This window comes from Lithobates pipiens, unplaced genomic scaffold (genome assembly GCF_037356315.1).
Source record: "Lithobates pipiens isolate NorthernLeopardFrog02 unplaced genomic scaffold, aLitPip1_a1.2 Scaffold_18, whole genome shotgun sequence".
Lineage (NCBI taxonomy): Eukaryota > Metazoa > Chordata > Amphibia > Anura > Ranidae > Lithobates > Lithobates pipiens.
In genome coordinates, this window is record NW_027507758.1 from 30330964 (window position 1) to 30475142 (window position 144179).

Genomic DNA, 144179 nt, shown 5'->3' on the forward strand with positions numbered 1-144179 from the left:
TTTTCCTCTGCCTCCTCGGCTCCCGAGCCGTACGCTCATTACTGTCGCCTCTGGATACTCAGCATTTGGTAGTCTGATCCAGCCTTTGGTGAGTATAGGGCCATACATTTTGGACCCTCTTGACTAATTGTCACGATACCATCTATGTGTTGATACTTATTTGGTTCATTATACTCCCTACAGATGTACTACACACGCATCTACCCCTGATGAAGCGATCATGGTCTTGCAAAACGTGTTGGGAAACTTTTCATGCCTCTGTATTTTGCAATTTACATTTTTTACCATGGTACATGTAATGACTTTTTTTTACTGTATGTATCATTTTGGTGGCTTGGCTATGATGTTGTTTATGTTTGCATGACAATTTTATTATATTTTGAGACAGCATTTACTCTGTCAATTGTTGGCTAATCGCATTCACCTCATTTAAAGTCCTGGGGCGATTTCCTGTATTGTGTTGCATGTATTGGGATGGAGGTGGTTTGCAGGTGACATCAGACCTTTTCCATTTTGTCCTTCAAAACCACTGGGTGTTCACCATCTGGAGTGCCCTGTCTGGGAATCTTTAATGGAAATCTGAGTATACTATGTATACATATACCTTAGGAATATAGCCTTTCTTACTTTTTAAACATTCTGTACTCTGTGATGTGAGTAAAAGTTTTTTGTTCAATTTTAGATTTTATCTCAAGACATAAGTTATTTTCCTTCTCCTCATTGCCGTTGAAATTTCCATATATGAGGGCTATCTTTTCCTAGCTATTTCAGGGATGTTGGCAATTACCAGCTGCATTCTTCATATGTTATAGCTGAATTTCAGTTTTTCTATCTCTATGGGCCAAGCAGTCCCAAATGATCTATTTCCATTACTAAGTTACTCGGCTGCTTTGAGCCATCTAGTATTGACTGCTGTGAGCAGTAGTAGCATCAGCTACATACAATATTTAGTGCTGTGTTGCACAGCAGGACGAGAGACTTTCCGTCCTGCTGCTGGAACAAAAAGGAGTCAAGTTGAGTGCTTCTTGGGCCATGCAGAGGAATACATGGCTTCCTCCAAGGCGAAGAGCTGGGTGGATGACATCACAATCTCCACCTTAGCCAATTAGGAGACATCTTGTAGTCTGTGATAAAAATGTAAGGCTTCCTCTGAATATCCGAGAAGTACTCAACCTGGTTAAATTTTTGTTGAAAAAGTATGTCATTGGTGGCTGGCTTCTTCTGCAATATTCCGTACCAATGATGTCTTCATTTATTCTTGTTCATGTTGCTCAGTACAAAATCTGCAGCAGTTTATCATTAAACAATGTAAACATTTCTAGTTCCAGTGCTGCTGCACAGGTACAATCACGCTTATGAGAGCCAGAGAGGTTTGATAGAGAATAAAGAGCCCTGCCAAATCCCATATGTTGCATGTGTGACATCTGGCAAGATCTCCCTGGAAGGCACTGGTGTTGTGGCCTTCCCAAGGTGCACATATGAGGCCCTGGCTACATCATCAGTGCCTACCGAAAATCACCAGTGCCTACCGAAAAGCCAAGAAGGGCCAAGAAAAAAAGGTAATTTTTTTAAAAAAATTGGAAATTTACAAATGACTTCCATGATATTTATGCATCCGCATGTCCCATGCATTTTTATGTCTTAGAGCAGGGGTATCAAACCCAATTTCATTGCGGGTCGCATTAGCATTACAGTTTCCCTCAAAGTTAAACCTCTTTTCTTCTAATTTTAATGAGAGGCCACGAGTCTTGTTAAACTCCCTTCCGCGAAAAAGTTTTATCCCTATTGTGGGGTTACCCTTCCCAGTACGGTATGTGTAAATTTAAATCATATCCCCTCTCAAGTGTCTGTTCACTAGAGAGAATAAGTTCAGTGCTCGCAACCTTTTAAACTCGCTCCATTTTCAGTACATCCTTCCTGAGGACTGGTGCCCAGAACTGGACAGCATATTCCAGGTGCAGCCAGATCAGAGTCTTGTAAAGCGGGAGAATTATCGTTTTATCTCTGGAGTTGATCCCCTTTTTAATGCCAATATTCTGTTTGCTTTGTTAGCAGCAGCTTGGCATTGCATGCCATTGCTGAGCCTTTCATCTACTAGGACCCCCAGGTCCTTTTCCATCCTAGATTCCCCCAGAGGTTCTCCCCCCAGTGTATAGATTGCATTCATATTTTTGCCACCCAAATGCATTATTTTACATTTTTTCTCATTTGACATGTAGTTGCCCATCCCATTAATTTGTTCAGATCTTTTTGCAAGGTTTCCACATCCTGCAGAGAAATTATTGCCCTGCTTAACTTGGTATCATCTGCAAATACAGAGATTGAACTGTTTACCCCATCCTCCAGGTCATTTATGAACAAAATAAATAGGATTGGTCCCAGCACAGAACTCGCCCTTGGAGCCAGTTTTCACATGTATAAAAACACGATAATAATCTATACAAAACATCTCTACAAAGATGCATAATACATTTTTTTTTACAAACGTAAAGATGAATATATAGTTTTTATACAATTATACAATTTTCCTCCATTAGCCTGACATGTTTCAGGGAAAACTTCCTTTCTTCAGAGGCGTAGTCTAGCAGAGAATGTATATATATATATATATATATATATATTTATATATATAGTCAATGTTGATTTGTATAAAGAAATTGTGTATAGATATATACAACAACCATTCGCCTTAAGCGTCTTAGCCCTTGTACACACGGTCGGAGATTCCGTCGGAATGTGTCCGAACGGAGCGTTTTGTCGGATATTCGGACTGTGTGTGGTATGCATCGGACTGTTTCCATCGGAATATCCGTCGGACCAAATTTTCCAACTTGCCGGAAATATTTTCCGACAAACTGCTCCAATCGGACATACTCCGATCATGTGTAGCCTACTCCGACGGACAAGGTGCCATGCATGCTCAGTTCAAATTCCTACATCAAAGCTATTTGCTACTAGCCTGAACGTAGTCCCATCGTAACGAAATTACGTCATCACATTCTGAAAGATCGGATTTTCTGACAACTTTGTCCGACCGTGTGTATGCAACAGTTTCGGACAAGATCCGTCTGACAAAATCCGACGGACAAAATCCGACGGATTTGGTTGTCGGAATCTCCGACTGTGTGTACAAGGGCTAAGTGTTTTTTGCTGCTGTTTGTCCACCAATAGGTAGTAGGAGACGGATCTCCTACTGGCAGCGGGGAAGCAGCATAGAGCACAGAGCTAAGTGTAATCTGAGACCTGAGTTGATGGAATGGAACCCCCCCCCACACACACACATACTCAGTCTCAAAGTGAAATATGCACAGCTGAGGCTGTCAATCACCTGCTGTGTGATGGAAAGGGGGCTGGGCAGTCCTCCAGAATCCTGGGGGTGTCGGGATAAACTGCCAGAAGTGACTCTGGCAGATAGCAGAGGAAGGAGCCAGCAGGCAGAAATCACACTAGGTGCTTTGGATAGTACACACTATAGAAGGACATGCTTTGTTCATTTTTAATTTCAGAGTTTTACAACCACTTTAGTAAGCACTGTGGTAACATGCAGTACATTGTGTGTTTTACCTCTTGTTTCTCAAATGCAATGTTGGAAGACAGCCTAAAGCTTATGGTACACAATTAAATGAAATTGCGTGATATTATCTAGCTTTTGTCTGAAAAACACTGGCAGATATTTGGATGAAGTGTGCTTGTGTTTGGTCTCTCCCTATGCTGAGCAGAGAGGTGGTTACCCTATGTACAGAGAATAAAAAATGAAAAGAACCAGGTGCCCACATAAAAGACCAAAAGAATCTCATTCTGGAACAATTCCATCTAATTTCTCTCAATTATCTCTTCTTTTTGTGTCATCTTGCTGCACCTAATGAAATTTTAACTTCATCTTCATTCCTAATTCTCTTATGATGTAATTTGGTTCTTTTGTTCACCAAATCTACGCATTATTTAAAAATAATATGATTTAATCTCCAGGTCTGTAGTGAAGATGTTGTCATCGTTACATCTTATGGTTTTGTGTCTTGAGATTTTCAAGGGTATTTCGAGCAAACCTTTTGTTAGCATTACAAAACATACTTTTTTTTCCTGTTCCTTATCGAAATTAGAATATTGTGATACATAGAAATAACCTTATATGAAATAACTATTAGTACCAATTGAAGAAAAAAAAATGTGTGGTCAATATCTATAAAAAGCCAACTTTGCCTAGACACATGTCTAGTAAGCTTAACCACTTGCCTACCGGGCATTTTCACCCCATTCCCGCCCAGGTAAATTTTCAACTTTCAGCGCTGTCGCATTTTGAATGCCAATTGTGTGGTCATGCAACACTGTACCCATATCATATTTCTTTGTGGTATTTAATCACAACTGGGGTTTGTTATTTTTTGCTGAACAAAGACCGAAAATTTTTAAAAAAATATTTTTTTCTTAGTTTTTGTTATAACATTTTATAAACAAGTCATTTTTCTCCTTCACTGATGTGCACTGATAAGGCTCCGCTGCTGGGCACTGATAGGCTGCACTGATAGGCAATGATGAGGCAGCACTGGTGGGCATACCTCCCAACTTTTGAACTTCAGAATGAGGGACATTTGAGAAAGGAAATAACCTTGCCTAGCACGCCGTGGCAAATGTGGACGTGGTCAAACTTCTAACAGTGGGAGGAGCTTAAGGGGCGTCATTAAACAAAACTCGGGCTTCCTTGTACCTATAAAATATGCTTTTATTATTGTTCCGCAAGTCATGGATACATACAAACCTCAGCACATTCATTTAAAAAAAGGATAAAATCATGCAGGGTTTGGAGTGCATTACCTACAGAGTGCAGGGTTCTTGGATGAGCTATGAACAGAGTGCAGAGTTCTGGGATGAGCTATGTACAGAGTGCAGGGTTCTGGAATGAGCTGTGTACAGAATGCAGGGTTCTGGGATGAGCTATGTACAGAGTGCAGGGTTCTGGGATGAACTATGTACAGAGTGCAGGGTTCTGGGATGAACTATGTACAGAGTGCAGGGTTTTGGGATGAGCTATGTACAGAGTGCAGGGTTCTGGGATGAGCTGTGTACAGACTGCAGAGTTCTGGGATGAGCTATGTACAGAATGCAGGGTTCTGGGATGAGCTATGTACAGAGTGCAGGGTTCTGGGATGAACTATGCAGAGTGCAGGGTTTTGGGATGAGCTATGTACAGAGTGCAGGGTTCTGGGATGAGCTGTGTACAGACTGCAGAGTTCTGGGATGAGCTGTGTACAGACTGCAGGGTTCTGATGAGTATGATGGGAGGGGGTAGTGGAGGGCAGTATGATGGGGTAGTGGAGGGCAGTATGATTGGAGGGGGGTAGTGGAGGGCAGTATGATGGGAGGCGGGTAGTGGAGGGCAGTATGATGGAAGGGGGATAGTGGAGGGCAGTATGATGGGAGAGGGGGTAGTGGAGGGCAGTATGATGAGAGGGGGTGGTAGTGGGGGGCATGACCTATGCATTCGGTAATTACCCCTTCCATAAGTATTCCCTTTACTACCCATACCTGTACCATTACCATTTTACCTTTCCCATTCCCAATAAATAGACCACACCGGAGTTTGGAGTATAAATTGGCCATAGCAGCCTTTTATTTAACCAGAACTTTAACCAAAATAAAATAAATAACTTTAATGTTATAATAGAAACATACTTATATATATATATTGCAACAGCAATTACAACTCCCAGTCGTTTGGTCTTTGACGGTACCTCGGTTCCATTTAACGTTACCATTTTCCAAAACCAAAAAACCACTGCGGGACCCAAATTTGTACCATACAAGGCCTCCGGCCGTTTAACATCCCGGAGACAACCCCACCTTCCCGCAGTGTAACCAAACCCGTATCCCAGCCTACCCTTCCGCTGGGATACACCAAAAGGGGCACATACCACCTATGAGCCCCCCACACCGTTCCATCACCTAATTTCCTTTACCCCGTCAAAGACCAAAGACACCGCCTTCCACTGCTATGACGACCTCCTCCACTGAACCTGCAAGAAAAATGAGAAACCCGACAGCAACAGGAAAACAAAACAGCACAACAACTTAACCTAAAGGGGCGGGTGGGCGGGCAACTTCCAACTTGTGACCCCACGCTTCCTGTTGTAGCTCCTCCCCCTCCTTATATGGCGCTCCGCCCTCTCCTCTCTCTCTCCTGCCGCTCCACCCCTCCCTCTTCCTTCTCTCTAAGTTTAACCCTATAGGGGCTACCTAGCATTTGTCATGCCAGCTCTGCACCTACGTCCAGCCTGCGTTTCCGGGCTTCCCTGTATGATGGGAGTTGGGGCAGGGGCGGAACTTAGGCAAGAGGAGGAAGTTACATTCTTCTCCAGCTTGCTGAATGCTGGGACCTGCTCTCCTCCTTGTCATGACGTCACTGGTTGCTATACGCCATGCAGGCAGTGTCTAGCAACCAGTTGTTTGAGCATTGAGACAGGCAGTGCCAGGGAGTTATTAATAAAGCGCTATGGGTCTCGCAGTACACCAGGCAGTGAGGGACAGCGGTGGCATTTTTTACGGACCATCAGATTGGCCCAGGATGCAATTCCGGGACATTGTTTTGTCTCAGAATGAAGGTGCCAGGGATGCGGGACAGACCTCTTTCACGGGCAATCTGGTGTAGTTGGGAGATTTGCTGGTAGGCACTGATGAGGAGGCACTGATGAGGCTGCTGCGATATGCAACACTAATAGGCTGCATTAATAGGCAATGATGAGGTGGCACTAATGGCAAGGCACTAATGAGGCTACAATGATATGCGACACTGATAGGCGTCACTAATAGTCGGCACTGATAGGTGGCACTAATAGGCAGCACTGATAGGCATCACTGATAGGCACTGACAGACATCACTGATGGGCACTGATTGGCAGTACTGGTGGGCACTGATGACAAGGCACTGATGAGGCTACTTATCGCCTCTATACACACGCTGTTAGAGTGAGGAAAGAATTGCCAATAACTGCAAATCCTGCTTACACTGTGATCAGCTGTGATTGGCGCTATATCCCAAAAGGACACAGCAATCACCCCCGATACGCACCACAGGGAGGGAGCTGGAATGTTCTCATGGGAGAACGTCATATGATGCCCTCCAGGCAATGTGTGACCGACTGTAGCAATCATTCGATTATAGAGTGGTCATGAAGAGGTTAAAGTAGAATTCCAGTCTAGCACACCCCCATAGGTGCAGATGGCTCTAATTGTCCCTTCCACACAAATTTGGTGCACACACAGCCAGGCACACAGCATCCTTCTCCTTGGCTCGAATAAATGGTCTAGGGGTGTCGCTTGTTTGTTTTTATTGATGGATAAACTTGGATTGGTGCATGGGATACCTCAAAATCACAGAAAAAAAAAATTCTCACTATACTGGTATAAAGTTCTGCAAAGTTTACTATCTGCTGAGAAGAAGCCCAGTGCTTGCTTTTTGTAAAACTTAGAACTGTACCCAGTCAGCTGGGTACAGAACATATGTCTAGCTAGGGGAACATCCCAGGATCCCACGGATGTCATCCCCGCGGGCCAGGAGGGATCTGTCGAGCCAGATGATGGTGGCAAACGGCCCCCTCAGATGTGGCAAAATAGCACGAAGCCTGTCTGCCTCAGAAGCCCCGGAAACATGTATTGCGGACCAGGATCAGAGCCAGCTGCCCTATCCAGGTACCGACACTCCTCTACAGACAGTTAATTCTCCCTCATCCACGGTGTCAATACTGGGCAGATTGAGCACAGGATATCCCACTACCCCCATGAGGGATCCCCAATAGGCCTGCTTCTCTCAGTGAGCGATGCACATGAACAAATTCCAACCCCCACTGACTTTCCATCCATGATGACTGGGTTTTCACAAAAGTTGTCTAAAAGCCTGGCATTAAACGCAGCACAGATCACTACTTCTCTACAGGCAGACCTTCAGCAAATAGGGCTGAGGATGGATACCATAGAACTGAAAGCCGATCAGGCGGTGGCACAGATAAACCAGGACTCCACCAGACTGCAAGAGGTGCAGGATCAATTAGAAACTGTTTTTACAAAAATCGATGACCTCGAAAATAGGTCAAGAAGATATAACTTCAGGATACGGGGGCTCCCGGAAACTGAAAAAGAAGTTCAAAAGGCGGTGAAATCCCTGGTAAAAAGCCTTATCCCTGACATTCCTGAACATCGCTTAGAGCTGGATAGAGCTCACAGAGCACTTCAAGCCCCTCACTCAGATGGATTACCCAGAGACATCATTGTCAAGCCTCACTACTACTCGGTTAAAGAGGAGATCATGAGAAAATCCAGGTACTTGGATAATCTCACATTCCAGGGACACAAAATTCTGATATTTGCCGACCTCTCTCCATACATGGTGCAGAAAAGGCGCTCCCTCAAACCGTTACTTCAGGTTCTCTTGGACAAGGAAATATCGCATATCAATGGTCCTTCCGCTTATGCCTGAATTTTTCATACAAAAACAAAAGTTATGGTTTCTCCTCTTTTCCAGAAGGCGAACGTCTCCTAAATCACCTTGGACTGATCCACCTGGACCCTCCAACTGTACAGGCCAACAGAGGAACCCCTACTTCAACCAAGAGACCTGCACCGGCGAGCCTGCTGCAACAAGTCTGGCTGAAGCAAGGCTCCAAGCTTTCCAAAGAAACCCTGCTGCCATGAGACTCCAACCCCCCGTCTTTTTTTGATTAATTTTTTCCCCTGCTTCTGGCTCATTCTCTGGGGTTTGGGAAGGTTTTGGTCTCTCACTTCCTCTTCTTCTATACAGAGGTAAGAATGGGGGGGCCCCCCTCACCCTGGATGCAATGACTGTCACCTCCCATCTCAACTACTGACTATTCAGGTTAGCCCTTACGGCTATAGGCAATTTTCTTGTTTTAGGCCTGGGGGTCTGTTCAGGAGGGTTTATACTGATGAATAATGGTTCTTGGTTACCATTTACCCGGTTCAGAATATATTGAAAGTATAGTTTGTTTGTTTTTTACTACAATTTTTCCAGGCCAAACCAATAATAGTGAGCCGTCATCCTCCTGAAGCTTTGGAGGCTTTTCAGTTTTTATTTGTACTCTGCTGTCATGCATTTGGATTAAGAATAGATTCAGATGGGGTTGTTCGGGGGGACCTGCTCTGGCCTTAATACAGTTCTTGGAATGGGCCAAAGGTCAGGTGCCACTCACTCACCGGTTCTCCTACCTGAGGGGAGGGCTGGGGGGCAAATGAGTCCTAGGTGGGTCGATCAGAGCAATTCTATTAGAAGGAGTTGATGCACAGTTCCCCTTCGGCTCTTGCTAATGGTGGGCGCTCTGTTTACAGGAGATCATGGGTCCTTTCAGGACTTTCAAACACAACTGACTAGGGGTGGTGGGGCTGTGGTGGACCCAGTGCCCCTCAATTGGTTCAGAGGCCCTCCTGGCGCTTCTGGATCACTATCCCGTTACCCTTCTATAAGAATAATCCGGTCCCTTAGGATTTAGGGCTGGTTTGGCGAGTCCACACTGCACTAGGGGTGGGTAGGGGTCAGGGGACCCCCTGTTCTCTTACGGGTTGTTACTAACGTAAGAACGTTTCATCGGATTGTTTCTGATGTTGTCTTTTTCCATTTTTTCTATTTTCTCCTTTTCATTTTCATCTCTTTTCTCTCTCCCTTTCTTGGTGCCCTTCGCAGAGTTCACAGGTACCACAGCTACATCCGGTCAGTATACCCAGGCTCCAGAAACAAATCTCCATGGCCCTTGGGTCTTCGTCGGCTCTGCCTACCTCGTTGGCAGGGTGAGTTTCAGATATATTGTGTAGATCACCCCCTTCTGATTCATGACTGACACACCCAATAATTTGCACACAAAAATGATCTCACATAACACGCAAGACCTCAATTCCCCTATCACGCTGATATTCTCTTGCTGCAAGAGACGCACTTCCCTTCTACATTTAAACCCACACTCTTCCATCAGCACTACCCTCAATTTTTCTTAGCTTCGGCAGATAACAAAACAAAAGGGGCTGCGGTCTGTTTTGCCAAGCACATCAACCTATCCCAACCCGAGATTATCACGGATCCTCAGAGTCGTTACATTCTGGTATCGGGCCTTGTAGACAGGGAATGTTATACTTTTGTCTCCTACTATACACCTAACAAGGGACAAAGTTCCTTTTTTTAATCCCTGTTAGGTAAGCTACAGAATCATCTTAAAGGTACAGTCTTCTTTGGTGGAGACTCTAATCTTGCCTTCGATTTCTCCCTTGACAAGTCGGCAAACAGCACCTTCAGACCCAAACGTCCATCTAAGCAGAGTGTTAAAATAGCCAAGATGCTTCACACTGCAGGCTTGATTGCTATATGGAGGGATATGAACCCGCATATGAAAGATTACACTCATTTCTCAACGCCACACCACACCTACGCCAGGATAGACCACATCTTGGCACAAGCTTCAACGATTCCTTTAATCAGTAGTTCCAGGATTATAGACTCATCGCTTTTGGACCACTCCATGGTGGCTTTGATAACACAGAGACCTATGGGGACTGAGAATCGCCACCGATGTCGCTTACGGGAATCCCTGTTAAGTGACCCAATACAATGCGCTTTACTGGAAGAGACCATCAAAGAATACTTTCTTCTGAATATCACAGAGGAAGTATCTCCTTCTACAGTATGGGCAGCACATAAATCAGTTGTTAGGGGGAAATTAATACAGTTGACTTCTAAACTCAGAGCAGAACACAAAGCTGACACATTGATACTTACAGAGGATTTCACATACTGGCGAAAGCTCACAAACGCCACCCCACATCTGACTCTCTCGCAAAATTAGATGCAGCCCGAGCCCTTCTGAACATGTCCCTGACCACAGCAGTGGCACAGCATCTTAGATGGACTGGGGCCAAGTTTTACGCACAAAAGGACAGGATTGGCTCACAACTAGCGGCGAAGCTGAGCCCCAAGCAACGCTTGCAGACCTTTCCTAAACTTAAGGTGACACCCGGAGAACTGTCTCAGAACCCAACTAAAATAATGGACACCTTTTTGCAGTTTTACTCAGATCTCTACAAACAGAACCCCAATCCCTCTAAAACTCTACGGGAAACATTTCTAAATGCCCTCCCATTGCCCACACTAGATAAGGAACACTGCACTCTTCTGGAGAGTCCATTCACCCAAACAAAAGTCCTTGATACCATTAAAAATCTTAAATTGGGATCCACGCCAGGACCGGACGGCTTTTCCAATGGGTATTATAAGAAATTTGGACAATGCCTAGCCCCTCACTTGACACGACTATTCAATTCTCTCAGAGATGGAACCATTTTAAGTCCAGATTTGAACTCGGCATATATTTCGGTCATCCCAAAACCAGATAAAGATACTAGTAAGGTTGGCAATTACCGACCCATCTCACTTATTAACAACGATATCAAAATAATGACTAAGATACTGGAAAACAGGCTGTCGAGCTTAATTCCGTTGTACATTCACAAAGACCAGGTGGGCTTCATCCCTGGGATGCAAGGTCCGGACCAGATTAGACAGACTAGTGACATTATATCGCTGCTCAAACCTCAATGGGATGGGGGTCCCCCTCAAAAGGGGTTTCTACTATCGATAGACTTACATAAGGCTTTTGATTCAATAGATTGGGCATACCTGTCTGATATCCTGAGAAGATGGGGTTGTGGCACAAACTTTCTAAACCTTATGAACTCCCTTTATTCCAGCCCGTATGCACAGGTACGGCTGATGGGTAGATACTCTGACTCCTTCCCCATAGGCAGTGGGACCAGACAGGGGTGCCCTCTATCGCCTCTCCTTTTTGCTGTAGCCATCGAAACATTGGCCATCGCTGCGATCAAACACAGACATTAAGGGGGTTACTTGTGGCTCTCAAGAACACAAATGCGTACTTTATGCGGATGATCTCCTTCTCTTTGTCACCTCCCCCTTGACATCTATGCCCATGATTATTCGGACTCTACGGGATTTTAGTGGGATTTCTGGCCTACGGGTTAATATGAACAAATCACTAGCTCTGAATATAACAGTCCCTTCGGATCTACTTACACAACTCACAAATAATTTTACTTTCTCTTGCGCCCCTTCTCAGAGTCCATATTTGGGTGTCAAACTGACATTGGACATAAATACACTATTCCAATCCAACTACCCCACCATGGTGCTTAAATGTAAAAATGACATGGAGCATTGGTCTAGATGTGGTCTGTCCTGGCTGGGCAGAATTCATGCTGTTAAAATGACACTTCTCCCGAGAAATCTGTATTTATTCCGCTCTTTACCGATTCCGGTCCCCAAACGATACCTTAACAAGACACAATCGGACATTTTACATTTCATTTGGGGTAAAAAAGGATACAGATGTCCTTCGGATACACTCTACCGTTTGAGAACACAAGGAGGATTAGGTCGCCCCAACCTGCGGGGATATTATCAGGCAGCACAATTATCACAAATATCTATGGCTTTCTCCAGGAACACGAAACCTGACTGGCTAGCTATGGAAAGGCAAGCTATTCTTTGGAACACAATAGATTACCTTCTGGGATGCGATCCTAAAAGCAGACCAGCTATAATGGCACCCACCCTTTCACACTCAATAGCTCTTTGCTCCAAACTTTTCACTCTTAGCACCCTAATTTCGCCACTGAGACCTCTAACACATATTTTTCACAATAATGACTTTCCCCCCGGGAATAAATATCGAGGCCTTCCAATGGTGGACAGATAAAGGTCTCTATCATGTTGGGCACTTCCTTTCCCCCGCAGGTCCTCTCTCACTGTCACATTGTCAGGAAAAACTAGACATGCCCAAATCAGAACTTTATAGAGTCTCACAAATTTCCTATTTTTTACATTCCATCTGGACCACTAAACCATTTCCCCCTACTATCACTCAATATGAACATTGGTGTGCAAATGCAGCAGATCAGAAGGGAGGCATTTCATTGATCTACACGGCTCTTATGACTAAAAAAACAAAACCTTTGTATGCCCGAGCCTGGGAAGCTGACATGAACAGCACTTGGGACACTGCACTTTGGTATCGAGCCTCCACTAGAGCATTTAAAGGTATTCTCAACATCTCCCTTATAGAGGCCAGCCTAAAAGTACTTATCAGGTGGTACTATGTTCCTTCCAGGTTGGCTAAGATATACCCTGGTACTTCGCCAATCGCCAGTTTGCTTCAGAGGCTGTGAGATGGAAGGCTCCATGATCCACATTTGGTGGACCTGCCCTAGCATCCGATCATTCTGGCATAAAGTTTTTCCTACCCTTAGTTCCCTGATGGGGATTACAATAACGCCACACCCCAGGAAGGCGTTGTTCAATCATAACATATCAGACTTACCTAAAGTCTCCCAGACTTTATCATTCTTCCTTCTATTAGGTCCCAAAATAACGACAGCCAAGGCCTGGAAGAAACACTCCATTTCCTTTCAGATGTTTAGAAAGAAGGTTACCTGTATTATGGTGCAAGAGCAAATTGTAGCTAAATTTAACAACAAAATTGAGAAGTTTAGGAATGTTTGGGAAGCCTAGGCCACCTTCTGTAATATTTCCCTTATACCTGGAATGCAACCTGGTAGCATGAACTCCCGAAGCTCTTGTTAATGGACTAGTATATGTTCCATCCTCACCTCCCCCCTCACACGTTTTTCTCATTTTCCTTTTTCTGTCACCTCTCTTGGTGAAGATTTATTAATCTCGTATTTATAAGTCTGATAAGAGACCTGGCTCATTTATGTTATGATATAGACTCAAAGAGATTACTAAATTACCTACCTTACAATTACTTTTGAGCCATGGCACATACCATATGGGAGGACCTTGCGACACCGACCCCTGGATTGCAGCAGGATCCCTTTTGGGGCACCCAGGGGCCTGAGAGTCGCAGGTCTATTCCAGTTCTGATCACAATTTAGAGCTTTGTAGTGTGCCATGGGCAAATGATTCTTAGAGCGGATTGCTGGGTCAAATATTGATAAATGTGACTGTCACATTAGACGTTATAATCAGGCTTGACTATACTTGATTACATAGTCATAAAGTTTGGAAGTCATGTTGATGTACTTGTTATGACGTTCTTGTTCTCCTTTTGTTGTGAAGAAAAACTTTCAATAAAAATTGTTTAAATAAAAAGAAAACGATACACTTTTTTTTACACATGTTGGTTAGTTTAGTTAGTTAGTCATAGGAGAGGGAAGGGGACATTTTTAAGACTAGTTAGGTTGAAGCTGGAATTCTGCTTTAATGTTAAGTCTGGCCATGGGGAGGTGCAAGTTAGTGGAATCACCCATTGGATACTCCTAGAACTACATCTTCCAGGAGCTCTTTCCCTGTACACAGTGGGGTTGATTTGCTAAGCCCAAATAGGCTACTCACTTTTCAAGGGAATTTACCCCAGAGTGAATGAGGTGAAGCTTTACAGACTTCCATTACCCAATCACGTGCAAGCAAAAATTTAGTTTTTTAATTTTCCTTTTATGTGATTGAGTATTCTTTGCAAAGTGATCTAGGATGTATTTGTCAAACTATTCCCCTTCTCTTCACTCTCCTTCTTTCCCTCCACCTTAATTTCCAACTCTTTCTCCAGTTGCATCAGTTTGGTGTTTTGGTGGCTCTCTCCTTTACCTATTTTAATAATTTCTCGGTACCCTGGTTTCATCAAAACATTTTGAAGTTGAGTATTCTGCTATGCATTATGTTACACACGACTGAACTTATTCCGGATACTATTTCTGTTTCTGTTCCTGGTAAATATTTAATTCCAAATTTCTTGTTTAATATTTAATGCAATTTATTGATGCCACTTATTTGCTTGGCTCTGTACAATCATTATGCTCTAAGTTTCATGCCATGCTTGGATGTTATTTATACATGATACCAGCCCATTCTAATGCATTTCTGGAAGAATGGTCAAACATTCCCATAGACACACTCCTAAACCTTGTGGACATCCTTCCCAGAAGAGTTGAATCTTCGCTATGTTAATTTTTACTCTGATTGTCTTGTTTTTTATTGTTTTACCATATATATATATATATATATATATATATATATATATATATATATATATATATATATACACACAGTATCTCACAAAAGTGATTACACCCCTCACATTTTTGTAAATATTTTATTATGGCTTTTCATGTGATAACACTGAAAAAATAACACTTTGCCAGATGTTTTGAAACTACATTTCCCATGATGTTCATGCACTCTGCAGTGTATTTGAGCATCATGGGAAATGTAGTTCCAAAACATCTGGGGTGCCAATCTTCGCCATCACTGCTCTAGAGACTCCTGTGTGGAATAATCCCTCCCTAGAGCACTCGAATAGGTTTTTAGAATTTTGGAGGAAGAAAAGAATAGTTACATTAAAATAGATATATGATTATAAAAAATTGCAAACATTTACATTTTTGAGCCAACAATATGATATCCCCCATAAGTTTTTTTTTTATAAAAGTATTTACAGTTAAGACATATGATACAGGCACAGTTTGGATACCAAGAACCTAAACTATCCAAATATCCCTTAACCGGTTCCCGACCAGCGCACACCGATGTACGTCGGCAGAATGGCACGGGCAGGCATATTGGCGTACAGGTACGTCCAATCTTTAATGCCGCCCTGCCACCGCGAGCGCCCCGCTGGTGGTGCGCTCGCGTGCTGGTCGGGACCCTCGTGAGTCCGGTCGCGATTGCCACGGGCATACCCGCGATCGTCTCACGGGGTGGCTGAACGAGGAAATGCCGTTGTAAACAGCATTTCCCCGTTCTGCCTAGCAACTAGTGACACTGATCTCTGCTCCATGTGATTGGAGCAGAGATCAGTGTTCACTAAATTAAAGCCCAGCCCCCAACAGTTAGTAACACACCCCTAGGAACACTTAACCCCTACACTGCCACCCACTGGTTAACCCCTTCACTGCCAGTGTCATTTACACAGGAATCACTGCATTTATATAGCAGTGATTGCTGTATAAATGACAATGGTCCCAAAAATGTGTAAAAAATGTCCGATGTGTCCCCCATAATGTCGCAGTCACAATAAAAATCGCTGATCGCCGTCATTACTAGTAAAAAAAAAAATATTAATAAAAATGCCATAAAACTATCCCCAATTTTGTAAACGCTATAACTTTTGCGCAAACCAATCAATAATCGCTTATTGCAATTTTTTTTACCAAAAATATGTAGAAGAATACGTATCGGCCTAAACTGAGGGAAGAAAATGTTTTTTTATATATTTTTGGGGAATATTTATTATAACAAAAAGTAAAAAATAATGCTTTTTTTCAAAATTGTCGCTCTATTTTTGTTTATAGCGCAAAAAATAAAAACCGCAGGGATGATCAAATACCACCAAAAGAAAGGTCTATTTGTATGAAAAAAGGACGTCAATTTTGTTTGAGAGCCACGTCGCACGACTGCGCAATTGTCAGTTAAAGCGACGCAGTGCCGAATCGCAAAAAGTGGTCTGGTCTTTGACCAGCAAAATGGTCCGGGGCTGAAGTGGTTAATATGCATATTATGATCACAAGGACCAAAAGGATTAAAGGGGTTATAAACCCTCATGTTTTTTCCACCTTAATGCATCCTATGCATCAAGGTGAAAACATTTCTGGCAGTGACCGGCCCCCCAGCCCCCTTGTTTTACTTACCTGAGCCCCTTCATTCACTCGATGGAGATGCGCTGTCCCTCTCTGCATGGGGCTCTTGATTGGATCTGTGTCTATAGAAGCAAATGCTGGACTCAGGAGTGGGCACGAAAGGTAACCTTTTCTCTTAGGGGGTTATCTGAGAGCCACCGAGGGACCCCAGAAGTCGATGATTGGGGGCCACTCTGTGCAAAACGAGCTGCACAGTGGAGGTAAGTATGACATGTTTGTTATTTAAAAAAAAAAAAAATGAAGCATTACAATCACTTTAACCGCTTAAGGACTGCCTCGCGCCAATGTACGTCGGCAGAATGGCATGGCTGGGTACAAGCACGTACAGGTACGTAGCCCTTTAAGTGCCCAGCCATGGTTCGCGAGTGCGCCACCGGCCCGGTCCTGAGCTCCGTGACCATGGCCGCCGGACCTGCCGACCCGATCGCTGATGGTGTCTCGCGATCGGGTCACAGAGCTGAAGAACGGGGAGAGGTCTGTGTAAACAAACCTCTCCTCGTGCTTCCTACTGAGGCTGTCACTGATCGTCTGTTCCCTGTTATAGGGAAAGACGATCAGTGACATCAGACGCCAAGCCACGCCCCCTAAAGTTAAAAAAACACACACACTTAACCCTTACACTGCCCCCTAGTGGTTAACCCCTTCACTGCCAGTGAAGTTTTTACAGTAATCAGTGCATTTTTAATTGCACTGATTGCTGTATTAATGCCAGTGGTCCTAAAAATGTGTCAAAATTGTCTGACGTGTCTGCCATAATGTCGCAGTCACAATAAAAATCGCTGATCACCGCCATTACTAGAAAAAAAAAAATTATTAATAAAAATGCCATAAAACTATCCCCTATTTTGTAGACGCTATAACTTTTGCGCAAACCAATCAATAAACGCTTATTGCGATTTTTTTACCAAAAATATGTAGAACAATACGTATCGGCCTAAACTGAGGAAAAAATATTTTTATATATATTTTTGGTGATATTAATCATAGCAAAATTTAAAAAAATAATGCATTTTTTTCACAATTGTCGCTCTTTTTTTGTTTATAGCGCAAAAAAAAACGCAGGGGTGAACAAATACCACCAAAAGAAAGCTCTATTTATGGGAAAAAAGGACGTCAATTTTGTTTCAGAAGCACGTCGCACGACCGCGCAATTGTCAGTTAAAGCGACGCAGTGCCAAATCGCAAAAAGGGGCTTGGTCCTTTAGCTGGAAAATGGTCCGGGGCTTAAGTGGTTAATATACGTTTTATACTCTGCGTTGTTGAGGGCCAAATTAAGTGGTATGCCACTTAAAATAAGATAGATAGATGGCAGGAGGTACTCCTGGATATGACAGAGGAAAAATGGGGCAGGATATGTTCCTTGCATGTTGGAGTGTCTCCTGCCATTATAATTGCATGGCAAATGAGGTTTAATGTAGAAAAATGTAAAATAATGCATTTGGGTGGCAAAAATATGAATGCAATCTATACACTGGGGGGAGAACCTCTGGGGGAATCTAGGATGTAAAAGCACCCGGGGGTCCTAGTAGATGACAGGCTAAGCAAGCTGCTGCAAGCAAAGACAACAGAATATTGGCATTAAAAAGGGGAACAACTCCAGAGATAAAACAATATTTCTCCTGCTCTACAATACTCTGGTCCGGCCTCACCTGGAGTATGTTGTCCAGTTCTGGGCACCAGTCCTCAGGATGATTGTATTGGAACTGGAGAGAGTCCAGAGAAGGGCAACAAAACGGATAAAGGATCTGGAGGACCTTAGTTATAAAGAAAGATTACGAACACTGAACTTATTCTCTCTGGAGAAGAGATGCTTGAGAGGGGATATGATTTCAATGCACAAATACAGTACTGGTGACCCCACAATAGGGATAAAACTTTTCTGCAAAAGGGAATTTAATAAGACACGCGGCCATTCACTAAAATTAGAAGAGAAGTGGTTTAACCCTAAACTGCGTAGAGGGTTCTTTACTCTAAGAGCAGTAAGAATGTGAAATTTTCTTCCCTTAGTAGGGAGCATAAATAATTTCAAAAAACTATTAGATAAGCACCTTAACAAACACAACTTATGGGGATATACAATGTAATGCTGACATAAAATCACATACACAGGTTGGACTTGATGGACTTTTCAACCTCACCAACTATGTTACCTTCTCGTCCACATTTGTGCCTGACCTCACAAATGTGCTTCTGGAAGAATGGTCAAACATTTCCATAGACACACTCCTAAAGCTTGTGGACGGCCTTCCCAGAAGAGTTGAAGCTGTTATAGCTGTAAAGGGTGGGCCAACTCAATATTGAACCCTACGGACGAAGCCTGGGGTGCCATTAAAGTTCATGTGCGTGTAAAAGCAAGCGCCCCAACACTTTTGGTAATATAGTGTACAGTATATTGGCCTTGATGAAACCATTATTGGTTTTTAGTTTAGTTGCATGCACGCGTTACTTTTCCTTACAGTCAGTAGATGTTCTCTATGGCATTTGTCAGCTCCTGCTTAAATACTTTCATTTGCTAGACATTTATTTTAATCGTTGTATGAAGCTGACTGCACAACCATTCTATCTTTTATCCTCGGAAAATGGCTTCTACTTTAGAGGTCCTTCAAAACAAATTATTACTGAAAGGGAAAAAATATAAAAACAGAAACAGCTATGTTTCTTGTAACCAAATGGCAGCTTATGCCCGTTACGTGATTAAGTAGACACGAAAGCTTTTATGTTCCTAAGCTCAAGGACACCAAGAGAAAGGAAAAACCAAGTTGAAGGAACGGTTGTAACCTATAGAGACCCAACTAGTTTATTTATATGACACAGACACAGTTGCCTGAACCCTGAGAAACCAATTGGATGAAACTCAATGACATTTTACTGGGAAAGAGAACCACGACAGATGACAAAGTCACGATTCTCACGAAGAACACTTTTTATAGCTTTTCTCTTTTTATGGTCTCAGAACTCAGATAAACCAAGCGCAATTGAATATGTACTGTTTTATTATCAGATGTTCAGAATAGTCACTGTGCTCCATAACAGTAGAAAAATCCCATAAGGCAACTATCTCGCTAATTTAATTTGGGAAGCACAAAGGCAAATATGAATGAAGTTCTCTCTTGGCTGTAAATTAAATATGCAGCAGGCTTGTCGGAAACATTACTTTTCTAGCTTATGACTATGTAGCCAGTTGCTGAAAAGATTTGTTCTATTTCACCGAATGTAACCATTTGAGTCCCTGGACCTTTTTTCCCCAAAATCCCACTTGAGTCCCAGGACTTCTTTTTCGTTTTTTTCTTTTGGTGAGTTCTTGGTTCTGCATATTATACCTATACCCTAATGCAGCCTTTCTGAACCTTTTCAACGCAGAGAAACCCTTGAAATAATGTTTTTCCGGTCTCAAGAAACCACTGCTCCTTCTATTTCGCAGAATATAACCACTTGAGTCCCTGGACCTTTTCTCCCAAAATCCCTCTCGAGTCCCAGGGCATTTTTTTTCTTTTGGTGAGGTCTTGGTTCTGTAGTGCACATTATACCTTGTATACCCTAATGCAGCCTTTCTCAACCATTTCAACACAGAGGAACCCTTGAAATAACATTCGGGTCTCAGAGAACCTCTACTAAAAATTACTATATGTACAACCCATGATACATAAGTGTGACCCACACAAAAATTGGTTCTTTTTTGGATCCTCCTCAAACTATTGTAGCTGCATTACCTTATACCATGCTTCTGTAATACTATGACCTGAAAGAATGTTTGTACATTCATCTTTGTGTAAAAAGTATGTGTATTTGTCAGAAACCATGAATCAGACTGAGACAGAAGTACAATTAAATCACACTTGTTTATTAAAAAAAAATAAAAAGGTAAATAGAAAAAGCGTAGTAAAAGCATAGCCAGAGTCCAGTAACTGGATCGAGTAGTCAGCCAGGCCAGAGTTCAATAACCAGATCGGGTAATCAGCCAAGCCAGAAGTTAGGGATGCAAGTAGAGCAACAGCAAGCAGGATAAGGAGCCAGAAGGGATGTCAGCAAGCCAGTCTTTAAACAGAACCGCAGGAGATGGTTTCTTGTGATGTAACCAAGGCGAAGGCAGAGATGAAGTGAGCTGGACATCTTTAAGTAGGCAGGTCAGACGAGCAGGATCAGGAACAGCTGGTAACTGTGGAGAGAGATGAGAGCTGGCAATTATCCGTCAGCTGAGCAGCCAGCCCAGAGAAGGAAGGGCTAAGCCAGCCCTGACAGTATTGCACTGTTAAATTATACATCATGTTTATCCTAAGGGAAACAAATAATAACGTACCTGTTAAAAAAAAAAAAAGATTAAAGAGAATGTATGCTTTCTGCTTTGGAAGAGCTTAATTCTCCTTTGTAAAAGATTCTTAGGGTAGCATTAAAATAAGACTAAGTTGGCTTGATGAGGGCATAGATTAGCAAAACACTGACCTTTTTCCACAGCTTTGAAAAATTTGAATGGCATTGTGCTGATTTTGGTTGAGTATTCGATGCTTGCGCAGTAAACGCAAATGTCAACATGATCACCCAATGCCACTGCAGTGTGCTGCAATTTCAACTTTACTAGAGCTAGTTGGCTGTGCTTGCCTCTCAGGCCAAAGCCCCTAGGTCCTTCTCTGGAAGAATAGCAGCCTTTTTTAATGCACTGAACTCTTTTGAGGTCTATTACATGCAAATGGGGTTGACCAGTAAACACCACTCAGATTCCAGCATTCTCCTAGCTCGCAGGTAGTATACACTGGCCCCTAAATCCCACAGGCTGCACAAATGGTATGTCCGCCCCTGGCTGTAAGACAACACTGGGCCTGCTGATATTCTTGGTAAAGTTAAAGAAGTATCGATGGTACTGGTGCTAACCTCTAAAATAAAAATGTAAAACTGAGACCCTGGAGACTGATTATTTCAAAATAAGAAACAAGCCTTTAGTTGAACCCAATGGCTTGGGTTTGGCAGCTCTTTACAAAAGAGGACCTCCGAAAAGATGGGGACCACCCAATCTGAGATGTCCTCACGTAGTCATACAAAAAAATGTCTTGAGAGCCTGAATGATTTTGATATATCCACAAAATGCAAAGAGATACCTATGTGTTTTGGGGGTCAGGGAATACCCCATGATCGGGGCTTTAAAAATAATCCCTGGTGAAGGGGGATTCTCTGGCCCTCGAAATACATTGGCTATATCACCATTTGTGGAAATAGTCAAATCAATTGGATGCTCAAGATGGTTGTTTTGGTGCTTTTTTGGGGTGACTACAAGTGGTAAGGATACATCTGTAGCGTAAATGGATGGATAATAGAGAAATACAGCAGGGGAAAGAAAGAAAACTGGTAAATGCATTTGTAGATACAGTATACTTGAAGCGTATAGTGAGCTCCTGAAGGAAACAATCTGTGCATACAAGGAGCAACTACAATGACTGGTAAAGGAGTTCTAAGTTATTTCTATTCATAGGGGCCCTCTGCAACTTTTGTTGTGGATCTTGTACAGCTTCCAGACATTCAGGAGAGGTGGCATGTGCTCAGCTGAAGATGTATTGCTTCCATACAGTAGATGATGAGTCATTACCAAAAAATGACTTAAACAAATTACGAGCTCCCACTTCTAATGGGATTCATAATTTCAATTTACATGAAGCAGCAGCTGCACATATATATAGAGTCTCATTAACCGGTGGAATTTTAAAACACAGCATAAAGCTATCTTAATTGTAGCACAAGTGGGATCCTGCCTGAAACGACACCTATAATGATTATTTTTTTTCCAATTTCCTGTTTAATTTTATGTCCTAATGAGCAATCAGAGGCACCAACACCATTTAAGTGTTTGCCTGCATAGTCCAAGTGCAAATAATAATTTAAAGTTGTGATGACAGCACTGTGAATGTGCTAATAACATATGTACTGTGGCATGCTATCCTAATGCTATCTTACTGCAAACCACCTTCATATGGTATACACTAAGGTACTTACTGGGGCATGATCCGACCGATCTTTGAAATTCATCTGCTTCAATTTAGCTACTGTAATTCCCTGTAGAGAGGCTTTTCTCAAGTTGTTCAACACAGAGGAACCCTCGAAATAACTTTGTCTCAGGGAACCCCTGCTAAAAATGATTATATCTACAAGCCATGATACATTAGTGTGATGGTCAGTGGGAAGAATTCTCCTTACACTTGTGGTCATTGGGAAGAATGCTCCTTGCACTTATGGTCATTGGAAAGAATTACCCCATTACAGATAGCTAAAAAGATCAATGGTGTCAATGGGAACTTATCTGAGAGGCAGACATTGCACATAGCTCAATGAACCACTAGCAACCTCTGATGGAAGCCTAGGGTTCCATAGAACCCTGGTTGAGAAACCTTGCTGTAGAGACTTGAGTGTTGCAGGCAAAATGTTCCCCACCTGCTCTCTCTTTTAGCCCACTGCAGGGTCATCCCAACATACTGGAAAATGAAAAGGGAGCTATGTAGCATAGTATCATATGAAAAGAAGCTACAGTCCCACCCAACCAGGAGCATTGTCAGAAACTTGTATATTATACAGTGGTGTGAAAAAGTGTTTGCCCCCTTCCTCATTTCCTGTTCCTTTGCATGTTTGTCACACTTAAGTGTTTCGGAACATCAAACCAATTTAAACAATAGTCAAGGACAACACAAGTAAACACAAAATGCAATTGGTAAATGAAGGTGTTTATTATTAAAGGTGAAAAAAAATCCAAACCATCATGACCCTGTGTGAAAAAGTGATTGCCCCCTAAACCTAATAACTGGTTGGGCCACCCTTAGCAGCAACAACTGCAACCAAGCGTTTGGGATAACGTGCAATGAGGCTTTTACAGCGTCCTGGAGGAATTTTGGCCCACTCATCTTTGCAGAATTGTCCTAATTCAGTTACATTAGAGGGTTTTCGAGCATGAACGGCCTTTTTAAGGTCATACCACAACATCTCAATAGGATTCAGGTCAGGACTTTGGCTAGGCCACTCCAAAGTCTTCATTTTGTTTTTCTTCAGCCATTCGGTGGTGGACTTGCTGGTGTGTTTAGGATCATTGTCCTGCTGCAGAACCCAAGTTCGTTTCAGCTTGAGTACACAAACAGATGGTCGGACATTCTCCTTCAGGATCTCTTGGTAGACAGCAGAATTCATAGTTCCTTTTATCACGGCAAGTCTTCCAGGTCCTGAAGCAGCAAAACAGCCCCAGACCATCACACTACCACCACCATATTTTACTGTTAGTATAATGTTCTTTTTCTGAAATGCAGTGTTCCTTCTACGCCAGATATACTTGGACACACACCTTCCAAAGAGTTCCACTTTTGTCTCATCGGTCCACAGAATGTTGTCCCAAAAGTCTTGGGGATCATCAAGATGTGTTGTGGAGAAATTGAGACGAGCTTTGATGTTCTTTTTGCTCAGCAGTGGTTTTCTCCTTGGAACTCTGCCATGCAGGCCATTTTTGCCCAGTCTTTTCCTGATGGTGGAGGCATGAACGCTGACCTTAACTGAGGCAAGTGAGGCCTGCAGTTCCTTGGACGTTGTTGTGGGGTCTTTTGTGACCTCTTGGATGAGTCGTCACTGCGCTCTTGGGGTAATTTTGGGCGGCCGGCCACTCCTGGGAAGGTTCACCACTGTTCCATGTCTTCGCCATTTGTGGATAATGGCTCTCACTGTGGTTCGCTGGATTCCCAAAGCTTTGGAAATCACTTTATAACCCTTTCCAGACTGATAGATCTCAATTACTTTCTTTCTCAATTGTTCCTGAATTTCTTTGGGTCTCGGCATGATGTGTAGCTTTTAAGGATCTTCTGGTGGACCTTACTGTGTCAAGCAGCTCCTATTTAAGTGATGCCTTGATTGTGAACAGGTGTGGCAATAATCAGGCCTGGGTGTGGCTAGAGAAATTGAACTCAGGTGTGGACAACCACAGTTATAGTATGTTTTAACAAGGGGGGCAATCACTTTTTCACACAGGGCCATGATGGTTTGGATTTTTTTTCACCTTTAATAATAAACACCTTCATTTACAAATTGCATTTTGTGTTTACTTGTGTTGTCCTTGACTATTGTTTAAATTGGTTTGATGTTCCGAAACACTTAAGTGTGACAAACATGCAAAGGAACAGGAAATGAGGAAGGGGGCAAACACTTTTTCACACCACTGTATAAAAATGATATACTGTATATAGTGAAGGTAAGATGATGTACTGTATATATATTAGCACATTGGGTTTTTTGGATACCATTAGAAATCCACTGACTAATTTCATTTGCTACCTGCTGTTGCACTTTAAAGCAGACCTTGCACAACAATCTACTTATTAGGTAACACCCCACCACCAGAACCCCCACCCCCCCACCCGCATTTGAAAAATAAAAGGTTAAAGAGAAAAAAAATGTTTTCAAGCACAAGGAAAAAATAATAAAAAATATTCCACAGGGTTCATCAAGGCAAGGATGACATCACTGGATCTTCTCATAGGATCCTCGAAAAGCTTAGGAACCCAAATTCCACAAGAATGCACTCCTCAACAGTACAGAAGCATATACTTATTGGATTTGGAGCACCCAGCTTTCCCAGGACCCCAAAAGAAGGCCTAGAGACAGCACCCTCCCCTACAGGGTGTCCGTTTGAAACTCAACCATGGCACTACCTGCCTGAAGTCTGCATGTTCTCCATGGGTTTCTTCTGAGTACTCCAGTTTCCTCACACACTCCAAAGACATGTTGTTCGTTTAATTGGCTTATGTCAAATTGACCCTAGTATATGTATGTATGAATGTTCGTTGAGGACCTTAGCTTGTAAGCTCCTTGAGGGCAGGGACTGATCGGTATTCTGGATGTATAATAAATATGTAACGTGCTGCATAAATTGACATCGCAATATAAACACCTGTAATAAATAGTAGTTTTTAATCTGGAAGTGAGGACCTACCCAATGAGCCACCCATTGCAATTTCATCCAGGGTTTGTGTTATTAACAAAAGGTGGGCAGACAGTTTAAAGCAATGATTAACTTCTATATCATTTTTTGCAGTTCTACTGGGAATACTCTCACTCTTTTGTTGCATAAGTACTTTACCAGCAATGAAGATGTTTACTATGTTCTACGGACATTGAATAGTGGAATGTGGCAGAACTTTAAAAATAAGTGTTGATGATAAGCAGTAAATCAAAAACATCTGTGAAGTGCCTGTGGATTGCATTACTGGGCAGTTTTTGGACAATTTTCCAGTACTGATCCCACAGCCCAGTGGATAATTTTAGATGTATCTAAAATACAGTAGTTTGCATACAAGGTAACTCATATCTACATACTAGAATGAGTCCCTGCGGACCATAGATGACTTCTCTGTTTTACCATAGATCACATCTGCACTTGTAGTTTCCTTCCTCAACTTCAGGTTCTACGTCTGATTATCTCCTGTGAGTATATGAGATAGAAATCTCTTCAGCCTCATACACACGATCGGACTTTATCCACCTTCAGACCGGACCATTTTGCTGGTAAATGACCAGAGGTCTTTTTACAATTTGGCACTGCGCTGCTTTAACTGGTAATTGCGCGGTCATGCAATGTTGTACCCAAACAAAATTTGCGTCCTTTTCTTCCCACAAATAGAGCTTTCTTTTGATGGTATTTGATTGCCTCTGCGATTTTTATTTTTTGCGATATAAACGTAAAAAGACCGCAAATTTTGAAAAAAAATGATATTTTCTACTTTTTGTTATTAGAAAAATCCAATAAACTCAATTTTAGTCATACATTTAGGCCAAAATGTATTCAGCCACATGTCTTTGGTAAAAAAAAAAGTCAATAATTGTATATTTATTGGTTTGCGCAAAAGTTGTCACATCTACAAACTAAGGTACGTTTTCTGGAATTTACGCAGCTTTTAGTTTACGACTGCCTATCTCATTTCTTGAGGTGCTAAAATGGCAGGGCAGTACAAAACCCCCCCAAATGACCCCATTTTGGAAAGTAGACACCCTAAGGAAATTGATAAGTGGCATGTTGAGCCCATTGAATATTTTATTTTTTTGCCTCAAGCGATTGAATAATGACAAAAAATAATTTTTTTTTTTTTTTTTACACAAAGTTGTCACTAAATGATATATTGCTCACACATGCTATGGGCATATGTGAAATGACACCCCAAAATAAATTCTGCTGCTTCTCCTGAGTACGGGGATACCACATATGTGGGACTTTTTGGGAGCCTAGCCGCGTACGGGGCCCCGAAAACCAAGCACCGCCTTCAGGCTTTCTAAGGGCGTAAATTTTTGATTTCACTTCTCACTACCTATTACAGTTTTGAAGGCCATAAAATGCCAAGATGGCACAAAACCCCCACAAATGACCCAATTTTAGAAAGTAGACACCCCAAGCTATTTGCTGAGAGGCATTTTGAGTCCATGGAATATTTTATATTTTGCCACAAGTTGCGGGAAAATTACAAACTTTAATTTTTTTTTTTTTTTTTTTCACAAAGTTGTCACTAAATGATATATTGCTCACACATGCTATGGGCATATGTGAAATGACACCCCAAAATAAATTCTGCTGCTTCTCCTGAGTACGGGGATACCACATATGTGGGACTTTTTGGGAGCCTAGCCGCGTACGGGGCCCCGAAAACCAAGAACCGCCTTCAGGTTTTCTAAGGGCGTAAATATTTGACTTCACTCCTCACTACCTAATACAGTTTTGCAAGGCCATAAAATGCCAAGATGGCACAAAACCCCCACAAATGACCCCATTTTAGAAAGTAGACACCCCAAGCTATTTGCTGAGAGGCATGTTGAGTCCATGGAATATTTTATATTTTGCCACAAGTTGCGGGAAAATTACAAACTTTTTTTTTTTTTTTCACAAAGTTGTCACTAAATGATATATTGCTCACGCATGCCATGGGCATATGTGAAATGACACCCCAAAATAAATTCTGCTGCTTCTCCTGAGTACGGGGATACCACATATGTGGGACTTTTTGGGAGCCTAGCCGCGTACGGGGCCCCGAAAACCAAGCACCGCCTTCAGGCTTTCTAAGGGCGTTACAGTTTTGAAGGCCATAAAATGCCAAGATGGCACAAACCCCCCCCAAATGACCCCATTTTGGAAAGTAGACACCCCTAAATTTAGGGGTACACTAGTGAGACTAGGTAATAAATGGCGGGTGCCCTGAAACTATAAAAAAAATAACTAACCAACCAGCATCACCTGTAACAGTTATATGGTGATCACTGGTGAAAGGGTTAACTAGGGGGCAATCAGGGGGCTTTATGCGGTAGTATATGGGGGTCCCTGGCGCTATAAAAAGCTGCGGCGAACCTAAATACCTACCTGCCTAACTAGCGTCACCTGTGACACTAATACAGTGATCAGAAAAACGATCGCTTATTAGGCTGGGTTCACACTGGAGCGATGTGGGAACGCCACGAATGCGCGGCGGGTTCCCGCATCACATGCCTCCCGGCGGCAGTTCACACTGCCCTATGCGAACTGCTGGGAGTGTCAGTGAAATGTTAATGACACCCCCAGATCAGTTCGCATATCGCAGTGCGATCTGCAAACTCGGATCGCATGGTGTGAACACCCATGCGATCCGATTCTGCTGCGGACCAAAAAAAGGGTCCCGTGCGAGTTTGCGGCGGGTGCGACACGAATTCAGCCATACTATCTGTATGGCTGAACTCGAATCGCACAGAGATCGGATGTGATTTGCACTGCAGTGCGGTGCGAATCACATCCGTTCTCATAAACCGCTGCAATGTGAACCCAGCCTTAGTGACACTGGCGACGGGGGGTGATCACGGGGTTAAACCTTTATTGGGGGGGTTAGGGGGGTACCTTAGAACTAAAGGGGGCTAACCCTAACTGCCCTAACAGTTATTACAGTCACAAATGACACCCGCCGGGTGATCAGGGGGTTAAACCTTTATTAGGTAATAAATGGCGGGTGCCCTGAAACTATAAAAAAATAACTAACCAACCAGCGTCACCTGTAACCGTTATATGGTGATCACTGGTGAAAGGGTTAACTAGGGGGAAATCAGGGGGCTTTATGCGGTAGTATATGGGGGTCCCTGGCGCTATAAAAAGCTGCGGCGAACCTAAATACCTACCTGCCTAACTAGCGTCACCTGTGACACTAATACAGCGATCAGAAAAATGATCGCTTATTAGGCTGGGTTCACACTGGAGCGATGCGGGAACGCCATGAATCCGCGGCGGGTTCCCGCATCGCATGCCTCCCGGCGGCAGTTCACACTGCCCTATGCGAACTGCTGGGAGTGTCAGTGAAATGTTAATGACACCCCCAGATCAGTTCGCATATCGCAGTGCGATCTGCAAACTCGGATCGCATGGTGTGAACACCCATGCGATCCGATTCTGCTGCGGGCCAAAAAATGGGTCCCGTGCGAATTTGCGGCGGGTGCGGCGGGTGCGACACGAATTCAGCCATACTATCTGTATGGCTGAACTCGAATCGCACAGAGATCGGATGTGATTTGCACTGCAGTGCGGTGCGAATCACATTCGTTCTCATAAACCGCTGCAATGTGAACCCAGCCTTAGTGACACTGGCGAGGGGGGGTGATCACGGGGTTAAACCTTTATTGGGGGGGTTAGGGGGGCACATTAGAACTAAAGGGGGCTAACCCTAACTGCCCTAACAGTTATTACAGTCACAAATGACACCAATGCAAAAAAAAAAAGCAATTGGTGTCACTGTGACTGGGGGGGCAGGGGTAATTTGGGGGTGATCGGGGGGTAAAGGGGGGGTGTGAGTGTGCCTGGCATGTTCTACTGTGTAGTGTAGTGCTTGTGCAACTCACCGATCCTCTCTCCTCGGTGCCGGAACGAAAAATACCGACACGGAGGAGAGAATACATCACTTCCTCTCCTGTGTTTACATTACAGGAGAGGAAGTGATGTCACGGGACATTTTCATTCGTCGGGAGCGATCGCGAGGGGGTGGCCATGATTGAATGGCCGTCCCCTCGTCCGGGATCGCTCCCGAACGAATACCGACCGCCGCAGGCACCGGGCGGGGGCCCGATTGGGCCCCCGACCCGTGGGCAGGCAAGGACGTACATGTAAGCCCTTATGCCTGCCCGTGCCATTCTGTTGACGTACATCGTCGTGCGGCGGTCGGCAAGTGGTTATACAAACTTTCCCGTGGACTTTTGTACAAAGGGCGTTGGCCCTGAAATTGTTGTCTGATCTTTTGCATTGGTTCTGAGCATGCGTGTTTGTAAAGTCTGATGGTTTTGTGTACACACAAATGGACTTTGATCCATCGGACTTATGTTGCTGAAAAGTTTGTCCGTTCGCACAGCCAACAAAAGTCAGATGAAAACCGAAAATGTTTGTCCGATGGAGCGTACACACGGTCGCATGTTGCCTTAAAACAACTAATTTGCATGTTTGTTGTCAAAAAGTCCGATCGTGTGTACAGGCCTTTAGATTGCTTAAAGAACTTTGTTGGAGGTAAGCCCAGAAGATACATTTTGAGGCTAAAGGCGATCTATGTATCAAAGATAAGATTGACAAGAGAGTGGACGTGTTCCCAAAAGGGTTTAATGTAGTAGTACCAATAGATATGTTGCAGGGAGCCTATGTCTTTTTTACAACGTCAATACCTATCACTAATGAACAACATGATATGGAAAGTTTCTGGAGTATGATACCAGTAAAAAAAAACTTTTATAAATATTTTCTTTTTAAAGGGTCCAGACTGAATTTTCCTGCTGACCATATTGCTTGCCAGGTTTCCAGAGGCATCTCCTGCCCCAAAATCCTTTCCCATTTAAACATGTAGGAGTGTTTATAAGAATCCTGCAAGGGTATCTTGTTCAGAATTTTATAGATATCAAATATGAAATCCTTAAGTCGGGAGGCATCCGATAAACATAGCCTCTCAAACTCAGACTTAGCTGAAAGAATTGCAATGAGTTAGTTATCACCCGGAAAATCTGTAAATAGTCATAGAATGCTTGTTTTGGTAGGCCAAACTTATCTAAGCCCTTGTACACACGGTCGGAGATTCCGACAACCAAATCCGTCGGATTTTGTCCGAAACTGTTGTATACACACGGTCGGACAAAGTTGTCGGAAAATCCGACGTGATGACATTATTTCGTTACGACGGGACTACGTAGCCAATAGCTTTGGTGTAGGAATTTGATCTGAGCATGCGTGGCACCTTGTCCGATCGGAATTCTCTACACATGATCGGAGTATGTCCGATCGGAGCATTTTGTTGGAAAATATTTCCGGCAAGTTGGAAAATTTGGTCAGACGGATATTCCGACGGAAACAGTCCGATGCAGACCACACACAGTCGGGATATCCGACAAAACGCTCCGATCGGACACATTCCGACGGAATCTCCGACCATGTGTACAAGGGCTTAAAGTGCTGCAAAAGAATGCTATATTCTAGTCCTAGTGTCAACTCGTAAATGGCCAAATTGAAACAAGGTTTTTTGAAATCCAAGGTGAGGACATTCATGGGATCAGGCTGGCTGAAATTTGTGGATTGAAAAGAAATGTTAGTAAGGAAAAGCTAGACATAAGAGGAAATTAGCATTTTGCTTTTTGCCAAAGACTTCACAAGATGTGAAGCCTAGGGGAGGGGTGCATGACAATATTGCTGTTCCACAACTGGGAGTTGGGTTGGAATGGACTGGAGTGATCCATACTGTAACTTGCCCACCTTGGTCCATCAGTTATATGTATGTAAAGTGAAATAAGAGGCCAAAGCTTGTAAGTGGGTAGCTTGATAGTATTTAAGCAAGTTTGCAAATGCAAGGCCTCCCTAGCTACCTGAAGCTTGAACAACCTTATTGGAACACCATGGGATATCTAAGTGTATGGGAAATATCTGGTCAAAGAGTGGAGAGTCTGAGGGGATGCTTTGAGTGGCAGACAATAGTCCATTTTAGAATGGTTGATCCTTAAGCCTGACAACTACACAAAAAAAAGTCCAAAGCTTTGTAAAGTTAAGGGAGTGAGGTATGAGTTTAAGTCAAAGTGAGAAGCATATAATCCGCAAAAAAAGGAAATGTTAAATTCTCTAGTCCTTACAGGTGTATACTCTGGTATGTCTGGACTTCTTCTAATATGAGCTGCCAGAGGTTCCACACATAAAGCAATGAGGAGGAGGGAAGTGGGCAGATGTGTCACGTGCCATTGGACATGGGCAAAGGGTGTATGTCGTTTTAACATGTGTGGTAGGGGACGAATCGCATTCAGAAAAAGGGCCCTTGATTCCGATATAGTGGTCAAGAGAAATGGTTAGCTTGGCCTATCAAAAGGCTTTTTCCGCATCCAAACTAAGTGATGCTCTAAGGCTTTTATCTACTAGATGCCCATTGTGCTACTCCTACTTTTCTAGGATGTCCACAGACCTCCAAGGGAGATTGGATATACCAGCAGAATCTAACTGCCTCGTGGCACATGGACTGATAAGCTGTCATAAATAGCAGAAGAACATTTGTGTTACTGTAAAGAGGAAGAGGGGTGAGCTGCTTTTCATTGAGAAAATGTTTTACTTTCATGTACGCAGCACAATAAGTCACTGTGGCTACGCAAGCAAGGTTGGCCATAGACAAGCAGATGCCTCAGCTTTAGAGATGGCTGGTGAGACATCTTTCTTTGATCTCTCACATTGCCAGAGCACACGACCTTCACAGACTGCTCTTCAATGCAACCAACAAACTACTAGAATATCCCCTTTTCTCCAGAAAAAAAAAAAAAAGCATACAAAATACATGCCCCAACATGTTGGAAGCATGTGAAAATAAGCAACTCTGACACTTGGACGTATAGTGACAGCATCCTGTTAATGATAAATAACAAAAATATGAAAACACAATATACTTTGTGTTGCCCAATCTATGCACAACTTTAAACCAGATTTACCATATATGAGAACCATTACATTGTAAAACAGCCCATTTTTGTTTAAAATAGAAATAAAAGGCAAAATGTTGTGTATACATATAATAAGTGATCACATACCCTCTGCATAAGGAGGTCAAAGAGCTAGGGGATAGAAACAGCAGTACACTGATCTTCCCAGTGAACAGCTGTTCTTTAAAGGTCAGCACAAGTCTAATCATTGGAGGAGAGCAAACTGAGTTCCCAGCACAGACAACTGACCATGCTGTGTTCTCATGCCTAGTTTGGTCAGTTTTAAATATGAGAGCAGAGGGACTGGCAGGAACACCAAGGATTTCATACAGAGGAAGTAATACAAACAGAACAGAGACTTTTTCATGCAAGCACATGGTACAGCAGGCATATATCCAGAATAAGTGAAGACAAGAAATTAATGTAACCCCGTGCTTGGACTAACTATAGGGAATATGTGAAAAGCTGCACCCCTCAAAGTGCAATATGCTGACTTTGTGAAATGTGGGTTGTAAGTGGTAAGGGGGCGCTATAAAAACAATATGCACAAATAATGAAATTCGTGACAAATAAAGTGCACTAGTGTCTAATAGGGAAACAGTGATGTCTCAATACATAGTACACATATTAAAGTACAAACAACAAATATATTTGAAAAAATACAATGATGTGTTAAATGAATAACATCAAATCATCAGATACATAAAATAACCAAAATGTCCATATGCTGAAGAAGATAAAAACTGAAGAGAGTCAGTTCTATACACCATCACCACTTGGAAGTATCAATAGAAAGTAAACACGACACCCGGTGGATATATGGTAAGTAGCCTACTTACCAACTCACCATGACCCCTTTATTACAAAGACAGATCAGGTGAAGCTTTGACAGATTGAGGAACTGCCGCCTTTGATGGGAAAATCCTGCTAGGGTATGCTATGAGTTATACTTCAATCCACAGTTGCTCAGAAAAAATAGAGAGAGTGGGACCATAGCATGATATCGTTTTATTTAAAAGTATAAATGTAAAACAAAACAGCCAAATGGCCTCTTACTTTAAAAAGTGCCTTGCCTCGGCACTGGAGGGAAATGGGCATGTCAGACCGGGTAGATTGTGAACTGGCCGTGCCACTTCCGCTGTCTGTGATCAGCGTGCGTTCCACCCCCTGGGACTGGGAAACCGGAAGTTCAGATAAAACACGTGACCGGGATGTGCCCCAACGTACGTTTCGTCGTGATGACGTCGTCAGGAAGAATAGGAAATATTGGGGTAACATATTCTTAAAATGGCAAAGCAATGCAAACTGGATGCATAGGTCAAACCAAGCAAGTTTCCAGATGTAATTTTTCTAGGACAGGCTAGAAAACAGGAATGAATTCTGGCAAAATTCTTATTTTTTTTTCGATGATAAACAGTTGGTTGTCCTTCCATCTGTTGGGTACCTTGTTGTCCTGGCTTCACTTGCACTAAAGCTATGGTCTGTCCCATATGGTGAGAAATCATGTTAACGCATTTTCTCCTTAAGACAAAACTAAAAAAAGAAAAAAATATATATTTCATTAAATATATAAGCACGTTTTTTGTTAAATATTTGCCTGTAGTTTTATCTCCAACAAAAAACACCTGTAGCAATAAAAAATGATTTTTCTAGCTAGTAGAGTGAGGAAGGTTTATGATAACTTTCATTGCTAACTGGGTCCCCATGAGAGATATTTAGCTTTATTTCCTGTACAGATAAACAGAAATAATACAAATCTCAGAGAGCATTTAAAATCTGAAAACATCTCCTTTATATGAGCTAAAGTTTAAAACTTAACAGAAATACTAACCCTCCCCGACTGATACAAAACTACAAAGGAGCTCAGTTTGACTTTGGGTTCTAAAATACATTTTATCATCTGAGAACTTCTATAAAAATATGTGTTTGCGCTCCCTTTATACACCCATTAATCACGGAGTAATTTCTGGGTTTCCAAATCCATTGCAAATTTAAGATCCAAATACTTTTTTTTAATGGAGCCTCGTTGGTGTATGTTTCTAAGACAATAAATATCTTTAAAAGCTTTGGAGAAAAACACTGATTAGATTAAGTCAGCAGTCTTTAAGCAGACAGCCCATGTCTGATGGCATGCAGATGTTAACTGCAAAATGCACAATTCTTTGTACTGTAACTCTATTACTAATTATGAATGCATCCACTGACATACACTATATTACCAAAAAGTATTAGGACACCTGCCTTTACACGCACATGAACTTTAATGGCATCCCAGTCTTAGTCTGTAGGGTTCAATTTAGAGTTGGCCCACCCTTTACAGCTATAACAGCTTCAACTCTTCTGGGAAGGCCGTCCACAAGGTTTAGGAGTGTGTCTATGGGAATGTTTGACCATTCTTCCAGAAGCGCATTTGTGAGGTCAGGCACTGATGTGGACGAGAATGCCTGGCTTGCAGTCTCCGCTCTAAATTATCCCTAAGGTGTTCTATCGGGTTGAGGTCAGGACTCTGTGTAGGTCAGTCAAGTTCCTCCACCTAAAACTCGCTCATCCATGTCTTTATGGACCTTGCTTTGTGCACTGGTCCAAATCATTTGTTGGTGGAGGGGGGTTTATGGTGTGAGGTTGTTTCTCAGAGGTTGGGCTTGGCCCCTTAGTTCAGGTGAAGGGAACTCTTAGCCCTTGTACACACGGTCGGACATTTCGACTGAAAATGTCTAATCAGACCGTGTTATCGGATAATCCGACCGTGTGTGGGCTCCATCGGACTGTTTCCGTCGGAATATCCAACCGACAAAGTTTTAGAGCTGGGCTATAAACTTTTCCGACAACATGGTCCGATGGGACTTTGTCCTATCGTTTGTAGAGAATTCCGATCGGACAAAGTGCCACGCATGCTCAGATCAAATTCCTAGACCAAAGCTATTGGCTACTAGCCTGAACGCAGTCCCGTCGTAACGAAATAACGTCACCACGTTCTGGACGATCAGATTTTCCGACAACTTTGTCCGACCGTGTGTATGCAACACCAGTTCCGGACAAAATCCGTCGGACAAAATCCGACGGATTTTGTTGTCGGAATGTCCGACCGTGTGTACAAGGGCTTAAGGCTTCAGCATACCAAGACATTTTGGACAATTTCATGCTCCCAACTTTTTGGGGTTGGCCCCTTCTTGTTCCAACATGACTGCTTACCAGTGTACAAAGCAAAGAAGACATGGATGAGTGAGTCCATGTCTTTATGGACCTTGCTTTGTGCACTGGTGCGCAGTCATGTTGGAACAGGAAGGGACCATCCCCAAAGTGTTCCCACAAAGTTAGGAGCATGAAACTGTCCAAAATGTCTTTGTATGCTTACAGTGGCTGCATTTGATGGGGCACAGTGGCTGCATAAGATGGGCACAGTAGCTGTATTTGATGGGGCACAGTGGCAGCATTTGATGGCACAGTGGGAGAATTTGATATAGTACAGTGACTGCATTTGATAGCACAGTGGCGACATTTGATGGGCACAGTGGCTGCGTTTGATGGGCACAGTGGCTGCGTTTCATGGCACAGTGGCGGCAATTGATAGGCACAGTGGCTGCGTTTGATGGGCACAGTGAGGCTGCAATTGATGGGGTTTTTTTTCAGAATTTTTCAGTTTGTGCCCCCCCAAAAATTTTGAGCACCAGCCACCACTGATGGAGACAGAGCAACAAACAAAAATACAAACATTTCTCACGCCATCAGAAACATCCACCAAAACCTTTTTCCGATGACAACATTTCTGATTATGTTCTTAGACTCAAAATATTGTAAGTCTGAAAATTGCTACTTTCATTTAAAACATATTTTAATATACAGATTTTGAAGATATAAAATTTCTGTTGAAATTGCATTTTTTCTTCTCCTACCGCTTACCAATACACATTTTCGGAATTATTCTACTCCTTTGAAAAGTTAGTTTAATCATGACCAAAAAAAATAAAAAATAGCCGAGCCGATGCAGAGGACTGAACGGGTCACATGACAACGCCAGAAAACTCCAAGGCTTTGTACCCGCATTCCGACCACTAGAATAATATTTAACGTCTGCTGAATGTGTTAATTTCCACTTGTGTGTGCAAAGTACATGGACATTGACTTTCCCATAAGAACAATTGTTCTGTCTCTTATCTTTACCTTGCCAGCCAATGCTTTTTCCTTGTGAAAAAAAATGTAAACATTGTTCTCTTTGTTAACTGAAAAAAAAAAAAATGATGCAATCATTAAAATGGCCAGCAGCGGACTTCAGATTATTTAATGATATAATATACACACACTTTGGACGCGCACAGGAAATTTTCTGCAGCGCACAATCACATTTAATGGTTTGAAGATAATTAGGCTTCCGGTACACATGAGACTGTTTAAAAAAAAAAAAAAATGATTCAAGTACCATTAAAATTAGTGCCTTTGTCTTCCGTGGGCACGGCGTTTCAGCATATTATATTGTGCTGATTGGAATTTTGTTAGGTCACACAAATGTCATGTTTTTTTTTTTTTTTTGTTCTTCAGATATTTAAAAGTTTGCAAAAGTCAAAGACTTCAGTTACATCCCAATGCATGATGGAAACAAGAGAATTGTGATTGTCCTACTAGTTAAAATGTTTTGCCTTAGACCCCTTTCGCACTGAATGCGCTTTTCAGGCGTTTTATCGCTAAAAATAGCGCCTGTAAAGCGCCTCTTAAGCCTCCCCAGCTCCAAAGTCTGATTACTTTCACAATGGGGCAGTGCGCTTACAGGACGGGAGAAAAAAAAGTCCTGCAAGCAGCGTATTTGGGCAGTGCGGGAACGGTGTATGCGCCGCTCCTAAACCGCCCCTGCCATTGAAATCAAGAACTTTTTGGGCACCGTTAACCCCTTGCTAACCCCCTCTTTGGGGTTAAAAGAGCCCCGCTCCCGCCCGCACAGCTCCGGTAATGCGCCGCTAAAACGAAACAGTTTTTAAAAAAAAACGCATTTGAAAAGTTGCAGCGCAAATACCGTGTGACATAAAAAGTTGCAACGACCATCATTTTATTGCCTAGGGTGTCTGCTAATTAATATATTTATATATATATATATCTAACAAAAAGATTATGATTTTTACATGTACAGTATCTGAAAATAGTTCATAGTGAGTACACCCCTCACATTTTTGTGAATATTTTATTCTATCTTTTCATGTGACAACACTGAAGAAATGACACTTTGCTACAATGTAAAGTAGTGAGTAGTGATGGACGAACTTCCGACGGGACGTTTCGCGAACGCGAAACGCGAACGGACACAAACGTTCGCGAAAACGACCGTTCGCCGCGGGCTCCATTGACTTCAATGGGAGGCGAATTTCGCAAACCTTTAGGTCGAATTTGCGGCCACGGGGTAATTATTAGGGGGTAGCACGTAGTCCCACCACCTGGACAATAGCATAATACATGTATGAGGTGAATTTGGGATCGATAACTACAAGCATTTTTTTTTTATTTGGGAAATTGTTCTGACAATTCAGGACTATGGAGCTAATGAAGGCAATGGAGGAGAGGGAAGGTCAGGGACCAGGGTAGGCAAACAAGAGGGTGCAGGAGATACAGAGCACTGACAGCAGCACCGTAATACAGAGCACTGACATCAGCACCGTGACATACAGCGCTGACAGCAGCTCCGTGACATACAGCGCTGACAGCAGCTCCGTGACATACAGCGCTGACAGCAGCTCCGTGACATACAGCGCTGACAGCAGCTCCGTGACATACAGCGCTGACAGCAGCTCCGTGACATACAGCGCTGACAGCAGCACCGTGACATACAGCGCTGACAGCAGCTCCGTGACATACAGCGCTGACAGCAGCTCCGTGACATACAGCGCTGACAGCAGCTCCGTGACATACAGCACTGACAGCAGCTCCGTGACATACAGCGCTGACAGCAGCTCCGTGACATACAGCGCTGACAGCAGCACCGTGACATACAGCGCTGACAGCAGCTCCGTGACATACAGCGCTGACAGCAGCTCCGTGACATACAGCGCTGACAGCAGCTCCGTGACATACAGCGCTGACAGCAGCTCCGTGACATACAGCGCTGACAGCAGCTCCGTGACATACAGCGCTGACAGCAGCTCCGTGACATACAGCGCTGACAGCAGCTCCGTGACATACAGCGCTGACAGCAGCTCCGTGACATACAGCGCTGACAGCAGCTCCGTGACATACAGCGCTGACAGCAGCACCGTAAGCAGCCCCAGGAGGAAGTCAGCACAGCACAGGGATGGTGTGATCCCCTCATAATAAGAACCCCCAGGAGGAAGTCAGCACAGCACAGGGATGGTGGGAGCCCCTCATAATAAGAACACCCAGGAGGAAGTCAGCACAGCACAGGGATGGTGGGAACCCCTCATAATAAGCAGCCCCAGTAGAAATATGACACCGCTCAACCTCTTCAAAGAGGAGGGTAGGGGCATATAGTACGGTGTGCTTTTTTGGGTCAGGGAAGTGAGCCAAATGAATTAAGAAGGTCTGTGTGCTTGATTCCAAAAATTGTTTATAGACATATACATGGTCTACTGATCACATGTGTTGAATTCCTCCGAGATCCATGCCTCATTCATTTTTAGAAATGTGAGGTAGTTAACACTGTGGTGAGCTAGGCGAGTACGCTTATCGGTCACAATCCCCCCTGCTGCGCTGAACGTCCTTTCGGACAGGACACTGGATGAGGGGCAAGCCAACAGTTCGATTGCAAATTGGGCAAGCTCTGGCCAGAGGTCAAGCCTGCCCACCCAGTAGTCTAGGGGTTCATCACTCCTCAGAGCGTCCACATCGGCCGTTAACCCAATGTAGTCGGACACCTGACGGTCTAGGCGTTCCCTGATGCTGGATCCGGATGACACCTGTCGATGGGTCGGCTGAAAGAATGACCTCATATCCGAAGTCACCAACACATCTTCAAACCGGCCTCTTCTTGCAGGCGCTGTTGGATTGGTACCCGCAAATCCTTCTCTGGGAGTGGGAATTGCTCCTCTGCCAGCGCACGCAAAAGCAGAATGCAGCATTTCTCGAAGCAAGGCCTGGAAGTGCTGCATTCTGACAGCCCTCTGCGACGGCGGTAACATTTCCGCCATTTTGTGTTTGTACCGGGGGTCTAAGTACGTTGCCACCCAGTACTGGTCCTTGACCCTCATGCTTTTTATACGGGGGTCCCTATTAAAACACTGGAGCATGAAGGCCCCCATTTGCACTAAAGTGGAAGCGGTGTGGTGGCCTGGCTCCTGCTCATCATCCAGGATAATGTCGTCCTCTTCATTCTCCTCTCCCCATCCTCGCACAACAGGGATCCCAGAAAGGTTTAAAGCATGCTCTTCTTGCTCCTGCTCATCCGCCCCGGCACCATCCTCCTCTGACTCCTCATCAGACTCCTGTTGTTGACTTGTCTCAGATAGAGTAGCCCCCCCTGGGAATTCATCCAGCATTGCGACTTCCTCATCTTCCCGCTCCTGCTCCTCCACAGCCTGATCAATGACACGACGCAATGCACGCTCCAGAAAGAAGGCATAAGGTACCATGTCACTGATGGCGCCATGGCTGCGACTGACCAGTTTGGTGATCTCCTCAAATGGCCGCAGAAGTCTGCATGTGTCGCGCATGAGCAGCCACTGGCGCGGTGAAAAAAAACCCAGCTCCCCAGAACCGTTTCTTTCGCAGAGTTCATACAGGTAGACGTTAACTGCACGTTTCTGCTGGAGCAGCCTATCAAGCATATAGAAGGTTGAGTTCCATCGCGTCGGGCAATCGCAAATAAGACGTCTGACCGGCAGATGGTGTCGCCGCTGAATGTCAGCAAGGCGAGCCATGGCCGTGTAAGATCTTCTGAAATGGGCCGAGATTTTCCTTGCCTGCCGCAAGATGTCCTGGACCCCAGGGTATTTGACAAGGAATCGCTGCACGACCAAGTTTAAGACGTGTGCCATGCACGGCACGTGCGTGATTTTGCCCTGTTTCAATGCGCTAAGCAGATTGGCACCGTTGTCACACACCACTTTACCAACTGTCAAATTGAGCGGTGTTAGCCACTCATCTGCCTGTGAACGCAAAGCTGAAAGGAGTGCCGGGCCAGTGTGGCTCTTTGCTTCCAGGCACAACAGACGCAGCACGGCATGGCAACGTCTCACCTGGCATGTGGAATAGGTTCTGGGGAGCTTGGGCGGTGCAGTGGAAGAGACGCTAGCAGCGGAAAAGGAGGAGGCAGCTGAGGAGGAGAGGGAGGAGGATGGAGTAGGAGGAGGAGAAGAAGAGTCAGGCCTGCATGCAATCCGTGGCGGTAAAACCAAATCTACACGGGTGCCACGGGTTACATGCTTGACGGCCGTCAGAAGGTTCACCCAGTGGGCAGTAAAACTGATATACCTTCCCTGCCCGTGTTTGCTAGACCACGTGTCTGTGGTCAGATGTATCTTGGCACCGACACTGTGTGCCAGAGATACATTCACTTGCCGCTGAACATGGCCATATAGCTCTGGGATGCCCTTCTCTGAGAAATACTTCCTTCCTGGGACCTTCCATTGTGGTGTTCCAATGGCCACAAATTTGCGAAAGGCCTCCGAGTCCACCAGTTTATATGGCAGTAGTTGGCGGGCTATGAGTTCTGACAAGCCAGCCGCCAACCGTTGGGCAAGAGGGTTATCCGGCGTCATCATTTTTTTACGCTCAAACATTAGGCCCACGGAAGCCTGCCTTTTTGCAGAAAAATGTGAGCTTGGCGTGATGGAAGGTGGAGTGGAGGACAATTGTGAGGAGAGAGGAGAAGGAGAAGTAGAAGACGAGGCTGGACGGTGAGAGCCTGCAGTGTGGCTTTGTGTGTTCCGTTGCTCCCACTGGGCTCGGTGATGGCTGCTCATGTGCCTTCTTAAGGCGGTCGTCCCTAGGTGAGTATTGGGCTTACCGCGACTAACGCGTTGACTGCAAAGATTGCAGATGGCAACGCTATTGTCAGCAGCGGACACGTTAAAAAAAGCCCACACTGCGGAGCCATGTGCCGGTGTCCTGGGAGCGCCAGATGTGACCGTACATGGTCGATGACTCGCTCCTGATACATTTGCAGTCTGCTTTGTCCCTGCTGTGCAATGTAAGTCATTGCTGCTTCTCCTCCCTATCTGCTGGTCCATATCTCCCTCTGAACTCCCCTCCTCTTCCTCTCTTGTGGGCACCCACGTGACATCACTAGACACGTCATCATCAACGTCACCTTCCCCACCGCTATAAGTAGAGTAGGCAGCAACACCGGGGACCAACCTCCTCCTTGGGCTGATCTGGGTACTGGCGTCAGACTGCTGAGTAGCGCTTGTTGCTACCTCCTCTTCCTGATCCAATACCAAGAGTGGCTGCGCATCAGAAATGTCCTCTTGATATGGATCGGAAAATAATTCCAGTGACTCAAGCGGAAGGTATGTGGTGGTGGTGGTGGTGGTCGTGTTGTTGGTGGTAGTGTCTTTGGGGGTGCACATAGCAGAGAGTGAAGAAGAGGGTGCAGATCGAGAGGATGAGGAGGGTGCAGAAGAGTAAGGCTGAGCGAGCCACTCAACCAAGTCTGGTGCATCCTTTAAAGTAATTGAACGCACCTTCTGCAACTTCCCACTTTGGCTCAAGCCTGTTGCTCCTGCCCTACCCCTACCACCCCTGCGGAAGGGCCTGCCTCTTCCTCTGCATGTCATTTTTTAAATGACCCTGTGACAAAACTCTTAGTCCCTATACCGCTGAAGGACTGCTGCAGTATAGGTGAGCGGTCAGCAGTGGTGCACGTCAACCCTATCTATTGTGGACCTATAGCGGTCCTTACAGAACAGCAGACTGTACCGCACTCAAGCCTATGTACCGTAGCACCCTATACCAAGTTACCAGTCCTTATAAGAACTTTTGTGGACCAAGCAGGTTGTGTATTAGTGTTTAGCAGACTGTACGTCAGTCCCTATACCGCTGAAGGACTGCTGCAGTATAGGGCAGCGGTCAGCAGTGGTGCACGTCAACCCTATCTATTGTGGACCGATAGCGGTCCTTACAGAACAGCAGACTGTACCGCACTCAAGCCTATGTACCGTAGCACCCTATACCAAGTTACCAGTCCTTATAAGAACTTTTGTGGACCAAGCAGGTTGTGTATTAGTGTTTAGCAGACTGTACGTCAGTCCCTATACCGCTGAAGGACTGCTGCAGTATAGGGCAGCGGTCAGCAGTGGTGCACGTCAACCCTATCTATTGTGGACCGATAGCGGTCCTTACAGAACAGCAGACTGTACCGCACTCAAGCCTATGTACCGTAGCACCCTATACCAAGTTACCAGTCCTTATAAGAACTTTTGTGGAACAAGCAGGTTGTGTGTTAGTGATTAGCAGACTGTACGTCAGTCCCTATACCAATGAAGGACTGCTGCAGTATAGGGCAGCGGTCAGCAGTAGTGCACGGCAACCCTATGTATTGTGGACCGATAGCGGTCCTTACAGAACAGCAGACTGTACTGCACTCAGGCCTATGTACCGTAGCACCCTATACCAAGTTACCAGTCCTTATAAGAACTTTTGTGGACCAAGCAGGTTGTGTGTTAGTGTTTAGCAGACTGTGCGTCAGTCCCTATACCGCTGAAGGACTGCTGCAGTATAGGGCAGCGGTCAGCAGTAGTGCACGGCAACCCTATGTATTGTGGACCGATAGCGGTCCTTACAGAACAGCAGACTGTAACGCACTCAGGCCTATGTACCGTAGCACCCTATACCAAGTTACCAGTCCTTATAAGAACTTTTGTGGACCAAGCAGGTTGTGTGTTAGTGATTAGCAGACTGTACGTCAGTCCCTATACCAATGAAGGACTGCTGCAGTATAGGGCAGCGGTCAGCAGTAGTGCACGGCAACCCTATGTATTGTGGACCGATAGCGGTCCTTACAGAACAGCAGACTGTAACGCACTCAGGCCTATGTACCGTAGCACCCTATACCAAGTTACCAGTCCTTATAAAAACTTTTGTGGACCAAGCAGGTTGTGTGTTAGTGTTTAGCAGACTGTGCGTCAGTCCCTATACCGCTGAAGGACTGCTGCAGTATAGGGCAGCGGTCAGCAGTAGTGCACGGCAACCCTATGTATTGTGGACCGATAGCGGTCCTTACAGAACAGCAGACTGTAACGCACTCAGGCCTATGTACCGTAGCACCCTATACCAAGTTACCAGTCCTTATAAGAACTTTTGTGGACCAAGCAGGTTGTGTGTTAGTGATTAGCAGACTGTACGTCAGTCCCTATACCAATGAAGGACTGCTGCAGTATAGGGCAGCGGTCAGCAGTAGTGCACGGCAACCCTATGTATTGTGGACCGATAGCGGTCCTTACAGAACAGCAGACTGTAACGCACTCAGGCCTATGTACCGTAGCACCCTATACCAAGTTACCAGTCCTTATAAGAACTTTTGTGGAACAAGCAGGTTGTGTGTTAGTGATTAGCAGACTGTACGTCAGTCCCTATACCAATGAAGGACTGCTGCAGTATAGGGCAGCGGTCAGCAGTAGTGCACGGCAACCCTATGTATTGTGGACCGATAGCGGTCCTTACAGAACAGCAGACTGTAACGCACTCAGGCCTATGTACCGTAGCACCCTATACCAAGTTACCAGTCCTTATAAGAACTTTTGTGGACCAAGCAGGTTGTGTGTTAGTGATTAGCAGACTGTACGTCAGTCCCTATACCAATGAAGGACTGCTGCAGTATAGGGCAGCGGTCAGCAGTAGTGCACGGCAACCCTATGTATTGTGGACCGATAGCGGTCCTTACAGAACAGCAGACTGTACTGCACTCAGGCCTATGTACCGTAGCACCCTATACCAAGTTACCAGTCCTTATAAAAACTTTTGTGGACCAAGCAGGTTGTGTGTTAGTGTTTAGCAGACTGTGCGTCAGTCCCTATACCGCTGAAGGACTGCTGCAGTATAGGGCAGCGGTCAGCAGTAGTGCACGGCAACCCTATGTATTGTGGACCGATAGCGGTCCTTACAGAACAGCAGACTGTAACGCACTCAGGCCTATGTACCGTAGCACCCTATACCAAGTTACCAGTCCTTATAAGAACTTTTGTGGACCAAGCAGGTTGTGTGTTAGTGATTAGCAGACTGTACGTCAGTCCCTATACCAATGAAGGACTGCTGCAGTATAGGGCAGCGGTCAGCAGTAGTGCACGGCAACCCTATGTATTGTGGACCGATAGCGGTCCTTACAGAACAGCAGACTGTACCGCACCCAAGCCTATGTACCGTAGCACCCTAGACAGACCAAGTTACCAGTCCTGATAAAGAGCTTTGTGGAACAAGTGAGTTGTGAATGATTAGCAGACTGCAGCAGAAGGGCAGCAGTCAAGTATAATATTCTTTCTATATTTGGAAGAAAGAATATTATACGTGTACAAGCCTATTACCGTACCACTGATACCAGTCCTGAAAAGAACCTTTGTGGAACTAATAGTAACAGCAAGTCTTTAAAATTATCCTCACTGCCTGACACACTGCTTCCTGCCTGTCCCTATACAAATTGGCAAAAAAGAGTAGGCTGGAACGATTAGCTGGAACAGCTCTTTTGTGGACCTGATAGTAACAGCTAATGATGATGATGATGATGATGATGAAGAAAGACTAATCTGGCTGAGCTGTCCCTAAAATAGCAGCATACAGCGCTCTGTCCCTTTATCTAAACTGACAAAAGAAACTCAGGCTGCTGACCTAACACCTATACCAGTCCTGAAAAGAACTTTTGTGTACCAAATAGCTAGCGTTTTCTCTGTCCCTACTCCACACAGGATCCTTTCCCTACAGTGACAGAAGAAAGAATGTAAAATGGCCACCGGATCGGGTGTATTTATAGGTTAGGGGGAATGTCCAAGTGTCCATGAGCTGTCATGTCTCAATTGGTTGTCCTGTAACACATGATAAACGTGTCACGAAAGGTTAAAGTTCTTGTATACATTAAACACGTAAGTCCGCCGGGGCGAACGACGGAAAAAGGCGTTCGAACCCGCGGACGGCGAAAGTCGGAAATTCGCCGCGAAACGACCGCCGGGCGAACCGTTCGGCCATCACTAGTAGTGAGTGTACAGCTTGTATAACAGTGTAAATTTGCTGTTCCCTCAAAATAACTCAACACACAGCCATTAATGTCTAAACCTCTGGCAACAAAAGTGAGTACACCCATAAGGCCGCGTACACACGGGCGGACTGTTCGCCCAACTTTGTCCGCTGAACAGTGTTTGGGCGGACAGTCCGCTCGTGTGTGGGCTTTCAGCGGACAGTTTCAGCGGACAGTTTGACGGACAAGGTTTTTCGGAATTTCCGAAAAACTGTCCGCTGAAACCTTGTTTCAGCGAACAGTCCGCTCGTGTGTAGGCTTGTTCGTCAAACAAAGTTGCGCGCATGCTCAGAAAGGATTTACACGCCGAAAGTTATAATGCAGTGTATAGGACGTCGTATTTTTCATCCCGTCGTATTTTTCGTCCCGTCGTACGTGCCGTTCACGTCATCGCGCACGGTTTCAGCAAACTGTTCGTTCGTCGTGTGTGGGCCGTCCATGCTAATTTTGAGCGGACTGTTTGCCGAAACTGTTGGACGGACAAAGTTGGGCGAACAGTCCGCGCGTGTGTACGCGGCCTAAGTGAAAATGTCCAAATTGGGCCCAATTAGCCAGTTTCCCTCCTGGATGTCATGTGACTCGTTGGTGTTACAAGGTCTTAGGTGTGAATGGGGAACAGGTGTGGTAAATTTGGTGTTATCGCTCTCACTCTCTCATACTGGTCCCTGGAAGTTCAACATGGTACCTCATGGCAAAGAACTCTCTGAGGATCTAAAAAAAGAATTGTTTCTCTACATAAAGATGGCCTAGGTTATAAGAAGATTGCCAAGACCCTGAAACTGAGCTGCAGCACGGTGGCCAAGATCTTACAGCGGTTTAACAGGACAGGATCCACTCAGAACAGGCCTCGCCATGGTCAACCAAAGAAGCTGAGTGCACATGCTCAGCGTCATATCCAGAGGTTGTCTTTGAGAAATAGACGTATGAGTGCTGTCAGCATTGCTGCAGAGGGTGAAGGAGTGGAGGGTCAGCCTGTCAGTGCTCAGACCATATGTCACACACTGCATCAAATTGGTCTGCATGGCTGTCGTCCCAGAAGGAAGCCTCTTCTAAGTATAATGCACAAGAAAACCTGCAAACAGTTTGCTGAAGACAAGCAGACTAAGGACATGAATTACTGGAACCATGTTCTGTGGTCTGATGAGACCAAGATAAACTTATTTGGTTCAGATGTTGTCAAGCGTGTGTGGGGGCAACCAGGTGAGGAGTACAAAGACAAGAGTGTCTTGCCTACAGTCAAGCATGGTGGTGGGAGTGTCATGGTCGGGCTGCATGAGTGCTGCCAGTACTGGGGAACTACAGTTCATTGAGGGAACCATGAATGCCAACATGTACTGTGACATACTGAAGCAGAGCATGATCCCCTCCTTTCAGAGACTGGGCCGCAGGGCAGTATTCCAACATGATAACGACCCCAAACAAACCCCCAAGACAGCCACTGCCTTGCTAAAGAAGCTGAGGGTAAAGGTGATGGACTGGCCAAGCATGTCTCCAGACCTAAACCCTATTGAGCATCTGCGGAGCATCCTCAAACGGAAGGTGGAGGAGCGCAAGGTCTCAAACATCCACCAGATCCATGATGTCGTCATGGAGGAGGGGGAAGAGGACTCCAGTGGCAACCTGTGAAGCTCTGGTGAACTCCATGCCCAAGAGGGTTAAGGCAGTGCTGGAAAATAATGGTGGCCACACAAAATATTTACACTTTGGGCCCAATTTGGACATTTTCACTTAGGGGTGTACTCACTTTTATTGACAGCAGTTAGGAATAGGATAGGATTTTCCTCCGTCTGCAGAATCGGACCATAGCGGAGGCAGACAATAGTGGGTGTCTGCGGATGTTCATCCGCAGACACCCGCTATCCCATAGGGATGCATGTATGTCTGTATTTCATCCGCAAACGGATGGATGAAATACGGACATACCGTCCGCATGTGTGAAAGGGGCACTGCAGTGAGAGGAGAGCCTTCACGGCAGAATTTTTATTGGACAGCTTGTTCCAATGGTGCTTTCCCATTGGGCCAAGGCTCCAGGCTGTCCATTGAGCTCAGTACTTCTGACAAGAAGTCATCCTCTCAGTCTGCTGCAAACAGCATGTGCCAGCTTGTATTTAAACTGGCCATGCTGTATGTAGCTTCTGACAGGCTGCGCGAGGAGCCCCGTATCTCTGGAACCATGGGTCAGAGGAGCCCCAAATCTTGACCAGTGGTGGGGTAGGACTTCGACTTTGGGTCTCTGTGACCCCAGGTCACCGAGCTACGACCCTCGAAGCTCAACGTTTTTGTTTTTTTAAGTTCATGGCCTCACCTTCTTCCCCTGACTGCACGTCCATGACATATATACAATATACTGTATATGTACACAATTTTGGCAAAGTGAGGGTCCTAAAACCAGTTGCAAACAATTTGTTTTTTGGGTGAAGGTCTGCTTTAAGGTACAGTGGTGTGAAAAAGTGTTTGCCCCCTTCCTCATTTCCTGTTCCTTTGCATGTTTGTCACACTTAAGTGTTTCGGAACATCAAACCAATTTAAACAATAGTCAAGGACAACACAAGTAAACACAAAATGCAATTTGTAAATGAAGGTGTTTATTATTAAAGGTGAAAAAAATCCAAACCATCATGGCCCTGTGTGAAAAAGTGATTGCCCCCTAAACCTAATAACTGGTTGGGCCACCCTTAGCAGCAACAACTGCAACCAAGCGTTTGCGATGACGTGCAATGAGGCTTTTACAGCGTCCTGGAGGAATTTTGGCCCACTCATCTTTGCAGAATTGTCCTAATTCAGTTACATTAGAGGGTTTTCGAGCATGAACAGCCTTTTTAAGGTCATACCACAACATTTCAATAGGATTCAGGTCAGGACTTTGGCTAGGCCACTCCAAAGTCTTCATTTTGTTTTTCTTCAGCCATTCGGTGGTGGACTTGCTGGTGTGTTTAGGATCATTGTCCTGCTGCAGAACCCAAGTTCGTTTCAGCTTGAGTACACGAACAGATGGTCGGACATTCTCCTTCAGGATCTCTTGGTAGACAGCAGAATTCATAGTTCCTTTTATCACGGCAAGTCTTCCAGGTCCTGAAGCAGCAAAACAGCCCCAGACCATCACACTACCACCACCATATTTTACTGTTGGTATAATGTTCTTTTTATGAAATGCAGTGTTCCTTCTACGCCAGATATACTTGGACACACACCTTCCAAAGAGTTCCACTTTTGTCATATCGGTCCACAGAATGTTGTCCCAAAAGTCTTGGGGATCATCAAGATGTGTTGTGGAGAAATTGAGACGAGCTTTGATGTTCTTTTTGCTCAGCAGTGGTTTTCTCCTTGGAACTCTGCCATGCAGGCCATTTTTGCCCAGTCTTTTCCTGATGGTGGAGGCATGAACGCTGACCTTAACTGAGGCAAGTGAGGCCTGCAGTTCCTTGGACGTTGTTGTGGGGTCTTTTGTGACCTCTTGGATGAGTCGTCGCTGCGCTCTTGGGGTACTTTTGGGCGGCCGGCCACTCCTGGGAAGGTTCACCACTGTTCCATGTCTTCGCCATTTGTGGATAATGGCTCTCACCGTGGTTCGCTGGATTCCCAAAGCTTTGGAAATGGCTTTATAACCCTTTCCAGACTGATAGATCTCAATTACTTTCTTTCTCAATTGTTCCTGAATTTCTTTGGGTCTCGGCATGATGTGTAGCTTTTAAGGATCTTCTGGTGGACCTTACTGTGTCAAGCAGCTCCTATTTAAGTGATGCCTTGATTGTGAACAGGTGTGGCAATAATCAGGCCTGGGTGTGGCTAGAGAAATTGAACTCAGGTGTGGACAACCACAGTTATAGTATGTTTTAACAAGGGGGGTAATCACTTTTTCACACAGGGCCATGATGGTTTGGATTTTTTTTCGCCTTTAATAATAAACACCTTCATTTACAAATTGCATTTTGTGTTTACTTGTGTTGTCCTTGACTATTGTTTAACCGCTTCCCACCCGCCCTATGGCCGAATGACGGCCTTAGAGCGGGCGGCTTCCTTCGCCTGGCCGTCCCTGGACGGCCTGGTGTTTACTTCCGCAATGCGCGCCGCCGGGGGCGTGCATCGCGGAAGTATTGTATTTGCCGTGTCTCCCGGAGACAGGCAAATACAGATCGCCGTGAATGGCCAATCAAAGCGGCCGTTCACAGCGCGATCGCAGCTGCCAATGGGAGATGATCTCATATGTAAACATATGAGATCATCTCCCATTGCCGTGTCTCTCCCTCCTCACACAGAGACAGCGTGTGAGGAGGGAGAGCGATCTAAGTGTCAGCCCCAGTGCAGCCCCAGTGCCAGTCTCAGCCCCAGTGCCAGTCTCAGCCCCAGTGCCAGTCTCAGCCCCAGTGCCAGTCTCAGCCCCAGTGCCAGTGTCAGCCCCAGTGCCAGTGTCAGCCCCAGTGCCATCTGTCAGCCCCAGTGCCAGTGCCATCTGTCAGACCAGTGCCATCTGTCAGCCCAGTGCCATCTGCCAGTAGTGCCAGTGCCGCCAGTGCCACCTGCCAGCGCCTGCCGTCAGCCCCAGTGCCGTCAGCCCCAGTGCCGTCAGCCCCAGTGCCGTCAGCCCGTGCCGCCAGCGCCAGTGCCGCCTGCCAGCCCCAGTGCCGCCCATCAGCCCCAGTGCCGCCCGTCAGCCCCAGTGCCGCCCGTCAGCCCCAGTGCCGTCCGTCAGCCCCAGTGCCGTCAGTGCCGTCAGCCCCAGTGCCGCCAGCCCCAGTGCCACCTGCCAGTGCCACCTGCCAGCACCAGTGCCACCTGCCAGTGCCACCTGCCAGTGCCATCCGTCAGCCCCAGTGCCGTCAGCCCCAGTGCCGTCAGTGCCGCCAGTGCCAGTGCCACCTGCCAGTGCCACCTGCCAGCGCCAGTGCCACCTGCCAGCGCCAGTGCCATCCGTCAGCCCCAGTGCCAGTGCCGCCAGTGCCACCTGCCAGTGCCGCCAGTGCCACTTGCTAGTGCCACCTGCCACCTGCCAGTGCCTCCTGCCAGCGCCAGTGCCACCTGCCAGCGCCAGTGCCATCCGTCAGCCCCAGTGCCGTCAGCCCCAGTGCCGCCAGCCCCAGTGCCGCCAGCCCCAGTGCCAGTGCAACGTGCCAGTGCCACCTGCCAGTGCCACCTGCCAGCGCCAGTGCCACCTGCCAGTGCCACCTGCCAGCGCCAGTGCCACCTGCCAGCGCCAGTGCCATCCGTCAGCCCCAGTGCCATCCGTCAGCCCCAGTGCCGCCAGCCCCAGTGCCACCTGCCAGCGCCACCTGCCAGCGCCAGTGCCATCTGCCAGCCGCAGTGCCATCTGCCAGCCCCATTTGCCAGAGCAATTAGCCAGAGCAAATAGCCAGCACCATCTGCCAGTGCCATCTGCCAGTGCCAGCCCCAGTGCCAGCCCCAGCCCCATCTGCCAGCAACATCTGCCAACCCCATCTGCCAGCCCCATCTGCCAGCCCCATCTGTCAGCCCCATCTGCCAGCCCCATCTGTCAGCCCCATCTGTCAGCCCCATCTGCCAGCCCCATCTGCCTCCAGTGCCATCTGCCTCCAGTGCCATCTGTCAGTGCCACGTGTCGTCAGTGCCACGTGGGGTCACTTTGTGGGCATTTCCATTGTCCTGGTGCTCCAGGGCCTTCAAAACTGTAATAGGTGGTTGAGAAATAAGATGTGTAATTTATGCTCCTAGAACGCCTGATGGTGCTATTTCAATATTGGGCCTCTGTATGTGGCCAGGCTGTGTAAAAGTCTCACACATTTGGTATCGTTATACTCAGGAGGAGTAGTAGAACGTATTTTGGGGTGTCATTTTTGCTATGTACATGCTATGTGTTGGAAATATCTTATAAATGGACAACTTTGCGTAAAGAAAATGCGTTTTCATTTTTTTCCACATTTTCCCAAAACTTCTGGAAAAAAAATGAACCATTCAAACGACTCATTATGCCTCATAGATTATACATTGGGGTGTCAGCTTTCCAAAATGGGGTCACTTTGTGGGCATTTCCATTGTTCTGGTGCTCCAGGGCCTTCAAAACTGTAATAGGTGGTTGAGAAATAAGATGTGTAATTTATGCTCCTAGAACTACTGATGGTGCTATTTCAATATTGGGCCTCTGTATGTGGCCAGGCTGTGTAAAAGTCTCACATATTTGGTATCGTAATACTCAGAAGGAGTAGCAGAACGTATTTTGAGGTGTCATTTGTGGTATACACATGCCATGTGAGAGAAATAACCTATTACATTGAAAATTTTGTGAGAAAAAAAAAAAAAAAAATCTTCATTTTGCAAAGAATTGTGGGAAAAAGATGACAACATCAAAAACCTCACCATGCATCTTAGTAAATACCTTGGAATGTCTACTTTCAAAAAAGGGGTCATTTGGGGGGTATTTGTACTTTCCTGACTTGTTCGGGTGTCAAGAAATGAGATAGGCCACCAGTACATCAGATGTGATCAATTTTGTGCGATTCGCACCACAGCTTGTAGACTCTCTAACTTTCACAAAGACCAAATAATATCCACTAATTTGGGTTATTTTTACCAAAGATATGTAGCAGTATAAATTGTGGCCAAAATTTATGAAAAAAAAATTATAATTTGCAAAATGTTATCACAGAAACAAAGAAATATGCGTTTTTTTTCAAAATTTTCGGTCTTTTTTCATTTATAGCGCAAAAAATAAAAACCCCAGAGGTGATCAAATACCACCAAAAGAAAGCTCTATTTGTGGGAAAAAAAGGACACAAAATTCATTTGGGTACAGTGTTGCATGACTGAGTAATTGTCATTCAAAGTGTGAGAGCACCAAAAGCTGAAAATTGGTCTGGTCAGGAAGGGTGTTTAAGTGCCCAGTAAGCAAGTGGTTAAATTGGTTTGATGTTCCGAAACACTTAAGTGTGACAAACATGCAAAGGAACAGGAAATGAGGAAGGGGGCAAACCCTTTTTCACACCACTGTATGACTAGCAATATAACCATTGCCGTGAGCCAACCTGAGTGTTAAAGGAAACCTTTAACTTAAAAAAAGACAAACCCATGCCCCTACTCTGTGGTTGGCGTCCACCAGTGCTTATACTTACCTTTGGCTTCACTCCCCCACTGCTTGCTTAGCACTTCAATGAATCCGGCGGTTCGCTGAAACCAACTTTTAGCTTCAGTTGGTGTTATTTGATGCAAAATTGATCATTTTATGAGTTATGTTATTACAAATCTCTACCCAGATGTCAGTGACAAAGATTTAACTTTCACGATAAGGACTTTTTCAGCACATAGCAGATAACATGCACTCGAAGGTATACTGGGGTTCATTGCCCTGGCTGGTGCATACTGCTGACATAGCATATTTGTCACCCATTGTCTTAGACTAAGCATTTCCCAGGAATAACACGTCCTCATGAAAGCTGTGATAACTTCCACTAAAATCACACTCCACGGCCAAAAACAATGGTGGCACTATTAGTCTCTAACCTTTCACAGCTTGATTGCAATGATAAGCTCTATAGAATATTTACATTGCCATGTCCTGTTGTCAAATAATGCTGAAAAGCAGTAACAAGTGAAAATTGGGCTGCAAATTAGTTGTCTGTTTTACAAATATAAAGAGTTTTTTGTTTTTCCCAGCAAGCAAATATATGGTGTCACGATTCAAAAAAAGGAATACATCCTAGACTGATCTTTACAATGTATTATTTGAAAAAGTAAATGTGAAAAGATTTATATAGATTTTTTTTTACTTATTTTCTGTAATTGTTCTGGACTAGAAAATTCAGTTTTTAAAAACATTTCCCTTTTTTTTTTTAGGTAACTATGATCTTTTGCACATTTATATTACGTAGTGTTTTATCCAGCCAGCAGGTGTCACTCTTGTCTACCTATTATATCCTTAACATTGTTTCCTTTTCAGCTGTGCTCTAGGAAGCCCACAGTTTGACCACTTGCCGCAAAATTACGCACCTGTACATCATTCTGTTACAAGTGATTAAGCTGCAGGCATCACCCCGGTGCCATTTTTTACAGCCCATGGTCAGCTTTCTTGAAATAACAATTGATTGTCATCACAAGCCATGGGAGGGGACGTCCCCCCACTTCCGCTGCTCCACCTGGGCTCCTCCGTCCCACCGGGAGGCCCAAGCGACCAGCCGGCACGTCCGCCAGCTGGCTGGAGACCCAAACAATGCCGAAATTGGCTTTGATCGGGTTTAAACTCTAGTGACCCAAAAGCTTCATCACAACACTTCATGCAATTCGCTGTACCTGTACATCGGTACTTTGACGCTAAATACTGGGGTTAACCCTGGTATTTTCGGGAACAGTGTGCGTTTCTCTTTAAGATAAAAGTGGTCTCATGCGGCGGATTCGGTCCGAGATCACTTTCATCGGCAGCGGGAGAGGTGTACCCTCCTGCCGCGTTCCAATCGTCTCCGACACTTACCGGACCAGACGGTAGTGGTGGAGACGATCGTGTCCTCTCCCATGGATGCCTGGCTGCCGACTGAGGGGAAAGTTGCCCCTGCTCGGCTTCATGGCATGGGAGGGCTGAAGCAACGTCAAATGTCACTTACGCCTATAGCTCTTAACCACTTGCTTACTGGGCACTTAAACCCCGCTCCTGCCCAGACCAATTTTCAGCTTTCAGCGCTGATGCACTTTGAATGACAATTGCGCGGTCATACAACACTGTACCCAAATGAAATTTTTATAATTTTTTTCCCACAAATAGAGCTTTCTTTTGGTGGTATTTAATTACAGCTGGGAGTTTTATTTTTTGTTAAACATGCAAAATAAAAAAAATATAAAAAATCATGTTTAATAGTTTGTTATAAAATTTTGCAAACAGGTAATTTTTCTCCTTCATTGAAATACGCTGATGAGGCGGGACTGGTGGGCACTGATAGGCTGCACTGGTGAGCACTGATAGGCACAGTTAAGGTGGCACCGATAGGCACAGATAAGGCGGTACTGATGGGCACAGATAAGGTGGTACCAATGGGCACAGATAAGGCGGCACTGATGGGCAAAGATGGGCACAGATAAGATGCCACGGATGGGTGGCACGGATGAGCACTGATAGGTACCACTGATAGATGGGACTGATGGGCACTGTTAGGTGGCACTGATAGGTGGCACTGCTGGGCACTGATGGGTGGCACTGATGGGCACTGATGGGCACTGGTAGATGACAATGATGGGCACGGATATGTGGCATATGAGGTGCAGCACTGTTGTTGAGGCAGATTGTGGGCACTGATAGGTGGCACTATGGGCACTGATGGGTGGCACTATGGGCACTAATGGGTGGCACTATGGGCACTAATGGGTGGCACTATGGGCACTAATGGGTGGCACTGATGGGTGGCACGTTTCCTATAATTAGGTGGCACTGGCAGAGGGCAGGTGGACACTGATAATCTAGCCATGATCGGGACTGAAGTCCCTCTCACGGCCGCCGGTGATCGGCTTTTTTTTTTCTCCTCGCACTGTCAGCGCGAGGAGGAAAAATAGCCGATTACCGGCTCTGTTGTGATCACATGATCAGCTGTCATTGGCTGACAGCTGATCACATGGTAAGGGGTCGGGATCAATCCCTTGCTCCGATCTGTGATCAGGCGAGTCTCATAGACTCGCTGATCACAGAGCGGGCCGCACGCGCCCCTCAGGGGGGGGGGGGGTCCCGGCAAAGCAGGTCCGCGCTCTAGCCGTCATTCGGCTATAGCACGGATCTCAAGCGGTTTAAGGGATTTTTTTTTTTTGTTTATTGCATTTTAGTGTAAATATGAAATCTGAGGTCTTTTTGACCTCAGATCTCATATTTAAGAGGACCTGTCATGCTTTTTTTCTATTACAAAGAATGTTTACATTTCTTGTAATAGGAACAAAAGTGACACAATTTTTTTTAAACTGTCACAATAAAAAACATAACCGCTTGCCGACCAGCCGCCGTCATTTTACAGAGGCAGGTCGGCATGATCCCTCAAACCATCGTAGCTAGCTATATGTCGTCTCGTGGGATTGGGATAGCAGGCATGGCCGATGCAGAGAGGCAGAACAGGGACATGTGTATGTAAACACACAAATCCCTGTTCTGTTCTGTGAGGCGTGACAGATCGTGAGTTCCTAATAGCTAGGAATCACGATTCGTCATTTCCTCTAGTCAGTCCCCTCCCCCTACAGTTAGAAACACAAACAGGGAACACAGTTAACCCCTTGATTGCCCCCTAATGTTAACCCCTTCCCTTCCAGTTACATTTTTACAGTAATCAGTGCATTTTTATAGCACTGATCGCTGTATAATTGTCAATGGTCCCAAAAATGTGTCAAAAGTGTCCGCTATAAAAAAATACTATAAATGTATCCCCAATTTTGCAGACGCTATAACTTTTGTACAAACCAATCAGTATACGCTTATTGTGATTTTTTTTTTACCAAAAATATGTAGAAGAATACATATCGGCCTAAACTGAGAAACAATTACCGTATATACTCGAGTATAAGCCGAGATTTTCAGCCTCTTTTTTGAGGCTGAAAGTGCCCCCCCTCGGCTTATACTCGAGTCATCGCTGTCTGCCTGCTCGATCAGCGTGTCGAGCAGACAGACAGCGGACATTCTACCATTCAAACGCCGCGCCTCCGCCTCCGCCTTCGCCTGTGATAGGCGGAACACTGAATTTCCCAGCAGCCTGTGTTCCGCCTATCACGGACATCGTCTCATCCTCGTACTACGGACGAGGATGAGACGATGTCCGTGATAGGCGGAACACAGGCTGCTGGGAAATTCAGTGTTCCGCCTATCACAGGCGAAGGCGGAGGCGGAGGCGCGGCGTTTGAATGGTAGAATGTCCGCCGAGGCGCCGACGAAGAGCGGCGATCCTGGCAAGGCACGGGACGGAGGCAAGGCAAGGCACGGCACGGGACGGGACGGAGGCAAGGCACGACACGGGACGGAGGCAAGGAGGCAAGGCACGGGACGGAGGCAAGGCACGGGACACAGGCTCGGGACACAGGTAGGCTGGACACACACACACACACACACACACACGGACACACACACACAGGGATGGATGGATACACACACACACAGGGATGGATGGATGGATGGAGACACACACACACAGGGATGGATGGATGGATGGAGACACACACACACAGGGATGGATGGATGGATGGACACACACACACACAGGGATGGATGGATGGATGGACACACACACACACAGGGATGGATGGACGGACACACAGGGATGGACGGACACACAGGGATGGACGGACACACAGGGATGGACGGACACACAGGGATGGACGGACACACACACAGGGATGGACGGACACACAGGGATGGACGGACACACACACAGGGATGGACAGCCATGTCTCACCCTCGGCTTATACACGAGTCAATAAGTTTGCCAGTTTTTTTGGGGGTAAATTGGGGGCCTCGGCTTATATTCGGGTCGGCCTATACTCGAGTATATACGGTAGCTTTCTTTTTTTTTTTTTAAATGGGGATATTTATTATAGCAAAAAGTACAAAATATTGAGTTTTTTTCAAAATTGGCACTCTTTTTTTATTTATAGTGCAAAAAATAAAAACCAAAAAGCAAGCTCTATTTGTGGGCAAAAAAGGACGTCAATTTTGTTTGGGTGCAGCTCTGCACAACCGCGCAATTGTTAGTTAAAACGTCGCAGTGCCAAAAAGCAAAAAAAAAGCCCAGTCATTCAGCAGCCAAATCTTCCGGGGGGCTGAAGTGGTTACAGTAAAATAAATAAGAAAAAAGTAGCGCTCACATATGAAAAGTGTTCAAACCGCACAGGTGAGGTATCGTTGCGGTTGTTAGAGCGAGAGCAACAATTCTAATGCTAGACCTCCTCTGTAACTCAAAACTGGTAACATCACCTATGGAGATTTTTAAGGGTAAAAGTTTGTCACCATTCCACGAGCGGGCGCAATTTTGAAGCGTGACATGTTGGGTATCAATTTACGCAGTCCCGTTTCGCCAAAAAATGGCCTGGTCAGGAAGGGGGCAAATCCTTCCAGTCCTTAAGTGGTCAAACACAAAAGACGGTGCCTTTTTTTTTGCTTTTTTGGTTCAATAGACTTTTATGGAGAATTTGCAGAAAATCCAGCAAGTCTTCCAGCTGGCGTCTTCCAGATCTCACTCCGACAGCAGTGGAGACTGATACATGCGGCGCCTGCCGCCGGTTCCATCGGTCCTTTGATGTGATACTGCCCCCCTGACCATACTCAGGCCACTTTGGAGACTTTCCAATGCTGTGCCCGCCGCTGGTTCTATGGGTTCCCTTGGACTGATCCTGTCATCCTGACAAGCCCGCTGTATTTTATACAATGTGAGTGTATTTTATGCTTGTTTATTTGATTATTTTTTTTTATGAATTAAACGTTACTGTACCAGAGGTGGCTTGCCACTTTTCTCTTCCCCTTCCCTTGCATTTTGTTTTTACAGCCATCGGGCCCCCAGCCCGCCACTGAATCAGCCTACCTCCAGGAGCAATCATTTCTGAACTTTTCATGTGTATACACGTGACCGTGGATCTTACCATTGGGACTATCTTTTCAAATAACTGACTTTCAATGGACTCATCTCATTAGGATCTTGTTAGGATTTCATGTCTACTCTGCTTATGGCTGGCAGATTGCAGCGCTGAGTTACACACTCACGTGCGTTTTTTCTCTTTTCTTTTGCAGAAAAGCGTGTGGTGTGTTTTTGCCAGTGATTTGCATTCTCTAGTCTGCCCAACAACATACTGGCCCAAAAAAAAAGCATTAAAACCTCAAAATGCAAATCGCTGTAAAATGTGCAAAAACGCAAAATGCACAGCAAAAAGTACCGCAAAAACAACCAAAAGTAAACTGCATAGGTGTGAACCGATCCAAAGGGAGCTCTTGAATTCAATGGCTTTGAATTCCGAGAGCTTTGACAGCACCCATTGACTCCCATGGCCCAGCTGTTGTCAGCGTTCACTCCTCTCCCCTGCAGCAGTCGTTCACAGACACAGGGGAGCCAGTGCTGCCGGGTCATGTGGCCGGACAGGAGAGGATTAAAATTAGGTGAGTACAGAGATCGGTGTTTATATATGTCAGGCAGGATAGATAGGAGGCGGGGGAGGGAACATTTTAAGAGTGGTTATAATTAGGCTTTTCTTCCACTTGATGGGGGGAGCTTTCTCTGATGATGAAATTCCTTCTATGTACTGTTCTCTATGAGCTCTCGAATTTCTCCTTCCCCCCTTCAATGTGTTTGGAACGATTAGTGTACGTTAGTTGTGGTTAGGGATGTCCTATGTGTTCTCCGAAACCTAAGGTAGCTACTTTTCTTTTCTCCTGGTGTTGGTACGCAAGTTAAAAGCGGGACACAACAGCAGGGGAAAAGTTTCTTTTCTTTCTTTTTTTCTGACTATATGTTAGCTACGGCTTCGGCCTTGTAGACTCTGAGGAGTGACATAAGGACTTATTTCTTTAAGAGGGACCCACTGCCACTATTTGGATTTATTCGGTAGTGACAGTGGATATGGTCATGTAATGGTAAAAATAGTGGTTAGGGATGAGCTTCGAGTTCGAGTCGAACTCATGTTCTACTCGAACATTGCCTGTTCGCCTGTTCAGCGAACAGTGAACAATTTGGGCTGCTCGCAGCAAATTCGAAAAGCCGGAACACCCTATACAAGTCTATGGGAGAAATCTAAAGTGCTCATTTTAAAGGGTAATATGCAGGTTACTGTCCTAAAAAGTGTTTGGGGACCCGGGTCCTGCTCCAGGGGACATGGATCAATGCAAAAAAAAGTTTTAAAAACGGCCGTTTTTTCAGGAGCAGTGATTTTAATAATGATTAAAGTCAAACAATAAAAGTGTAATATTCCTTTAAATTTCGTAGCTGGGGGGTGTCTATAGTATGCCTGTGAAGGGGCGCATGTTTCCCGTGCTTAGAACTGTCCCTGCACAAAGTGTCATTTGTGCAGGAAAAAAAGTCTTTTAAAATCACTTGCAGCTAAATTGTCGGCTCCCCGTAATACAGAGAACACTCAATGAGTGTTCTCTGTATTGGCCGACAATTCATTCATTCATTGATAAAAAAAAAAAAAAAAGCGTGGGGGTTCCCCTAAATTCAATTACCAGGCCCTTCAGGTCTGACATGGATATTAAGGGGAACCCCGTGTCAAATAAAAAAAAAAATTGACGTGGGGGTCCCCCTAAATATCCATACCAGACCCTTCAGGTCTGATATGGATATTAAGGGGAACCCCGCATCAAATTTAAAAAATTTTTTACGTGGTGGTCCCCCTAAAAATCCATACCAGACCCTTTATCCGAGCACGCAACCTGGCAGGCCGCAGGAAAAGAGGGGGGGACGAAAGAGCGGCCCCCCTCCCTCCTGAACCGTACCAGGCCACATACCCTCAACATTGGGAGGATGCTTTGGGGGTCTGTGACCCCTCAAAGCACCTTGTCCCCATGTTGATGAGGACAAGGGCCTCATCCTCACAACCCTGGCCGGTGGTTGTGAGGGTCTGCGGGCGGGGGGCTTATCAGAATCTGGAAGCCCCCTTTAACAAGGGGACCCCCAGATCCTGCCCTCCCCCTGTTTGAAATGGTAAGGGGGTACTTTGTACCCCTACCATTTCACAAAGAAAGTGTCAAAATGGTTAAATAAGACAAACACACTTTTGAAAAATTCCTTTATTAAAAATAAAAAAAATAAAAAAAAAGATTCCAGCGGTGCTAATCCACTCTTGCTATCCAGCGACGAATCTCCGGGGTCCAGCGATGGATGATCATATCCAGCGACGGGGATCTCTCAGTCCAGCGCTGTCCATACATCCTTCTTCTGTCTCCACTGCGGAGACTGCGGAGATCCCAGCGCTGACGTTTCTTATATTAGGAGGGCGGGCCACCCGTCACCTGACCCCGCCCCTCTGACTCTGGAGAGGGAAGCCAGGGGTTCCCCAGTGACGTGTAGGTGACCCCGCCCCCTCTGATGTAACGCAGGTTTCCGTTACATCAGAGGGGGCGGGGTCACCCACACGTCACTGGGGAACCCCTGGCTCCCTTCACCATCGTCAGAGGGGGCGGGGTCAGGTGACAAGTGGCCCCGCCCTCCTAATATACCCCCACGCTTTTTTTTTTTTATCAATGAATGAATGACAGCTAATACAGAGAACACTCATTGAGTGTTCTCTGTATTACGGGGAGCCGACAATTTAGCCGCAAGTGATTTTAAAATACTTTTTTTCCTGCACAAATGACACTTTGTGCAGGGACAGTTCTAAGCACCAGAAACATGCGCCCCTTCACAGGCATACTATAGACACCCCCAGCTACGAAATTTAAAGGAATATTACACTTTTATTGTTTCACTTTAATCATTATTAAAATCACTGCTCCTGAAAAAACTGCCGTTTTTAAAACTTTTTTTGCATTGATCCATGTCCCCTGGGGCAGGACCCGGGTCCCCAAACACTTTTTAGGACAGTAACTTGCATATTACCCTTTAAAATGAGCGCTTTAGATTGTGAACGTTCGAGTCCCATAGACTTTAATAGGGTTCTAAAGTTCACACGAAGTTTAGGTCTGTTCGTAGGTTCTGGTGCGAACCGAACAGGGGGGTGTTCGGCTCATCCCTAGTTGTGGTCATGCACACTGCTCTATTCACACTACCAATGCCATAAATGCATAGTTGCCAACTGTCCCGACATTCCCAGGATTCAGACCCTTTTCCCGGTTTTCGCGATTCCCAGGCAATGTTCCGGTGAAATCTTTGTTTTACCAATTTTTCGCCACTGCCGGCCTCCGCTAGAGGTCCGTGGCCAGCGGAGACAATGTTTCCACCGGCCACCATTTAAAGAAGACCAGAATGCAAAGGTCGGGTGGCTGCCAATAGAAATTGAATACGGCGCTGTCCACCCACCCCCCCCCCCCCCGTGCTGGCCTGTGACCCGTTGTGGGAAAGGCAGCGGGACAGGGCAGGAGGTGGGCAGCACCTCAGCTCAATTTCTATTGGCAGCCACCCGACTGGTTATGCCTATTGTTCCACACTGTCTATTACTTCTGGTGTTCTGTAATGACGGCTGAGAGAGTCTTTGCTGCTGGGGGAGGGAGGCTGCTCCACTGGGGGACACACCTGATGTAAGAGGGGCTACTCCACTGGGGGACACACCTGATGTAAGGGGGGCGTCTCCACTGGGGGACACCAGATTTAAGGGGGGCTTCTTCACTGGGGGAAACTGGATGTAAGGGGAGCTTCTCCACTGGGGGACACTGGATGTAAAGGGAGCTTCTCCACTGGGGGATACACCGGATGTAAGGGGGGGCTTGTCCACTGGGGGACACCAGATGTAAGAGGGGGCTTCTTCAATGGGGGACGCCGGATGTAAGGGTGTAAGGGGGGCTTCTCCACTGGGAGACACCGGATGTAAGGGGGGGCTTCTCCACTGGGGGACACCAGATGTAAGGGGGGTTTCTCCACTGAGGGACACTGGATGTAAAGGGAGCTTCTCCACTGGGGGATACACCGGATGTAAGGGGGGGCTTGTCCACTGGGGGACACCAGATGTAAGAGGGGGCTTCTTCAATGGGGGACGCCGGATGTAAGGGTGTAAGGGGGGCTTCTCCACTGGGAGACACCGGATGTAAGGGGGGGCTTCTCCACTGGGGGACACCAGATGTAAGGGGGGTTTCTCCACTGAGGGACACTGGATGTAAGCGGGTCTTCTCCACTGGGGGACACACCTGATGTAAGGGGGGCGTCTCCACTGGGGGACACCGGATTTAAGGGGGGCTTCTTCACTGGGGGGCACTGGATGTAAGGGGAGCTTCTCCACTGGGGGACACTGAATGTAAAGGGAGCTTCTCCACTGGGGGATACACCGGATGTAAGGGGGGGCTTGTCCACTGGGGGACACCAGAAGTAAGAGGGGGCTTCTTCAATGGGGGACGCCGGATGTAAGGGTGTAAGGGGGGCTTCTCCACTGGGAGACACTGGAAGTAAGGGGGGCTTCTCCGCTGGGGGACACCAGATGTAAAGGGGGCTTCTCCACTGGGGGACACCAGATGTAAAGGAGGGCTCTGCTGCTGGGGACACCTGATGTAAAGGAGGGCTCTGCTGGCGGGGGCACAGATCTGTAAGGAGGGCTCTGCTGGTGGGGGCACAGATCTGTAAGGAGGGCCTCTGCTTCTGGGGCACCTGATGTAAGGACGGACTCTATTGGGGGCACCTGATGTAAGAATGGACTCTGCTGGGGGCACCTGATGTAAGGACGGACTCTGCTGGGGCCACCTGATGTAAGAATGAACTCTGCTGGGGGCACCTGATGTAAGGACAGACTCTGCTGGGCGCACCTGATAAAAGGACGGACTCTTCTGGGGGCACGTGATGGCATCTGGTGGCAGGCGACGTGGCAGGGGACACGCTCAGGGGTCCCACTGATTCTGGATTATTGAAAAAAAAAACTAAAAGAGATGGACTTTATAGGCACCCAAATAAAAAGACCTAATAAAATGTTTTTCTTATTTTATTAAAAAAAATATAAAAAAGAAAGTTAAAGTATAGTTATTATAATAACATATAGGATACAGTTAGTTTAATAGTATACCCTGTACACATAGACATTGACATCACATAGTAACCATATTCATAATTATAAGTCAGGAGTGATTCCCAAAGCACTGTCTGATATGAGTATCTGGTGAGTTGTGTGTCCAAGTCTACATCCGGGTATATCAGAAATTTCAATTCAGAGGCTCGACATGTCACGCGTGAATCACTCTTCCTCAGGAGCAGCAATTTTCTAATAAACAGATATAAGAAACACTAAATAATATACATAAACAATAATAGATATATTAACAATCAAAAAAGAAGAAAGCATAAAAACATAATTATTTGTGTATATATATATATATATATATATATATATATATATATATATATATATATATATATATATATACCATCTGGTTCAATCAGGAGCGCACACTTAACACCCTGGTTGGCTGAATTCATAGAGGCAGCAGCAAAGCTACCAAGTGGGAACATATTGAAAAATATTTATTACTATATTCAGGTGTTTAACAGATCTGATAGAAACTCCCGGGGAGGGGGGGCACCCATCCTAGAGAACATTGATAAATTAGTAAATAACAATGTTAAACAAATTACTAAAAAGGCCGGCCCCACCGAAGGCCATTGCGCAGATGCAAACCGTAGCCGTGGTAGAGGCTAAACAGGAGGCAAATGCGCATTTGCCTCCTGTTTAGCCGCTACCACGGAGACGGTTTGCGTCTGCGCAATGGCCTTCGGTGGGACCGGAGGTGCGTGGCGTGTTTCAGTGACGTGCTTCCGGTCGGAACATATTTATTCAGCTTCAGCGTCCTACACATTGCAATTGTCGTCTCTATCCGAACGGTGATGATGTAATGCTGTGTGGTGACACGTTCGTTTTATTGACAAGGTACTCTGGTTTATCCTTCTTGGGTTTATGACTGCAATAATACGAGCTGTTTAGCTTGGTGCAAACTGACTACTAAGCTTACCGTTATCCCTGTGTTATATTTTTCTTGTCTTTATAGGCATTAGACTATTGGATGGGTTCTCTATTACCCTTACCTCTACCTATAAGAAATTGATGGGATCATCTGCTTGCCTTTATGATCATTCATCACTTTTTATTCACATGGACATATAGTATACGTCATCCGTTAACCTCTCATTACATAAAATATACTATATTGACAGCGCTAAATATCCAATAAATTTCAAAATAAATATACATAAAAAGATGACAGTTCGTGATTTTCAAGGAATCCACCAAAAAAGTTTTGAGTGGATCCACCAAATTCGTTTTGAGTGGAGTACTGTAAATCCAAAAGATATTGTTGTAAGGAGATCAAGGAACCTTTTACTATTGATGTTGACAACCGCTTGGCATTGGTTATAATGAGAAGCATCTCCATAAGGAATCCGATGAACCAATCATAATAATTGTTTATGATGTGCCTGTTAACCCTTTGAGTTCTGGTGAGTTTTTTACCATAAGGGGTGTCACCGATTGTGAAGCTTCTGTGCACTGGTGTCTCTAGCTTGGAGATGGACTTTCTTCTCTTTTACATCATCTTGTGAACACTATAGTGGATAGCTCATATTCATGTTTTTGGGCTTTAAAAAACTTTTTTGGTGGATTCCTTGAAAATCACGAACTGTCATCTTTTTATGTATATTTATTTTGAAATTTATTGGATATTTAGCGCTGTCAATATAGTATATTTTATGTAAAGAAATGGCCCGGACATTAGGATAAGGGGAGGGCCGACATGACGAGGGTGGGGGCGGTGAGGCTCGGCTGGGCGGAGAGGAAGTGTGGAGGAGGCGGGCCCTTGAGCGGGGGGGATGACGAGGAAAGGGGGCGGAGTCGGCGCGCAGAGTTTCAGTGCGCGCTGGGGGAATAGGAAGCAGGAGGAGAGTTTTTTTTCAGCTCTCCCCTGCGTTTAGCATATCGAGCCCGGCGGACCGGCGGTGTTGACTGGTGTACATGATGGACGTGGATGCGGTATTGTCGAGGCTGCGGGAGGAGGCGGTGACCCGGGGTGCTGGCTGGTTGGAGGCCTCTGTGGCAGGCTTGCTGCGGGGCCCCGGCCAGGCCTCGGGCGTGGTGCTCGGCGGCCCCCCTCCCCCTCTCTCCCCCCCTCATCCTCCCGGCCGCCTCGGGGCCCGCAGATCCTGGCCTCCGGAGCGGTACAGCCCCGAGCTGGCCGCTGACAGGGCTGGGGGGAACCCGGATAGGGACACCGCTACCCCGCCGGCTAAGCGTAGGCCGGTGGCGGTTGGGGGGAGTGCTAGTTCGCGGCGTGCGCGGGGGGGGTGGTGATCCCGGGGGCCGAGTTGCTCAGGCGCGGGAGGGGGGTCAGATGGCGGCTACCTCTGCGGGCCTCTTGCCTGCAGCGAGGGGGGCTCGCCGTGGGAGAGAGGCCTCGGCGGGTGCTGGCCAGTCGCTTGGAATGGCCGGGGCCTGTAATCCTGATGGACGGGGGCGGAGCAGGACGGCCGGGACATCGCGGCTCCATCGGGGGGACCGGTCCGCATTGCGGTCTGGATCTGTGGCTAGGCGGGCTTCCCCGGCCCGGCCCAGGGCTCGTTGTGGTGAGAACGCTGAGCGGGGGTTGCGGACCTCCACGGCGCGTAGTACGGATGGTGCTGCAGGGCGCTCTACGCCGGCGAGGAATCCTGACCCACGGCCTGGTGTGGCGGCACGATCGGAGGCTGGGAGTTCCCAAGACGGCTTGTCGGAGGGGGAGCTGGTCGAGCCGGAGGAGGATGAGGTACCGAGGACGGCACGAGGCACGGGACCTACGGCTGGATGTCCCCTTGGGCAGCGGCAGCCAGGTAAGAGACCTTCTACTCTGTCTTCTTCTTCTTTTTCTGTCCTTCCTGAGGGGGGTCCTTCGGGAGGGGTGGGGGGCGCTGGGGCGTCTGGCGTCTTAGGGGTCGGCCCTGGGGCGGGTTCTCCAGATGTGGGGGTAGTTCACACCTTGTTGGCGGGTTTGCGGGAGGTTCTGGCGCACTGTGAGGCTGGTTCACGGCCGGCGGCGGAGGCATCTCCGGTGGCTGCGTGGGCCTTGGGTGCGCAGTCTGGGGTTCGGGGTTTGCCGTCAGGGGTTCCCCCTGTGGTGGTGGCTGCTGCGGATGGGCCGGTGATCGGTCCGCTGGCAGCTGCTCCTGGCCCGGCCGTTGGGGGGGTTGTTCCTGCGGCTGCGACGGCGGTGGTTGCTGCGCCGGCTGCGGTTGGTGAGGCGGCGGTAGCCGCTAAGGGAGTAGCGGGAGGGGATGGCCTGCGTCTAGCTGACGCAGCGAAATGTGAGGTCTACGTCTGTTTTGAGGGGCCTTTGGGCGCTCACTTGAAGACTGAGGTGAGAGACCGCATTTGGAAAGAGGAATATGTGGAGATTTTTTCCTTGCTACCTCTGGAGAAGTTTAACTTGGACAAAGTTAAGCCGGATGAGAGCAAGAAGGAGGAGGAAGAGAAGCGGCGGTACCGGCTGATCCCGCGCACGTTTGCAAACTGGTTGCAGGCGTTTGTGATTCTGGCTAGCGTTATTGGGGAGAAGGCGCCGGAAAACTGCTCGCCACTTTTTTGCTACCTCGATTCCATCGGGGAGGCGCAGAGGGTCTACGGGGGGACTGCTTGGTTGCGCTATGATGAGCAATTTAGGCAGAAGAAGGCGGTCCGCCCGTCCTTGCGGTGGGATCACAAGGACATTAGTCTTTGGATGAAGCTGATGTCCTCCCCGAGGGGCTCCTTGCCTGCCTTTCAGGGAGGGGCCGGGAGCCCGGCAGCCGTCGGACAACCGGCCGGAAACCGCATGGGTTTCTGTTGGCAATTCAATGCCGGCACTTGCAAATTCGGGGCCAAGTGTCGATTCCGGCACGAGTGTTCCGCGTGTGGAGGTTCCCATTCCCAGTCCCGGTGCTTCAAGCAGGGACGGGGGAAAGGGGGGGACGCTGGAAAAGGGGGTGACGCCGGTGAGGGTAGGAAGGATGGTGCCTTTTCTAAGGCGCTATCCTGATCGAGTTGCAGCCAAGTTGCTGGAGTTGGGGTTTGCGGAGGGTTTTCGGTTGAATAGTCAGCTTCAGGTGGTTCCGCCGGTTGCGAACAACTTGAAGTCGGCTAGGGAGCATGCGGGTGTTGTCACAGACAAGTTGCTCAAGGAAGTTGCTTTGGGGCGCATGGCTGGTCCGTTTGGGGATCCGCCCATGTCTAATTTGGTGGTCTCCCCGTTGGGCGTGGTTCCGAAGAAGGAGCCGAACAAATTTCGGCTCATTCATCATTTGTCCCATCCGCGGGGGGGGTCGGTTAATGACTCCATTGATCCCAGCCTCTGCACAGTGTCTTACACTTCTTTTGATACGGCGGTTGACTGGGTGCAGCGTTTCGGCAAGGGGGCATTGTTGGCGAAAACGGATGTAGAGGCGGCCTTCCGCCTCTTGCCGGTTCACCCGGATTGCTGCCACTTGTTGAGTTGCCAGTGGCAGGGCATGTTTTACGTTGATCGGTGTTTGCCCATGGGGTGCGCAATTTCTTGTTCGTTGTTTGAGCAGTTTAGTTCTTTTTTGGAATGGGCGGTACGGGATGTTTCTGGTTTATCTTCCGTCATCCATTATTTGGATGACTTTCTGTGTATCAGGCCTGCTGATAGCCGCGTTTGTGCGTCTCTCTTGGCTACGATTCAGCAGTTGTTTGAGGTTTTTGGGGTCCCGTTGGCCCCGGATAAAATGGAAGGTCCGACCACAGAGCTGCGTTTTTTGGGGATTGTCATAGACACCATGGCGATGGAGTGCCGTTTGCCGATGGACAAGTTGGAGGATCTGCAGTGGGAGGTGGCCGGGGCTTTGCGGGCGAAGAAGATTCAGCTTCGGGCCCTGCAATCGCTCTTGGGCAAGTTGAATTTCGCCTGCCGCATTATGCCGATGGGGCGTGTTTTCTGCCGGCGCTTGGCGGCGGCCACAGCTGGCGTTCGGGCTCCTCATCATTTCATCCGCCTGGGCCAGGAACTCAAGGCTGATTTGTCGGTGTGGGATTCCTTCTTGGCCAGTTATGACGGCCGCTCGCTTTGGTTGGATAGGGTGGTTTCTAACTTTGATATAGAATTGTTCACGGACGCGGCTGGTTCAGGTGGTTTTGGGGCTTTCTTTCAGGGTCGGTAGAGCGCTGGGGAATGGCCGGTGTCTTGGAGGGAAGCGGGTTTGGTTCGCAATCTGGCCGCACTGGAATTGTTCCCCATTGTACTGGCCGTCGAATTGTGGGAGGGCGATTTCCAGAATCGGCGCGTTCGCTTTCATTGTGATAATCTGGGGGTGGTGCATGCCATTAATAATAACACTGCATCTTCTCCTCCTGTGGTGCGTTTGCTGCACTATCTGGTTCTTAAGTGTTTGTGTCTTAATTGTTTTGTGACTGCTGTGCATGTTCCTGGAGTAGAAAATTCAGTGGCTGATGCGTTGTCTCGTTTCCAGTGGGACAGATTCCGTCAGTTGGCACCGGCAGCGGAGGCGCACGGGCTTCAGTGCCCCGAGAGGTTATGGAGCATCGCCTTACCACAGCACAGCTGTTGATTCGTAAGTCCGTATCGGCAGCTACCTGGTCAGCGTACAGTAAGGTCTGGAGTGAATGGGGCGCTTTGGTACAGGAGGTGGGAGATTGCAGTAGCGAGGAGGGTAGGGTTCTTTTGCTGCTTTATTTTATTGGTCGGAATTTTGAAAGTGGAGTGTCGGCGTCGTATATGTCGCAAAAGCTGGCCGGGCTGGCTTTTATGTTTCAGTTGGTGGGCCAGAGGGATGCTACTAAGGTTTTTATGGTTCGGCGCGCTATGCGTGGTTACCGCGCTGGTCGCTCGGCGGCTGATACCAGACGACCGGTTTCGTTCCAGCTTTTGGGCGAGGTGGTAAAACAGTTGCAACGTGTTTGCGTTTCACGTTTTGAGAGGGTGTTGTTCCGGGCGGTTTTTGTTTTGGCCTTTTTTGGGGCGTTTCGGGTTGGGGAGATTGTGAGTAGGAATAAGAGAGGTGATGGGGGTTTAGACGTGAGCGAAGTGTTTGTGCGGGGTGGAGCGTTGGGTGTGTTCTTGCGCAGGTCCAAGACAGATAGGTTGGGCAAGGGTGTGTGGGTGGAATTGCGGTCGATTCCGGGTTCCCCTGTGTGTCCGGTGGCATCGGTGGGGGAATTTTACTGTATCCGGCCCCAGGGGGAGGGGGTTTTCTTCCGACATGAGGATGGCACGGCCTTGTCTAGGTTTCAATTTCAGGCGGTATTTAAAAAGTGTTTGGTGGCCGCGGGGTTGTCGGTTAACAACTATTCTTCTCACTCTTTCCGCATTGGGGCTGCCACAGAGGCGGTCCGGTGGGGATTGGATGACCAAGCTGTTCAGAGCATTGGGCGTTGGGAATCGGCGCGATTAAGTTTGTACGTCCGCCCTCATTTATTGTAGGTACGGGGTGATGCTGGGGCTCGGTCGGATTGGGGGGTGCAGTTCTTTCTTTCGGGGGTGGGCCGGGTTGGTACGTTCTGTTCTTTAAGGAAGCGTTGTGCAACCTTGCTCTCCTCTCATCCCACCCTACCACTCTATTCCTTTGTGTTTTTTCTTTTCTTTCAGACTCGGAGGCCTGTCTGGTGTGGATCCTTGGACACTCATATGTTTATTGGGGTGCCAGGAGGGCTGAGGTCCGGAGGGATGGGAGGTTGTTGGGTTTGTCTAGGGAGGAAGGCACGGTTCGCTGGTTGGGTATCCCGGGGATGCTGTGGTCTAGGGTGTTGCCGGAAATACACAGGTACGCTCGCTTGGATCGTCCTCCTAATGTGGTTTTGTTACATATGGGTGGTAATGATCTGGGTTTGCGGTGTGCCCGGGAATTAATCAGGGATATAAAATTTGATCTGCTACGGTTGCAAGCCTCTTTCCCTGATACAATTTTTATTTGGTCCGATATTGTGGCCAGGACGGCTTGGCGTTTGGCGCGCTCTGTAGCGGGCTTGAATAGGGCCAGGGTGAAGGTAAACAAGGCGGTGGCCAAGTTTTTTGTCCGGAATGGAGGGCTGGCGGTGCGTCATCGGGATTTGGAGGAGGAGACTTGGCGTTTTTTGCGCTCTGATGGCGTGCATTTGAATGCCATCGGACTTGACCTTTGGCAACTGGGGGTGCAAGACGGTGTGCAACGGGCAGTTAGGATGTGGTGGGCGTCACGCATGTAAGGTGTCACATGCGCTTGCTGTGGCATTAGGTCTATGGGGTCTTTGAAGGTGGTGCTGGAAAAAATAATGGAGGTTAAAGGGGGTTGGGCACAGATGGAGGTATGGGTGTCCTTTTTTCTCCCTTAAAAGGTTAATAATGGAATGGAGGAGGTTGTATCTGGAAGGAAGTTGCTGGTTTGTCCCTGAGCTTGCGTAATTACACGGCGGGGGGCCTGTTTATGGTTTACCGATACAACTGGTGGGTTAAAATTCTAATTTACCTTCAAAGACCTCTAGATCAAAAATGGGTTAATGCTGGATGTATATATATTTGGTTTATAATGTTTTTTGTTGAAAATGTATTTATATGCATTTAAGTTATGTTTCAGAGTATTTTTGTATTTTTGTATTTTTTCATATGTTTGTAATAAAGAAAAATGGGCTGCTATGGCCATTCGACTCCAAAGAGGATAATGTGTCGTCTGGTCATTTGTTAGATAAGTAATTTAGAGTATAAGTGGTTATAGAAGAGCCTCACAAATGAGCACATCCCCTAGTCATGAGAGGTTAATAGATGACGTATTCTATATGTCCATGTGATTTATGATTTTATTTCATGATAGCAGCTTACAATTAGATTTTGATAAACTTCCTTTTATTTGAGCGCTGGGATCAGTGAGGAATATTTTATATATTTTTCAGTTATATTAGTACCCATCACTTTTTATTATGAAAAGTTTTTTGAAGTCTAGCCCGTTGGTTCTTTGAGGCTACATCATTATATTACATATTTCTACGTTGAGAGTCCTGTGCAACTGCCCAGGCTGTGTGGCATTTATTATGTATTTTTAGCCTCCTACTATCATGGTAAGCACAATTTTCGGTCTTTTTTATTTTTAGTCATTTGTTTAACATTGGTATTTACTAATTTATCAGTATTCTCTAAGATGGGTGCCCCCCCTCCCCGGGAGTTTCTATCAGATCTGTTAAACACCTGAATATAGTAATAAATATTTTTCAATATATTCCCACTTGGCAGCTTTGCTGCTGCCTCTATGAATTCAGCCAACCAGGGTGTTAAGTGTGCGCTCCTAATTGAACCAGACGGTATATATATATATATATATACAAGTAGTTATGTTTTTATGCTTTCTTATTTTTTGATTGTTAATATATCTATTATTGTTTATGTATATTATTTAGTGTTTCATATATCTGTTTATTAGAAAATTGCTGCTCCTGAGGAAGCGTGATTCACGCGCGACATGTCGAGCCTCTGAATTGAAATTTCTGATATAACCGGATGTAGACTTGGACACACAACTCACCAGATACCCATATAAGACAGTGCTTTGGGAATCGCTCCTGACTTATGATTATGAATATGGTTACTATGTGATGTCAATGTCTATATGTACAGGGTATACTATTAAACTAACTGTATCCTATATGTTATTATAATAACTATACTTTAACTTTCTTTTTTATATGTATTTTTAATAAAATAAGAAAAACATTTTATTAGGTCTTTTTATTTGGGTGCCTATAAAGTCCATCTCTTTTAGGTTTATTTTCAATTGAGTTAATTTCGGGACGTTGGCACCCCACAATTGGTACTTTCCTAGTGTCACCCTATGTTAAAGTAACCCTTTGAGCATTTAACGCTATCTGATTCTGGGTTATGGTAAGTTGAATGACTTCATTCAATTTTACAATGTAATAATAGTAATAATACGCTTCAATCATCCTGATACCACAACAACCATGGTGCTGGGATGATTGAAGCGCTAACACCAGGTGTTTGGAGTATCTTTATCTGCTGATTTGTTAAACTCTGGAATACACATTTCTATTGTGGTGTAGGATCTGGGCCTGCTGTCCCTCCATCCCTCTTTGATTCCTTCTCTCTCCTTCCCTTCTTCTTTCTCTCCCTCCCTCCCTCTTTTCCCATTTTTTTCTCCATCTCTCATTCATCAAAAACTCTAACCACACCCCATCTGAACCACGCCCATATAAGCCACACCCACTAGTCCGCGTAAACCATGCCCATTTCACTTTTTTGCTATGTCACTCCTACAAATGCATGCCCCACCCCTAATTATATTAAGACTCCGCCTATAGCCCAAAAAAGTGTCCCTAGCAATTTTTTTACAATGTTGGCAACTATCTAAATGCGATGTGGCAAGCACAGAAGAGGAGGTGCATAGAGCACTGACAGGTGACCCCAGAAGAGGAGGAGCAGAGAGCACTGACAGGTGACCCCAGAAGAGGAGGAGCAGAGAGCACTGACAGGTGACATCAGACGTCATCCCTTCCACACTGCGCTCCACGAGCAGTTCAAGCCTCGCTTTCAGATCGCTCTACTGCAGGATAGTCTTCCCAGTCACGATTGCAGACATCGATGCGAGCCGGCGGTGTGCGGAGGATGGTCTATGTGGACAGCTTTACCCTGGATACCTGCATACTTAGATGTGCCTCTTTTAATCATCAACCATGTGACTTGTTCAATGTTGTACCTTCATTAAATGTAACAATATTGCTACACTTAGAGACGCCTCTTTTCTCTTTTATACTCTGTAGCTCCTGCTGGATTTTGCTTCTAATCCCCTTGTGGAGTCTTCCATTTGTGGATGGAGATTTTATGGTTACACAGCCTGTTCACATTGCTATAATCTTTTTATATGGACTATAAACTGAAGGATTTATGAATAAATGGTTATGGAACGAATCATCTGAGTTTCCATTATTTCTTATGGGGAAATTCACTTTGATATACGAGTGCTTTGGATTACAAGCATGTTTCTGGAATGAATTATGCTCACAATCCAAGGTTTTACTGTATATTCATACTTTATCCACCAATATGGATTTAAGGTAAATACAAAAACTAGACTGCTATAGAGATAAACAGCCCAAGTAAAAACACAAAAGTGCCACTAATGAAAAGGGGAAGAACGAACTAAAAAAAAGTCACATGAAGCCATTTAATATCACATAGTTTTTTGGATTCTTTTTAAATCATAATGATAACAGAAATCACCCAAATAGCCCTGATGAAAGGTTTACATACCCTGGAATATTTGGCCTTGGTACACACACAGAAGGTGGCACACACAGGTTAAAATGGCAATTAAAGTTTAATTTCCCACATTTGTGGCTTTTAAAATCACAATTAGTGTCTGTGTATAAATCGTCAATTTGTTAGCTCTCACATCGATGCAAAACCACAGTAATGTCCATAACCGCATTAATAGGCAAGGATGGCAGCGCTACATATATCTATATAGATATAGATATATATTGATATAGATATAAATCTATATCTATATAGATATAGATATAAAAATAAAAAAATTGCTCTGTATGTTGGACAAAAAATAAAATAAAAATCTGCAGTCACAAAAAAGAGTCACAAAAATGTAAAAAAATGGCAATAGAGGAATAACAATAGCAGAAACTATGAGAACATTCCAAAAACATAATACCATGTTGATGTATATAATATCATCACTGCGATCCATATATAGACATACATGTAACAGAAATATTCATCAAATGGATCACAGTTCTCGTAGTACATCAATCATAGTAATGGGTGAGATCCCATTCAAAATCTAACTCCGATGGAATTCTGGTTTATATTACTGTTCAGGCTTATAATCCTTGGAAAGATTTTTTATTTATTTTTATCCAAGCCTGATACTTGCATATGAGAGGGCTCATGCACACCGCCTACATTATCATTCAACAAATCCTCCAGAGAGGGATGTTTTACTGCATGCATTTTACGGCCGCAACAAAATAAACATGATACACCCCCATCATAAAGGAAAACATATCTATATATCTATATATATATATCTATATATATATCTATCTATATATATATATCTATATATATATATATATATATATATATATATATATATATATATATATATATATATAGATATAGATATATATATATAGATATAGATATATATATATATACATATACACTGCCGTTCAAAAGTTTGGGGTCACATTGAAATGTCCTTATTTTTGAAGGAAAAGCACTGTACTTTTCAATGAAGCTAACTTTAAACTAGTCCTAACTTTAAACAAATATACTCTATACATTGCTAATGTGGTAAATGACTATTCTAACTGCAAATGTCTAGTTTTTGATGCAATATCTACATAGGTGTATAGAGGCCCATTTCCAGCAACTATCACTCCAGTGTTCTAATGGTACAATGTGTTTGCTCATTGGCTCAGAAGGCTAATTGATGATTAGCAAACCCTTGTGCAATCATGTTCACACATCTAAAAACAGTCTAGCTCCTTCCAGAAGCTACAAAACTGACCTTCCTGTGAGCAGATTGAGTTTCTGGAGCATCACATTTGTGGGGTCAATTAAACGCTCAAAATGGCCAGAAAAAGAGAACTTTCATCTGAAACTCGACAGTCTATTCTTGTTCTTAGAAATGAAGGCTATTCCATGCGAGAAATTGCAAAGAAATTGAAGATTTCCTACAACGGTGTGTACTACTCCCTTCAGAGGACAGCACAAACAGGCTCTAACCAGAGTAGAAAAAGAAGTGGGAGGCCGCGTTGCACAACTAAGCAAGAAGATAAGCATATTAGAGTCTCTAGTTTGAGAAACAGACGCCTCACAGGTCCCCAACTGGCATCTTCATTAAATAAATGAATAAGGAAGGCTATCACTCCATTTTGCAAGGCCATGCCATACCCAGTGGACAGCGCTTGATTGGAGCCAATTTCATCCTACAACAGGACAATGACCCCAAACACACCTCCAAATTGTGCAAGAACTATTTACAGCAGAAGCAGGCAGCTGGTATTCTATCGGTAATGGAGTGGCCAGCACAGTCACCAGATCTGAACCCCATTGAGCTGTTGTGGGAGCAGCTTGACCGTATGGTACGCCAGAAGTGCCCATCCAACCAATCCAACTTGTGGGAGCTGCTTCTAGAAGCGTGGGGTGCAATTTCTCCAGCTTACCTCAATAAATTAACAGCTAGAATGCCAAAGGTGTGCAATGCTGTAATTGCTGCAAAAGGAGGATTCTTTGATGAAAGCAAAGTTTGATGTAAAAACAATGTTATTTCAAATACAAATCATTATTTCTAACCTTGTCAATGTCTTGACTCTATTTTCTATTCATTTCACAACGTATGGTGGTGAATAAGTGTGACTTTTCATGGAAAACACAAAATTGTTTGGGTGACCCCAAACTTTTGAATGGTAGTGTATATATAGATATATATATATCCTGTAATATAGCTTTTTTTGACTTAAAAAAAGTACTAAACGTAATTTAAAAATGCAAACATTTACAGATCACAAAAGTATTGTGGACATATTAATAGGGTACCAGATATCTGACATGTGCTGCCCTGCAAACTACTTGTTCTGCTGATATTTTTTAGCATTCACAGAAACTCAGCTATAATAGTTTAAGTGGTTGTAAACCTCAGACTTAAAAAGGAACTTGCAGTCTGTCCACATAATTTGTAATAAAAACACCTTTTCCATTCTGAAGCTTCCCTCCAACCACTTTGCATATTATTTTATATATACTGTGATTCTGTACTTGCCAAATATGCTGCAGAAATCTCCTTCCACTGACTCTGGCTGCATCAATTTTAACTGTGGGCAGCTGAAGCTGCTGCCTGTTCACTTCCTGGGTTTACACCGACACACAGAGGCACACCTCCAGCTCTGCAGCTCTCATTGTCCCTCTTATAGCTCTCACCCCCCCCCCCTTCCCCTTCCTGACAAACTCTCACCAGAGTGAGAGAGAGAGCTGTGCATGATGTCACAAGCCTAGGCTTTTTACCAGACAAGAAACAGGAAGTGGGCTGTAAGGGAATATAAGGGGGTATAAGGGATTTACTGGCAGAAAAAAAAAATGTTTTACTATCCAAAGTTAAAACAAGGGCAGAGAATTTAATAGATGGAAAGATGAAAAAATTACTGAAGTTCTGCTTTAAGACACTTCTGACAAGTGTTTCCTGACGCCAAGAGGTAAAAGGGTGACAGGGGAGAGATCTCGAGCACACAGCCTGTGATTGACAACCTCAGCTCTGTACCTGTGTGCTGTGTGAAGGGGGGTGTGTAGCAACGAATGTCATGGGGACATGTCCACTGACATCCAACCCGCTCCAATCCACTAAAGTGCGACGGATGGAAACCCTATTTTTCCAAATCCTTCTGGCAGATCAGATTGGATGAAAACGGACTCTATGGTCCGTCTTCATTCGATCACGGACTCTATGGTCCGTCTTCATTCGATCCCCCATACAGGAGAGCGGCGCAGTGCTCTGATAGGTCGGTCCCTGTACAGTGTGCAGAGACAGACCTGTCATCTGCCTGCTCAGCGGGGATCAACGGAGCGATCCCTGCTAAGCAAAGCGGAGCCCGTACACGGACACATCTGTGTGAAAGGGCCCTAACTTCAGCTCCCTGCTTTGTGAAAGCTCGGACAAGCTGTATAAATTCTGGACTTTGAACAGATGAATAGAAGAGAGACTTTCAGATAAACAGGTACAACTTATGTAGGAGGATTTGTTTCATCTCTGTGTATCACCTGAGGCCAGTCATTTCCCTGAGGGTTTATAATTACTTTAACCTTTTCTGGACCGCCCCACACAGCTATACTGCGGCAGGGCAGCCCTTCTGTGCGAAATCACATACCTGTATGTTCGTGCACGAAATAATTTCGTGCACTGGGTCTGAGACGCACGTGCCTGTGTAATTGAACACAACAGGTGCCAATCAGTGGGTTCGGCGGACCCGATGTTTCACTGTCACCCGGTGATCGTTCTCAGGAGAGGAGACCTCCATTCTGTGACAGGGGAAGATGGAGATCTTGTGTTTCTGCTAAGCAGGAACACGGATTTCTGTCTTCCCCCAGTCAACCCCCGACAGAAAGCACTCCCATTGAACACATTCAACCCTTTGATTACCCCTAAAGTTAATCCCTTCCCTGCCAGTGTCATCAGTACAGTGACAGTGCAATTTTTATTAGTGTCAATGGTTCCCAAAAACTGTCACTTAGTGTAAGATGTCTCCTGTTAAAAATTGCTGATCGCCACCATTACTAGTAATAAATAAATAATCCATAAATATATAAAATCGGGGACAGTTGGGAGGTATGGAAAGGGATAGAGGTAAAGGAATTACCAAACCCCCCCCAGGGCTCTTAAAATAATGTAAAAATAAAAACAACTGTAAAAAAATCATAAAAAAAATAAAATAATTAAAGGTTAATTCGCACATCTGCTCTGGCTGCATCAATGAGCAGTTTCTTCATGCAGCCGGAGCCACCTGTTATTCTATGGGGAGGCAGCAGCTGTACAAACACGGCTGGAGGTCTTAATGTGACAGGTGGGCAAGCGCGAGTAAGCGGCCCCCGAAATGCGCACTGTCTGTGTTCTGCACCCACGCGCCTGCTCAGGTAGGCTGTTCATGGGCCCCATCATTTCTAACAGTGGCCCTGGTTAAAGAGCAACTTTACTTTGGTGGAAATAAAATATATCAAATAAAAATATAATATAGTATATACAATTTCTACACAAAAGATCCATGTTGTACTTTTAAAGTGGTTGTTAAGGCTTTTTAGCTTCATTCATTCTCCCCAACTCCCCCCCCCCCCCCACCACCAATACTTACCTGAGACCGATCCAGCAAGCAATGTGCACGAGAGCAGCCGCTCTCCCGAGTCTCTCCTTCATTGGCTGGGACACAGCAGTGGGAGCCATTGGTTCCCACTGCGGCCAATCACAACCAGTGAGGAAGGAGTGGAGGCAGCACAGAGTCCATAATTCCCTTTAAGGGGTTGTAAAGGTTCGTGTTTTTTCACCTTAGGTGAAAAAACACCTGTCAGCGACCGACCTCCCAGCCCCCCCATTTTACTTACCTGAACCCTCGAAACTTGTCCCACGGGGACACACTCTCTCTCTTTGTCCGGGGTTCTTGGCTCTTGATTGGATAGATTGATAGAGGCACAGCCATTGGCTCCCGCTGCTGTCAATCAAATCCAATGACGCGTGCCCCGAAGGGGGGCGGGGCCGAGTCCTGCATTCGGCCTCTATGGACGGCACATGCTGGATTCGGGAGCGCGCCTGCAAGGTAATCCCCTCGGGACAGCACTTCTCCTAGGGGGTTATCTGATGCAGGGAGGAGCCGAGAGAGCCAAAGGGGGACCCCAGAAGAGCAGGTTCAGAGCCACTCTGTGCAAGACGAGCTGCACAGTGGAGGTAAGTATGATATGTTTGTTATTTTAAAAAAAACTAAAAAAAAACTTTAGTGTCACTTTAAGACTAGTGGCGCCCCGGAATGCAGCACCCCCCCTCCATGCCCGGCCCCCTAAACTACATGCAGGGCACTGGACGCATGAACTGCAATGGAGTTGACTTTTTTCATTTTTTTAGAAGCATGTGATTAGAGCTAGAGTCTCTTCAAAAAAGGATTGGCTTGGAGCACATAGCACTGCGCCCCGAGCCCACCCAGTTGTTTGACAATAGCGAATTAATATACGCTATTGTCTTCCTGATTCTCCTCCTGGCAAATCAGGAAGCGGGTCCTGACCCGTCACTTGATTGGCCAACAGGAGAAGCAATCCCATTGGCCGTCGAGGAGGAGGGAGGAAACCCAAGGGAAGCCGCCGTGAAGCACCAAGAGGAGGAGACGCCGCACACCACATGCCGCCCAGAGGAAGCTGGTGACCGACTGAGTGGGGGGGGTGCCTGTGACCCGACCGACCAACCTGGGGGAAGGGGGTGCTTGGCCCGGTGGATTGTTTGCCACCCCTCCCCCCCCCCCCCAAAGAAAAAATTCCACCAGCCACCACTGCTTGAAGCGGAGTTCCGCTTAAAAAAAAAAAATATTCAGCAGTCAGCAGCTACAAATACTGCAACTGCTGACTTTTAATACTTGGACACTTAACTGTCTCAGGGTCCAGCGATGTGGGGGAACGAAGCCCTGCTCATCTCCCCCTCCTCTCTGCCGTTTTGGCATTATCACTGTGGGTGCTCAGCTGTGGCTTCACAGCCGGGTACGCCCTGCGCATGCACGAGCCGCGCGACGCGCCGTGACTGGCCAGGCAATCATCTGGGACCTGTGGCGTGTCCCAGTTGATTGCCGAGAGGGAAGTTAGAGAGGTGAACTTGCTTCCGGCGCCGCGGTGCGCCGGGAGGAAGTGGGAGCTGGAACCCTCTAAAAAGAGGGTATCTGCTCCCCCCCCCCCCCCCAAAAATGACATGCCAAATGTGGCATGTCAGGGGTCACTTTTCCTTAAAGCTGAAGTTCTATTTTTGGGTGGAACTCCGCTTTGAGACACAGAGACGGCTCGGGAGCAAGCACGCAAGGGTGGTACTTGGTACTCAGCAAGGGGAAGGGGCCAAGACTCCAGGGGGGGGGGGGGGCAGAGAAGACGAGGATCCAGGCTGCTCTGTGCAAAACCATTGCACAGAGCAGGTAAGTATAACATGTTTATCGGTTTAAAAAAAACTTCATAATTGAGCGTTTAATACCACTTTGTTAATAAATATGACCTTTCATTTTCAAATTGCAGTAATTTTCTGTAAAATTCAATGCAATATGACAACTTAGCCCTTGTACACACGGTCGGAGAATCCGTCGGAATGTGTCCTATCAGACCGTGTCGTCGGATAATCCGACTGTGTGTGGTATGCATCGGACTGATTCCGTTGGAATATCCGTCGGACCCAATTTTCCAACATGTTGGAAATATTTCCCGACCAACTGGGCCGATCCGACTTACTCCGATCATGTGTAGAGAATTTTGATCAGACCAAGTGCCACGCATGCTCAGATCAAATTCGTACATCAAAAGCTATTGGCTACTAGCCTGAATGTAGTCCCGTCGTAACGAAATTACGTCATCACGTTCTGAAAGATCTGATTTTTCACCAACTTTGTCTGACCGTGTGTATGCAACAGTTTTGGACAAGATCCGACTGACAAAATCCGACGGGCAAAATCCGACGGATTTGGTTGTGGAAATCTCCGACCGTGTGTACAGGGGCTAAGAGGGATTCTGTGTGCCATTGGTCAGCTTTAAAAATCAATTCCATATAGTAGGAAGAGATAACATTTATTGTTCCATGACCTATAGAGCTGATTAAGCTTCATACCGTCATAAATGGTTACGCATTTCTGGAAATGCAGGTATAAAATATTTGCAACGTACAGTATATTATTTAAACAAGTCATAAAATATCTTTAACGCAGTCAAGAAGATAAGTTTAGCCATCTGGAGGAATGACAAGAGGAAGTTTATTTTCTGTGGATGATTTAATACGTTCACCTATAATAACGGCAGTCCATCAGCGTCTACTGTCAGCGTACTCACCTTCACTTCCTGCCGGTGACACTCCTGGAGAGCCAAGGCTGACCTGTTCCCATGCTGGGTCACAAAATGTTACTTGTCTATCTCTGTCCAGTTCCCCTGACAGGAAAGATACGACCGAAATGTCACATTTTACACAAGCTAAAACATTTTAGCGTTGAGTTTTTAAAGGAGAAACCCGTTAGGCATAAAATGTACCAGTAAACTTAGAGTGTCAGGTTTTCTTCACTTATTGTTTATATTTCCATTGTGAGCTGCCGCAGTCCTCCTCCTTGAAGGTCACAATATACAGTTCCTAACAGCCCAGGACAGGTTTCAGATTGATGATGGGGAAGCTTTCCTTGCTGGATGGAAATGACTAATGTGCAACGGCTGTAACCCAAAACAGCAGACCGCTGCCTAAGTCTGATTTGATTTCCTGTGTTGAAATAGAAAAATGAATCCAACTGTTGCTGGCTTACACTGATCTGGTGAAACTAGGACTTGTGTGGTGGTGACCAGGACACTGTTGCTGGCTGCACTGGTCTGGTGATACTAGGACTGGTGTGGTGGTCATCAGGAACACTGTTGCTGGCTTGCACTGGTCTGGTGACACTGGGACTCGTGTAGTGGTAATCAGGAACATTGTTGCTGGCTTGCACTGGTCTGGTAACACTGGGTTTCCCTTGGTGGTGATCAGGAACATTGTTGCTGGCTTGCAGTGGTCTGGTGACACTGGGGCTTGTGTGACAGCGATCAGGGATAGTGATGGACGAACTTCCGACGGGACGTTTCGCGAACGCGAAATGCGAACGGACCCAAACGTTCGCGAAACAGAACGTTCGCCGCGGGCCCCATTGACTTCAATGGGAGGCGAACTTTGCAAACCTTCATGTCGAATTTGCGGCCACGTGGTAATTATTAGGGGGTAAAACGTAGTCCCACCATCTGGACAATGACATAATACATGTATGAGGTGAATTTGGGATCGATAACTACAAGCATTTTTATTTTATTTGGGAAATTGTTCTAACAATTCAGGACTATGGAGCTAATGAAGGCAATGGAGGAGAGGGAAGGTCAGGGACCAGGGTAGGCAAAGAAGAGGGTGCAGGAGATGATCACCAGCAGCGTGACATACCGGAATGACACATGCACCGTGATAGAGGCATCTGACAGCAGCACCGTAATACAGAGCACTGACAGCAGCACCGTGACATACAGCGCTGACAGCAGCACCGTGACATACAGCGCTGACAGCAGCACCGTGACATACAGCGCTGACAGCAGCACCGTGACATACAGCGCTGACAGCAGCACCGTGACATACAGCGCTGACAGCAGCACCGTGACATACAGCGCTGACAGCAGCACCGTGACATACAGCGCTGACAGCAGCACCGTGACATACAGCGCTGACAGCAGCACCGTGACATACAGCGCTGACAGCAGCACCGTGACATACAGCGCTGACAGCAGCACCGTGACATACAGCGCTGACAGCAGCACCGTGACATACAGCGCTGACAGCAGCACCGTGACATACAGCACTGACAGCAGCACCGTAAGCAGCCCCAGGAGGAAGTCAGCACAGCACAGGGATGGTGTGATCCCCTCATAATAAGAACCCCCAGGAGGAAGTCAGCACAGCACAGGGATAGTGTGATCCCTTCATAATAAGAACCCCCAGGAGGAAGTCAGCACAGCACAGGGATATCATAAGCAGCCCCAGTAGAAATATGACACCGCTCAACCTCTTCAAAGAGGAGGGTAGGGGCATATAGTACGGTGTGCTTTTTTGGGTCAAGGAAGTGAGCCAAATGAATTAAGAAGGTCTGTGTGCTTGATTAAAAAAATAGTTTATAGACATATACATGGTCTACTGGTCACATGTGTTGAATTCCTCCGAGATCCATGCCTCATTCATTTTTAGAAATGTGAGGTAGTTAACACTGTGGTGAGCTAGGCGAGTACGCTTATCGGTCACAATCCCCCCTGCTGCGCTGAACGTCCTTTCGGACAGGACACTGGATGAGGGGCAAGCCAACAGTTCGATTGCAAATTGGGCAAGCTCTGGCCAGAGGTCAAGCCTGCCCACCCAGTAGTCTAGGGGTTCATCACTCCTCAGAGCGTCCACATCGGCCGTTAACCCAATGTAGTCGGACACCTGACGGTCTAGGCGTTCCCTGATGCTGGATCCGGATGACACCTGTCGATGGGTCGGCTGAAAGAATGACCTCATATCCGAAGTCACCAACACATCTTCAAACCGGCCTCTTCTTGCAGGCGCTGTTGGATTGGTACCCGCAAATCCTTCTCTGGGAGTGGGAATTGCTCCTCTGCCAGCGCACGCAAAAGCAGAATGCAGCATTTCTCGAAGCAAGGCCTGGAAGTGCTGCATTCTGACAGCCCTCTGCGACGGCGGTAACATTTCCGCCATTTTGTGTTTGTACCGGGGGTCTAAGTACGTTGCCACCCAGTACTGGTCCTTGACCCTCATGCTTTTTATACGGGGGTCCCTATTAAAACACTGGAGCATGAAGGCCCCCATTTGCACTAAAGTGGAAGCGGTGTGGTGGCCTGGCTCCTGCTCATCATCCAGGATAATGTCGTCCTCTTCATTCTCCTCTCCCCATCCACGCACAACAGGGATCCCAGAAAGGTTTAAAGCATGCTCTTCTTGCTCCTGCTCATCCGCCCCGGCACCATCCTCCTCTGACTCCTCATCAGACTCCTGTTGTTGACTTGTCTCAGATAGAGTAGCCCCCCCTGGGAATTCATCCAGCATTGCGACTTCCTCATCTTCCCGCTCCTGCTCCTCCACAGCCTGATCAATGACACGACGCAATGCACGCTCCAGAAAGAAGGCATAAGGTACCATGTCACTGATGGCGCCATGGCTGCGACTGACCAGTTTGGTGATCTCCTCAAATGGCCGCAGAAGTCTGCATGTGTCGCGCATGAGCAGCCACTGGCGCGGTGAAAAAAAACCCAGCTCCCCAGAACCGTTTCTTTCGCAGAGTTCATACAGGTAGACGTTAACTGCACGTTTCTGCTGGAGCAGCCTATCAAGCATATAGAAGGTTGAGTTCCATCGCGTCGGGCAATCGCAAATAAGACGTCTGACCGGCAGATGGTGTCGCCGCTGAATGTCAGCAAGGCGAGCCATGGCCGTGTAAGATCTTCTGAAATGGGCCGAGATTTTCCTTGCCTGCCGCAAGATGTCCTGGACCCCAGGGTATTTGACAAGGAATCGCTGCACGACCAAGTTTAAGACGTGTGCCATGCACGGCACGTGCGTGATTTTGCCCTGTTTCAATGCGCTAAGCAGATTGGCACCGTTGTCACACACCACTTTACCAACTGTCAAATTGAGCGGTGTTAGCCACTCATCTGCCTGTGAACGCAAAGCTGAAAGGAGTGCCGGGCCAGTGTGGCTCTTTGCTTCCAGGCACAACAGACGCAGCACGGCATGGCAACGTCTCACCTGGCATGTGGAATAGGTTCTGGGGAGCTTGGGCGGTGCAGTGGAAGAGACGCTAGCAGCGGAAAAGGAGGAGGCAGCTGAGGAGGAGAGGGAGGAGGATGGAGTAGGAGGAGGAGAAGAAGAGTCAGGCCTGCATGCAATCCGTGGCGGTAAAACCAAATCTACACGGGTGCCACGGGTTACATGCTTGACGGCCGTCAGAAGGTTCACCCAGTGGGCAGTAAAACTGATATACCTTCCCTGCCCGTGTTTGCTAGACCACGTGTCTGTGGTCAGATGTATCTTGGCACCGACACTGTGTGCCAGAGATACATTCACTTGCCGCTGAACATGGCCATATAGCTCTGGGATGCCCTTCTCTGAGAAATACTTCCTTCCTGGGACCTTCCATTGTGGTGTTCCAATGGCCACAAATTTGCGAAAGGCCTCCGAGTCCACCAGTTTATATGGCAGTAGTTGGCGGGCTATGAGTTCTGACAAGCCAGCCGCCAACCGTTGGGCAAGAGGGTTATCCGGCATCATCATTTTTTTACGCTCAAACATTAGGCCCACGGAAGCCTGCCTTTTTGCAGAAAAATGTGAGCTTGGCGTGATGGAAGGTGGAGTGGAGGACAATTGTGAGGAGAGAGGAGAAGGAGAAGTAGAAGACGAGGCTGGACGGTGAGAGCCTGCAGTGTGGCTTTGTGTGTTCCGTTGCTCCCACTGGGCTCGGTGATGGCTGCTCATGTGCCTTCTTAAGGCGGTCGTCCCTAGGTGAGTATTGGGCTTACCGCGACTAACGCGTTGACTGCAAAGATTGCAGATGGCAACGCTATTGTCAGCAGCGGACACGTTAAAAAAAGCCCACACTGCGGAGCCATGTGCCGGTGTCCTGGGAGCGCCAGATGTGACCGTACATGGTCGATGACTCGCTCCTGATACATTTGCAGTCTGCTTTGTCCCTGCTGTGCAATGTAAGTCATTGCTGCTTCTCCTCCCTATCTGCTGGTCCATATCTCCCTCTGAACTCCCCTCCTCTTCCTCTCTTGTGGGCACCCACGTGACATCACTAGACACGTCATCATCAACGTCACCTTCCCCACCGCTATAAGTAGAGATCTCGGAGTAGGCAGCAACACCGGGGACCAACCTCCTCCTTGGGCTGATCTGGGTACTGGCGTCAGACTGCTGAGTAGCGCTTGTTGCTACCTCCTCTTCCTGATCCAATACCAAGAGTGGCTGCGCATCAGAAATGTCCTCTTGATATGGATCGGAAAATAATTCCAGTGACTCAAGCGGAAGGTATGTGGTGGTGGTGGTGGTGGTCGTGTTGTTGGTGGTAGTGTCTTTGGGGGTGCACATAGCAGAGAGTGAAGAAGAGGGTGCAGATCGAGAGGATGAGGAGGGTGCAGAAGAGTAAGGCTGAGCGAGCCACTCAACCAAGTCTGGTGCATCCTTTAAAGTAATTGAACGCACCTTCTGCAACTTCCCACTTTGGCTCAAGCCTGTTGCTCCTGCCCTACCCCTACCACCCCTGCGGAAGGGCCTGCCTCTTCCTCTGCATGTCATTTTTTAAATGACCCTGTGACAAAACTCTTAGTCCCTATACCGCTGAAGGACTGCTGCAGTATAGGTGAGCGGTCAGCAGTGGTGCACGTCAACCCTATCTATTGTGGACCTATAGCGGTCCTTACAGAACAGCAGACTGTACCGCACTCAAGCCTATGTACCGTAGCACCCTATACCAAGTTACCAGTCCTTATAAGAACTTTTGTGGACCAAGCAGGTTGTGTATTAGTGTTTAGCAGACTGTACGTCAGTCCCTATACCGCTGAAGGACTGCTGCAGTATAGGGCAGCGGTCAGCAGTGGTGCACGTCAACCCTATCTATTGTGGACCGATAGCGGTCCTTACAGAACAGCAGACTGTACCGCACTCAAGCCTATGTACCGTAGCACCCTATACCAAGTTACCAGTCCTTATAAGAACTTTTGTGGAACAAGCAGGTTGTGTGTTAGTGATTAGCAGACTGTACGTCAGTCCCTATACCGCTGAAGGACTGCTGCAGTATAGGGCAGCGGTCAGCAGTGGTGCACGTCAACCCTATCTATTGTGGACCGATAGCGGTCCTTACAGAACAGCAGACTGTACCGCACTCAAGCCTATGTACCGTAGCACCCTATACCAAGTTACCAGTCCTTATAAGAACTTTTGTGGAACAAGCAGGTTGTGTGTTAGTGATTAGCAGACTGTACGTCAGTCCCTATACCGCTGAAGGACTGCTGCAGTATAGGTGAGCGGTCAGCAGTGGTGCACGTCAACCCTATCTATTGTGGACCTATAGCGGTCCTTACAGAACAGCAGACTGTACCGCACTCAAGCCTATGTACCGTAGCACCCTATACCAAGTTACCAGTCCTTATAAGAACTTTTGTGGACCAAGCAGGTTGTGTATTAGTGTTTAGCAGACTGTACGTCAGTCCCTATACCGCTGAAGGACTGCTGCAGTATAGGGCAGCGGTCAGCAGTGGTGCACGTCAACCCTATCTATTGTGGACCGATAGCGGTCCTTACAGAACAGCAGACTGTACCGCACTCAAGCCTATGTACCGTAGCACCCTATACCAAGTTACCAGTCCTTATAAGAACTTTTGTGGAACAAGCAGGTTGTGTGTTAGTGATTAGCAGACTGTACGTCAGTCCCTATACCGCTGAAGGACTGCTGCAGTATAGGGCAGCGGTCAGCAGTGGTGCACGTCAACCCTATCTATTGTGGACCGATAGCGGTCCTTACAGAACAGCAGACTGTACCGCACTCAAGCCTATGTACCGTAGCACCCTATACCAAGTTACCAGTCCTTATAAGAACTTTTGTGGAACAAGCAGGTTGTGTGTTAGTGATTAGCAGACTGTACGTCAGTCCCTATACCGCTGAAGGACTGCTGCAGTATAGGTGAGCGGTCAGCAGTGGTGCACGTCAACCCTATCTATTGTGGACCTATAGCGGTCCTTACAGAACAGCAGACTGTACCGCACTCAAGCCTATGTACCGTAGCACCCTATACCAAGTTACCAGTCCTTATAAGAACTTTTGTGGAACAAGCAGGTTGTGTGTTAGTGATTAGCAGACTGTACGTCAGTCCCTATACCGCTGAAGGACTGCTGCAGTATAGGGCAGCGGTCAGCAGTGGTGCACGTCAACCCTATCTATTGTGGACCGATAGCGGTCCTTACAGAACAGCAGACTGTACCGCACTCAAGCCTATGTACCGTAGCACCCTATACCAAGTTACCAGTCCTTATAAGAACTTTTGTGGACCAAGCAGGTTGTGTATTAGTGTTTAGCAGACTGTACGTCAGTCCCTATACCGCTGAAGGACTGCTGCAGTATAGGGCAGCGGTCAGCAGTGGTGCACGTCAACCCTATCTATTGTGGACCGATAGCGGTCCTTACAGAACAGCAGACTGTACCGCACTCAAGCCTATGTACCGTAGCACCCTATACCAAGTTACCAGTCCTTATAAGAACTTTTGTGGAACAAGCAGGTTGTGTGTTAGTGATTAGCAGACTGTACGTCAGTCCCTATACCGCTGAAGGACTGCTGCAGTATAGGGCAGCGGTCAGCAGTGGTGCACGTCAACCCTATCTATTGTGGACCGATAGCGGTCCTTACAGAACAGCAGACTGTACCGCACTCAAGCCTATGTACCGTAGCACCCTATACCAAGTTACCAGTCCTTATAAGAACTTTTGTGGACCAAGCAGGTTGTGTATTAGTGTTTAGCAGACTGTACGTCAGTCCCTATACCGCTGAAGGACTGCTGCAGTATAGGGCAGCGGTCAGCAGTGGTGCACGTCAACCCTATCTATTGTGGACCGATAGCGGTCCTTACAGAACAGCAGACTGTACCGCACTCAAGCCTATGTACCGTAGCACCCTATACCAAGTTACCAGTCCTTATAAGAACTTTTGTGGACCAAGCAGGTTGTGTATTAGTGTTTAGCAGACTGTACGTCAGTCCCTATACCGCTGAAGGACTGCTGCAGTATAGGGCAGCGGTCAGCAGTGGTGCACGTCAACCCTATCTATTGTGGACCGATAGCGGTCCTTACAGAACAGCAGACTGTACCGCACTCAAGCCTATGTACCGTAGCACCCTATACCAAGTTACCAGTCCTTATAAGAACTTTTGTGGAACAAGTGAGTTGTGAATGTTTAGCAGACTGCAGCAGAAGGGCAGCAGTCAAGTATAATATCCTTTCTATATTTGGAAGAAAGAATATTATACATGTACAAGCCTATTACTGTACCACTGATACCAGTCCTGAAAAGAACCTTTGTGGAACTAATAATAACAGCAAGTCTTTAAAATTACCCTCACTGCCTGACAACACTGCTTCCTTCCTGTCCCTATACAAATTGGCAAAAAAAGAGAACGATTAGTGGTTACTGGAACAGCTCTTTTGTGGACCTTGATAGTAACAGCTAATGATGATGATGATGATGATGATGATGAAAGACTAATCTGGCTGTCCCTGTAGCATACACCGTCCTTTCCCTTTCTCTAAACTAACAAAAGACACTCAGGCTGCTGCAAGAATCAGCAGCACAGCAAACCTATCAACACCTAACACCTATACCAGTCCTGAAAAGAACTTTTGTGTACCAAATAGCTAGTGGTTTATCTCTCCCTACTCCACACAGGAACCTGTCCCTATCGTAACAGAAGAAAGAATGTAAAATGGCCACCGGATCGGGTGTATTTATAGGTTAGGGGGAATGTACAAGTGTCCATGTGCTGTCATGTCTCAATTGGCTGTCCTGTATCACATGATAAACGTGTCACCAAAGGTTAAAGTTCTTGTATACATTAAACACGTAAGTCCGCCGCGGCGAACGACGGAAAAAGGCGTTCGAACGTGCGGACCGCGAATGTCGGAAATTCGCCGCGAAACGACCGCCGGGCGAACCGTTCGGCCATCACTAATCAGGGACACTGTTGCTGGCTAGACTGGTCTTGAGACACTGTATAGGTGCTGATCAGGAACATTGTTGCTGGCTTGCACTGGTATGTTTACACTGGAACTGGTATGGCGGTGATCAAGAACACTGTTGCTCATTTACACTGGTCTGGTGATACTAGGACTGGTGTGGTGGTGATCAGGAACACTGTTGCTGGCTTGCACTGGTCAGGGGACACTGGAACTCATGTGGTGGGGATCAGGAAAACTGTTGCTGGCTTCCACTGGTCAGGTGACACTGGAACTCGTGTGATGGTGATCGGGAACACTGTTGCCGGCTTCCACTTGTCAGGTGACACTGGAACTCGTGTGGTGGTGATCAGGAACAATGTTGCTGGCTTGCACTGGTCTGATGACACTGGGACTCGTATAGTGGTAATCAATAACACTGTTGCTCATTTACACTGGTCGGGTGATACTAGGACTGGTGTGGTGGTGATCAAGAACAATGTTGCTAGCTTGCACTGATCAGGTGACACTGGAACTCGTATGGTGGTGATCAGGAACACTGTTTCTGGCTTGCACTGGTCTGGGGACACTGGGACTCGTGTGTTGGTAATCAGGAACACTGCTGCTGGCTTGCATTGGCCTGGTGACACTGGGATTCATGTGATGGTGATCAGGAATACTGTTGCTGGCTTGCAGTGGTCTGGTGACACTGGGGCTTGTGTGACATTGATCAGTTACACTGTTGCTGGCTGGACTGGTCTTGAGACACTGTACAGGTGCTGATCAGGAACATTGTTGCTGGCTTGCACTGGTATGTTTACACTGGAATTGGTATGGCGGTGATCAAGAACACTGTTGCTCATATACACTGGTCTGGTGATACTAGGACTGGTGTGGTGGTGATCAGAAACACTGTTGCTGGCTTCCACTGGTCAGGTGACACTGGAAGTCGTGTTGTGGTGATCTGGAACACTGTTGCTCATTTACACTGGTCTGGTGATACTAGGACTGGTATGGTGGTGATCAAGAACACTGTTGCTGGCTTGCACTAGTCAGGTGACCCTGGAACTTGTATGGTGGTGATCAGGAACACTGTTGGCTTGCACTGGTCTGGTGACACTGGGACTCGTGTGGTGGTAATCAGGAACACTGTTGCTGGCTTGCACTGGTCTGGTGACACTGGGATTTGTGTGGTGGTGATCAGGAATACTGTTGCTGGATTGCAGTGGTCTGGTGACACTGGGGCTTGTGGGACATTGATCAGTTACACTGTTTCTGGCTGGACTGGCCTTGAGACACTGTACAGGTGCTGATCAGGAACATTGTTGCTGGCTTTCACTCGTATGGTAACACTGGCACTGGTGTGGCAGTGATCAAGAACACTGTAGCTCATTTACACTGGTCTAGTGATACTAGGACTGGTGTAGTGGTGATCAGGAACACTACTGCTGGCTGCACTTTTCTGGTGACACTGGGGCTTGTGTGGCAGTGATTAGGAACACTGTTGCTGGCTACACTGGTCCGTTCACTCTGGAAGTGCTGTAGCAGCATTCAGGAACACTGTTTCTGGCTTACACTGGTCTCGAGACACTGTACAGGTGCTTTTTAGGACCACTGTTGCTAGTTTGCACTGGTCTTGAGACAATGTACAGGTGCTAATCAGGAACACTGTTGCTGGCTGCACCGGTCTGGTGACACTGGGACTCATGTGGCAGTGATCAGGAACACTTTTACTGGATGAGCTGGTCTGTTCACTGAAGAAGTGCTGTGGCAGCATTCGGGAACACTGTTCCTGGTTTATACTGGTCTTGAGACACTGTACAGGTGCTGAGCAGAACACTGTTGCTGGCTTACACTGGTTTGGTTATGCTGGCATTGCTGTCATGACACTGAGACTCATGTGGCGGTGATCAGGAACACTGTTGCTGGCTGAACTCGTTTGTTCACTCTGGAAGTGCTGTGACAGTGTTCAGGAACACTGTTCCTGGCTTACATTGGTCTTGAGACACTGTGCAGGCGCTGATCAGGAACACTGTTGCTCTCTTTCACTGGTATGGTTACGCTGGGACTGGTGAGGCAGTGATCAAGAAAACTGTTGCTGATTTACACTAGTCTGGTGATACTAGGGCTGGTGTGGTGGTGATCAGGAATACTGTTGATGGAGTACACTGGTCTGGTAACATTGGGACTGGTGTGGCGGTGATAAGGAACACTGTTGCTCACTGAACTGGTCTGGTTACTCTGGGATTGCTGTGGCAGCTATCAGGAACATTGTTCCTGGTTTACACTGCTCTCATGCCACTGTACAGGTGCTGATCAGGAACACTATTGCTGGCTTGCAATGGTCTAGTTACAGTGGCACTGGTGTGGCTGATCAGGAACACTGTTGCTGATTTACAATGGTCTGGTGATAGTGGGACTGGTGTGGTGGTGATCAGGTAAACTGTTGAGTGTTCACACTGGCCTGGGACACGTGTAGTGGCATTTCATGTAAATGTAGCACCCTGTAGTGTGCTAGAATAGCATTAGTAGGTAAATTGTTAGGGTTGGCTGGTAACCTGTGTTTTTTATCTGGGTTGGGTGAGTGACTCCGGGAGGCTGGATGACTCACAGGCAGCATCTCTGGGACCAACCACTACTTCTGGAACTTGCTGGAAACTTCCAGAAGAATGGGGGTGGAGGTGAGAAGGAGCTGTCTGGAGTATTCCGAGGGCCCTGGCCAACCCCCAACAGATGGGTTGGCAGGGGGCAGGCCCCCTTAAATACTCTGGGTCAGCCCAGCTGTGGCAGTGGAGTTCGAGGGTAACCCCCTAGTCTGGGGGGGGGGGTGTTGCCTCAGGCCTGGGTTCGGGTGTGGAAGGGCCCCTCTTCACGTCACACAGGGGTGTCCTGAATGGAGGCATGGGAGAAGGAGAAGGACAGCAGGAGAACACTGCTGGGTAAATCTCCAGGGAGGAAGATAGCCAGGTGTGATGGATGGGTGGATATGCATCAGTTGTCTTTTCAGCTAGAGTATTTGTGGACTGGATTATACAAAGAGGGACACAACTGTCACCTTGAGCCTTTTATATTTCCTGATATCTTTAGATCTATTTCTGAGTTTCTACTTACCCTGTATCACAATCAACTGAAAAAAAAAAAAGAATGTTCTTTCTTGCCAAGTCCAGAGAGGTCATTTCCTGTAGAACATTGAAGGAAATGGAATTCTGGTATTCATACAGTTTCTGGATTATATTTGTATGAGTAATTACTAGTAGCAATACAATATGCTTACTCATGTGGCATTTGAAACATTCTGTGCAAAAAATAGGCTTTGGATGTGTTTTCCACTGACCAGCTGTGGCAGGGGTAAGCAACCCCTGGCACTGGTGCCAAAAGCCGGCACACAAAACCGCTTTTGCCGGCACTCGACTCCCTCTTCATCAGCAGAGCAGTGCAGGGAAGTGTCAGTGAGACACTAATGCATTCCAATTTTAGAGTTCCCCACACTGCACTGAGGGCGAGGCACTGCGCCCCCACACATTGTTAAAAGATGGGAAACATTGATTGGTTCTCTAACTTCGCTGTAGCTGCGATTGTCAGCTCTTGTGATGGGGAAGAGATTGGGTGCAGTTCTACTGGGGGGGGGTGCCTGGAGGAGGACTGTCATTGGCCACTGCTCAAGCCAATCACAGTTCTGCTAGCCCGCCCACCATCTGGTGGCTCGATTGGTTGCCACTACCAATCTCAGAAAGAAGAGATTTCACTGTGATTGAGAAAACCCCAATCAGGTGACAGTTTGTGGAATTACTGTTGAGCTTCTGGGAACTGTTGAAATTATTCCTGAACCTTTGCATCACTTACTACTGAACCCTGGTACTCTGTGTCCCTTTAAGCCACACCCAGTATTCAGCGCAATGAAAATCACACCCAACGTTTCCTGTGGCGCAGAGCGCCGTGCTTTTTCTCAGCTGCGGGGGCCCAACTTATGATGCTGCACACAGGCCCATTGCTTTCAGAAAATACCCCTGACCTGAGCTCATCATTGTGCATCCATTCCAGATGCTTGTATGTGACATCACATACATCCCATACATCACATACAAGCACGTGGGCTGGATGCAAGAGGTGGATCAGCAGGGTGAGTGTGCAGGACAGGTAGATGCGTCTCATCTCTGCTTCCTTTCACCACTCTCCATATCATTGATGAGAAGAGGGTACAGCGGTGGGGAAAATGAGGAGGGGTTCAGAGGTGGGACAGATGAGCAGGGTGGTACAGTGGTGGGACAGATGAGCAGGGTGGTACAGTGGTGGGCTAGATGAGCAGGGGGTTTAGTGTTGGGGTAGATGAGAAGGGGGTCCAGTGGTGGGACAGAAAAGGAGGGGGGTAGAGCAGTGGGGCAGATGTGAAAGGAGGTGTATTGGTGGGACAGATGAGCAGGGGTTACAGTGGTGGGGCAGAAGAGCAGGGGGGTACAGAGGTGAGATAAACGTGCAGGAGGTACATTGGTGGGGCAGATGAGAAAGCTGGTTACAGTGGTGGGGCAAATGAGCAGATGGGCTCAGTGTTAGGACAGATGAGAAGGTGAATCAGTAGTGAGACAGAAGAGCATGGAGATACGGCGGTGGAGCAGATGTGCAGGGAGGTACAGTGGTGGGGCAGATGAGAAAAGGGATTACATTGATGAGGCAGATGAGCAGGGACAGAAGAGCAAGGGGGTACAGTGTACAATGATGGGGCAGATGTGCAGGAGGTACAGTGGTGGGAGGGATAAGAAGGGTATTCAGCGGTAGAGCAGAAAAGCAGGGGGGGGGGGGGGGACAGTGATGAGGCAGGTGAACTGGAAGTTACAGTGGTGGCAAAGAGGAGCAGGGGGGAGGTTCAGTTTTGGGGCAGAGGAGAAAGGAGGTACATTGGTGGGACAGATGAGCAGGGGGTTACAGCGGTGGGGCAGATGTGCAGAGGGGTGCAGAGGAGAAAGGAGGTACATTGGTGGAACACATGAGCGCAGGGTTACAGTGGTGGGGCAAAAGAGCAGGGGGTACATTGGTGAGACTGGTGTGCAGGAGGTAAAGTGGTGGGGCAGATGAGAAAATGGGTTTCAGTGTTAGGACAGATGAGAAGCTGGTTCAGCGGTGAGACAGAAGAGCATGGTGGTATGGCGGTGGAGCAGATGTGCAGGGAGGTACAGTGGTAAGGCAAATGAGAAAGGGGGAACATTGGTGGGGGCAGAAGAGCAGGGGGTTACAGTGGTGGGACAGAAGAGCAGAGTGGTACAGTGGAGGGACAGAAGAGCAAGGGGATACAGAAGTGGGTAAGATGTGCAGGGGGTTACAGTGGTGGGGCAATGAGAAAGCGGGTACATTGGTGGGGCAGATAAGAAAGGGGGTATATTGGTGGGCCAAATGAGAAAGGGGGTACATTGGTAGGGCAGATGAGCGGGGGGTTACAGTGGTAGGGCAGATGAGCCAGGTAGTACAGTGGTGGGGCAGATGTGCAGGGTAGTACAATGGTGGGGCAGATGTGCAGGGTAGTACAGTGGTGGGGCAGATGTGCAGGGTAGTACAGTGGTGGGGCAGATTAGCAGGGGGGACAGTGATCTGAGGTGTGAAGGTGCAGGAATTGGGGTTGATCTGAGGCGTGGAGTTGCAGGATGTTAATATCTCACTACTAAAGTGGTTTACAGCATTTATTTTATAAAAAATCCTTTTTGTGATTGAGAATGTGAAGTTGACATTTTCTTTGTTATAAAATCGGCACGCTCAATATCTTTGAAAACATTTTTCGGCACGCTGTGTTCAAAAGGTTCCCTAAGGGCCAGTTCACACTGCGGGCGATGCAAGGCGACACGACTTGCCTCGCCGCAATCTGACAAGTCGTCCCCGTTCTGTACAATGGAACCGTTCTGAGAGGAGCGACTCGAGTCGCTCCGACTCAGAAAAAAGGTTCCTGTACTACTTCTGGGCGACCTCGGGGCGACTTGCATTGACTTCTATACAGAAGTCATTTGCAAATCGCCGCTGAGGTCGCGGCAGGTCGCGGCGAGGCAAGTCGGTGTCGCCTCGCATCGCCCGCAGTGTGAACCGGCCCTTACCCTGAGCTATGGACTATAAAACAGCTAAAATGTAACAATAATTGTGCCTAATAAATATTGAGTGTTATCAGGATGCACATTTCATAGTTTTCTATTGGTTTATTGGTTTAGCATATACTGCTCACATCAATCCCAACTTTCTGAGATGGGAACGAGGGACACCTATTAGGAAAAGTATATAGGCATATGACAAAATGATTAGATAAACCAAAAAGGGATTTTTTTTACCACTACTATTCTTTTATATTGGCTTTTAAAAATTAAAATTGAAGCAATTCAGAAATTGGATGAAGGGTTTAGCACTTGGAAACACTTTTTGAAAGATAAATTGTGCATTTTATATACAACTATATAGATCAGACCAAAATGAGGGACAAATGAGGAGGAATGAGGGACAGAGGGACATTGTTCTAAATCAGGGACAGTCCCTGGAAATCAGGGACAGTTGGGAGCTATGTGATTGTGACAGAATAATCTGGCCCAAAACATGAAGGTCACTATAACAAATGCTGTGGCTCCTTTTAGGCAGCACATTGCAGAGTATTACCTACCAAGAAAAATTTGCTGCACTGGAAATTGTGGTGAAAGAACGACAGAAGGAATTTCGTGCTCTGCAGAAACGATTGCTGCACCTACGTTCCCAAGATGATGATAATGCACATATTCCTCATCCACCCAAGTTCAAAGGATACCGCCCGCCAATACAGAAGTGTCCTTAAAGCAGAATTCCACCCTCAAAAAACATTTTTTTTAAAGTCAGCAGCTACAAACACTGTAGCTGCTGACTTTTTATAGTTACTTACCTGTCCAGAGAGCCCGCGATGTTGCCCCCCTGAGGCCAATCCGTCCATCGGATCGGGTGACGGTGTACTGTCGAATACTGTACCCCGTCGGATAGTGTCTGCCCTGTACTGCTCTTGCGCAGTACGGACGGAGGACAAGGAGAAGTCAAAGGTCTCCAAAGATGAACGGCACCTGGGTACTGAGTCCAGGTTCAAGCCCCACCATCCAAGTGGACAGAGTCAGAATAAAAAATTGCAGAGCGAAGCGAAGGCCGTGCCCGAAGTGTGGCGAGTGAAGCGAGCCCACGAGGGGTCCTGTTACTAAGTGCTACCGTATGTCCACTTGCATGGTGGGGCTTCAACCTGGACTCAGGGCAGAAGGTACTAGCAAGTGCGCAGGCACCATTCATCTTCAGAGACTCCCTGTCCTACTGCGCAAGTTCTGCGCCTACGCAGTACGGGGCAGACACTATCCAATGGGGGGACAGTTTTTGGCAGAAAACCGGCACCGCCATTGTAACTAAGAGAAACCGGCAGTGGAGCCTTCAAAGAGAAGTATGTTGTTTTTTTTTAAATTCATACTTACCTAGGTGGATGCAGCATCAGACCAAAGCTACAGCTGCCCCCCGGCATCTCTGCACTGAGAACCAAGCCGGGGAACATTGCCTGTCAGTCAGCGTCTCTCCTCTCTGCGGAGGGGCGGGGGAGTGGCCGTCTCATCGGCTCGCTGAGACTGCCATCAATGAAGGCAGGTGGCAGATCCAGACTTGGGAAGTCGGGATGAAGCACTGCCTTGGGATGAAGCACTGCCTTGGGATGAAGCACTGCCTCGATTGATGGCAGTGACGTCAGAGGAGAGCGGACTTCAGACCGATTTCCGCTGAAAACTGGTCACAGTAGTGCAAAATGAATCGAACTCCTGCGACCCAGAAGAGAAGCCCAAACTAAAAAGCTCAGGCTGGACTTCTCCTTTCAGACTTCACAGCTGGTTTCCTACTAGACATTCTTTAGAAAATGTTGCAGTGTGTGGGGGATTTTTAAGGTGCGTATACTAGGAAACAGATCCAGAAAAATACGAGTGGCCTGTCTTGGAAGTTTTATGTCCCGAGTTGTTTTGTGTTTCTGCATATTTTTGTAAGTTCCCCTTATTTGTATTCTAGAGATAATTTTTCCTTATTATATATATTACTATATTTCCTGGTTTTCAACCTTTTTTACTATCCATTTAGATGGCCCTTAACCACTTCAGCTCTGGAAGAATTTACCCCCTTCCCGACCAGAGCACTTTTTTGCGATACAGCACTGAGTTGCTTTAACTGACAATTGCGCGGCCATGCGATATTTCACCCAAACAAAATTGATGTCCTTTTTTCTCATAAATAGAGCTTTCTTTTGGTCGTATTTGATCACCTCTGCGTTTTTTATTTTTTGTGCTATAAACAAAAAAAGAGCGACAATTTTGAAAAAAAAAGCAATATTTTTTACTTTTTGCTATAATAAATATCCCCCAAAAATATATAACAAAACATTTTTTTTTCCCTCAGTTTAGGCCGATATGTATTCTTCTACATATTTTTGGTAAAAAAAAAAAAAAACGTAATAAGCGTATATTGATTGTTTTGTGCAAAAGTTATAGCGTCTACAAAAAAGGGGATAGTTTTATGGCATTTTTATTTTTTTATTAGTAATGGCAGTAATCTGTGATTTGTATCATGGCTGCGACATTATGGCGGACACATCGGACACGTTTGACACTATTTTGGGACCATTGTCATTTATACAGCGATCAGTGCTATAAAAAAGCACTGATTACTGTGTAAATGGCACTGGCAGGGAAGGGGTTAACCACTAGGGGGGGATCAAGGGGTTAAGTGTGTCCTAGGGTGTGATTCTAACTGTGGGGGGATGGGCTACCACTCACATGACAACGATCACTGCGCCCGATGACAGGGAGCAGCAATCTCTGTCATGTCACTAGGCAGAATGGGGAAATGCCTTGTTTATATAGGCATCTCCCCGTTCTTCCGCACCGCGGCACAATCTCGGGCACCGGGCAGACATCGAGTCTGCAGGACCCGTGGCCACGGAGCAGGTGGTGGGCGCGTGCATGCCCACAATGCCGCTTCTTAAAGGGGAACGTACCTGTACTCCCTTTTTCCCACCCGTGCCATTCTGCCGTCGTATATCGGCATGTGGTGGTCAGGAAGGGGTTAAATGCCTCTTATGTTCACCTGCAGTCCTTGGCTTGTTGTGGCATTTCTAGAATGCTTGAATCTCCATTGATTGCAGTTTATATAATTGTCCTAGATCCTGGGGTGAGTAGGGATGCCTTAAGACCCCTTTCACACTACCAGCATTTTTCAGGCGCTACATCGCTAAAAATAGCACCTGAAAAAAGCGGCTCCTTCCACTCAAGGGCTTTCACACTGGAGCGGTGCGTTGGCAGGGTGTCACAAAAAGTCCTGCCCGCTGCTTATTTGGAGCGGTGAACTCACCGCTCCTCCACCGCTGCTCCCCATTGAAATCAATGGGGTAGCACTGCAATACCGCCGACAATACGCTGCTCTGGCTGCATTTTTCGGGCGGATTTAACCCCTTTTTGGCCGCTAGCGGGGGGTTAAAACTGCCCCGCTAGCGGCCAAATAGCACTGCTAAACCGATGGTAAAGTGATGCTAAAAATAGCGCCGCTTTACCTCCAATGCCCCCCGTGGCTCGGTGTGAAAGGGCTCTTAAACTGAATATGCACATGTATATTTGTCTGACTTCTTTATTGGTGTTAGCTGCTTTGTTTTGTCTATTTTTCTAAAATGCTCTATATTGACATCAATGTATATATTTCTCTTTCTATTAGAAGGCTTGTGCCCTAAGTGGACAGCATCCCCTGAGGAAGCCCAGACTGAGGGCGAAACATGTTGGGAACTACATCAAACTTGCTGTATCCATAAGGGCTGTACTATATGTCCTTGCTGTGAAATAGTTTTTAGATTTTAACTAATGTTAAAATAAAACTAAATGTTCTTCTTTTAACTTATTTTTCTGGATCTATTTCCTAGTATACGCACCTTAAAAATCCCACACATACTCCCAAATTTTCTGAATTCAGGGATGTGGTGCTAAGTTCAGTGTTTTTTGTTCCGTGGTTAAGAAACTATCCTCAGAAGCTAATGTTTGTTGTCAACCTCCCGATGGAGAAGCTCTAGCTTGGGCCTCCCCTTACATAGAACAAGACAGTGGGGGTTATTTACTAAAGGAAAATCCACTTTGCACTGAAAGTGCACTTGGAAGTAAAGTCGCTGTAGATCCGAGGGGGACATGCAAGGAAAATAAAAAACAGCATTTTAGCTTGCACATGATTGGATGATAAAATCAGCAGAGCTTCCCCTCATTTCAGATCTACCCCTTAGATTTAGCGTAAGTGCACTTCCAAGTGCAAATGCAGTGCAAAGTAGATTTGCCTTTCTTAAATAACCCCCAGTGCCACCCCCAACCGATGCGCTACTGCTGAAGCAAAATTGCGTAGTTTGCAGCGGGGTAAACACTTGGTTGATGAGTACTTGATAAAAAAAAAAAAAATTTACCTGTTCCAACTTACATACAAATTCAACTTAAAGAGGTTGTAAAGGTAATTTTTTTATTTTCTACATAGGTTCCTTTAAGCTAGTGCATTGTTGGTTCACTTATCTTTTCCTTCGATTTCCCTTCTAAATGTTTTTTTTCTTTGTTTTCTTTGTCTGAATTTCTCACTTCCTGTTCCTCCCCAGTAAGCTGTTCAGTAAGCTGTTCTGGCTGACTAACCACCACTCGGATGATGGTGAGAAGTTTACTGAGGAGAAACAGGAAGTGAGATATTCAGACAAAGCAAAAAAACATTTAGAAGGGAAATCGAAGGAAAAGGTAAGTGAACCAACAATGCACTAGCTTAAAGGAACCTATGTAGCAAATAAAAAATTTACCTTTACAACCCCTTTAAGAACAAACCTACAGAATCTGTTTGTAACCCGGGGACTGCCTGTATTCATGTGTAGAAGTTCAACGCCCTTTTTGTCGGGATTAACGGGATCGCTACATTGTGCATGCCTTCTTTTTTTCTCCCACAAGATGGCGCCGACAGACGTCGTGCGCGTGACATTATGGTGTGCCGTGACATACATGCGCGGCGGCGTGCGTGCGCCGTGACGTTGCCACGCGCGGTAAAGGCAGTGGGAGTCCACCTACTACTACAGCTTAAGTACTACTAATTGCTCACTTTATAATATATGCTCTACGCATTACTATAGTCTGCTGCTTTAAAGACATATTACCAAATAGTGCAAAAAAGAAGCTTATATTTAGATGACATGACAGTGAATTAATTGTATCCCAACTGGGATCAGCCTGTTGGAATCTGTAGACAGAGCACACAAGATGACTGACAAACCATCTGCTATGTTTTGACAAGGAAGGCAAAAGGTCCATAGAGATCACCACAATGTTCTATTACAACATCAGAACTGTTATTTCTCAATAGCAGAATAATAACATAATGACAGTTCCAGCAATACGTAATCCCCTGGAAGAGATTGATGATGTTAGGGACGAGTTAGAGTTACGACAGGTGAAAAGAAAAAAATATACATTTATTAAACAGTTAGAGCAAAGAGGGTTTTTTTTTTTTTTTCCTTTTGGGATAAAGGTTTTAAATAAAATGAATAAACGTTAATCATTTGTAAGCACCCCGGTCAGTGGTAAATGGTTTGTCTCAACTCTCTAACTACCACTTTTGCTGGACAGCTTGGCCTGTTGCAAGAAACTGAAAAATAACAGGGTTATGCATTCGCACCTGAGTGTAGCGTCTTTGAGGGCTTTTCGAGTGTTTTTTGGTGCTTTTTTTCTAACGTTTTTGGTGCATTTGTATGAAGCGTTTTTGGGGTTTAGTGTTTTTTTTTTCTATTAGCCAATAGAGAAAACTATTATCTGTTGTATCATTTGTTGCTAGGTATTTCAGCTTTTTTAGCTTTTCCATTCGCTTTTATTTCTTCTTTTATTATTATTTATTTATTAATAATGTTTTTTCCGTTAGGGTAAGCCCTTGTACACACGGTCGGAGATTCCGTCGGAATGTGTCCTATCGGACCGTTTTGTCGGATATTCTGACTGTATGTGGTCTGCATCGGACTGTTTCCGTCGGAATATCCGACGGACCAAGTTTTCCAACTTGTCCATAAAATTTTCCTACAACATGCTCCGATCGGACATACTCCGATCATGTGTAGCCTACTCCGACGGACAAAGTGCCACGCATGCTCAGATCAAATTCCTAGACCAAAGCTATTGGCTACTAGCCTGAACGTAGTCCCGTCGTAACGAAATAACGTCATCACTTTATGTACAATCGGATTTTCCGACAACTTTGTCCGACCGTGTGTATGCAACAGTTTCGGACAAAATCCGTTGGACAAAATACAACGGATTTGGTTGTCAGAATGTCCGACCGTGTGTACAAGGGCTTAGGTGTTTGAGTTCAGTTTAGGTTAGTGTTAGGATTAGGAGTTGGGGTTAGGGTTGTTTATTATTATATTTATTTTTTATTTTATTGTATGTATTATTATTATTATACAAATAATATTAAATTAATGAATACATGTAAAATAAATACATAAAGAAATAAAAAAATAAATAAATTCAATAAATTTATAATAAGTAACAAAAAAAATATATAATTAACCCTTAACTTTAACCTTTACCCATTAAAAAAAAAAAAAAAAAAAAAATAACTAAACACCCTAACACTAAGCCCTTGTACACACGTTCGGACATTCCGACGGAAAATGTCCAATCGGACCGTGTTGTCGGATAATCCGACTGTGTGTTGGCTCCATCGAACTGTTTCTGTTGGAATATCCGACGGACAAAGTTTTAGAGCTGGGCTATAAAACTTTCCGACAACATGATCCGATCGGACTTTGTCCGATTGTGTGTAGAGAATTCAGATCGGACAAAGTGCCACACATGCTCAGATCAAATTCCTAGACCAAAGCTATTGGCTACTAGCCTGAACGTAGTCCCGTCGTAACGAAATAACGTCATCACGTTACGTACGATCGGATTTTCCGTCAACTTTGTCCGACCGTGTGTATGCAACACCAGTTTTGGACAAAATCCGTCGGACAAAATCTGATGGATTTTGTTGTCGGAATGTCCGACCGTGTGTACAAGGGCTAACACTAATCTCAATCCTCACCCACTATAGCCTTTTGGATCACTACCATTAATCATGTCTTACCATTATATAAGTTGACGTATGAAGCCCGAGGATGCCCAAAAAAATAAAGATTTGGGGTTCTTGGGTCAGCTCTGAAAGTACCATACCACCGGCCCCTTGAAAGACTAAATGAAGCCCCTGATCATTGATTGGTTCCAATTAAACAAAATAGACATTTGACCTTTAGGTTGTTACGTATCCACTAAATACCAGTTTATCAGATTTTGGAATGGTTCGAGCGATGTTCGCTCTATATACAGTTTGTTTTCTTTGTTGTTTGTTGTGTACGGAAAATAAATAAAATTTTACTTTAAAAAAAATTATTATTATTATTATTAATAATATTAATGCATTTTTTTTGCTCGAATTTGGGCGTTGTTATTTTATTATTATTATTATTTTATATTTTTTACGGTTAGGTTAATTATTTATTTATTATTGTATTATTTCATATCAATCATTTATTTTACTTATTTATAATGATTTTTAGTTATTTGTGTATTTATTTTACATTAATTTATATGTATAATTTATACATAAATATATTATTACTTTTAAATTTGTTACTTTTTTATTTGAGCAGAAAATCGTGCAAAAACGCACATTTCAATTAATTTCTATAGGAATACAAATGTGCCAAAAACGCCCCAAATCTGCCCGATTCGAGCGACAAAAAAAAAAGCTCCAGAACTTGTTTGAGCTTCAGGCGTTTTGCTTCAGGCGACATACAGTGGAGATGTGAACCATCTCCAAAGAGAATTATTGATTTTTTTTTCTCCTCCAGCGTTTTTGAGCTTCAAGCAGATAATTGCTCAGGTGTGAATGGGGCCTTACTGTTGGGATCAGCGGGTAAAAGTAAAAGGCATAAGAAGCCTTAAAAAAAAAAAAAAGAGAACTAATGCAGCCATCACATCTAAGAAATGGTAAGCTGCAATATATTACATTTTGGGATTTGGGTTTAATACCTCTTTATGGTAGAACTAACAAAAAAAAAAAAATAATAATAATTTCCCCATTTTGGATAGAGTAAAGGAGAGTTATAACCCCTGTCAGTTTTATTGTCATCTGAAAAAAAACAATAAATGCATTTTTTTTTTTTTTACATGAATATGTAAACTTTTATGTACATTTTTTACACAAATATGTTTATTTATTTATTATGTGCACTTTCATGCTAAAAAATGCAAATAAAAAAAATAAAAAAAATACATATAGTATACAATTGGGAGTAATTTTGTAATTATTATTATTATTATTACTATACAGGATTTATATAGTGCCAACGGTTTGCGCAGTGCTTTACATGAGGGCAGACAGTACAATTACAATAAAATTCAATATGATAATTGAATGTAATTAAAAATGACCTTTCCATTTCAATCTACAGCCCTGTAATTTTCTGTAAGATGCAATATAGATGCCTGGAGGTGTTCTGTAAACAGATGGTGTACACAACCCCCTAAATGTAATTGTCTGCTTGTGTGATTGGCTCACAAATTTTTCCCAGAAGTCTGCACTAAGATACAAGTCACATTTTGAGCATCCCCTGCAACAAAAGTGTCATTTTAGGTGAGGTTACCCCCAAAGTGAAATCACGTCTAAAGGGATGCAGACCCTGACACATTTCTTAATTAGAGCCCTGCAGGTGCAGCAGCTGATTGATAATTATAAAATCACTTCCATACATACTGACTTACATGCACACAGACAAACAGCTATTTCTTCAGAATAACAAAAGGTAGGAATCTGCAACGCTTGTTAAAATCCCTGCAATGTACAGAGATCACCCAGAGGGAAATGTATTTTTTCTCAACAAAAGTGGAGTTACTCTTTAACCCCTCCCCGACCAGTACTGCGGCAGGATGGTGGCTCCCCTGCACGAGCCATCGTAGCTGTATGTCGGCTTTTCAAGTCACTGTAGCAGGCACCCACTCCCGCAGCGTGTCCCCAGAGCGATGACCGCTGGGCATCCGCGGTCGCTCGTGACAGAGCGAGATCTGGGATCTGTGTGTGTGTGAACACACAGATCCCGGTTCTGTCAGGGGAGAGGAGAGAGATTGTGTGTTCCTACTAAGTAGGAACAACAATCTCTCTCCTCCTCTAGTCAACCACATTCCTCTCACAGTTAGAACACATCCAGGGAACACATTTAACCCCTTGATTGCCATCTAGTTTTTAACCCTTTCCATGCCTGTGACATTTATACACTAATCAGTGGCTATTTTTAGCTCTGATCGCTGTATAAATGTCACTGGTCCCAAAAAAAGTGTCAACAGTGTCTGGTCTGTCCGCTGCAATGTCGTAGTCCCGATAAAAATCACTGATCGCCGCCATTACTAGTATAAAAAATAATAATAATAAAAATGGCATAAATCTTTCCCCTATTTTGTAAATGCTATAACTTTTGCGCCAACCAATCAATATACCCTTATTGCGAATTTTTTATTTATTTTTTACCAAAAATACGTAGAATACATATCAGTCTAAACTGATGAAGAAATTTGTTTTTGTTTTTTTAAATTTGGGATATTTATTATAGCAAAAAGTACAAAATATTGTGTTTTTTTTCTACATTGTTGCCCTTTTTTTGTTTATAGCGCAAAAAATAAAAACCGCAGAGGTGATCAAATACCACCATAGGAAAACTCAATTATTTGTGGGAAAAAAGGACATAAATTTTGTTTGGGTGCAACGACGCATGACCACGCAAAAGTCAGTTAACCACTTCAGCTCCGGACCAATAAACACCTTAAGGACCAGAGGTCTTTTTGCAATTTCGCACTGCGCTGCTTTAACTGGTAATTGCGCGGTCATGCAATATTGCACCCAAACGAAATTTGCGTCCTTTTCTTCCCACAAATAGAGCTTTCTTTTGATGGTATTTGATTGCCTCTGCGATTTTTTTTTTTTGCGATATAAATGGAAAAAGAGCGAAAATTTTGAAAAAAAAAGATATTTTCTTCTTTTTGTTATAAGAAAAATCGAATAAACTAAATTTTAGTCATACATTGAGGGCAAAATTTATTCAGCCACATGTCTTTAGTAAAAAAAATGTCAATAAGCGTATATTTTTTGGTTTGCGCAAAAGTTATAGCGTCTACAAACTAGAGTACATTTTCTGGAATTTACACAGCTTTTAATTTATGACTGCCGATCTCATTTCTTGAGGTGCTAAAATGGCAGGGCAGTACAAATCCCCCCCAAATGACCCCATTTTGGAAAGTAGACACCCCAAGGAAATTGCTGATGGGTATGTTGAGCCCATTGAATATTTATTTTTTTTGTCCTAAGGGATTGAATAATGACAAAAAAAAAAAAAAAAAATTTTTTTTACAAAAAGTTGTCACTAAATGATATATTGCTCACACATGCCATGGTTATATGTGGAATTGCACCCCAAAATATATTCCGCTACTTCTCCCGAGTATGGCGATACCACGTGTGTGGGACTTTTTGGGAGTCTAGTCGCGCACGGCACCCCGAAAACCAATCACCACCTTCAGGATTTCTAAGGGTGCAAATTTTTGATTTAACTCCTCACTACCTATCACAGTTTCGAAGGCCATAAAATGCCAAAATAGCACAAAACCCCCCAAAATGACCCCATTTTGGAAAGTAGACACCCCAAGCTATTTACTGAGAGGCATGTTGAGTCCATGGAATATTTTATATTTTGCCACAAGTTGCGGGAATATTACAAACTTTTTTTTTTTTGCACCAAGTTGTCACTAAATGATATATTGCTCACACATGCTATGGGCATATGTGAAATGACACCCCAAAATACATTCTGCTGCTTCTCCCGAGTACGGGGATACCACATGTGTGGGACTTTTTGGGAGTCTAGTCGCGCACGGCACCCCGAAAACCAATCACCACCTTCAGGATTTCTAAGGGTGCAAATTTTTGATTTAACTCCTCACTACCTATCACAGTTTCGAAGGCCATAAAATGCCAAAATAGCACAAAACCCCCCCAAATGATCCCATTTTGGAAAGTAGACACCCCAAGCTATTTACTGAGAGGCATGTTGAGTCCATGGAATATTTTATATTTTGCCAAAAGTTGCGGGAATATTACAAACTTTTTTTTTTTTTGCACAAAGTTGTCACTAAATGATATATTGCTCACACATGCTATGGGCAGAAGTCAAATTACACCCCAAAATAAATTCTGCTGCTTCTCCCGAGTACGGGGATACCACATGTGGGGGACTTTTTGGGAGCCTAGCCACGTACGGGACCCCGAAAACCAAGCACTGCCTTCCGGATTTGAATATAAAATGCTATAAAAAACAAACTAACCAGAGTCACCCGTAACACTTATACGGTGATCAGTGGTGAAAGGGTTAACTAGGGGCAATCAGGGGGTTCAAATTTTTATTAGGTAGTATATGGGGGTCCCTGGCGCTATATAAAAACCTGACGGGGAACCTAAATAACTAACTGGCTAACCAGCGTCACCAGTGACACTTATACTGTGATCGCTGGTGAAAGGGGGTGAAAGGGTTAACTAGCAGCAATCAGGGGGTTAAAACCATTATTGGGTAGTATATCGGGGTACCTAGCGCTATAAAAACCTGGCGGTGAACCTAAAAAAATAACTAGCTACCTAGCGACACTAGCGACACTGATGCAGCGTTCAGAAAAATTATCGCTTAGTGACACTGGCAAAAGGGGGTGAAAGGGTTAACTAGCGGAAATCAGGGGGTTAAAACCATTATTGGGTAGTATATCGGGGTACCTAGCGCTATAAAAACCTGGCGGTGAACCTAAAAAAATAACTAGCTACCTAGCGACTGTAGCGACACTAATGCAGCGATCAGAAAAACGATCGCTTAGTGACACTGGCAAAAGGGGGTGAAAGGGTTAACTAGCGGCAATCAGGGGGTTAAAACCATTATTGGGTAGTATATCGGGGTACCTAGCGATATAAAAACCTGGCGGTGAACCTAAAAAAATAACTAGCTACCTAGCGACACATGCAGCGATCAGAAAAATGATCGCTTAGTGACACTGGCAAAAGGGGGTGAAAGGATTAACTAGCGGCAATCAGGGGGTTAAAAACATTATTGGGTAGTATATCGGGGCACCTAGCGCTATAAAAACCTGGCGGTGAACCTAAAAAAATAACTAGCTACCTAGCGACTGTAGCGACACTAATGCAGCGATCAGAAAAACGATCGCTTAGTGACACTGGCAAAAGGGGGTGAAAGGGTTAACTAGCGGCAATCAGGGGGTTAAAAACATTATTGGGTAGTATATCGGGGTACCTAGCGATATAAAAACCTAGCGGTGAACCTAAAAAAATAACTAGCTACCTAGCGACACTAGCGACACATGCAGCGATCAGAAAAATGATCGCTTAGTGACACTGGCAAAAGGGGGTGAAAGGGTTAACTCTAGGGGCAATCAGGGGGTTAAATCTTTATTGGGGGGTGATAGGGGGCTACCCTGGACCTAGCACTAACTGTCCTGACAGTTTTTACTGTCACAACTGACACTGAATGCATTGATCAGTAAAGAAATGATCAATGCAATCAGTGACACTGTGACTGGGGGGGGGGAGGGGGGGCGGGGGGGGATCGGGGGGCGATCGGGGGGGGGGATCGGGGGGGGTTTGTGTGCCTGTGTGTACCTACATGTCAGTGTAGTGTTGGTGCACACTTACTTTTACTCTTCTCCTCGTAGTCCGGTCAAAAAGACCGCCCCGAGGAGAATGACATCACTTCCTCCTTCCTGTGTAAACAATACACAGGGGAGGAAGCTTCTCATTGGCCAGGAGCGATCCAGAGGGGGTGGCCGAAAACCAACGGCCATCCCCTCATCACGGAGCGCTCCTGGACCGAATCGGACCGCCGTAAACAGCGGGAGGGGGTCCGATCGGACCCCCCACCCGCTGGAAGGCAATCACGTAGATGTACGTGATTGTGCCTGCCTGTGCCATTGTGCTGACGTACAATGGCAATACGGCGGTCCTCAAGTGGTTAAAGCAACGCAGTGCCGAATCGCAAAAAATGGCCTGGTCAGGAAGGGGGCAAATTCTTCCGGGGCTGAAGTGGTTAAAGTGTAACTAAAGGCAAAACATTTTTTTTTATTTCATTTTGGATGGAGAAAGGGAGGGTTAAAACCCCCATCAGTTTTATGCTGTGTTCCATTGAGGAGATTTTCCTTCACTTCCTGTACCATAGCCAAAACAGGAAGTGAGAGGAAATCCCTCCAAATTGAAGCAAATCCCTGGTTGTCACCAGAACTAGTGTCCCCACTGGAAGATTTCCCCTCTAGTCCTGTTCTAGGGACAACTCAAAATTTCAGATTCTTTCTCACTTTCACTCTTGCTGATAACGTTATACAGGAGAAATAGAAAAGGTAGATCTCCCTAATGGGGACACATACAACACTAAAAGCCTGACAGGTATTCTATCCCCTCTCCACTCTATCCAAAAGTAAAAAAAAAAAAAATATATCTTTGTCTTCAGTTTTAGTTTTAGAAACTGACTGCCCTCTGGAGGCAAATTGATTAATAAACAATAATTTACTCTGAATTAGGCAAAAACCGAATTAATGCCATAATCTATGGTAAAGATATAAAGTCATATATCTCATTTATTTCTAACCTCCTCTTATTAATCTGAACAATCCTGAATTTTGAGAACTTACCTGGTGAAGATCCCCTCAGATTTACTGCCTTGAATTCTGTGACACGTAGTCGCTATGTGAGTAGGTACTGCAGTGTCACGCATTTCACAGAGCCTGCCTTCTGAGCTACAAAGATGCTGAAAGGAGGAGTTTCAGAATGTGGAGTCAGTACAGGAATCACTGTCTGGTACCATGGGATATGTAGTCCTTAGAAATGGAGAAGCTGAAAAGCATGCAGGGAATCCAGGAAGTTGTGGAAAGAAATGGCCAAAAGACAGGCAGAGCTCACAACATAAAAATCTGATATTTTAAGTAAGAGTATATTGGCAGGCGAACTAGCTGGGGAGGCAGAGGAGGACAGTGGGGAGGGAACACTGGGGAGCCGGACAAGGTGGGCACAGCTGGGGAGGCGGAGGAGAATAGTGGGGAGGGGACACTGGGGAGCCGGATGAGGTGGGCACAGCTGCGGAGGCGGAGAAGGACAGTGGGGAGCCGGACTAGGTGGGCACAGCTGGGGAGGCAGAGGAGGATAGTGGGGAGAGGACACTGGGGAACCAGATGAGGTGGGCACAGCTGGGGAGGCAGAGGAGGACAGTGGGGAGGGGACACTGTGGAGTTGGACCAGGTGGGCAGAGCTGGGGAGGCGGAGGAGGATAGTGGGGAGGGGACACTGGGGAGCCGGAAGAGGTGGGCACAGCTGGGGAGGCGGAGGAGGACAGTGGGGAGCCGGACAAGGTGGACACAGCTGGGGAGGTGGAGGAGGACAGTGGGTTAGGGACACTGGGGAGCTGGACTTGGTGGGCACAGCTGGGGAGGCGGAGGAGAATAGTGGGGAGGGGACACTGGGGAGCCGGAAGAGGTGGGCACAGCTGGGGAGGCGGAGGAGGACAGTGGGGAGCCGGACAAGGTGGACACAGCTGGGGAGGTGGAGGAAGACAGTGGGGTAGGGACACTGGGGAGCTGGACTAGGTGGGCACAGCTGGGGAGGCGGAGGAGAATAGTGGGGAGAGGACACTGGGGAACCAGATGAGGTGGGCACAGCTGGGGAGGCAGAGGAGGACAGTGGGGAGGGGACACTGTGGAGTTGGACCAGGTGGGCAGAGCTGGGGAGGCGGAGGAGGATAGTGGGGAGGGGACACTGGGGAGCCGGAAGAGGTGGGCACAGCTGGGGAGGCGGAGGAGGACAGTGGGGAGCCGGACAAGGTGGACACAGCTGGGGAGGTGGAGGAGGACAGTGGGGTAGGGACACTGGGGAGCTGGACTAGGTGGGCACAGCTGGGGAGGCGGAGGAGAATAGTGGGGAGGGGACACTGGGGAGCCGGATGAGGTGGGCACAGCTGGGGAGGCGGAGAAGGACAGTGGGGAGCCGGACTAGGTGGGCACAGCTGGGGAGGCAGAGGAGGATAGTGGGGAGAGGACACTGGGGAACCAGATGAGGTGGGCACAGCTGGGGAGGCAGAGGAGGACAGTGGGGAGGGGACACTGGGGAGTTGGACCAGGTGGGCAGAGCTGGGGAGGCGGAGGAGGATAGTGGGGAGGGGACACTGGGGAGCCGGAAGAGGTGGGCACAGCTGGGGAGGCGGAGGAGGACAGTGGGGAGCCGGACAAGGTGGACACAGCTGGGGAGGTGGAGGAGGACAGTGGGGTAGGGAAACTGGGGAGCTGGACTAGGTGGGCACAGCTGGGGAGGCCGAGGAGGATAGTGGGGAAGAGACACTGGGGAGCTGGACTAGGTGAGCACAGCTGGGGAGGCGGAGGAGGACAGAGGGGAAGGGACACTGGGAGCTGGACTAGGTGGGCACACCTGGGGAGGCAGAGGAGGACAGTGGGGAGCGGACACCGGGGAGCTGGACGAGGTGGGTACAGTTGGGGAGGCGGAGGAGGATAGTGGGGAGGGGACACTGGGGAGCCGGATGAGGTGGGCACAGCTGGGGAGGTGGAGGAGGACAGTGGGGAGGGGGCACTGGGGAGTTGGGCGAGGCAGGCACAGCTGGGGAGGTGGAGGAGGACAGTGGGGAGGGGACACTGGGGAGCCGGATGAGGTGGGCACAGCTGGGGAGGTGGAGGAGGAGAGTGGGGAAGGGACATTGGGGAGCTGGACTAGGTGGGCACAGCTGGGGAGACGGAGGAGGCTAGTGAAGAGGGACACTGGGGAACCGGATGAGGTGGGCACAGGTGGGGAGGCAGAGGAGGACAGTAGGGAGGGGACACTGGGGAGCTGGATGAGGCAGGCACAGCTGGGGTGGCGGAGGGGGACACTGGGGAGCTGGTCGAGGCAGGCACGAGAACAGCTGGGGAAGCGGGCATCATCAGGTCTCCGGACGTAGGAGAAATTCAGCTTCTCCGGTGAGTCTGCTCTGACCCTGTTCCCTGTTGTAGTCACCTGCGCCCTAGGCAAGACTACCGCCACCCCTTGCCCTGACCCCAGTGGGGGGAGGCACGGGGGGGTGTGTTTCTTGCTTAGGGCAAAAAATAGTCAAGCACTGTATATTGGATTGGATGATTCTAATTGCATAGCTCCCAACTTTCCCTGATTTCAAGGAACTGTCCCTGTTTTGGTCTGATCCATATAGTTGAATATAAAATTCACTTTTTATCTTTCAAAAAGTGTTTTCCAGTGCTAAACCTTTCATCCAATTTCTAAATAGCTGCATTTGTAAATTTCAAAAGGCAATATAAAGGAATAGTAGTAGTAAAAGAAAAAAAATAAGCACTTGTAGGTTTAACTAATCTTCTTTTTTTTTTTTTTTTTTTATAATTCTCCTTTAAGGGGGTGTGGCAAGGGGTGTGTCATATGCCCACTTTATCAGCAGGTGTCCCTCATTACTATCTCAAAAAATTGGGGAGTATGTAAATTTCCTGGCTGTGTCTTACTTTATTTCTTTTCATTCACAGACCGAAAACGTAATACATGAATGTCAGAAAATTGTCGGAATTTGTTATCCGTTTGAAGCAATGACAAAGTTACTTTGAATAATCCAATGTAGCGCTAATATGCAATTCACGGGTGTGCACAATAGAAAAAATAGTTGCGTTCCATTTCCTGATTAGTTTGTTAAGTTAATATTTTCATTTTGTTATGTTAGAATGATTCGTTTTAGAAATTTATTTTGTATATTTATATTCAGTTACTATAAATTTTGTTTCTTTATTTATTTGCAATTCGGAAGATGGCTATATTTAATCTATTCAATTTTTTTCTATTCCATTCTTTTCTATTTGTATCATATTTTTTTTTGTTGTTTTTATACCTTACTGTATTTATTGTAATATGTTTCCATTTCAAATTCAACTTAATTTTAATTTTTTTTTTTCAAATTTTGGAATTCTTTATTTCGTTGTTGTTTTGTTTTGTTGTAATTTATTTTGGATTCGTAGAAATTCTATACTATTGTGATTGCGAAATTCAGATACATTCAAATCTCCAAATAACTAAAATTTAATCAGAATTTTGATTTGTAACGAATTGCACATTTTATCTTTATAGTACAGATAATATACAGCTATATTCTTTTTAATAGAATTTGACAAATAGATGAAGAAAATACAAGAAAAAGAGGATGCTGCACGCTGTATATGAAATAGGTGGCATTTTAAAGTTTTGGCTCTTTATCAGAAATTAAGATATCACAGATAAAGTTATTATCTTGGCGGAAAATAATTCCCTGCTGGATCCATGTCTCATATTCCCATCAGAGGACATCTTAGCCAGCTTTTGCAAGCATGAAATGACTAATAAGATAAAGTAAAAGATTGGACAGAGATGCATAAGAAATCGTACAGAACATAATACCTTCAGTTATATCAGCTTAGCAACTCCACAGGAGTAACTGGCAGCCAAACTACAAAAACACCCGCCAGCCAGGCATGCAGCAGAATTAGCGTTAGTACCAAATGACCCATATAGTGATATAAAAGGATGGGTGAAGATTATCTGTAGCCTCCTTGTGTGATTCCCTATGGTCTACTGCAGCCTACACTATAGAGTGACAGAGAACAACTATAACGTTACATCCATAGGGGCCGCTGGTAATAGCTGGATCTCCCCTTAGCCTTTGTACACACTGTCGGACATTCCGACGGAAAATGTCAAATCGGATCGTGTTGTCGGATAATCCGTCCGTGTGTGGGCTCCAGCGGACTGTTACCGTCGGAATATCCGACCGACAAAGTTTTAGAGCTGGGCTATAAAATTTTCCGAAAACATGATCCGATTGGACTTTGTCCGATCGTTTGCAGAGGATTCCTTTTGGACAAAGTGCCACGCATGCTCAGATCAAATTCCTAGACCAAAGCTATTGGCTACTAGCCTGAACGTAGTCCAGTCGTAACGAAATAACGTCATCACGTTACGAACGATCGGATTTTCCGACAACTTTGTCCGACCGTGTGTATGCAACACAAGTTTCGGACAAAATCCGTCTGACAAAATCCGACGGATTTTGTTGTCGGAATGTCCGACCGTGTGTACAAGGGCTAACACTAATCTCAATCCTCACCCACTATAGCCTTTTGGATCGCTACCATTAATCATGTCATACCATTATATAAGTTGACGTATGAAGCCAGAGGATGACGGATTTTGTTGTCGGAATGTCTGACCGTGTGTACAAGGGCTAACAGTACAGAGGCTGCCAGCCACCCAAGCACCAGTCCATACACTCCGGGTCCAATGAATCAGTCTACAGAATGTCTTTTTTTTTTTTTGTCAGTTTATTGCTTGAGGAGAAGAATAGATTTTTTGATTTTTCCCCCTAAGCTGACTTTTTAGGCAACATATATCAGACAATATAAAAAAAAATATGAAAGTAAAAAAATATTTATTTAAATTTAACATAAAAAAAAATTAAATGAAAATGAAACAATGATTAGCTAAACACAATGAATTATATCACCATGTAGATCACATATGATAGAACCTCCTAACACCCAACGTATTTCACGATTCCTTCTTCAAGGGTGTAGAAAAAAAGGAGGAATTCATAAAAATCGTGAAAGGTGAAGCAATTTTCAGAGTTTTAGTCATCAACATTAAAACTTGTAGACAAAAACGCATGTGGCAGGTATGCCAGTGGGACCTCTAACTCAGGGTAGGTGAGGCAAAATAGAGAAAGAATATGTGGTAAAGAAGAGACTGTAGGTTGGTATCTTCAAACGAGGAGTAAAACCATTTATCTCTTGTGCCTTGAGCACCAGGCCATACCCGTGAACATACTGGAGCCTAGCGAGGAAGCCCCTGTAAATAAGGGTATATTGTACAAGGCGGAGGCCTGGAGCGGTAAATAAATTACCTTGTATTTATCTAGAAGCAGGGTCAGACCTCACGCCACAACATCCAGCATACAAGGCATTTATTGCTTGAGGAACTTAAGCAGGAGAGGTGTTAAGGCACAGGATACTCCAAAACGCTCAGCACTTATGCCGCGTACACACGATCGGACTTTCCGGCAGACTAGGTCCGGCAGACCAGAATCCGTCGGACAATTCGATCGTGTGTGTGCTCCAGCTGACTTTCTTTTCCCAAAAGTCAGATGGACCCAAAAGTCAGATGGACCTAGAAATAAAACACGTTTCAAATCTTTCCGACGGACTCGAGTCCGGTCGAAAAATCTGTTCGTCTGTATGCTAGTCCGACGGACCAAATACGACGCAAGGGCAGATATTGGCTACTGGCTATTGAATTTCCTTGCGTAGTCCCGTCTTACGTGATCACGTTCAAAACAAATGGACTTTTGAATGGACTTAGTCCGTTTCGTGTGTGGCCAAGTCCGTTCGTTAGGAAAGTCAGTCGGACCTCCGCTGAAAGTCCACCGGGAAGACTGTCGGATCTAGTCCGTCTAAAAGTCTGGTCGTGTGTACGCGGCATTAGGGCTTAGAGGAAAAGCTTCTCCTAGAGCAGCATCACCAAATGGCGGATCGTGGTCCGGATCCGGACCGAGTTACTGTCCCATCTGAACCGCCATGGTCCTGCCATTTAGGAGCCGGCTTTTCCCCAAGCCACGGCCGCTGTCATTGTCAGCAGAGCGAGGAGACTCTACAGTTCTAAGTGGCAGGTGGGGGTGGGAGCTGCTTGAGTTTTTTTAAGTTAACCAGTAGGTGATTGGTTGCTAGAACACAGGGCAGTCCTAGCAACCAATTATCAGCTTGTTAATAACAAAAGTTAAGTCAGGCCACTCCCACTCTCCCCTGCTGCTCAGAACTGTGCAGCCTACCGCTCCTTGCTCTGCTGACAATGACAGCGGCCAAGGCTTGGGGGAAAAGCCGGCTTCTGCTCTCCATTCACAACTGCACAGTCTCTTGCTCTCCTCTATGTGCCCATGTAAGTATATTGCCACGTTCACACGATAGGATTTTCCGACAACAAATGTTCGATGTGAGCTTGTTGTCGGAAATACCGACTGTGTGTATGCTCCATCGGACATTTGCTGTCGGAATTTCCAACAACAACTGTTTGAGAGCAGGTTCACAAATTTTCCCACAAGAAGACTTGTCGGAAATTTCCGATCGTGTGTACATTTCCAACACATAAAAGTCCACACATGCTTGGAATCAAGCAGAAGAGCCACACTGGCTACTGAACTTAATTTTACTCGGCTTGTCGTACGTGTTGTATGTCACCATGTTCTTGACGTTCGGAATTTCCGACAACATTTGTGTGACCGTGTGTATGCAAGGCAAGTTTGAGCCAACATCTGTCGGAAAAAAAAATCCACGGTTTTGTTGTCGGAATGTCCGAATGTCTGTACGCGGCATAAGAGTGAAGGGGCAGAGGAGAAGGGGGGGCGGTGGACCAGAGGTCAATGCTGTGGTGGCTGGGATGTGAAGGGGGGCGGCAATAGACCAGAGGACACCATTGTAATGACTGTGGTGTAAAGGGGGGTGTGGGCCCCACACCACTGTGTGGGAGGACAACACTGTAGTTGCAGTGATGTAAGGGGGCAGATGACAACGCTGTGGGTAGTGATGTGAAGGTGGGGCAGAAGAAACTGCTGTGGGGGCTGTGATGTGAAGACAGGGCAGAAGATACCACTGTGGGGGGGGGGGGGGTGATGTGAAGGGGGGCAAAGGACACCGCTATCGGGAAAGAGGAGGGCCACATGAAGGGGGGCTGAGGACACTGCTGTCAAGGGGAAACTGTGATATGCAGGGAGGACAGAGCATCTGATGTAAGAATGGGATTGTGATTTAGGAGGAGGGGGTATGGATGTGAAGGATCATCATCACAAATATGTGATTCTGACCTCGGTTTTTACTGATTGGACCAAAGTCTAAGGCACATCTTCAAACACAAGTCCTCTGGGCCAAGTCAGCAGCAGGCAGGAGAACAGAACTCCTCTGCCAGATCCTGTGCTTCTCCGTGCAGCCGCAGAGAGGCTCATCTCTGGACCCCTGTCTCAGCAGTCTGCAGCATAAAGGTGGACAGAACTTCTTCTACAGATCCTATGCAGCCACAGCACTCCCTTGTCTCCCCCTCCCCTGGTGTCAGCAGGCTCCACCCCCAGCTTCTTCCAGTCAGAAGCACAAGGTAAGGACCCTTCTGGACACTCCGGTCTAGGGATTGGCTGAAACCTGATAAATATTCAGGCTGGTTACTTTGAATCTCCTGCTCTAAGCTCTGGAAGCTTCTTCCAGAGGCGGGGAGAAAGAATCAAACTCCCAGCCTGTGAAACCCCTGAACAGACCAGGTCAAACAATTACTACTCCCTTGATTAAAGGAGCCAAACTAAACTGACCTCACATTCCATGCTAGAAGAGTGCTACACCATACACCAGCCAAGTTTCTTCTCTGAAGTCAGAAGAGCCAGAGGTGACACACACAGAAGTCTGTACCAGTATTTCCTCATGTTTTCTATGCAGTTTTAAAGGCGATTTTATTGTGAGTGCATCTGGAAAGTATTCACAGCGGTTCACTTTTTCCACATTTTGTTATGTTACAGCCTTATTCCAAAATGGATTACGTTCGTTACTTTTCTGAAAAGTCTACAAACAATACCCCATAATGACAATGTGAAAGAAGTTTGTTAAAAAAATAAATAAATCACATGTACATAAGTATTCACAGCCTTGGAACTGAACTTCAGTTCTAATGCCCTGTACACATGATCGGAAATTCCGCCAGCAAAAGTCTGATGTGAGCTTTTGGTCAGAAAATGCGACCATGTGTATGCTCCATCGGACTTTTGCTGACGGAATTCCAGCCAGCAAAAGATTGAGAGCAGGTTCTCAATTTTTCGGTCGGAAAAAGTTCCGATCGGAAATTCCGATTGTCTGTACCAATTCTGAAAAGCGAAATTCCTACGCGTGTTCAGAAACAATTCAACGCATGCTCGGAAGTTCATTTTAAATTAACGTAATTTTCTCGGCTTGTCGTAGTGTTGTACGTCACCACGTTTTTGGCGGTCGAAAGTTCAGCGAACTTTTGTGTGACTGTGTGTATGCAAGCCAAGCTTCAGCGGAATTCCAAGATTTTTCCGACCGAAAATCCGCTCATGTGTACGTGGCATAATACATTTCTATTTTTGCTGTTAGACAATACAGTCTGCACTAAATGAGCCCCTGATGAAGGAATTATTTCCTAACATGTCGAGTTCTCTGAATCTCCATGAGATTGTTTGGTCTCCCATTTTGAGACCAGCCATCTGATTCAGTATTTATTTGTATATTGTGACTACATGACCATTGTTTTTTGGTTTTAATATTGTGTATATTTGTATTCTGCCTATCAATAAATTTTTGTAATTTTGTATTTATGCTTTATACGTTATAAGTGCCCTTGTACACACGGTCGGACATTCCGACAACAAAATCCGTCGGATTTTGTCTGACGGATTTTGTCCGAAACTTGTGTTGCATACACACGGTCGGACAAAATTGTCGGAAAATCCCATCGGACGTAACGTGATGACGTTATTTCGTTACGACGGGACTACATTCAGGCTAGTAACCAATAGCTTTGGTCTAGGAATTTGATCTGAGCATGCGTGGCACTTTGTCCGATCGGAATTCTCTGCACACAATCAGACAAAGTCCGATCGGATCATGTTGTCGGAAAGTTTTATAGCCCAGCTCTAAAACTTTGTCCGTCGGATATTCCGACGGAAACAATCCGCTGGAGCCCACACACAGTCGGAGCCCACACGGTCCGATCGAACATTTTCCGTTGGAATGTCCGACCGTGTGTACAAGGGCTTGCACCCAAAAGTTTTATCTGCTTTTCGAAAAACGCAGCAGCTGAAAAACGCATAGATGTGAACATAAAACTATGCTAAATAGACTGTAGTGCGTTTCTGCAAAACACAATAAAAAAAACGCACAGGGTTAAGAAGCTTCTTTCATAGTGAATAAGAAAAATTATTTTTGATGACAACAGATCTTTTATAATAAAGGATAAAAATGACACCCCCCCCCCATTGTTACAAAACATAATCTTTCCATCCACTTATATATCCAAAGTATATTTTTCCTCGGGATGCGACCACCGCCCCTGAACAATGAAAACATATCATCAGCAATTGTGAAGTTATCTTTTCTTTTAGTAAACTGTCAAAATAAATACAACTCAACAGAAAAGATGACCACCCTTCCTTGGGTGTTCCTCAGTTGTGGATTTACCTTTTTGTGCCGTAGTTGTTCTCGGTCAGCACTTTGAGCGCTCCCTCCAGCCCATGTTATCTGAATACATACTTCCTGAGGACCGGCCTCCCCTGACCCCGAGCTCTTTTGTATTCTTTCCTGTCACATTCTTCACCAGGGTGACCTGTAGCTCTGTGGAAAGCTTAAAGTAGTACTAAATCCCCAGCGGTTCTTTAGCCTAAAGGGACTGTAAAGTCAGAAGGTTTTTTTTGTTTTTTATCTTAATGCATTCTGTGCATTAGGATAAAAAGTCTTCTGTGTCTAGCAGCCTCCCTCAGCTACCACTAATAATTACCTGAGCCCTATCTCTGCCCAGGGATGTCCACAAGTGTCTCTCCCTCCTCATAGGTGCCATTGGCTCCCACTGCTGTCGATCAAAATCAGTTAGGCATTTGGAGAGAGGGGGTGGAACCGAACTGCAGCTCAGTGTCTGAATGCACACAAGGAGCTGCAGCTCAGCTCGGGTGCCCCCATAGCAAGCTGCTTGCTGTGGAGGGCACTCAACAGGAGGGAGGGGCCAGGAGCACAAAAGAGGAACCCAAGAAGGGTTTTTTTGGCCAAAATTTATACTGCTACATATCTTTGGTAAAAATAACCCAAATCAATGTATATTGTTTGGTCTTTGTGAAAGTTATAGAGTCTACAATCTATGGTGCCAATCACTGAATTGATCATATCTGATCAGGCCTTCAATACATCAGATGGATCTAATTTCTTGAGACACTTATGCCGCGTACACACAACCAGACTTTTCGATGGACTAGGTCCGACGGTCTTCCCGACTGACTTTCAGCGGAGGTCTGATGGACTTTCTGAACGAAAGGGACTTGGCCACACATGACTGGACTAAGTCCGTTCGAAAGTCCGTTCGTTTTTAACGTGATGACGTAAACGGGACTAAACAAGGAAGTTCAATAGCCAGTAGCCAATAACTGCCCGTGTGCCTTATTTGGTCCGTCGGACCAGCACACAGACGAATGGTTTTCCAGATTTTTAGTCCATTGGACTTGAGTCTGTCAAATAGGTTTGAAACATGTTTTATTTCTAGGTTCATCTGACTTTTGGGGAAAAAAAAGTCAGCTGGAACCCACACACGATCGAATTGTCCCACAGATTCCGGTCCGCCAGACCAAGTCTGCCGCAAAGTCCGATCATGTGTATGCGGCATAACAAGTCAGGAAAGTACAAATACCCCCCAAATGATCCCTTTTTAGAACGTAGACATTCCAAGGTAAAATGTAAATAGCATGGTGAGTTTTTTTAAAGCGGAGTTCTGCCGGTTTTTTTATTTTTTAAAAGCCAGCAGCTACAAATACTGCAGCTGCTGACTTTTAAAAATAAGGACACTTACCCGCCCAGCGCGCCAGGGATGTTGGCACCCGAAGCCGATCTCTCGATTGTCTCTCGGGTGCTGTCGCCGCCATCTTGGCTATGGGAATCAGGAAGTGGAGCCTTGCGGCTTCATTTCCCAGTTCCCTACTGCGCATGCGCGAGTCGCGCTGTGCAATAAGGATGGTTCCCGCTGTCTCTGAGATCCGTGTGTTTCCCAGCAGACAGCGGGGGACCTGCGGAAAGGGGCGTAGATTCTGCGGGAAGGGGCGTAGATTCTGCAGATATCTATGCCGGAAGTGGGTGCAGATACATGTACTGTACAGGTACCTGCACCCCCCTCCCCCCTGAAAGGTGCCAATTGTGGTACCGGAGGGGGGAGGGTTCCAATGAGCGGAAGCTCCACTTTAGGGTGGAGCTCCGTTTTAAGTTGTAATTTTATCCCACAATTCTTTGCAATATGAAGATTTTTTTTTTTTTTACAAAATTGCCATATTATCAGATTATTTCTGTAAGAAAACTGTCAGAATATGTTCTGTGCGCACACGTGCGCATGCGCACACTTATGGACAACAGGTGCACACTTACAGGCAACAGGCGCACATTCACGGGCAACTGGCGCACACTCACGGGCAACAGCAGATCCTTGCGTGCGCTTATGCACATCGCGCACGTGCACGCGCAGGAGCGTGCCCCTAAACACAGTTGGCGCCAGACGGCCTATTTAAAGGGTGCCCTGACTCCTGAACAGTGCTTACTGGTCTTTCAGCTGTATTCCTGATACCCTGAACTTGTGATTTCCTGTCTGAATACCCATTGCTGACCTTGGCTCCTGTTTGACCCTGCTTCTGGATCTTGCTTATCTGATCTCTGGATTTTGACCCCGGCTCTCCACTGACCTTGCTTCTGAACTGTGTTTACTTTATCCCTGGCTCCTGGTCCTGGCTTCTCATCTGACCTTGCCTTTGCCTGATTTCCTGGTACCTTACTGCCTGCCTGTTAACGAACCCGGCTTCCCCTTGTGACCTCGCTTCAGTGTCCTGTTGGGCTCTGCAACTGCAGTCCTGCGACTAGCTGCGACTTCCTGCAACAGGTCTCAAGGTCTTCTCCTATGGCACTCATGTTCCTCCTGTCCCTTGGCTCCTTCTGTTCCACTCTCAGCGGGACCTGGGCTGGAGATACAAGAGAGGCCGACCTCGTCAATTCAGTCTCCTTTCAGGTATGTGACAAATTCTCACACACAGCATATGCATACAGCAAATTACACCCCAAATTTGCTACTCTCCCTGAGTATGGCGATACCACATGTGTGAGACTTTTACACAGCCTGGCCACATACAAAGGACCAACATTGAAGTAGCACCTTCAGGCGTTCTACAAGCATAAATGACACATCTCATTTCTCAACCACCTATTACATTTTGAAGACCCTGGAGCACCAGGACAATGTAATTTCCCACAAAATGACCCCATTTTGGAAATCAAACACCCCAAGGTATAATCTATGAGGCATAATGAGTCTTCTGAACGTTCAATTTTTTCCTGAAGTTTTTGGAAAATGTGAAAAAAAATGAAAACGTTTTTACACAAAGTTGTCAATTTATAAGATATTTTTAACACATAGCATGTATATAGCAAAAAATTACACCCCAAAATACATTCTGCTACTCTTCCCGGGTATGGCAATACCACATGTGTGAGACTTTTACACAGCCACATACAGAGGCTGTCAGGCTGGCACTTACCGAACCGATGAGTCCGCTTGGGCAGAGGGTGGTCTCCCGTACGTGTCCGACTTACAACCCCTGATAGAGCAGACAGGTGGCTGAGAGTGCGGAGTGGTAAGAGAGCCTGTGATATGGCTCCAGGGGCTGGAACTTGCAGGAAGCTTCTGGCAGCAGGTGTGTAGATAGGACACAGGCAACTGGGTACAGAACAGGAGCAGAGCAGGCAAGTCCGGGTGCAGGCAGGGTACGGCAACAGGCGGGCAGCTGAGGCACAGAAGGAGCAGGCAAAAGAGAGGTCAAACAGGCCGAGGTCAGATGCAGGCAGAGGTCAGCGGTGTCAAGGGAAAGCCGGGTCGTCAGGAGATAAGCAAACAGGAACACAGGATACGAACAACGGGACAGGAACCGAGAAGCTGTTGATCAGGCAGCACCTGGGAGATGTCAGTGGCAGACCTAAATAGGCCGTTTGGCGCCAAGCACCGCGCACGGGCGCGCGCCGACGCGCGCGCGCCCCCGAACGCCGGCAGACACACCAGCGGTACCCGAAGTGCCCACCACAGCGCGCTGACGCGCACCAATGCCAGCAGGGGCATGTGAGGGCACACACCGACGCGCACCAGCGCCCACAGGAGCGCGCAACACCGCACGCACAGGAACACGCACCCCAGCACGCACCGCAGGACATCGGCGCGCACCAACACGGGCAGCACCGCGACCATCCAGGTAACGACCCTGACAGTGCCCCCTCCCTAAGGGCAGACTCCGGCTGCCCAGGTGAGCCGATCTGGAAACCTGACGGTTCTTGAAGGCCCGCAAAAGTTCCTGAGCATGTAGATTGTCCTCGGGTTCCCAGGAGTTGTCCTCAGGTCCATAACCCTTCCACTTGATGAGGTACTGGGTTACATTACCCCTCTTCCTGCAATCAAGGATTGCTTCAACCTCAAACTCCTCTTCATTGTTCACTATAACAGGTTCGGGTGGGTCGGTGGTGCGGTCAGCAAAGGGATTTGGGGTAACGGGCTTCAGTAAGGTCACGTGAAAGACCGGGTGCACTCTAAAAGAGTCAGGCAGGTTAAGTTCATATGCCACTTCATTTATCTTCCTTTTTACCGAAAAGGGGCCCATGAATTTAGGGCCTAACTTCTTGGAAGGACAGGCCATCTTAAGGTTGACTGTAGATAACCATACTTGGCTGCCGGGAGCCAGAACGAGTTCTCCCCGTCTCCTTTTGTCAAACGCCCGTTTATAGCATTCCTGGGACCGGGCCATGGTTTCCTTTAGGAGTTGGTTGTTTTTAGAAAAGAAGTCCAATGTCTCGGAAACTGCCGGAACAAGGCATTCTGGGACTGAGCTGGGCAAGAAGGCTGGGTGGAAGCCGTAATTGGCAAAGAACGGTGTCTGGTTGATGGCGGAGTGCAAGGAGTTGTTATAAGCAAACTCCGCCATGGGTAGTAGCGAGACCCAGTCATCCTGCGAGAAAGAAGAAAAACAGCGGATGTACTGCTCCAGGGACTGATTGGTTCTCTCCGTTTGTCCGTTTGTCTGGGGGTGATAAGCGGAGGAAAAGGCCAGTTCGATTTCAAGAGACCCGCAGAGCGCTCTCCAAAACCTCGAGGTGAATTGGGCGCCTCGGTCAGAAACAATACTTGCCGGGATCCCATGCAGCCTTACAACTTCTTTGACAAAGATCTTGGCCGTCTCCATAGCCGAGGGAGTGCCCCTCATCGGGAGGAAGTGGGCCATCTTGGACAGCCTATCTACGACAACAAAGATAGTAGAGAACCCCTCGGAAAGGGGGAGTTCCACGATAAAGTCCATCGAAATCATTTTCCACGGTCTCTCAGGGACAGGTAAAGGTTTCAGTAGGCCCCAAGCCCGCGTCCGGCTGTTTTTATTTCGGGAGCAAGTGCTGCACGAGTCCACATAGTCCTTGCAGTCCTTAAGAAGTTGAGGCCACCAAAAGGTGCGCTGAATCAGTTCGGCAGTCTTCCGGGTACCAAAGTGTCCGGCCATCTTATGGTCGTGGCAGAGTTCCAACACGTTTACCTTCAAGGCTTCAGGGACCACAATCTTGCCTTTATGCCAGAACAACCCCTCACTACAGCTGACCTCGGGGCTCGGGGGCATTCCAACAGAAGCCTGTCTGATCCGGGAGATAAGGTCCCCTTGGAGGAGCAAGAAGTTCCCAGAAGGGAGAATAGTATCAGGAGGCCGAGTCTCTTCAGGGATAGAAAACATACGTGACAGGGCGTCCGGCTTGACATTCTTAGAACCAGGTCTATAGGTAATATGAAATTGAAACCGGGAAAAAAAAAGAGCCCATCTGGCTTGCCGTGGTCTAAGTCTTTTGGCAGTTCTCAAATATTCCAGGTTTTTGTGGTCGGTGTAAACCAGGATGGGATGTGCAGCACCTTCCAATAGGTAACGCCACTCCTCCAGAGCCGCCTTAATGGCCAGAAGTTCTCGGTCCCCAACATCATAGTTCCTTTCGGATGATGACAGTTTGCGAGAAAAGAACGCCACCGGGAAAAGAAGGGCCTTGGCACCCTGCCGTTGAGATAACACCGCCCCCACAGCGATTTCCGAAGCATCCACTTCAAGAACGAAGGGTAAGGCTGGGTCCGGATGTTTTAGAATAGAGGCAGAGGTGAACAGCATCTTAAGTTTTTCGAAGGCCAGCTGTGCCTCAGGGGTCCAAGAGAATCGGGTACCCTGCCTGGTCAGTTCGGTGATGGGAGCAATAATCGCAGAGAAACCCCTGATAAATTTCCGGTAGAAGTTGGAAAAACCGACGAAACGTTGTACGCCCTTCCTGTCCACAGGTGCAGGCCAGTCCAGGATGGCAGATACTTTTTGGGGGTCCATCTTGATGCCCTCCACAGATATAACCAGGCCCAGGAATTGGATGGACTGGCGTTCAAACTCGCATTTTTCGAGTTTCGCGTAGAGCCCGTGTACCCTGAGACGAGCTAGCACACTACGGACATGTCTACGATGGTCTTCCAAGGATGAGGAAAAGATTAGGATATCGTCCAGGTATGCAATTACGTATAGGTCCAGGTAGTCGCGAAAGATATCGTTGACAAAATGTTGAAAGGTTGCGGGTGCATTACACAGCCCGAAGGGCATGACAAGGTACTCGTAGTGCCCAAAACGAGTACGAAACGCTGTCTTCCACTCGTCTCCCTCTCGGATACGGATTAAATTGTAAGCTCCGCGAAGATCCAATTTCGAAAAGATGACTGCAGACCCCAGCCTCTGGAACAACTCGGGTACTAGGGGTAAAGGGTAACGGTTTTTGACAGTTATCTTATTCAATTCCCGATAGTCAATGCAGGGACGTAAGGAATGGTCCTTTTTTTCGACGAAAAAAATGCCAGCACCAGCAGGGGAAGTAGACGGACGGATAAACCCTTTCTTTAGGTTTTCGTCAATATACTCCTTCAGCGTGCCTAACTCCTGTTCCGTTAATGGAAAAATTCTCCCAAAGGGGACTTCGGTACCTGGTAACAGTTCAATAGGGCAGTCATAGGGCCTGTGGGGGGGAAGAATATCTGCGCCTTTTTTGCTGAAAACATCCACAAAGTCCTTGTAGGGTTCCGGAACGGTCTGAAGCAATTTTGGATCGACATCCAAACAGAGAAGTGAAGAGGAGTTGCATGTCGGTCGGGCCAAGCAGTGTTGTTGACAGTAATCGGAGAGAAACTTGATTTCTCCTGTGGCCCAGTTAATGCTTGGATTGTGGGCCTGCAACCAGGGTATCCCCAGGATAATTGGAAACAAGGGGGAGGAGATGGCATCCAGACGCAGGTGCTCCTGGTGACAGGTGCCCATAGTAGCCAGCAGAGGAACAGTCTCTTGAGTGACAGGACCGGAACTAAGGGCGGAGCCATCGGCTAGATGTACAGCAAGCCCCTGGGCCTTGGGTATGAGCGAGATGTGATGGTTGGCAGCGAAAGTCAGATCGATAAAGCAGCTGCATGCTCCGGAGTCAATGATGGCTGACACTGGAAAACTCCCTCCTGGAAGCTGCAAAGTGAGGAGAAGGGCAAGGTGAGAACTGGGTTTTCGTAGAACAGAGGCACACGTGAAGGAAGAGGAAACACACTTACGTGTCTTGTTGGGGCAAGCCCTGACATAGTGCCCAGGTTCACCACAGTAGAGACATAAGTTAAGGGTACGTCTGCGCTGCTTTTCTTCAGGGGTCAACGAGGGCCGGAGTAACCCGAGCTGCATTGGTTCCGGAGCTTCCAGAGCGGGAGCAGAAGAGGTAGAAGAGAACTGACCAGCAGAACTGGGAACCTTGGGGAGCACCCAGGTGGGACGGAAGTGGCTGGAGGACCTCTCCGACCGGCGTTCCCTTAACCGGCGGTCAATCTGAATGGAGAGGTTGACTAACTCATCCAGGGTTTGTGGTATTCCTACCCGTGCCAACTCATCCTTAAGGGGGTCAGAAAGTCCCATCCGGAATTGGTGACGCAAGGCGGCGTCATTCCAATCCGTGTCGGAGCTCCAACGGTGAAACTCCACTGCATAGTCCTCGGCCGCTCTGCGACCTTGTTGGAGAGAGTGTAGTGCGGCTTCTGCAGTCGCAGTCAACTGAGGGTCCTCATAGAGCTGAGACATGGCCAAGAAGAAGTTGTCAAGGCTATCCAGGGTTCCAGATTTCTGCTCCAATAAACGATGGGCCCAGGTTTGAGGCTCGCCGGACAACAGGGATATCACAAAGCCCACCTTGGTTGCCTCTAGAGAGAATATCCGGGGCTGCAGTGCGAAGTACAATTCGCAGGAGTTGCGAAACGCACGATACTTGGTGCGATCGCCGGAAAACCTCTCGGGTGTAGGTACCCTTGGCTCTGGAGGAAGCATCACTACGGAGGGTGCAGATGAAAGACCGGTGGGGGAGGTTCCTTGAGGGTTAGATGAGGAGGACAAGGCTTGGACTTGCTCCTCCAACCTTGAGTAGCCATCCTGGAGACTCTTCACGGCTTGGGTCAGACCGGCCAAATGTCTGCATAACTCATCCATAGGGGAGGCCCCCTGCCCGGACTCAGTCATGGCTGCCTGATACTGTCAGGCTGGCACTTACCGAACCGATGAGTCCGCTTGGGCAGAGGGTGGTCTCCCGTACGTGTCCGACTTACAACCCCTGATAGAGCAGACAGGTGGCTGAGAGTGCGGAGTGGTAAGAGAGCCTGTGATATGGCTCCAGGGGCTGGAACTTGCAGGAAGCTTCTGGCAGCAGGTGTGTAGATAGGACACAGGCAACTGGGTACAGAACAGGAGCAGAGCAGGCAAGTCCGGGTGCAGGCAGGGTACGGCAACAGGCGGGCAGCTGAGGCACAGAAGGAGCAGGCAAAAGAGAGGTCAAACAGGCCGAGGTCAGATGCAGGCAGAGGTCAGCGGTGTCAAGGGAAAGCCGGGTCGTCAGGAGATAAGCAAACAGGAACACAGGATACGAACAACGGGACAGGAACCGAGAAGCTGTTGATCAGGCAGCACCTGGGAGATGTCAGTGGCAGACCTAAATAGGCCGTTTGTCGCCAAGCACCGCGCACGGGCGCGTGCCGACGCGCGCGCGCCCCCGAACGCCGGCAGACACACCAGCGGTACCCGAAGTGCCCACCACAGCGCGCTGACGCGCACCAACGCCAGCAGGGGCACGTGCGGGCACACACCGACGCGCACCAGCGCCCACAGGAGCGCGCAACACCGCACGCACAGGAACACGCACCCCAGCACGCACCGCAGGACATCGGCGCGCACCAACACGGGCAGCACCGCGACCATCCAGGTAACGACCCTGACAGAGGCCCAATATTGTAGTAGTACCTTCAAGCAATCTAGGAGCATAAATTACACATCTCATTTCATTCCTACCTATCACACTTTTAAAGGTCCTGGAGCACCAGCCCAGTGGAATTACCCCAAAAAAATGACCCAATTTTGGAAAGCAAACACCCCAACGTATATTCTATGAGGCATGGGCTGCAAATAGGTACTCGGGTACTATGATGGACTGTGACAGGTACTCAGGTACTCAGATGAACTGTCACAGGTACTCATATGGACTGACAGGTACTCGGGTGAACTGTACAGGTACTTTGATGGGTCCTCTTTATTGGGGGGGGGGCAATCAGTGTGGTTGGTGTACACTAAGCAAAAGGATCACAGCCGATCACATGGTAAACAGCCACCGGCCAATGACTGTTTACCAGCGTCAGTGACGAGCAATGTTCCCGGGAACACCCCGCCACTGACGTGCACGGGCAGTGCAAAGTGGGGCGGTACCACCTGTGATTGGCCGTGACTTCATCACAGCTGATCACGTGGTAAACAGCCATGCCCAATGGCTATTCACTGCCCTTGGTGGTGAGCAGTGTCTTTGCGACATGCTGCCACTGAAAGAACAGGGATGCGCGCAAATAATTGCACGCATTCCCTGTTTAAATGGAAGAAAGTCATATGACGCCTGCCCAGAACGAGAGCCGCGCCGCCTGGTCATTATATGTCAGCCAGCAGATGGCAAGCGGTTAAAGTAGTTGTGAACTTACGTTATAGAGCAGTGATGACAAACCTTGGCACTCCAGATGATGGAGAGGGTGCAGTGGATGATGGGATTGGTACTGAAGAGATGCAGTGGGTGGTGGTATCGGCACAGGAGAGGGTGCTATAAGTCAGGGTATTGGCACTGGTGAGGGTGCTGTGGGTGGTTGTATGGGCACTGAAGAGGGTGCTGTGGGTGGTGGTATCAGCACTGGAGAGGGTGCTGTGGGTGGTTGTATGGGCACTGAAGAGGGTGCTGTGGGTGGTGGTATCGGCACTGGAGAGGGTGCAGTAGGTGGTGGTATCGGCACTGTAGAGGGTGCTGTGGGTGGTGGTATCGGCACTGGAGAGGGTGCAGTGGATGATGGGATCAGCACTGGAGAGGGTGCAGTGGATGATGTAATCGGGGTGGGGTGGTATCGCCACTGGAGAGGGTGCAGTGGGTGGTGATATCGGCACTGGAGAGAGTGCAGTTGGTGGTGGTATCGGCACTGGAGAGGGTGCTGTGGGTCGTGGTATTGGCACTGGAGAGGGTGCTGTGGGTGGTGGTATGGGCACTGAAGGGGGTGCTGTGGGTGGTGGTATCAGCACTGGAGAGGGTGCTGTGGGTGGTGGTATCGGCACTAGAGAGGGAGCAGTAGGTGGTGGTATTGGCACTGGAAAGGGTGTTGTGGGCGGTGGTATTGGCATTGGAGAGGGTGCAGTGGGTAGTGGTATTGACGCTGGAGAGGGTGCTGTGGGTGGTGGTATCGGCACTGGAGAGGGTGCTGTGGGTGGTGGTATCGGCACTGGAGAGGGTGCAGTGGATGATGGAATTTGCCCTGGAGAGGGTGCAGTGGGGGGTGGTATCGCCACTGGGGAGGGTGCAGTGGGTGGTGGTATCGGCACTGAAGAGGTGCTGTGGGTGGTGGCATCGGCACTGGAGAGGGTGCAGTGGATGATGGGATCGGCACTGGAGAGGGTGCAGCGGATGATGGGATCGGCATTGGAGAGGGTGCAGTGGGTGGTGGCATCGGCACTGGAGAGGGTGCAGTGGATGATGGGATAGGCACTGGAGAGGGTGCAGTGGATTATGGGATCGGCACTGGAGAGGGTGCAGTGGATGATGGGATCGGCACTGTTCCTTAACTTGGTGTAATGTGTACAGAGTGTGCTGCTTTATACTAATGATCTCTCAATTTCTCATTCCCTCTGCACAGAGCTCTGGGCTGTGATTGGACACGCGGGTCGCGGGTGTGAATCATTGGCCGGGACGCTGTGTACAATCACAGCGGGATCTGGGTGGGGTGTACATGCACGCGTCCTAAACTTGGGAATAGGCAGTGGCGTACCAGAACTTCGCTTTGCCTATGGCGGCCCCCCATCCTCAGTTCAGCGCCCTGTCCTCAGTACTACTCCCCCGTCCTCAGTACAGCGCCCCTCTGCCTCAGTACAATGCCCCCGTCCTCAGTACAATGCCCCCGTCCTCAGTACAGTGCCCCCCATCCTCAGTACAGCGCCCCCCCATCCTCAGTACAGTGCCCCCCATCCCCAGTACAGCGCCCCCGTCCTCAGTACAACGCCCCCCATCCTCAGTACAACGCCCCCCATCCTCAGTACAACGCCCCCCATCCTCAGTACAACATCCCCCTTCCTCAGTACAGCGCCCCCCGTCCTCAGTACAACACCCCCCTTCCTCAGTACAGCGCCCCCCTGTCCTCAGTACAACACCCCCTTCCTCAGTACAGCGCCCCCCGTCCTCAGTACAGCGCCCCCCGTCCTCAGTACAACACCCCTCGTCCTCAGTACAGCGCCCCCCATCCTCAGTACAGCGCCTCCCATTCTCAGTAAAGCACCCCCCATCCTCAGTACGGCGCCCCCCATCCTCAATACAATGGCCCCTATCCTCAGTACAGCGTCCCCCTTCCTCAGTACAATGAAGCCGGGTGGTCAGTAAGTGGATAATATTTGCACCAGAACAGATATGATTTTCAAGAAGATGGAGGTTTAATGCCAACGTACCATTGAACCGTAAAACATTTTTTGCGTGGAGATCCATGTGTGTCTCAGTCTTGGTCCTGTTAGTTGGCATAAAGGTGGGCAAACAAGGACAATGAGATTGGGATTAGATACATGGATTGTATTCTTCTTTCAACATAAACATGAACTTCCATCATCACCAAAAATGTAAACTGGTAAATAATAAACAATTTCTTTTACAAGGGGAGCACTTTAACAGAAAGTACAAAACCTCCCAAAAATATTTTGTATTTCTGCAAATCCCATTAATTATTAGTAATAACAGAATGGCTCAGCGTGTGATGAAATAAATCATGTACAGGAATCATGTGACCTCATTATTTTAGTTAGCTGTGTGTTGAGGGGGCAGCAAATGTACACTGTTATACAAGCTGTACACTCACTACTTTACATTGTGGAAAAGTGTCATTTCTTCAGCGTTGTCACATGAAAAGATAGAAGAAAATATTCACAAAAATGTGAGGGGTGTACTCACTTTTCTGAGATACTGTATATAGAATATAGATTATAATATATTTTTTGCTTGTGTCAATATGCCTGGAGCCACAATACATGTAGATTTTTCTGCCTCCAAGTTGAAGGACTGGGCAGAAGGGGCTGCCACCTTGGACACTTCAACAGGAGGAGGGTGCAAAAAAGGGTATTACCTGCAACCTCTGCTGTTGTTCATTGCTCATGGACTGTGCAATTTGGCCTTTTACCCTTGGGTGCTTAAAGACCTTGTCTCACCAGGGTCAGTTCCAGTGGCGGCGGGTGAAGTTTTAGGATGGGGGGGCGCAAGACCACGCCCCTCATATTTGGCCCCTCCCACTTCTCACAAGCCACACCCCTTGTCGAATCAACATCATATACAAGGCTGCACATTATACACTGGGCTCTGCACATCATATACCAGGCTGCACATTATACACAGGGCTCTACTAAAGCAGATGAATCATGCCTATCTTGTGTATAACCACATCAGACACCTTTTCTGCAACCTGTAAATCACACATATCTGCATTCTGTAAATCGCACATATCTGCAACCTGTAAATCACACATCTGCATTCTGTAAATCACACATCTGCATTCTGTAAATTGCACATATCTGCATTCTGTAAATCACACATCTGCATTCTGTAAATCACACTTCTGCATTCTGTAAATCGCACATATCTGCATTCTGCATTCTGTAAATCGCACATATCTGCATTCTGTAAATCACACATCTGCATTCTGTAAATTGCACATATCTGCATTCTGTAAATCGCATTCTGTAAATCGCACATATCTACAACATGCAAATTGCACATATCTACAACCTGTAAATCGCACATATCTACAACCTGTAAATTGCACATATCTACAACATGCAAAGCGCACATATCTACAACTTGTAAATCGCACATATCTGCATTCTGCAACCTGTAAATTGCACATATCTACAACATGCAAATCGCACATAGCTACAACCTGTAAATCGCACATATCTGCATTCTGCAACCTGTAAATCGCACATATCTACAACCTGTAAATCGCACATATCTGCATTCTGCAACCTGTAAATTGCCCATATCTGCATTCTGCAACATGTAAATCGCACATAACTGCATTCTGTAATTCGCACATATCTGCAATCTGTAAATCACACATCTGCATTCTGTAAATCACACTTCTGCATTCTGTAAATTGCACATATCTGCATTCTGCAAATCGCACATATCTGCATTCTGTAAATCACACATCTGCATTCTGTAAATCACACATATCTGCATTCTGTAAATAACACATATCTGCATTCTGTAAATCACATTCTGTAAATCGCACATATCTACAACATGCAAATTGCACATATCTACAACCTGTAAATCGCACATATCTACAACCTGTAAATTGCACATATCTACAACATGCAAAGCGCACATATCTACAACCTGTAAATCGCACATATCTGTATTCTGCAACCTGTAAATTGCACATATCTACAACATGCAAAGAGCACATATCTACAACCTGTAAATCGCACATATCTGTATTCTGCAACCTGTAAATTGCACATATCTACAACCTGTATATCGCACATATCTGCATTCTGCAACCTGTAAATTTCCCAAATCTGCATTCTGCAACATGTAAATCGCACATAACTGCATTCTGTAAATCGCATTCTGTAAATCGCACATATCTGCATTCTGTAAATCACACATCTGCATTCTGTAAATCACACTTCTGCATTTTGTAAATCGCACATATCTGCATTCTGTAAATCACACATCTGCATTCTGTAAATCGCATTCTGTAAATCGCACATATCTACAACATGCAAATTGCACATATCTACAACCTGTAAATCGCACATATCTACAACATGCAAATCGCACATATCTACAACCTGTAAATTACACATATCTACAACCTGTAAATTGCACATATCTACAACCTGTAAATAGCACATATCTGCATTCTGTAATTCGCATTCTGTAAATCGCACATATCTACAACCTGTAAATTGCACATATCTACAACATGCAAAGCGCACATATCTACAACCTGTAAATCGCACATATCTGCATTCTGCAACCTGTAAATTGCACATATCTACAACATGCAGATCGCACATATCTACAACCTGTAAATCGCACATATCTGCATTCTGCAACCTGTAAATTGCACATATCTACAACCTGAAAATTGCACATATCTGCATTCTGCAACCTGTAAATTGCCCATATGTGCATTCTGCAACATGTAAATCGCACATAACTGCATTCTGTAAATCGCACATCTGCATTCTGTAAATCGCACATATCTGCATTCTCTAAATCAAACATCTGCATTCTGTACAAATTGCACATATCTACAACATGCAAATCGCATATATCTACAACCTGTAAATAGCACATATCTGCATTCTGTAAATCGCATTCTTTAAATTGCACATATCTACAACCTGTAAATTGCACATATCTACAACCTGTAAATCATACATATCTACAACCTGTAAATTGCACATATCTACAACATGCAAATCGCACATATCTACAACCTGTAAATTGCACATATCTACAACATGCAAATTGCATATATCTACAACCTTTAAATTGCACATATCTACAACATGCAAATCGCACATATCTACAACCTGTAAATTGCACATATCTACAACATGTAAATCGCACATATCTACAACCTGTGAATAGCACATATCTGCATTCTGTAAATCGCACATATCTACAACCTGTAAATATCACATATCTACAACATGTTAATCGCACATATCTACAACCTGTAAATCGCACATATCTGCATTCTGCAACCTGTAAATTGCCCATATCTGCATTCTGCATTCTGTAAATCGCACATATCTGCTTTCTGTAAATCGCACATCTGCATTCTGTAAATCGCACATATCTGCATTCTGTAAATCGCACATCTGCATTCTGTAAATTGCACATATCTACAACCTGTAAATTGCACATATCTACAGCATGCAAATCGCACATATCTACAACATGCAAATCGCACATATCTACAACCTGTAAATCTTGTTGGGGGGGCAGGTATGGGGTTAATGCTGCCGACCACCGATAATAACCCTTTTTTTTAATCTTGTTTGGGGGGTATGTTGCCAAACACTGGTGGTCGGCAGCATACCCCCCCCAAACAAGATTTAAAAAAAAAGGGTTATTATCGGTGGTCGGCAGCTCTAACCCCCATACCTGCCCCCCACCCCTAAACAAGATTTAAAAAAAGCGTTAATATCAGTGGTCAGCAGCATTAACCCCCCACCCCGCCCCCGCTAAACAAGATTTTAAAAATAAGGGTTATTATCGGTGGTCGGCAGCATACCCCCCCCCAACAAGAATAAAAAAAAAGGGTTATTATTAATAACCCTTTTTTTTTTTTAAAGCTTCTTTGGGGGGGTGTATGCTGCTGGCAACCGATAACACTTTTTCTTTAAATCTTGTTTAGCAGGGGGGTGGGGGGGTGGTTGGGGTATGCTGCCAAGTGCGACCACCATAGTAACGCTGTCGATGTGGAGGGGGTACCGGCGGATGGGCTGAATAAATGATCAAGAATTTGTAAGCTGCCATGCGACAGCCCCTTACCTGATCCTCTCAGGCAGGCAGAAGAGAGAAGTGCCGTGCCAACGTCACTTCCTTGAGTGACGTCGGAAGCACCGCCCACCGCTCACTCAAGTGCAAGTCTGTGCACTTGCTCAGCCAGTCGATCGCGCCGGAAGCTGTGGCGCGATCGGCTGCGCCACAGAGCGCTCTTTTTTTGGGCAAATGAAGATTGGTAAAAACAAGATTGCATACGAGGCGCTTCCTATATTGCACTGCGCCCGGCGCCCAGCGCCCGACGCCAGTTCACATAGGAAGGGAAATAAAAAAAAAAAATTCTTGTATTTTTTTTTTGACTACATGGGAGGGGGTGCGGCGCCCGGGCACCCCCTATGGACGGGCCTCCACTATAAACAGCTACACTTAAACAGTGTTCCGCCCAAAAAAAATAAAAAATTAAAAGCCAGCAGCTACACATACTGCAGCTGCTGGCTTTTAACAATAGGACACTTACCTGTCCCAGGGTCCAGCGATGTCGTCACCGTGGGTAAGGATACCCGGCAGTGCAGCCTTACGGCTTCAAGCCAGGAACCCTACTCCTCTCTCCTACTGGCCCGGCGACAGGGAGAGGAGGAGGGACCCCCACAGTGATGTCACGGGCCACACCGAGACTCCCGGAAGTGAGAATAGGATACCTGTCAAAGAGCGGTATCCTGTCCTCCCCCCAAAAGGTGCAAATTGTGGCACCGGAGGGGGAGAGGAGACAAATGAGCGGAAATTCCACTTCTGGGTGGAACTCCGCTTAAGCTGGCCATTGTTGGATCAAAATTTGGGTGGTTTAGCCGGCACCGGCCAAATTTCAATCCATCTATGTCTGTTCCTGTTTGTGAGAAATCTATCAGTTACTGTATATCCTTTGTGGTTTTGTGGTTGTGCCCGGAGTTCAGCTTTAAGTTATTGGTAGAACATATTTTTCACTGGTAGATAAAATGAATAAGCCATAATTCAATGTCTACATATCTAAAGCTACCGTATACTATTAATTACTTTTTTTAAATTTTGTTAATGATTTATAAAACAAAAAATAAATAAAAAATCTGTGGGCTAGAGGAAAATAAACGTGAATATTTGTAGCCTGGAGAATATATTTTATTATTTAATTAACATTTTTAATAGTCTTGTATAAGGCGCTCTCATTTTTTCCACATTAACCTCTAAGACGGCTTTCCTTGTTCCATTAAAATACTGCAAATGACTACAAAGGTCACGGAGGCCGGTTGCCTAGACAACTGTTTTCTCCTTTAGGCCTCAAACACCCTTCTGCTTCAGTAATAGCTAAAAGGCACTTTATTATCGTTCTTTATTAGTGCTAGAAAATGTTCCAATATTTTTCCTTCTTCCAGGAGGTCACTGTTATCTGTCCAGAAAGTTCAAATAGAAGCCAATGTTTGTCTTGTATGGCATGCAGGGCCGAATTTCTGTAGCCTTGATTAACGCCAGGGGCAGATACCTTCATAGAGAAGGTCTGGACTCTAAAGCCTCGTACACACGATCGGATTGTTGGCAGACAAACCACCAGACTTTTGGCCCGAAGGGCGTGTGCCGTGAACTTGTCTTGCATAGAAACAGTACACAATTGTCGGCCAACAAACACGAACGTAGTGAAATACTACGTGGAATTTCAGCTCTTGAGCCCCACCCTTTGGGCACCTTCTGTTGATGTCGTGTTTGGTGAGCATTGATTCTGAGCATACGTGTTTGTACTTTGGACTTTTGTGTGACAGACTTGTGTACACACGATACGAAGATCTGACAACAGACCACTGTCCGTCGAAAATTTATTATTTATTTATTAGCCTGCGAACCAACATTTGTTAAAGCCTCGTACACACGATCGGATTTTTGGCAGGGAATTGTGTGATGACTGACTGTTTGCCTAAAATCCGACAATTAGTATGCTCCATCAGACAGCTTTCCACCAAAAAATGTTGGATGGCAGGCTAGTAAATTTTCGGCGGACAACAGTCTGTTGTCAGATTTTCATATCGTTTGTACACAAGTCCGTCACACAAAAGTCCAAAGTACAAACACGCCTGCTCAGAATCAATGCTCACCAAACACGACATTAGCAGAAGGTGCCCAAAGGGTGGTGCTCAAGAGCTGAAATTCCACGTAGTACGTCACTACGTTAGTGTTTGTTGGCCGGCAACTGTGTGCCATTAGTAGCAAAGACAAAATCCTGGCACACGCCCTTTGGACAAAAGTCTGACACTTTGCCAAAAATCTGATCGTGTGTGCGAGGAATGTGAACTGGCCACCCTTCACATGGGTGGCCGGTTGGGGGTGGAGGGGACAGGTGGCTGAGCTGCAGTTTTACCACCTTCTGACCACACACCTAAAGGCTAAAATACAGCCAGAGGAGGCTGTTCACTTGTTGCCACCATGATGCTTTGTATCACGGGCATGTGAAATTTGGTGTGGTATGTTGAGTTGATAGGCAGCACCGCCTGTCAATCTAAGCCATTTAAGGCTGTAGCTGTTCTCCCTCTCCTCGGCTGCCAGTGAGGAGAGGGGAGAGAGTGGGCACAGGACACAGGACAGAGGAGAGTATGCTTACCACCCCAGATTGCAGAGGACACTGTGATTGGCTGCTGTGCGGACTGGGATGGAAAAAGAGGACTACTGGGAACTGCCTGAGACTATGGCAAATGTAGTCCCCAGGAGACATCTTCCTACAAAGCCAAGAGTGGGACAGGACTATTTGTCCAAGGAGACCAGAGAGCTGCAGCAGGAAAGGGAAGAAAGCCCAGGGCTTGGGGTAGTCTCGTAGACAGCTGAGAGGCTGATTACTAGAGAGAGACTCTGCTGCCACATCTACCCAGAGCTCACAGCTGTGAGATATCGCCACTGTCCTGAGTCGCTGCTGACGTCACCGATCCTGTGAGAGATTGCCATTTCCAGATTCCAAGTCACCACTGACATCAACGGTTCCAGACAGAGAGTGGGAGGTGGCACAATTTGGTGCTGAGAGGCTGCAGGCCACAACTTCCTGCTCACTTCCTATTTTTAGGATACGGTCTGGGTTTTTACATGCGGCATTGTGGGACCCACTCCAATCTAATGCGCCATCGCTGGAACTTTGGGCTCCGACTATTACCAATACAGTGGCCAGTGGAAGTTGTTTAGAGAGACTGATGCTCTTTTAATGTGCAATATCACCCCTTAGTTAGAATCTCCCTTAGTTAGAATCTCTCAGGTTTTGGGGTTCAGGGGCAGAGACATTTGGTCTTTATGGTGTTTTTGACAATTTATTATACTGTTATTGCTGTTCTGTATTGCTTTTGCCTTTTGAGAAAATTTTCCCAAATAAATCCTCCTCATATAGCCCTGGTGTGTTGAAGGGTGCGGAATTGCTAGGAAGGTCGTTGACATACAGAATCAGGGGATCCAAACATCAGAATTTCCTTCGGGAGTAATCGCTTCAGGAAATTGTAACACGTTGGGTGGTACATGGAGGAAACCGCACACCACCAATTTTATATAGTTACTTTCACCAAGTGCTCTCTTTCTTGTGTGAGTTGAAGCCCCTTGTGGCTGGAGGTCATACTTCTGCACCAGGCCCCACACTGGAAGGATGACCTTCTTTCACTTGCCAGTGACACCTGTCCCAGCACTGATTACGAAGGCATTTAGAGGGAATGGAGGGAAGCTGCTTTACACTTTGCGAGGCCTCATACACTCGTGATCAAGGCCCAGTCCACAGGAGAGTCCTGTTATGCAGTGGATCCTAACCTAGGGTCCCTGCCGCTTAGATGGGTACACCATACAGCCACCGATCCATTCCCCTGATGGAACCTTCATCACTGGCCACCACTGTCTCATCTCCCGAGCTCGCTGAGCTTTCAGAAATTAGGGGCAGGGAGCTAAAGTTTCACTCTGCAGAGATCAGTGAGGAGAGCTCTGAGAGCTGATTGGAAAGAAGGGACACACCCCCTCCCTTCACACAGGAACAGGGCTTAGGCTGTCAATCACAGGTCGTGTGCTGGAGCTCCCTCCCCTGTCACCTTTTTACCTCTTAGTGTCAGGAAAACTTTTCAGAAGTGACTCATGCAGATAGCAGAACGAACAGGCAGCAGACAGAAACACTAAGACCCCATACACACTATTAGATTTTCTGCAGATTTTTGTCTTCAGATTTACCAAAACCATATAATATGAGGTCAAACCTTAAGAGTTTCAATTTGTATGCAATCAGGTAGGCCGGTGCACTACATGGTTTTGGTAAATCTGAAGACAAAAATCTGCAGAAAATTGAATAGTGTGTATGGGGTCTTAGGGGTTTAATTACTACTACAACTGGAGAGTGCAAAATCTGGTGCAGCTGTGCATGGGAGCCAGTCAGCTTATAACTTCAACTTCTTCAGTTAAGCTTTGGGAAAAAAAAAAACTGGAAGCTGATTAGTTTCTGTGCAGAGTTGTCCCACATTTTGTACTCTCCAGTTTTAGTAAATCAATCAACCCCTTAGTGCTCTGTATTGAGACAAGTACACACTGTAGAGGGATACGCTTTGTTCGTACTTCATGTCTGAGATGTACAATCACTTTAATCACTTGCTGACTGCACTATGGCCGAATGACAGCTACAGCATGGCCGTACAGTTCTGGGAGGGCGTCTACATAGGTTGGACTTGATGGACTTGTGTCTTTTTTCAACTTCACCTACTATGTAACTATTGACGTCCTACCAGAACCACACCACCTGCGCGTCCACTGCAGCACACACCTGACACTCTCTGTGATCGGTGTGTCCTTCGGTGCCAATCACAGCAGCCCTTTCCCACATGATCAGCTAAATCCAATCATAGCTGATCACAATGTAAACACACTTGCTGGTTATCGGCATTCCTTTCGTCATGCTGTCACAGTGTCCTGATTATGCGTGATTATATGGGTTTTTCGTTAATTTGGGTACTTCCGAATTAAGCAATTTGTCAAATTCGGAACAAAACCATTTGCACATGTCTAGTCAGGTTGTAACGTGTATGGTGACCCTTAGGCTTCATGTGGCAATCTGACAATATAATTTCTTTGAAAACAACTTTAGATTTACCAAAACTGTAATATTCCTAATGGGAGATTTCCATTTGTAGATAAACGGTTATCTGTGAGGTAGCTATATGTGTATATTATGCATAGGTCCTATGGATATAGCAACAGCTTAAAAGTTTCATATTCTGTGTTCTTTGTTATGAAATGTCTGATTGATATGTTTTATCTTAATAGTGAGACCTGTTTTCTTTCAACCAAAACTCAGTGTGTCCTGAAGAAGCAATAGCGAAACGCGTTGACGCACAGGGGCTCACTAGCATCTATTCGGTGTCAATTTTTGGTCAATATGTACTGTATGTTTTTAACTCTTTTCTATATATGACCTGTCTGTTGTAATCTTGTTGTTAATAAAATATCAATTTTATTATACTTTTGTCCATTGCCTGAAAAGTCTGAACGAGGGCTTCTGCCCCTTTATTCCTCTCCTCTTCTGTAATATTCCTAAATAACCTACCTGTGCTATCTAACTGTTTTTTTATCCTATCAAGCAGGCCCTTGCACTACATATTCTTGGTAGATCTAAAGGAGATTGTACAATCAGATTGTAACGTGTTTGGTGAGCTGCTTCTACTTCCATTGTCCAGTTAAAGGGGAGTTCCAGGCTTTTTATGTTTATTAAAAGTCAGCAACTACAAAAAGTGTAGTTGCTGACTTTTAATAAACAGACGCTTACCTGTTCCATGGTCCAGCAATGCGGGCGAATGGGGTGTCGCTCCTCTCCCCCTCCTTTCCGCCGGCGCCTCCATTGCCACTCTGGGCACCCGGCCATGACAGCTTTCGGCTTCACGGCCGGGCACGCAAGGCGCATGCACAAGTCACATTACGCTCCCGGAGTGGACAGGAGATCTCCTGGAAACTATCACATGTCCCAGGAGATCGCCTAGAGGGAGGGGCTGCCTAAGGCGAAAAGGTGGAGTCGCCTTGGTGGTCCCTGGGCAGAAGGAGGAAGTGGGACAGGAAGTCCCCCTCCTAATGAAGCCCCCACTCCCCCCTCCAAAAAAAATGACATGCCAAATGTGGCATGTAAGGGGGCGAGGAGTGCTTAAAGCGGAAGTTCCATTTTTGGGTGGAACTCTGCTTTAATTAGAGGGGAGGTCCTTGACAGCCTGGGTTTAGAGGAAGTGTGTTGGTCATCAAACAAAGGACATCTAGTGGTGGAAAATAAATACTACTGGAAAAGCTTTGGGTTGAAGGAGAGTAAGCTTCTTTTCATTTTATCTGTCCATTATCTATTTATTTTTATCTTATTGTTCATTTCAAGTTACTAATTATCCGAAATAAGGAATGCCGCATCTAAACAAATGGTATGGAACAAAATAATAAAAAATAATACTAATAATAAGGTTTATTATTTTTAGATTGTTACGTTCCATTTGTTTAGCTACGTCATTCGTTATTTCAGATAATTTGTAACTTTGGATAAATTCGTACTTGTTACGTTCACTAACAGCCAAATATGAAAGGAAATTCCAATACCTATAATTTAATACTTATTATTAGATAGTTATTATTTCAGATTTTTGGGTCTTCGAATGTTCAGATTTTCATTCTTTTAAATTTTCAATTTTCATTCTTATTTTTGGATTTTCAGATTTCCAAATTTTTGAATTTATGAAATTTCCAATTTCCTAATTTCGAATTTCTGAACTTGGCAAATTTATGAAATTTTGCAATTTCCGAAACTTCCAATTTCCGAATTTAGAATTTTCAAATTTATGAAATTTCGAATTTCCAAATTCGATCAGTTGCTTGTGATGGGAGCATTGCATGTTCATGTAAAGTTAATCATTTCTCATGTAGCCTCCTCTATTGGGAGTTATGTGTTCTATCCATTTATCAATGAATTCTTACACCTAGCTAGGGATGAGCTCAAGACTTGGTTCAAACCAAACTTATGCTGTTGATGCATTTGAACGAATGCCTGAACGTTTACCCGTTTGGAGGGAGCCAAGTATCCTCCCGTTGTCAATGGCTGTTAGGGACATTGGCGAGTGCAGCACCCCGTACTCTGTGAGGGCAGGGGGTTGGTAACTGGGTTCCCACTTATTGTTAAAGGGGGCTTCCAGATTCTGATAAGCCCTCCACCCGCAGATCAACACAACCACCCGGGCCAGGATTGGGTGGAAGAGACCCTTGTCCTCCTCAAAATGGGGACAAAACACTCCTCACATGTTGAGAGCATTTAGCTTGGTAGGCTGCATACTCGGATCCGGTCTGGTTTTCTTTTTAGGGGGGACCTCACACATTATTTTTGTTTCATGAAGCAACACTGCAGGGGGGTTTACTTAAACTGGAGAGTACAACTCTGCATAGTAACCAGCTTCCAGGTTTTCTTGTCAAACCTTTATTGAACAAGCTGAACTTAGAAGCTGATTGGCTACCATTCACAGCTTCACCAGATTGTGAGTGCTCCAGTTTTAGTAATTCTCCCCAACTCATGCAATTTTTTTTCTCATTTATTACAAAGAAAAAAAATGAAACAGTTTGAGGATACTTTCACACGGGCTTGTCTGCTTGGCGGACTCCGCTATCTCAGCGGGTGATCGATCCGTTGATCCCCACTGACAGGTCAGTCTCCACTCACTGTGCAGAGCCAGACCTGTCAGAGCCCCGCTCTCTTCTATGGGGAGATCGGATGAAAACGGCCCACCTGTCCACTTCCATTCGATCCCATCCACCAGACAGATGGAAAATAGGTCCACCATCCGTCTGGATTTGGCGGACAGGATCTGTGTCTGCTGACATCCGCCGCTCCATAGAGGTGAATGGAGTGTCCAATTAGGTCCGCCTGAAAAGTTAACAGGTGGACCAGATCGGACAGCACGTGTGAAAGGGGCCTAAATTGCAAATTACATTCATTGCCAGCTTAAGAAACAAACAAAAAACACAGCACACAGACCCCTCCAAACATCCCCCAAAACATTTGGCATGGGGGAGAGGCTCTGTGGACTATTTAAAAAACAAACAACAAAAAAACCCAAAGAAGCTGGTAATAATATCTGCCAAAGTAATTTGCCATCAATATTAAAACATTTGTCTTTGAAGTTCTCCGAACCCCTGCAGACTTGAACCCAGCTAGTCTTTAATTTTAGGAGCACAATTGAGATACCAAACATTCCCCTGGAGCTCTAACTAACTGCAGACACTACCAGTAAGTTGTTCCCCTACCTGACCAGGAGACAGACTTCATGTGTACTGCAACAGGTCAACTCAGCCATGGTGTGCGGTGTCCAGTGCACCCATCATCATCACAGCAGGCAGCCAGAGGAGGAGAGGAGAACCGAGTGCCGAGCGGGGATCGGGGATCTCACATTGATGTGGCACGGTGGCCACATTGCAATTCCTGCCTTCTGGAGCCTGTAGCGCCTATGATGGACATCACACTTCCCATGGTCCCGGCATTGAACCAGTGGGACTTCCATCATAGGTGCTGCAGGCTCCAGAAGGTGGGACCTGCTATGTCACTCAGCCACACTTGGTGGCGCCCGGGATCAGATCGGTCCCCGCTCAGCGGCAACGCTCGGGGATATCAAATGAATGGTGCATGCCTGAGACCCGGTGCTTTTTGGGGACCTATTCGGGCTCCGGCCCCTCCAGCCCCCCCTCCCGACGCCACTGCATGGAACCCTAGGTTTCCTCCAGAGGTTGATAGAGGTTCCTTGAGCTGTGACTTACTAGCCTACCATGTGATGATGCATGCATAATTATGTAGCCAACCCCATTACCCTAAGCCAGCAGCATCGATACTCATGCAAATGCTTAGTATCAGCACCAGTGCAACCCTAGTAAAAAACATCAATGATATGGTCGCCATAGGTACTGTAATAGAGTACGTGGTGGAGTGACGGGTTTTGCAAACAGATTGCTTCTTAAAGCGGAGGTCCACCCTAAAGTGGACCTTCCTCTCATCGGAACCCTCCACCCCTCCGGCGCCACAATTGGCACCTTTCAGGGGGGAGGGGGGTGCAGGTACCTGTACAGTACAGGTATCTGCACCCACTTCCGGGATAGCTCTCTGCGGAAAGGGGCGTAGATTACGTCCCTTTCCGAAAGTCCCCCGCTGCCTGCTGGGAAACACACAGATCCCAGAGGCAGCGGGGACCGTCCTTATTGCGGGCGCGCTGGACAGGTAAGTGTCACTATTTTAAAAGTCAGCAGCTGCAGTATTTGTAGCTGCTGGCTTTAAAAAAAAAAAAAAAAAACGCGGAGTCCCGGCGGACTCCCGCTTTAAGGATCTACTTGCCAGAACAAATGTATGAATATGGCTTGCAGGAATCATCCGGACTAAGTACATATGCCTATGGTAAGATGACATCATTCACTTCCGTCCACAGGGTCTATCTCCAATGGCAACACTAAGGCTGCTTTCACACTGGGGCGGGAGCAGCGTCGGCGGTAAAGCGCCGCTATTTTTAGCGGCGCTTTACCATCGTTTTAGCGGCGGTGTGCGGGCGCTAGCGGGGTGGTTTTAACCCCCGCTAGCGGCCGAAAAGGGGTTAAACCCGCCCGCAAAGCGCCGCTGCAGCTTTGCCGGCGGTATTGCCGCGGTGTCCCATTGATTTCAATGGGTAGGAGCGGTATAGGAGCGGTGAATACACCGCTCCTTCACCGCTGCAAAGATGCGGCTAGCAGGACTTTTTTCACCGTCCTGCCAGCGCATCGCTCCAGTGTGAAAGCCCTCCGGCTTTCACACTGGAGTTAAAGGGGCCGGTTTT

General features: G+C 46.3%; 2 long non-coding RNA genes across 2 annotated transcripts; one reads left to right on the forward strand and one right to left on the reverse strand.

Moving 5' to 3' along the window:
* Positions 1–20533: 20533 nt before the first annotated feature.
* LOC143990034 (uncharacterized) lies at positions 20534–81355 on the reverse strand. The gene is made up of 2 exons (XR_013277118.1): positions 80907–81355; positions 20534–20869 (listed from the first exon to the last, which is right to left on the reverse strand). It is a non-coding gene; the product is annotated as an uncharacterized LOC143990034 (long non-coding RNA).
* LOC143990033 (uncharacterized) lies at positions 66002–70042 on the forward strand. Its single transcript, XR_013277117.1, has 3 exons — positions 66002–66186; positions 68815–68916; positions 69951–70042. It is a non-coding gene; the product is annotated as an uncharacterized LOC143990033 (long non-coding RNA).
* Positions 81356–144179: the final 62824 nt, after the last annotated feature.